The sequence below is a fragment of the Sander lucioperca genome, chromosome 14, assembly GCF_008315115.2.
Source record: "Sander lucioperca isolate FBNREF2018 chromosome 14, SLUC_FBN_1.2, whole genome shotgun sequence".
NCBI lineage: Eukaryota > Metazoa > Chordata > Actinopteri > Perciformes > Percidae > Sander > Sander lucioperca.
The window spans coordinates 27046618-27190796 of NC_050186.1; the positions used below are offsets into that span (position 1 = coordinate 27046618).

The following is a 144179-nucleotide window of genomic DNA, read 5'->3' on the forward strand; positions in this document are numbered from 1 at the left end:
GTTCTGTCGATCAACTAAGTGTTTAATTGGCTAATCATTTCAGCTGGACTTGTAGGTTGTTGTATTGTTGGGTAGTTTAATATAGTATATTAATACATCATACATGTGTTTTGTACGGTGTGCAACAGTAACTAGTAATTTAAGATGTCAGATTAATGTAGTGGAGTAAAAAGTACAATATTTCTCTCTGAAATGTAGTGGAGTAGAAGTAGATAGTGGCATGAAAAGGAAAGACTGAAGTACAAGTACCTCAAATATGTACATAAGTACAGTACTTGAGTAAATGTACTTAGTTTCATTTCATCTAATCAAATTGAGGTAATTCAAGAAAAGTTTGTTTATAACTTTTATAACGTATGAGATTTTACTGTTCAAACAGAACTTTCTTGTGTTGTAATGAATCACAGATTACATCAGAGTCATCAGGACTCACTCACTCTTGTTAAAACAATGGACTACAACTTGATTTGTTGGCACAATTTAAATTTTTACTTTAAATGCTGAGAATTTAGGTTTCTATGGCCTAACAACTTGTAATTGTTATACGTGCCAAAGAATATAAAATAGCATTTTTACGTGTACAGTCTGGTAATGATCCAGAATAAACAGATCTTCTTGGAGAAACTAGGACCTCTGTTCATGGTGAATAATAATAACTGCCAAAATGGGAAGTTTAAAAGTAATTTCCTTCATGTCTTGATGATAACTGCTGCCAATAACTTGTCAATAATAGAACTATTTTTTCATTATGCTTTTTGTCTTTTGATTATTTTCTTTAACATGATTAAGACTGAGTTAACTGTTTTCTTGCTTTTTTTGTGTACAGTTAAATTTAGTTGCAGCTCTGTCTTGTTGGGCGTTGTTGGTCGTCTTTGTGTCTCCAGTTTGGTAGGTGTACACACATGAACCACACAAGCTGTCTTGACATCTTATGACACTATTATAATATAATGCACTCATGGTATACAGTATAAAAAATCTCTTTCTAAGACATAAGATTGCAGCTTTTTTATTTTGTTGTCAAACGTACCATGGTTTTGGCCTGTGATATTTAGATTTAATCTTATTCTCTTGCTGTAGTTACTGTACGATGGATACAAGTCCTCCAAACCATACGACAATATCGGCCATTTATTCCTACCTTCTGATACGACCCACGGGAACATTTCATAAATTAGCGCCCCTAGCGGTGGCAGAAAATACAATACGTAACGTCGCGATTTTACATTAAACCCGTCGTCGGCGTTGTGAAACGGTCGCAGTTTGGTTAGCTTTAGGAACCAACATTAGTTAAGTTTAGAAAAAGATTGTGGTTGGGGTTAAAATCAGGTGCTACTTCACTTTCAGTTACGCACGTGACGCAGAAGGTGGCGTTGTTGTTTACTTTTATTTTCAAACGGGATACGGACCCCGGTCTTCTGGGTGAAAGTCAAGTCCTGCGTTTGTTTGACTCATCCACCAGCCCAACCTGCCTCCTAATGCAGAAATATGGCGCTGTTATACTTTGTCACCTCACTTCCCGCTTTACTCCCGTCATCACTACTACGGCCACTAGAGGGCGCGCCACTATAAACCTAAATATAGGCCGTAATTGCTGCTTATGGGGCCGTTTTTCGGGGGATAACAGTCTCAACAGATCCGTTTCAGTTCATTCTCGAGAGAGGAATATAACATAAATGTTGTTTAATAATGTTCATGTCCATTCCACTCAGCTGTCAGCAGCCTGTGAACTGCAGATGGGGCCCTTTTGGAGAGTGGTCTGAGTGTGACGGCTGCTCCAGTACAAAGGTACACACAGATACTCGTATTGTACTTGTGAGGACATTGTATAGACTTATATTCATTGCCTGAAGATGTGATCAGGAGGTAACCCTAATTGTGTAATACCCAAACCTAACCCTTAACCTACCTTGCGCAATTCTAACATTAACTGTAAAAGTTTTACGGTATTTTATGGTTAAAACCCTTTAATACCGTTCAGTAAATGGCTAACCTTGTGGAGACTATAGACTATAAAAATAATGTGTGAAGCTTCCGGGTCTAAAAAATAAAGTCAATGAGAAAGTGGCTTAACCCTGCATTCTATCTAATTTCCTGCAGGGGGCGGCTCCACTGGTTGCGAAAACAAGTCTGTTTCTATAGAAGTCTGGGGAAATGACCCTACTTCTCACTTGATTTATATCCTCAATAAACATTTTTATAATGAGTTTCTGATCTCAATCGCTTGTTGCAAGTCTTCTTCAATACAGCATGATGTTCATAAATTATGGTCCCATTTATATTTTAAAATAAACAATAAAGCAGGGGATGCTTTAGTGGCATGGCTACACGCCGACATGTCAATCATGATCGAGGCTTAGCAATGCTAACCATGGCACTGTGTACATTAAAATAGCAATGAACTGGATTTTGGGTGTTGTCCATGTTTTCTTCTTAAACTTTGACCCTCTCACTGTTCATCAAAGTTAATTAAACATTAAACATTTTGGTCGCCCTAAAATATTTTGTTTTTCCAACTAAACTTAAAGCAACACTAGGTAACTTCGGTCCCTCTACAGGTTGGAAGCAGAATTGTACATTACATTACATTATGCAAGTTTGCCAGATTGGGTAGCGGATCTGTAGTTCGTATGAACTGGACAATGTAATGTAATGGACAATTCCGCTTCCTGCCGTACATGCAAATGAATGGCGGCAGTACTCGGAGGTCCGCGTTTACCCGCTGGTAAATTTCTACTGGATGACTTACTTCAGAAGGGTTTCAAATTGGCAACTTTCCCCCCTCTTTAGCGTTTAGCTTAGCGCAGCGCCATTGCAACCATAAAGAACACCGGCTTGAACTCCCCTGCTCCACCCTCTTGTCCTAAAACATCTTGTATAGACATCTTGCATACAGCGTGTACCTTCCATTGTGGTTCTTAATATATGCCAGAATTAATCATAAAAACAGTAAATAAAGTCTGCTAATCATTTCAATTGTTAATGTCTTTCATTCATGTTCATGGTCGCTGCCCTTTCAGGTGCAGACTCGACATGTGGAGGTGTTTGCCCAGTTTGGGGGTCAGCCGTGTTCAGGAGAAGCCACACAAACACAACCATGTGTCCCACAGAAAGGATGTCCTCTGGCAACAAGCTGTGGAGACAGGTTCCGCTGTACCTCCGGTATGTTGCGACATATATCCTATTTTAAGAACATGTGCCTCAGCTATTTTTTCATAACATTACTATGGATTAAAATGTTCATCACATAACAACAAAAGATTACAATACTTACTTATTTATTTCGTTTTTTTTAAATTTAGGCTAAATCAGGTTAATCTTGGTTATGGTTTTGCTCAGGGTTTCACTTATGTGATATATAATTTAAACAGACTTTACAGATATAATAAAACAGGCTATCCTCATTCACTGTTTGTACATATACCTACGATAAGTAAGTAAGTAAATCAGAAGCCACCGTATCTAATATTGACCACAACACTGGACTATCACCTGGGAGACCGGTGTTCGGGTCCCCTGTACAACCAGAAGTCAATGTTGTTATTTTAAATGAAGGTAACTTCTAAATTAACTTTCATACGTAACTATGTCATGTTCAACGTCACTACGTGAAATACTTACATACGGAAAAACGTAGGCTATTTCAACTCAACCATGTTCTAGGCGATGTCATGCGTTTTTTAGGCTACAACATTTTTTGTCACATACAGCAAACATCTCCTCACTGTCCGCGAGCTGCCTGTCCCCTGAACACACTGTAAAAAAAAACGCGGTCTCTGTAGACAGCCCAGGCTCCACAAACAGCAACAAAAACAAGCTGCGCCAACCTGCACCACGAAACATAACATACAGTCTTCCAGCATTCCAGCCAATAACCGACAATAAGGATTTGGGGGTTAGTGCGCGGAAGCATGGAAGGGAGGGAGAGGGGACGGGATGAGAAGGAGGGAGGGGCGAGCTAACCTCGTTTTTGTTTGAAAATACTTTGAACGTCAACAGAAGAAGTGCCGTCACCCAACATCGCTTAGAGCACCTTTAAAGTGTCTGTATTGGAAATACTGAAAAAAGTTGGCTGGGATTGCCTAAACACAGCTCCCACAGACCGTTCCACAATTTGTGAAATGCCATTGTTTTTGCGACGGCCACATGTACTAACACGCACGCACGGCTGGGACTTCATTCTCTGCTCAGCACACCACACTATATCTTTACAAAGCAAATATTAGCACCGTTGCCTCACAGCAAGCAGGCACCACTAAGTACTGTTTGCTGCTGTATTAATGTTCTTAATGTCAAGTAAAGAACCTTTAACCAATGTGTTTTAGTGCCTTAACTTAACCACTCATATAACAGTAGTTTTGGTATTTAAACTTAACCGGTCATGTGATGGTGCCTAATTGCAACAGTAACATGTAACGGTCAATGGTAACATAATGGTTGCCGCTTCACAGCGTCAAACAGAACATTCACATTATGTAAGATATCATATAAAACGGTTGTGGATAAGTTTTCGTAAGATATAAGAACATTTGCATGAGAATACGTTAAATAAATAAGGAAGTTTGGGCGTGTTTATTCATTTCTTTTTTTTCTAAATTATGGTTCTTGCAATGTGGGCTGAATTTTTTTTATTGAAACCCTAATGCAGGTCAGTGTATCAGCCGGTCTCTGGTGTGTAACGGAGACCACGACTGTGAGGATGGCCTGGATGAGAGAAGCTGTGATCAAGACAGCAGCCAGTACTTGTGTGACATCGACAAAGCGCCTCCCAACTCTGACTTCACAGGCAGAGGGTGAGTAGCTACAACTCTTCAACAGCAGGAAACTCTGTCTTTACAACAAGTGAGTTTAGAGGTAGAATATGTACTAAGTGTCACATTGGAAACACAGTGTTCAAAGTTAGAGAGAGAACACAGTGGTGGTCGAGCGAGCTAGAGAGTGAATGTAGAGAGGGAGCGCAGTACAAAGCAGTGACTCAGAGGAATAAAACAATCTTTTCGAATTAATGCTCGGCAGTTACGTTGGATAGTAGAGCCGCGGTATCAAAGTCCCACCCATACACCCGCTCAGCCAATCGCCAGTCAATCCCAGCTGTCAATCATGGCGTTTCACTCTGTTTGTATACCATCAAATAACTAATAAAAACCAAACGTATTAGAAAAATGAACAATTGAACAAACAGCGTGATAAGAACTACCTTTTGAATTTTTTTATTTGGCCCATGTCCCGTCCGCTAACATGGAAGGGGCGGGGTTTATGACCTATACTGCAGCCAGCAACCAGGGGGCGATCCAGATGTTTTAGTTTCACTTATACAGTCTATGCAGCAACTCCTGTCAATAAGTGATGCTAATGGGCAAAGCGGTTGGAAATGATAATAGGCAGCACACCCTGCAACGTCTTGCTACGCCCTGCTACGTCCTGCTACACCATGAACTACTACAACTACTATTTCTAGTCATAGTTCCATTATCTTTATTGTGACTATTATTGCCACTGTTCATCACACCCCCAACCGGCACACTAAGAGCCTGGGTCTGTCCGAGGTTTCTCCCTAAAAGGGAGTTTTTCCTTGCCACCTTCGCACTAACTGCTTGCTCTTGGGGGAATTACTGGAATTGTTGGGTCTTTGTAAACTATAGAGTGTGGTCTAGACCTACTCTATCTGTAAAGTGTATTGAGATAACTCTTGTTATGATTTTATACTATAAATAAAACTGAATTGAACCCTGCGCGCTGTTATTGGCTGGGGGTTACACACCCATGTGGGACCCATGGGCTCTTTGTTGAAGCCCACAAACATCCTGCACCACCACACACTTCTAGTGGGTCATAAGTGATGATTGAGAGGGATACTTTTGTTTTAGTCTACAGATATCCTTTCTTTAAAGTTACCCCAAATTTGGTTGCTTTTAAAAATGACTTAAAAATTTGTTTTCAGTCTTTAAAAAAGGTGAAAAAAGAAGTGCCTTAAGACTTGTTGATTTAATTGAATTATATATTGATTTAAGCCCCCCTACCTATTTAATTATTTATTCATTTTAAATCATCTTAATTTATTATAACTTATTGTTTTCTTATTTATTTATTTTATGTTATGTTATTTTATATATTTTATTTATTTGTATGCTGCATAGAATTATTTTTAAAAATGTTAAGTGATATAAAAACGCCTGTTTTTTATTTGAAAGCATTGAATTCCTTTCCAAAAACACATTGTTTTCTGAGGAAAGCACTTCATATTTTATCTAAACACAGCACGATATCTGCGGGTAAATCAGCCTTTCAAGCTCATGTTTGGGGGTCACCTATTAGATAACAGTCCATCAAATAGATTTGTTGTGTCATGCTTTACAGGTACAACGTGTTGACCGGCAAACTGAGAGGGGGCGTGATCAACACTCTGAGCTTTGGAGGGCAGTGCCGGAAGGTGTTCAGTGGTGACCATAAAGTCTATTACAGACTGCCACACAATATCCTCAGGTACAACTTTGAGGTGAGTCAAACGAGACATTTATGTTGGTGTTCATGTTCACAGATATGGGGAAAAGGCCTGACTTGTCTGCCGCAAATGTGATATGATTTTACACGTAGATACAGTATATGTAGTTTTTAAAATGCAAGACAAACAATGTTATTCCAAACTTTGCTGCAGGTTACAGTTTGTAACCTTTTCCTTTTAATCAATCAATGAAACTTGTTTTGTAGTACCTTCATTCCCCTCACAGGACAATCCGACAGACAGACATTGCTATCCCCAGAGCCATGCAGCTAGCATGGCTAAAAATAAAGTAAATAACCGTGGGTAATGAGCTAATCTCACAGTAGTCTTTATCCACGACGTTCCACTTCCGGGATTGCTCCGTTGCGGCCTGAAATTCCGCCGGATTTCACTCTTTTCGGACAGATGATCTCTGCAAGGTAAATCCAGACACCTAGCTAGAATATCTGTCCAATCTACGCACCGTTGTGACGAAAAGAGAGCTGAGCCAGAAGGCAAAGCTCTCGATCCGCCGGTCAATTTTCGTTCCCACCCTCACCTATGGTCATGAAGGCTGGGTCATGACCGAAAGAACGAGATCCAGGGCACAAGCACCCTCAGGAGGGTGGCTGGCGTCTTCCTTAGAGATAGGGTGAGAAGCTCGGTCATCCATGAGGAACTCAGAGTAGAGCCGCTGCTCCTTTGCGTCGAAAGGAGCCAGTTGAGGTGGTTTGGTTTGGGTAAGAATGCCCCATGGGCGCCTCCCTAGGGAGGTGTTCCAGGCACGTCCAGCTGGAAGGAGGCCTCGGGGAAGACCCAGGACTAGGTGGAGGGATTATATCTCCAACCTGGCCTGGGAACACCTCGGGATCCCCCAGTCGGAGCTGGTTAATGTGGCTCGGGAAAAGGGAAGTTTGGGGTCCCCTGCTGGAGCTGCTGGAGCTGCTGGAGCTGCTGTCCCAGCGACCCGACCCCGGATAAGCCGACAAAGATGGATGGATGGATGGACGAACTAAAACAACTTTTAAACGTACACGTCCCACCAAAACAAGTTCCTTCCCGAGGCTATTTTGCAGCAGTACTGTGGCTCCTTCCGGCGCTTAGCGTCGCCCATGATGATTGTGATTGGTTTAAAGAAATGACAATAAACCAGAGCACGTTTTTCTCCCATCCCGGAATGCTGTGTGGACTAGCCAGACCCTCCTCCGCTGCGCTGTGGAGGAAGGTCTGGCAATGTGAGACTAATCTCACAGCAGCTGCTCTAATGAAACCAAACGTTGCCTTTGGTTGTGCTTGTGTGCAGGTGAAAGTAGACAATGAAGAGAGCGATGAATCCTACGAGAGCTCCTGGTCCTACATGCAGCACATCCAGTCCAACGCCTTGGTGGGACATGACCGTCGCTCTTTCCACAAAGAGCTCACTGAAAATAAGGTAATGATATAACCTGACCTGCATCACAAGTCACTTATTTTACAAGTCTTACTGTGACTGATTGCTATAGCTGTCCTTGGGCTTTGTCACCAGCTGGGTTAAAGGTTTCTGTTCAGCAATTAACAGAGAATGACTTTCAAGTAGGGCTTCTCTCTCTCTCCTCTCGATTATTTTAGTCAATATTGAAATCACGATTATTTCACACGATTACTCATTGACTTTGGAAAGATGTTGCAATTACTGAATGAAGAAATTGAAGAAACAGTAAAACAGTTAAACAAATCAACAGTGAAAACACCTTGAACTGTGAGTTTTCCCTTAACACTTTTCCAGTTTTTTTTTTTTTTTTTTTTTTATTCAAGGCAAAATAAGAGTTTACTTGCAAAACGTAATGTGCAAAATAATCGTTTTTCTCCATTACTCTGTTGTTGTGAGCTGAAATCGTGATCACGATTAAAAATTGAATTAATTGCACAGCCCTACACATTCAAGTCTTTTCATATGTGTCGCCCAGGCCTACAGACTTATAATCCTGAAGAATAAAGTGGAGCTGGCCCAGTTCCAAAACTCTGCCCCTCAGTATCTGACTCTGGCTGAAGGTTTCTGGAAGGCCTTGTCCTCGCTGCCGCACACGTACGACTACTCTGCCTACCGCCGCCTCTTTGAGACATACGGCACACACTACCTCTCTGAGGGCTCACTCGGAGGCGAATACCAAGGCTTGTTGGAGTTAGACCGTCAGGCGCTTGTATCGACCAGTAAGAATTTTGACAATAATAATAATGTTGCTATTATTTCAGTTAAGTTTATTACCAATAACAGCTTTAAAATGTCTCCCGTTACTTTTATAGTCTCTACACTGTGTACTAAATATGGTGCCTGCTACTAATTTGAGAATTTTAAACAGTTTTGAATCTTTTGCTCCTGCCTTATTTGTCTGAAGGTACAACAAGTATCGACTATCAGAGGTGCTGGAGAAAGGTGAAACGCCGTCTCTTTAGGAAGAAAGTTAAGACCACCTGTGAAAAACTAACAAAATCTTTATCCTCCAGCCACGGTGAGTGAAAGCTTTCTTATTCAGGGTGTAAAAAGCACACAGCGGGCCCTGTAGGGTCAAAAAATACAGCTATACCATTTCATGTTGTCTAGTTTGGATTTGAATAAATGAAATGAATTTAAACTTGACTACCACACAGTCTAGCCTGAGCTCTGTTGTCATTTGCCTGCAGGACACAACGTGAACAAGATGCCCATCAAGGTCAATGTGTTTGGAGGAGATGTGTCCTTCATAGGCGCTCTGTCTCTCCTGGATCTGGAAAACCCAGAGGCTAACGGAGAGATCTACGACAACTGGGCCTCGTCTGTCAAAGACTTCCCTGAAGTCACAGACCAGAAGGTATGACAGTCAGCTGGTTGTATCTTAGTGTTTGATTGGTTGATGTTAGAGCATTGTTTAGATGTTGTTGATATTCATTTTACTTACCTTTGCTTTCTACAAATATTGATGTAGTTTTTCCATCCATCATCCAGTCCAACTAAACATTTGCTATGCCCCTCCCACCTTAGTTACTGTTGTTCATCTTTAGCATGGCAGGTTTGCAGTCCACAGTGGTAACAGTGGCATATTTACCATTCAAAATTCAGTTATTGTTTTGAAACAATGAGAGTATTTAATTTCAAATGGAAGAAGACAACCCTAACCCTAACCGGTGACCATCAAGTTTGTGGGTTGAATTTGATAACGGTTGCTGCCACATTCTACTAGCTGTAGCTCTCTAGCTAATTAACCCATACCTGCCAACACTCCCGTTTTTCTCCCGTTTTTTAGCCCTATCTCCCAGACCCCCGGTTTGTTATTTCTCCCGGGAAACTCCTGTAATTTGCATGGCCCAAACTCCTTCATAAATAATCGGACCAATATGTTTGTCTAATGTTGACCAGTTGCCAGATCTTGTATGAAACACATCCTATTCACACAGTCCACACCATATACAATTTTCAACCCCTTTGTCACCTCAACCTGGCAACCTATAACCCAGTTGCGCAGTTGATCTCTGCGCAAGCTTCGCGGAAAGTTCAGACCCGAAAGCGAGCCAATAAAAATGGCAGGTGAAGAAATCGAAATATAGCTGTAAATTTCAACAGTGTTGGGCGCAACAATTTACATGCATCTTACCTAGTCTTATCGACTAGGTAAGAAAAATGACATTACCCAGCACATTAAAACACATTAAATCAAGTCATTTTGAGGCAGAGACAACCTCTCAAACACAAAGTAGGGCTTGCAATCACTTTTTGGCAAGTGAAAAAGTATTTTTTTATGGTTTGTATTGCCCATTTAAAAAGTTATATCAACAGGTAAAAAGTACTGGCTGGGCTGGGCTATAACTGGTCAGATATAAGCCTGGATTGGGCACAAGACGCTCCTGCAGACAGTACTTATTTTATGGCAGACAATCACTTTAGCACAACACTGGCTCCCTGACAGAAGATGTTGAGACAAAAGCTCTGTTCAGGACCTCAGCCCTGAACAGAGCTTTTTTGAAAGTGACCTGGAATCCCACAAAATAGTTTAGCTAATGATGATATTGGATTTATCACTAGGTTGCTATTAGTACGCTAGTTAGTCAGGCATGCTAATGTTTTAATGTCCTGTGAGTGGTAACAGATACAGGATGTTTCTGTACTTTATCAATTGTTACAATAATGATGGATCGGATATTTAAATGTCTACAATTCTATGTTTGTTTTTCTTTTCTGTGCATTTCTTTTCCTTTTTTTCTATGCATAAACATTAGAGTTGAGCTACGTAGGTACGGATAAAGCACTTTTGCAGAGTACGAGTATTATACGAGTAATACGAGTCAATATCTGTGCTCGGATTGAATAAAAATCCTCATTGGGTAGCTGACTGTGTCTGCGTTCTGTGATAGGCTATTCACAGCGCCCCTCCCCTACACACATATAGATTTATTGTGTTGCTGTGTCCCGCTCTGCTCACTCACACACAGAACAACTCTCTCTCTCCCTCTGTCACTCAGGTTCTCGGGTCTTTTCCGTTAATGTTTAGGGTTTCTTCAGCTTCAGGTTTGTTTTTTACTTCGGTTTGTAGTACTTACTTATTTACCAGTAGAGTTCTGGTAAACGTGGGGTTTGTTCAGACGTGGTGCTTGGTAGAATGCGACTCGCGTTGCGTCTCTGCCTGTCGGAGATTTTTTTTCTTTTTTAAACCGTCAGCTGGCTCTAAACAGATCTGAAAAACAGCGTCGGACTATTTGATCCGTAGCACACAGTCCCCCCCGCCCCCCTCTCTCTCTCTTTCTCTCTGTCTCTCTCTTACTCACTCATACACACTCACACTCACACACACACACACACACACACACACACACACACACACACACAAAAAAAAGAAAAGTTAAAAGAAAGTTATGTTGAGTATGAAAACTCTTGTTCATTACATTTTACTTCATAATTGCAACCGCATGTGTTGTATTCATTGTTCTTGTTCTGTATATAGTTTGTTATCGTGATCAAAACCATTGATCTGAAGCTCAATGCTGATGCTGTCATGTAAATGGTTTTCTAATCAGCAATAAATATAACAATTTCTGATCAACCCATATCAATTGCATGCTTAAAATAACATACTGGTTAAAGCCCCGCCCATTTCAAGACAACCCGACCCACTTCTGGGTTAAATCCTGCCCACTTCCGGGTTAGCCCCGCCCAGTCCGAGTACAGATACAGATAATTCATATGGTTAACAGATACAGATACAGATAATGCTGTACTCGCTCATCCCTAATAAACATTCATACTTTTTACCGTTAAACTTGTTTTCCAGCTGCGTCCTCTGTATGAGCTCGTGAAGGAAGTGCAGTGTGCAGGTTTAAAGAAGCTCCACCTGAAAAGAGCCACCGAGGAGTACCTGGCCGAGGAGCATCCCTGTCACTGCCGGCCCTGCCAGAACAACGGCCAGCCGCTGCTGACGGGCTCCGAGTGCCGCTGCGTCTGCCGGCCAGGAACGTCTGGACAAGCCTGTGAGAGGGGGGCTGTGATCGGAGAACAAGCAGGTACACAAGCAAAAGTCTCTGATGGGATAATGGATTGGTTAAAGGTTTAGTTCAGGTTTAAAATTGTTATTATTCTTAAAACAGATTCAACAAAAAATGTGTTCTGTTAAAGATTTAAAATGCTACACATAAAGGAGGATGTTAGCATCATCATGAAAGAAACCCTAAATACAGCAATTTGCTTTAACGGTTGCATCTAAGTGTAAACACATCAACACAATAAATACTAAAATATCAAGAGAAAAAAATACAATCAAAAGGCACCTTTTAGAACATGCCCCCATAACTGGCATTTTAGCTAACTAGGAGCTCTGGCCATTAGCTGCAGCAACTCCAGTTTGCTAGCACCGATTTTGGTCGTTTTTTTTCCTATCGACAGTACTTGGTGACATCTAGCGATCAGGATTTAGGTAAAAATCGGCCGGAATTCTCCTTTAACAAACAAAATGCTGTCCATTCAGGGACAGAAAAACAAGGAAAACTTTCTTTCTCTCAGGAGTGATCCATGGCAGCTGGAGCTGCTGGTCCTCCTGGGGATCCTGCTCTGGCAGTCAAAGGTCAAGGACCCGAAGCTGTACCAACCCCGCCCCCAGCGGAGGGGGCCAACACTGCTCTGGACTTCAGGAGGAGCAGAAGCCTTGTGAGGACGCAGAAATTCAGCACTTACAGTAAGGACATGTGCGCACACAAACTTGTTTGTCACGTAGTAGTAGGACAGAGATCTTCAACCTTAACCAACAACAAGTAAAAATAATGGACGAAGCTTCCAGGTCTGAAAAGGGAAGCCAATGCTGGAGTACCTTAAACCTGCATTCTGTTTAATTCCCAGCAGGGGGAGACTACACTGGTTGCAAAAAGAAGTCCATTTTAATAGAAGTCTATAGGGAAATGACCCTAGTTCTCACTTGATTTATTACCTCAATAAACATTTTTAATTTTCCGAGTTTATGGCCTCAATCATTAGTTTAGAGTCCTCTTAAATACATCATGATCATTTAGTAAATTATGGTCACATTTATGTTAAAATGGACGATAGCAGGGGATGCTTTAGGTCGCGTAGGGCTTAGCAATGCTAACCATGGCACTGTGGACATTAACATAGCCGTGAACTTTTTTTGTTGTTTGTGTTTTTGTCTTAAACTTTGACCCTCTCACTGTGTTTTCACTTCAGCAAACTTAATTGGAACATTTTGATCACCTAAAAAAGCCTTGTTCAGCGTCCGCCCAAGCAAGCTAGGTTGCTCTGCTAGCGTTAGCTGCTAACTTCAGGAAAACGTTGCACAATTTCATATAGATGAATAGTGCCAGTACCCGGAGGTCTGTGTTTACCCGCTGGTAAATCTTTACTCTATGACTGGCTTCAGAAGGGTTTAAATTTGGCAACTTTCCCTCTTTAGCGCTTAGCTTTGCGCAGCGCCATTGCAACCATAAACAACACTGACTTGACTGGCACATCCCGTTTCAAAAAAACAAGATGGCGATTAGCCAAATTGCCAAACTCAAGGCTTTAAAACTGCAGTCCACAAACCAATGGGTGATTTCACTGCTGCTACATCCATTATTTTGCAGTCTCTGGTAACTTAACTGTAAAATGTAATTGTATTTTTTGTGGGAACCCGATTTGTGTCACAAAATGGGAGATTATTGCCCCCAAAGCATGATTAAAACCAGTACATATACGTTTTTGATATCAGAGAGAAAATAATACTTTTTCCTGGTATCCTTGATGATTTGATTTTAGATACAGATTTCGTGACCAAATAACAACCGTGTCCTCATACTTTTGTGTGCAGGATGATGGAGCCTCAGTGCTTCGGTCTCTCTGTGACTCCACCAAAGACATGCGGAGTGCCCCCAAACCTCCGGAACGGATTTATTGAGGTGAGTGTGCTTGATCGATGCTGTTTCTCCATTAATGTAAACCTTGAAGAACTTGGGTTTCAAAAAGGTGACAGCAAATGTTGCAAAACTGTAGTAAACCTTTAGAACAGATGTTTTAGTTTCTGTGTTGTTTCTAGTTACTGTATGGCAAATAGTAAAGGGGTGATGATTAAATGCATGTTTTTGAGCGTAGCTACTGTTGTTTTTTTTCTCAGAATCCCAGAGACTTTTACCTCGTTGGAAACAGGGTGAGGTACTCCTGCATACATAGTCATTACCTCAGGGGAGACGCTGTGGCTGAATGCACTGAAAACCAGAAGTGGAGGACAGGAGCGATGGTTTGTAAAAGTACGTCTTTCCTACATTAACTCTGTGAGGAAGGTTACATATTCTGCTCTTTTTTTTGTTCAGCAACAGTTAGCAGGATAACTCAGGAATGAAAACTGTGATATATATATGTATAATTTAGTCAATTGCCATGCTAGTCCAAGACGTTCTCACTCCCAAGTCGTTACATTCTGACGCTTGGTCAGTGGCTCTCAGCTAGGGTTGGGTACCAAAACCCGGTTCCACTATGGAACATGTTCCTACGCATCCGGTAGGAATCGGACCAGATTAGAACGCAAATTTCGGTTCCTCATTTCGGTTCCACTTAATGTGTCGACTGAAATATTTTCCCTCTGTCGCTCCAAAACGGAAGTAAAAATATCACACTTTCTCTGTAGTCTACCGTTAGCTAACTACCGTAAACGTAGGCTACTTATAAAATGCCCTATTTTCCCTCTGGGCTCACCAAAAGAATCGGTTTAGGAATCAGAATCGTTTTAAAAGTACCGGTTCGGAATCGGAATCGTAAAAATCCAAATGATACCCAACCCTACTCAGCGTCAGATACCGATGCACAAGGCACCCTTTAGCGTCAGTATGGGACGCACCGGGCATAGCAGTAGCTTGACCACGGAGCTGTAAGATGACGTAGTATGAAGAGGTACAACAGTAGCGATCCGCATAAGTAGATAGGTTGTGGTGGTGGATGGGTCACAAAACAGAGGACTTTCACCCAGGAGACCGGGGTTTGTGTCCCGTTCTTGTCCCACATGTCATCTAAAATTTTTTTAACCCTGACCCTAACTAATTGGTTTCACCCTACACGTGGAAAAACTATGCCAAGGGGTCCCGACCAAGAGCGTCAAAGGCTACGTTCAGACTGCAGGCCTTGATGCTCAATTGTGATTTTTTTTTCCAGATCCGATTTTTTTTGACTGACCGTTCACATTATTTTTTTTAAAATGTGGCTCGCATCAGACCTGGAAAAGATCGGATGCCATGTGACTTGGGCTGTTTACACTGGCATAAAAAAATAAGATATCAGCAAAAATGTGGGTGCCTTTTTTCCTGCAGTCTGAACGTAGCCAAAAAGTGGCCAAGCAAGTTGAAAAATGACAGCAAAGGGGTAAGCGAGGGGTTAAAAGGTGACGCCAATGGATTCTGGCCAAGCATCATTATTTCACGAGTTGGGACTGAGAATGTGTTGCAGCACAAGGATGAATCCAGATGTATTTGCAGCTGCAAGTTAAATATTTCTAAAGATTATCTACTATTCACTTTAAGGAACCCTCAAGTTATCTTTGTCTAGGAATCACAATGTCATTGTGTTTCCCTCACTCTCTCTCCTCTTGCTCAAAATCCCTCTCTTCCCGTCCCAGGTAACACATGTGGGATTCCTATACTCAACGGTAACGTTATAGCCACGCCCACCAAAGAAGCCTATCAGATTGGAGACAGATTGTCCCTGTCCTGTCCTGCGGGGTCAGTGCTGGACGCTGAGGTGTCAGAGACCATATGCAGTCCCAGCCTGCAGTGGTCTCCATCACCAGCCAGCGCTCACTGTAAAGCCGGTACAGTACATACGTATTCTCAGTATCAAATGTTAATGTTGTAAAGTGTTGTATGTTCATATTGTACTTATTGCTCATATTGCTATGTTTAGACTGCAGGAACGAATCTGATTTCTTTCTCAAATCAGATGTTCAAGACAGACTTGAGAAATGGAGGTCCATCCGTGGATGCGTAAAAAGATTGGGTCCATAATTTTGGCCCTCCAATTGCGCTTTATTATCTGTATTATATAAGCGCTGTGTTTTATGTTGTGCTATTTCATTTTGATATTATTACATATATATACATTGGATAGTGAAGTGCATAAATAAGTGTTTTGGCATGCCTGGCCAAGTGGCTGTATCCATGGTATTGAAATGAGAATTTAATTCTTGCATGTTCTTTTGTTTTTGTGCATGATCAAACCCCCCCTCTGCTTTTTTCACAAATCACACCCTGAGTATACACACACCAATCCTGCTTTCTACATTTTTTTTTCCAGCACCCTCAGTTGCCTCTCCTCCACCCGGCCTGAAGTGTAAGCCATGGGAGAACGTGGGGAAAACTCAGTGTGTGTGTAAAATGCCATCACAGTGCTCGTGAGTATGATTTTTGATCATTATTTCTGCATCACACACAGGTAAATGCCTTGTGAAAAAGTATGAAATTAAAAAGTTTTTTTCCCCCATACATTGTCTTCATTTAGGACTTCTCTGCAGTTGTGTGCCAAATTCGGCTCAAGCAGAGCCCGTTTACTTAGTGTCTGTCAGCTTGGAGCTCTGCAGTGTATGGGCCGGAGCTTTGTGTTGGTTAATGACAGAGACTGTGCCTGGCCAGAGGAGACGGTCACATCCTGTGTGGACTGCAAACCAGGGACAATCTGTCAGGGTGAGTCTGCTGGACCTTCTTTGAAGGATCATTACTTTTTTTCTATAACTTGATTTTTGTTCTTGTTGACGATACATTAAGGCTGTACTATTCTCTACATTAAAGTCCTATGGGACAAGAAACACAGGTAATCAGACAGATTGTTAACAAGGTAGCCTATATCCACGACAGTCCACTTCCGGGATTGCTCCGTTGCCGCTGGATTTCACTCTTTTCGGCCGGCTGTCCATCACCTTCCGCTTTCTTTGTGCTGGAATTTTAAACTCTGCTGGATTTCTGAGGACTATGGTTAACTGCTCCTCAGATCTCTGCAGGGTAAATCCAGAAAGCTAGCAAGACTATCAATCGGAGTTTTCTGTTGCACGACCAAAACAACAACAATAATAACCCCTCGTTGAAACAGAAAGTGGGTCTGTAAACTGTGATGGATGTTTAAAACTGTTAGTTTGGGTAACAGGTTTACTTTTCCAAATAAGTCCAGCTAACATAGGGGTTTGTTAAGTGTTTCTGCTAATTTTTTAGCGCAATCATTCCCTGATCTCAATAGGAATGATGGCCAAAAGAGTCCTTTAATTCTTCATTATATATGTGGTGTAAATATACTGTATATAATATGTGTGGACTACATCATTACATAATCCTTACTTTTCAATTCTAGAATCTAAATGTGAATGTCAGAACGTGTCAGAATGCCCTAAAGACTCCGCCCCACTGTGCGTCAGATCTGGTGCTGGCAGCGTTGCCATGGCGATGACCGAATGTGAGGTGGGGGCCAGACGGTGTGCAGGGGAGCAGGTCAACGTTTCCAGTATTGAGGCTTGTCCAGGATAAAGATGGCTGCTGTTTTATTTTAGTCAGCACACACACACACACACACACACACACACACACACACACACACACACACACACACACACACACACACACACACGCACACACACACACACACACACAAAGAAGGGAGAATCAAATATTTTACACTTGAATGAAGTAAATATGTTCCTCTACTAGGGCTGGCCGATAAGATGAAATATATTGTCAAAACGATATAAAAAATGTCTACCGTATATATTTTCCGGTATCCCTGACACCGCAATGTCAAAAAAACTGCAGCCAAACTGCGTTACAGCAACATTTACGTCATTTGGATGATGCTTTACGTTCCGATCCTTGCACGTTATGTACTTTTTGCGCTAAAGTATTTAATGAAACGACAAAATACTTTTCATTTGTAAGTATTTAATACACACAGGAGTACACAAAAAATAGGCTTTGCCTTGCGATTATTTCAACTAGACAATTTATTTATTGAATTACAACATGCTATATCATGATATACATCGTTATCAAGATATGAAATTAGAAGATTTTGGCTATATTGCCCAGCCCTATCCTCCGCCATCCTATGGTGTCTTTTTATATTTGTTACTGATGATGGAAAACATTTGATTGTAAACATAAGATTCTGTTCTAAAGGTTTGACAAAATGCTAAATAAATGCCTTTGATTGTTTTTGTTATAGAAAGTTAATAAAACACTTTTATAGGATACATCTTTGTTCTCTTGGTTTTGTTAAAATATAACAATTTGAAGGAGTTATACCCTACTTATGAACCAGACAATTTCACAAATCACTTGTTACGAATTCAAAATGCGTTGATTTCCAAATACCTTACTTTGATTCCATGGACTCATAACTCGTAATTTCTTTCTTTATGCATGTTTTCCATAGTTTATAAAATCGTGTCATTTTAATAAACCATAGTGCAGAATTCCATTACATTTTAGTGAGCTGACTATGCTCTTATCTTGAAAATCTTTTGGGGATGGTTGTTCTGTCATTGGTTCATGGTATATCATTCATCTTGCCAATTGAGTCGTAAAAAAATGTTTTCAAAAAAAGTGAAAATAAATCTGCCAGTACCCCGAGTTATTTCAAACAGAGCCCAACTTTTTGGTTTGGTTGGAGTTTTCAAAACGCATAAGGACAGCAAGTTACTTGCAAACATGTACAATTTCATTTTTAATATGAAATTAATGCTTTAGAAAAATGAAATCTGCCAGTGCAGTGAGAATATCCCAACCTTAGGACTCAAAGACACATAAATGACTTGATAGGAAGTATATTTTTGCAGTGATTATTTATAGCGTTTGTTTCCTGCATGCTCTTTTGTGAATGATTAGGTGTTTTTGATCATATTTAATTAAAGGAGGAAGTCTGCCTCATTTTATTTGAGTCATTGTAAAAAAAAAAAACAACCTTAGTTTAGTTTAGTCTGGGTCTCGAGTATCTAGATATCTCTTGGTCACATTCCTAAGCATGTATGGTTAGAAAAATATTACATGTAAATTGAATGGTCAGCTAAAAGAGCACTGAAAATGTCCGAAAAAAAAAACCCAGACAATGTTAGGAATGTGTGATTCTATTGATAAATGCGAAGCATGTGTTAATATTCCACTCTGTGCATGTAATTAAACCAAACTGTATTCCTGTATCACTGAGTGATCAGAGCTGTTCTGGGGAAAACAATTTTCCAAACATTGTTGCCCCTCTTTGATAATGTTGTCTGTGACCTCTGAGAAGTGATAAACCTTTAATTTCCGTTTTTATCTTTCTTTACACATCAACAGTCTATCATCAAAGCTTTAAAAATCCCAACGTTACGTTTTTTTCCCGAAATATCCACAGGATTAAAGACTTATGTGCTTTCATATGTTACTCTGGTTTTTAAGGGTGCATGCACAAACTGTGAACAATTCTAATATGTGAAACCCACTTTCTCCCCAAATAACATCACATACGGTAGACCAACCATAGGTGCACATTTACTGCAAATCCAACATATGTGGCACTACAACTGTTATTCCTATTGTAATCCCATCTCAGGGTGGTTTTATGGCAAATAGTTGTTCAAATGTCACCAAATTGAATATGCCTATCCAGTATAGTCATATACCAACTTGGTGGAAATCCAAGGTTTGGTGATGCTTTCACACATATGTCAATATTTAATGATATTTTTGCTTCAGATCACCAATATATTATCCAAATTACACAAATGTGGTATCTACCCCACATTTCCCGTACCAAATATGGTGCAAATCTGACATTGGGTGGCAATATGATACATTTGGTTGTCAGATACAGTATTGTCATACCAAATTTGCTAAAAAATCCGATGATGCCCTTTAAAAGAAAATTGTATATAACATACCAGGTATTTTCAGAAAATAGCATCTGAAAGTTCACTAGATGAAGTGCGGCCCACCCAAGCAAAACGAGTGCATCCTAAAATACACCTGTTTGAGTCCAATTTAGACTTAGAGATGAGTTGCCCCGGGTTCTTGAATCCAAGTATACCTGCCTGCCAGTCTAGTTTTCTTTTATAAATGCAATGTTTTTAAAGAAAAACAGGTAAAAATATGTGCTAATGGCTATAATGTGAGATGTTAGATGAATTCAGAGGTTGAGTGCAACGGCACAGAAAAAGCTTTTGAAGGATCATGTGGACTCACAGACACCTTCATTGAGAATCTCAAACTGGTAGCTGGCACATTTGAGGGCGGCCATAGAACAAAGGTCCATGCTGCGAGTCCTCTGGGTCCGGGTCAGCTTCACACAGAACGTATGCGCTTCAACTCTGGGGCAGTTCCGAGCAGCTATGCACTCACACTTCTTAGACGCTGAGGACAGATGTGAGGAAAATAATTTGATATAATACATGTGAAGTCTTCAAATAGTCAAAGCTCACTTTGTGTTCATTAAGGTGTGATCAATTTAGCTTGTGGCAGGGGCGTGCCAAATTCCCACACTTCCTATGTTATGAAACTTAAACAGTAACATCAGACAATTTGTTGCCTCTTTTTTGGTAGCAGTAGTGAAAAAGAGTCTTCCTCAACATTTGCTGTGTTCTGGTTTCAGAATAATGAAGACAGTTGGAGAACAATTAGATACCAAACAGGATGCAGGCTCTACAGGTTCTTTCTTTTCCTTGGCAAATTTCATGTTTTTCCCAAATGATGTACAAATTTGTAGGCATTCTATTATCAAATGGATGGAAAAATAGTGCATATAACTGCTGTAAATAGAGCATGACCCCGGACAACCCCTAGGTTTGGGCTGAGACCGGAATGTTTCCAACGTCTGGCTCCGCCCCAGGCTTTTTTGCATGATTTAGATAGTATGGTTAAACTTGAGGTCTGCTTAAACTCTTTTTGAATCCAACCATGAACTGAATGTAAACAAAAACGGTTTCATGTCAGACAAACTCACCTGAGCAGGTCTCCCATTCATAACACGTGTTGAGATCACAGCGCTCCTGAACAGAGCTCTTAGAGGACATGTTGGCTCTGAACATGGCCCACTCCAGTTTGGCCAAATCAGCCGTGTCACACGCGCCTTCGTTAACAAAGAAGAGTGGATCACCGTGGCAACGACCAGCATGGAAGGAGCACAGGGACATTGGCACGATGACACCGATGTCCAAGTTCAGGATGCAGAGACTCTCTGCCTGTGAACTGCACACACACACACACACACACACACACACACACACACACACACACTCAGATACTGGTAAAGAATAATGTATTACACTTAGCTTTCACATATTAATTTCCACATATATGTGAGAGTCAGTGCCCAACGAGGTGTCCGTTATCAGGAATTAATGGATGACTCCTCTGGCGGAGTCCATTAATTACCTGCTAATGGACACCTCAAAGGGAATTAACCCACTTATACCATGTTTTTTTGCCAAAGAACATTTTTTTTAGGATCATTAATTATGTGTTATTTATTGTTACTGTTAATAATTATTAGTGTTTTTTGCAAAATCTATAGTTTTTTTCAAACAATAACTCTGTTTCCCTGGTTACACCCAACGGTTTGACTAATACTTGGAACAATCATTCACATCCCATGACGTTCTTTTCCAATGGAAACGTTCACTGCTCCAGTAAATAGGATGGACCTTAGATACGATTTGGTGATGCTTGGCAATGGGAGATATTTCTAGTCCGCTCAGCTCAGAACCCTTTGGCTCAGCTTCGTTACGAGCCAGAAACCTAACGTTATGCTAGCAAGATTCAAAGTCAATTGCATTGCGTATGGTTGATAAATAAATACAATTTGACAATATGTTTAAGAACAAGACAAGCTAGCTATCAAGCCATGCCCCTGTCACCAAATCATGGGATGGGATGTGTGATAATCGCTAAATTAGAAACAAAATACTGGAAGTTCAGAGGGGCAGTGTAACTTCTTTTAGCTTGTGTGTTAGCGCCATCCTGTGGACGACGCACTAAAGGACTACACTAAATTTGTACGTAAGATATTTAGATTATTATTATTACTAAATCGACGCTGTCGCCCGCAACGAGAAAAACATATGTCTTATTTAATATCTGTCTTATTTAAAATCTCCAGATCAATAGGTGTAGAGACTTACTTTTTTTGTTCAGAAGCAGAACAAATGTGCCGTTTCAACGAGGTGCTCTGACAATTGTTGGCCATCCAGAATCGTATTTAATCCGTCATGGAATTACAGTGTCTTTGTAACATAAATAAATAATTATGAATCCAAAAATTAACTTGCGTGTGTTCCGTTTGCTTAGCGACCTTTGGACCCATTGTCTCACCGTAGCTATAGCACGTTTGCCGACAGCTAGCCCTTTCTAAAGTGTCCTTTGGTGTCTTCGTAGCCCTTCCAGAAGCTTAGTAATCCGGCCGGGAAGACAGTGACTCTTCAGAGATTTAGCACATTAATTCCAGAGCGATAAATCCACGATTGAATGGCTATTTACTGTATTTAGTCATCTTTTTGTACCAAAAAACGATGTAATCGCGTTAGCCGGGTTCCATCTTTGATTGGAGCATTTTGACTGACAGCTGGCTCGACCTATCACATTAAGTCATTTGGGGGATCGAGTTTGCTCAGCCAATAGAGAGGCCTTACAGGAGGGCCTTATTTACTGTGTCTGTGTGTGTGTGTGTAGACTGCAGAATGAAGTCTGGAGGTTGTTTTGGCCTACATATGTGAAATAGCAGACAGACAATGCATTAGAGATGACATTACTAACCTTTTTAGATAAAAGTGTATGGACTTTTCTGGGAAAAAAACTAAATAGTTTTATATTTTTGTTAGTTACAGAGTTTATTTTTGTTTCTCCTGATTGCCAACACTTGGGAGAACAATTTTCAAAAGCCAAAACGTTTAGTCATTATTGTTCCCTGTGTGATTTCAATACATTTCTGTGAGATTTCAATTCTGTTTAGTCCTTTTTTTGTCTCTATAGTCATATAATTATACAACTATAGAGACATAAATTGTTAACAATGTATACATTCATGTGACATCCCTGCAGCATACATATCCTGATAGCCCAGGTTCTCCTGAAAGAGATGATGTATATAACTTGAACGTGCATAACAGGACAAACAGAATATAGGAAAAAATGGCTTAGACCTGAGAGGGTTAAAACCGTAGATGGACAGTTTCACTGGAATTACGTTTGTACTTAGTAGGTGTCCTATATCACTTTTTAATGGACACCCTGCAGCCAATCAGAATTAAGTATTCACCCAAACCATGGTATAATCAATAACATTTAACAGAGTTGTTTCAACACCCACAATTGTTTGATTTCATAAATCATAAAAACATTTTGTATCTACCACAATGGCTAAAATGCAACTGAAAGTGCTTCACATAAGACTAACTTCAAATAACTTCAAATAATAAAAACAATGACATGATCATAAGATATGAAGAAAAAGAAAAAACAAACTGTGAAATAGTTTAGAAAAACTTACAGGCAGCTCTCCCGTTGAATACAGACACATTTAGAGCCCTGTCGTGTCTGTCCTGGACCGCACTGACTCTCAGGAACAAACGGTACCTCTACACAAAGAACATGCACAGAAACAAAAGACATCTTTTTCATTTCTTTCATATAGAGTTATTTTTGTATATATAAAACACAAGTGATCTCATCCATGTTGTGGGAAACCAGAGCACGTTTTTTTTTTCCTATCCAGGAATGTTGTGTGGACTAGCCAGACCTTACTCCGCAGCGCTGTGGAGGAAGGTCTGACAATGCGAGACTACACCTTGACTGGTCAGCTGTGTGAAGGTGAGAAAGGAGACAGTGTTTGAACCTGTCTCTAGCTGTCTATCCTTATTCTATACACAGCTTTCTGTCACTTTTTGTGTGAACAACTGAGTGCAACACTATGAATGACTTCCAGGAGAAATTGTCATAAAACATGCGCAAATTTAGATAATATGGCATCTCTATGACTGCCGGCTTTACACTTTTGACTTCCGATGTGGTCGAAAAAGACGTCTTACTAACTAGTTTTGTTCAAATGATCGTGTCAGAGCTAATGTTATTAGTAGACTGTAAGTCAGCATTTTGAAAACTGTTCTAGTTAAACACAGGGGTGCATGCATAGGTCATAAATCTGCCCCTTCCATTTTAGTATAAAGTACTTAGCAATTAACTATGTACTTATAAAGTACATGTCAAATGAATTTTTACCAAAGATGATTTTACTCATTTTAGTTAGTTCTTCACGCTGATGTTTGCTCAAGTGTTAATTTAAGATAAGTAGATTTATTATTTGATGCTATAAAAACGGGGTGAAATGTAAGAAAGCTGTGATTGACTAGCGATTGGTCGCGCAAGTGTATGGGCGGGACTTCGATAGCCCGGATCCACCGCTCGATCACTACTGCGCAGACTTTGGCCCCAAAATTAGAAGATGGCAGCGCCCGTATCTGGGATATTTTGGCTTCACTTTTGTACAATAGGATGAAGTGGAGATGTGTCGTCCATCGTCTATGATTGAGGACAATAAGAACAGTGATTATGTGACTATGCTGATAAGAGACATGGTGACTTGTAAAATTATTCGTGTTGCAAAAAGCTTTAAATAACTTATAATAATATCATAGACATTAATTAAAATTCACTAATATGTTTCTATGTAACACATTAAATGGTTTGTTCTCTGATGTGTCCAATTAATAGAACAATGGGAATGCCCTTTCTTTAAGGTTTTTTTTAACTCATCTGTAGTCTATATCGACAACGTTCCACTTCCGGGATTGTTCAGGTGCTGCCGGAAATTCTATCTCAAATTCTCATCTACTGTACCATCAGTGCAGCGTAGGTCAGCCGGTAATGGAGGCTGCCAGGTGGAACTGCCGCTGCATTTGTAGAAGGCTCCCGGCAGCGGCCGCAGGCCCGGCTCGTTACAGTTCAAACGCACGGATTCCCCCACCCTGTACTCGACTTTGTTGGGAAACAGCATCATGCCATCAGGGATCTCAGGAGGAAGGCACACATTCCCTAAAAAAAAAAAATATATAGAAATATATGTGTTTATAGAGAATGGCGTTAAAAGAATTTGCCGAGATGTGGTTACAGAATTACCAGAGTTCTTGGATCACTATTCACTTGTCTGGTGAGAAAACAAACTTACTGGTGCATCTTCCTTTTGGTTGACTCCACGTCCCATCAGGAAGACAGTTGATGAACTGAAAACCCTCCAGGTCAAATCCAGTGTAGCACTGGAACTCCTCGTCCTCACCAAAGTCATAATACTGCTTTGCTTTCTGTCAGAGGATGAAGTCCATGAATACCAGTTAGGAACAAGAGGGATACAACCCTCCTTGGCATCTTTCTTTAGTTTTCATAATACTACTACATTATACTCCCTTCACTCATATGCTTCTATGAGATAGTATTACATAATAATAGCTCTCTATTGTCATAACTGTGACATATTTCTGATACAGTAAGTGATAATTCATAATTGAGAGATACAAAGTGATACTTCATCATTTTCAGATACATATTGTTATTTTTGGCTGATTGTTGTTTTTGACTTACTGAGGCATAATGAAGAGATCATAATTTAGTTTTTTTTTAAATATGTTATGAGATATGGAGTCTGGAAGGTGACACCACCACCACACAGGAGTTGTGGGTTGGATTTAATTTCATTTTTAGATGTCAAGCTGCTTACAGTTCTTTAAATTAAAGGGGCTATGCAACAATTTAGTATTGAACTTCCATGAGTTTTTAAATTGCATAATTTAAATGCAAATTTAATCTAGCATTTTTAATATTTTGTATTAAATTATTAATTATGTCATTCATTAAAGGTGCTGTAGGTAGGATTGTGAAGATCCAGGACTTAGCCAAAGAATTTGAACATTGACAACTTCTCAGTCCCTCCCCCCTTTCTGCTAAAGCCCAAACGGTCTCCTAAACCCCTCACCCCACAAGGGAGAATGAATGTGTGTGCATGAGCAGTGATTGACACGCAGTTAGACACCCCCCTGGCCCTGATTGGTGCATCTGAACAGGGAGCGGTGGATTTTTGCAAATCGCACTACAGGCTGTAGGTGGTGCCAGAGGAGCCAGATTTTTTTTAAATTACCTGCTTCATGTAGTTCTACTGGAACATAGGGTCAGTTTCAGCAAATATGACAGAAAGTTAGTTGTATAAGTCTTACCTACTGCATCTTTAAAATGTGTTTTAAAAAAAAGTGGCACACTGCAGACTCATACCGAGGTAAAACAATTTTTGCAACCGTGAAAGATGCAGTCGTGAAACTGAATGAAACCAAATGAAGGCTGAATTTGAAGATGGGTGTGGTCTGAGCAAGGGTACTGAAAGTAAAAGGGTAGGCCCCTAGCCCGATTTGGCGCAATGGTTGGTGTGATGCCATCACAAGATGGTCTCTTGAAGATTCTCACTATTTTGGTCAGTTAGCTGCCCCTTTTATCAGCATGATAAGCAATAAACCACAGTCTCTCTGTTTCTCGGTTGCTGTACATATCAATCACTAATGACAGGCTAGTGGCTTAGTGTTTACCCTGAGGAAGCTGTTGGCAGGCCTCTGTGGCCTCAGGCAGCCCTGCACACCAGGAGGCAGCTCGTCCTTCCAGCCTATAGTGAAGTCGTCGTCATTGTCGCAAGTCTCCTGTCTGGACACAGAAACATGAGCCAGAATATACAGTAAATCCAAAGTTAAATACATGTATGAAGACAAAATACTGTACAACCTACACATTTTGTAAATGTGAGCTTAAATGTCTGTAACAGCAACAGTGGTTGCAATATCAGCATAAACAGAATATAAAAAAAATGACATGAGGAAAAACAATGTTTTAATTTGATCATAACGAGTTAAATGACTTTCTTAATGGGATGTTGGGCTTTCAGATTGCTGTAAAGGCATGACATGTCTACAATTGGACTTTTCGTGACTGTTTCAAGATGTTTAAAACAAACAGTTTGTCCTACTTTTCAAAGATGGAGATGTGACATGGATTCTCATGTCTCTCAGGACCCTTGCAGGGTTGGCCTCCTCTGAGGGGGGCAGGGTTATTGCATCGCCTCGTCCGATGTCTCTTCATTGAGGCTCCACAGCCACTCCATGGCCCCCAGCAGCTCCAGTAACCATCTACCGCCTCTGTGGATATTACACACCGAACCACATTTGCAGAGTGAACACAATCAATCCTGATTAGAATCACTGTGTACTACAGTATGGAATTACATCTTAGGTTAAAAGTCTAGCACTGCTAGCACTAGCACATACAGGTTGCAGGTTGTGTGTGAGTCTTCACATGCTAAGGTACGAAAGTACCAGATCATACTGATGAATTTGAACGTTTAAGAATATTTCTACCAGTAGTGGAGCTACAAATTAGAATTTTATCCTAAAGAGAAATACTTGAAGAAAGGTCACGGGGTTTTAATGATTCATCATCTAGGAAGCATGAGCTATTAGTAAAATTCTTTACAATCAGCTTGATAAAGTTTGATTTCAGGTCAGGAGTTAAAATATATAATAAATAATATGGACACAGCAAATTAAAGATATGTTGTCTGAACCGAAGTATTGGGCAAACACATGGACGGACAAACCAACACTGCCAACCTAGGCCATAACAAAAGTGCATAGGCAGGTGTTGATGGGTGCAATGTTACAAAATATTCCATGAAATGTGCCAAGGCTGGTGCACCGACAGGAACACTGACATGGTAAACTTGGTTTGTTGCTCATTAGAGTTGTAAAGTTGAATGAGTTATTTCAGGCACCAAACTGAAAGAGAGATGTCAACTACAACTCCCAATGTTCAGTAAGAAAGATCCAATCACAAAGATTAAAATTTAGTTTGATACAATCAATGCCATCAATGGGCAGAAGCATGGCTCTATGGATAGCAATGGTCTGTCGGACTAATCTGTCTTTTGAGTCCACTAGATTGGTCCAGAGGGAAATGTCTTCACAACTTTTGGCTGGATTGCCATGCAATTTGATAGAGAAATACTTCTGTTTCTCTTTTAGATAAAAAGCCAAGTCTAACTCGTTCATTGTAGTGGCCAAAGCAGTTTCAAACAACTGGTGTTCATCCGTAGCCATCTTACAATGTTTACTAATGACTTCGACATCGCAACGCTGTTGTCATCTGTTTAGCTCGCCTCTGGCCCGCCTATATCAGAGACACCAATGTGATTGGTGCAGCTTGGCTACCAGGGCATAGTTAATGAGCATCATTACTGAATGCCAGAGTGACTCGCTGAGCAAATTGTAATTGTGCTCTTGCGAGAACTCTGGATTTCCAGGGTATGGCCCCCTCAGGAAAAAAGAAAATGTATTAGACCTTTCATCTAGCGCCATCATCAGGCCAAAATGTCACCTTTGCCCAATACTTTGGTTTATGAAAAATACCTGCTAAACTAATGCCATTCCAATCAGATGTACTTTGTTTTTAGTGCTAATTGGCAAATGTTAGCAAATGCTAACACGCTAAACTTAGGTGGTGAACATGGTAAACATTTCTCATTCATCACTCTTTGTTCTCACGACTTAAGCAGCAGTCCTGCTGTACCTGAAGTGTAGTCGGGAGCTCGTCTCTCACAGTTAGTGCCAAATGTGCCAGTTTGGCAAACACACTTGCACTCTGTGCTAGAGAGAACGGGCCTGGCGTTGTTGGGGCAGGGAGCGCACTTGCAGCTATCAAACTCGTCCAGGTACTGCAGCAGGGCCTTCCTCAGGTGTCTCCTCTTTGTGACAGCACATGGGATTCCCTGAACCAGATCTATGATCGAGACTACCTAGACCCACACAAACTATACATCAGCTTTTTGTGAACGTATATCTTTGATTTATTTTTTTAATTTTCTTCAATATTGAAGTCATTTCATTGGTGTTTGATTTAACCTGGGATTCGACCACAGCAGGGTTCTCGAGAACAGACTTGGCCCAGTTCTTGTAAGATGTTCGGTCCGGAGCGGGGCCCTGCCTCTCCCAGGCCAGAGCTGCTGCCTCTCGGACTCGACCTCCTTTCACCATGGAGAAAGATTTTTCTGCTGACTGAATGTACGAGCCTGAATCAAAGAAATGTATAGGGAATGAACATGATGTAAATAGCACCTTTTCACAGTCAGTAAGCCATGAACAGTGTTGGAATAAAGAATATGTGCTTCCTGGCAGATTTAGTAACACACCTTCATATTTCTGAGTCATCCTGTTGTCGTGGCATCGGGTTACACTGCTGTGTTCTGTGTAGAGGATGATGGTCCAGGTGGTCTCTCTGCCCAGGCAGCCCATGGTGTGCTCTTCTGTTTGACCTGTTTGAGAGCAAGAGTGTAGAGCAACACGACACAGAAACAAAGGAACTGACAACAAAACATTACGTGGCACTATATATTTAAATTGAACAGGTAAACTACAGTTTCCTCTAGTTCTGTCTATTCAATGACTCATTTGGGGTTTCTTGCTCTTCAACAATTTTTATCAAAACCTCTAAAGAAAGAATGATCTCTGAACAAGATAAGAAACATTTAGTCCCATCTATTACTGATCTCCTCTCTCTTTCCATCTGCGTGCATTCATGTCCCAAAAAATGCTTGTTACTAACTTATCTCCGGGGAGCTTATTCACCAGAGTCCTTAAGTTTTCTCGCCTCGCAGTTTTCCTTGGATTGGGGTGGCACCTAAATCGTGGTTGGAGCTCCCGCCTTGGTCTCGCTTTACGCCCTGCTGTGCCTACTACGCCCCGCAATGCCCCGCTACGCCATGCAACGCCCCGCTACACCCTGAACTGCTACAACTATTATTTCTAAACCATAGTTCCACTTTCTTTATTTTTACTATAACTGCCACTGTTCATCATTCCAACTGCTATAACTATTATGAATCACATTTCTCTATATCTGTTTATCTGTATATCTGTGTCAGTGTCTGTGTCCAAACCGGCAGCGGCAGATGCTGTCCACAAAGAGCCTGGGTCTGTCCAAGGTTTCTGCCTAAAAGGAGGTTTTTCCTCGCTACTGTCGCACCAAATGCTTGCTCGTGAGAAATTGTTGGGTCTTGGTAAATTATAGAGTGTGGTCTAGACCTACTTTATCTGTAATGTGTCTTGAGATAACTCTTGTTATAATTTGATACTATAAATAAAATTAATTGAATTGTATTACCTTCATACTCTTGTGGAAATGTTAAACATAGATCTTGCCCAAAGCAAAGAGAAGACATACAGTATACAAGATCAGAATAACTTTAAATAACCTTTACCTTTAATACAAAAACTTCACCTAATAACAGGTAAAAAAAAATAACAAATAAATATTTATGCTATTGTTTTGGAAAGCCATGTGACCAACTCACGGAGTATTGTATGGAGTTGTTGATAGGGAACATTATAATTGTACCTGACCTTTTCCAAAATGTACTCAGAATATAACATCAGAAGACATTAGTACGGCTTAAGTCAGAAAAAATAAATGTCGTTTTAACATCTACGCAGCATCAAAAAGCAGACATTTGGGTTACCATTGCAGCCCAGGGTGTCATTCTAAATTTTGACCACCCCACCTGGCTGTGCTGTTGTACCTGAAGTGGTGAGCTCTTCTCGGCTGTACTGATACAACAGGTCATAGTGGCCCCCTAGTTTCCCTGAGCTGTAGTAGTGCGTCCCAAAGCGCTGGAAGATGTCCCTGTAGAGGGGGTAGTTGTATTCCAGAGGAAGAGCATGAAGGAACTGGAGGAAAGGCTGTGCCAGGACAAGGTCCCTGGGGTCCCTCACCTTGAACGTGGATATGGGCAGAACCTGGTGCACCCGGAAAAACTTGGAGTCCTACTCAAGCAAAGATAGGAAATTAAATGAATGAAAAAGGAGAGTATAGCTGCAACCAGCAAGGTGTGTGCATATGAAAAGGGTAGTCTTGCATTGCCAGACCTATCTCCACAGCACCGTGTCAGTGCTGGAGAATAGTCTGGAAAAACACTCTGGCTTGTTTGTATTTCTTTAAACCAATCACAACCGGCCTGGGCGGCGCTAAGCACCGGATGCAACAACGACGCCCTTGCAAAATAGATAGTGGAGATAACAGAAGGGTGGGGACATCTGGTGCATCTCGCTTTAACCCAGCAATGTGTATCCATTGAGCCAGACTAGTGTAAGGGTTTGGCAAGTAGTGGTCATGGTTAGGGTAGTGTATATCCACGACGTTCCACTTCCGGGATTGCTTCGATGCCGCCGGAAAATCCGCCAGATGTCACTCTTTTCGGCCGGATGTCCGTAACCTTCCGCTTTCTTTGTGTTGGAATTTTAAACTCGGGTCGAGATATAAGGACTATGGTTAACTGCTCCTCAGATCTCTGCAGGGTAAATTGAGACAGCTAGCTAGACTATCTGTCGTATCGGATTTTTCTGTTGCACGACCAAAACAATCTTTGAACGTACATGTTCCACCAAAACAAGTTCCTTCCCAAAGCTATTTTGCAGTGGCTCCGAATCTCCGCCGCCCATGACAATTGTAATTGATTCAAAGAAATGCCAAATTGCCAATAATGCAATTTTTTCTCCCATCCCGGAATGCTGTGTGGACTAGCCAGACCTTCCTATGCAGTGCTGTGGAGGAAGGCAATGCGAGACAATGGTTAGGGTAAGTCTCCAGGAAATGAATGTAAGGATGAGGGATTTATCTATATAGTTAACTTTTCAACAAACGTCTCCCATCCATGTATGTGTGTGTGTGTGTGTGTGTGTGTGTGTGTGTGTGTGTGTGTGTGTGTGCGTATGCTCTTGTACCAATGGTGTTGTGGGGACCAAGTTTCAGACCTTGAGAGAGAGGACATTTTGTAAAATGTGTCTGATCCTAACTTCTTTATATTAGGGTTAGGGGATAAGGGAATGTATTACATGAATAAAGCTCCTCATAAGTATATTACTACAAATGTGTGTATTGGAGTTTGAGTCACTCACCGTTTTCTTTGAAGCTTCAAAAGCTTCCTTGCTAGTGCTGGTACTCGACATTGAACTCCCAGTGAAGAAAAACATGGGGAGAAAAATAATGGGGATGAAAAAGGCATCTCGACCTTGTTGGCTCATTCCAGATGAGCTGGACGTCTTGAAATCGATAGGCTCGGTGTGCAGCGAGTGGGGCTCGTTGCTGAAGTCCTCCAGCTCTCCAACCTTTACAACAACAACCACATCCGTTAATCAAGGTCAATAACAGTAAGAATGGTAACAACAAAGCCAAAGCTGAAACGTTCTCTGCAAACCACTGATGAACATTTTTTTCACATTATTAGATTGAATGCTCTGTGTGAAGAATGTGAAGATGCTTGACCATAGCTGCTCCTAGTGGTAAAAAAAATATAGTACAGCAGACAGTGATAAGAAGACCAGTTTAATTATTATTATTATTTCTGTTTGGGAGTGAAGGTTATTAAGGTTTCCCAACGATTGAAGTAATAAGCTGTTGTTATTTCCGGTGCATTATCAAAGTAGTTTACTAAATGTTTTTGTCACGGTTACAATGCTCTGATTGGTTGGTTGTTTCTCCAATCACGGAAAGATTGTACAACACAGCACTGAATGGAACGGCTAGCTAGTGTGAGCAGAAACATATGGGTGCATATGTGTAATTATATATATTTATTTTAATTTTTTATAGGGCCAGACTTAATAGGTTTTAAACTGATGTAAATTCTGCTTTTTATTAAGTTTAACTGTGAGCATAAATTCAATAAACTAAAATTTTAACTCACACAGCTTTCAGTAGGCACAGCACAAGACCTATTTTATTTTAAACCACAAATCTGAGATGTGGGCGGTGATTCAGAAGTCTGGAACCAGGCTACCTTTACTTAATTGCTTTATAATTAATTGTTACAAATAATAATACAACCTTAATTTCAAAGCTCTCAAAGTTGTGAGGGATTCGGTGGTAGAGCGTCGTGCTTCGAGGCCTCTTGATGTTGCAACTTCCTCCCATAAACATGTTGTCCAATACTGCTCCCCTTGGCTCCTCTGCTAGAGCATCAAACCTTCAAACGCAAATCACTGAAAAGTCAGAACTCATTGACGTTTCATGTGCAATAAGCACTAAAGTCCAACAATACAGCAGCCCGATATTAATGGCCTTTATGTAAAATGAATTTGCAGAGCAGTAAAGTGGAGCAACTGAATATATACTTGTATATACTACGTGTTTGTTTAATAATGTTTGTTTTATGTGTTTTAATTGATAATTATTTTACACATTTTAAATGTGTGATGTTTACTGTTGAGAATTTATTATTTTTATATTTGCTGTTATAATGATTTTTTTAAAAGCTGACTGTTCAGCTGTAAGATCTTTGTTGACACAGATTTGTTTTTTGGTCAGTGTAGATGGCGTGCTTAAAAAACTCCTATGTTGTCACAGAACTGTCCAAAAACTGCAACTTTAAAAGTCCAATATGTAATATATTTACTGTATTAGACCAGAAAATGACCACAATATGTCATCAGACATTAAGGAAACATGATAAGTTGAAATACTATCTTCTCTGGCAACAATGCTAAAGCCCATATTTTCTCCTTTGAAATTTCCATTCTGGGAGGGAATGTCTGTTTTTGTTTTGGCCTGTGTGTTGTTATCAACTGCCCATTTTGACAACCGGGTTGCCAGACATAAACGCAAACACGCAAAAACGTGCTGCAGCTATGGTAGCAACAACCAAACAAACTGGATTAACAGAGATAGAGATATTCTACCCGACCTATAAAAAAAACCTCATCATCTTTCTAAACAGTTGCATGACCAGAGACGTGGGGTAAAACACAGGTAAATATTGGAGATGCATTTAAAAGATCGGGACAGCTTAGAGCCCCATTTTTGTTTTTTTTATTAGTTTATTTGTCAGGGACAATGCAGCGCACATTATTACATACATAATTATCACAGTCAAAGCCATAACAATATGTGTAGATGTGTTGCATAAAAGGTTTCTAGCCAATAGGCTAATTTGCAACCCCAGTCCCTGGTCAGGCCTTTCTAAAAAGATAATCCAAATATAATTTTTTTTAAAAGAACTACATAGTGTGTACATTTCACAGATTCATGACTACATTACATGAGCAGCGCACTGTATGCATTCTTTGATTGTTTGTTTGTTTTTTGAGTCGGCAAATTTCCCTCTGAACAGGTAAGCATTGAGCTTTATGCTAATTTATCACAGCCACTAGTAGGGATGGGCATTTTCCATCATTTCAACATTTGTGTACTCGCATTAAATTATATAGAGTACTCGAGTTAATAAAAAAGAATTGAGCCACAGTAGGTGAAGTGATCCCGACTGGTGATAACGCCGCCATGCTAACACATGCTAACTGCTAATGTTATCGGAGGATCGGACAGGCGGGCTACGGCTGTCTGCTATCTCTGTCACGGTGACAGACATATGACAGAAACCGCAAGCTTGACTTCCTCATAATGGAAAAATGCAACTATGGCAACTACGTACATTCTCTACAGGTCACTCTACAGTGTATGGTATGTTATGTTATGGAATACTCTTGTAGCTAATGTTACCATCGCCAGCTTTACGAAATGTTGGACGGTCAAATGATTCCCACTTTGTGACAAGCTGACATGCAACCTAAATGTGTGATGTACAGTGTATTGACAAGCTTTTAGTAAATTATTTTGGAGATTGTGCAATAACAAATATTTGTATTCATCTACACATAAACTTAGACAAAGTTAAAATCTTAATGGAAGAAAGGCAATTTGTTTATTTATTTTTTTATATATAACGGTGTCTGGAATTTAGTAGAACCGAAAATCTCCCCCCCTGCCGAAATTCTTCCCCTGTTTCTGTTCGGCGGCCGTAGCTAAATGATGACTGCAACCTGGGTACAGATGACCACAAGGTCTTTTTAGCCGTTGTTGCAGTGGCATTAGGGTGTGAAAGGGTGGCTGTCAGTCGGGTACAGAGTACTGCAAGAACACAGGATTTTATGACCGTTAACACAGTTTATTAAAAAGATAGTTTATAAAGACTATACCGTTCACTATACATAAACTGTCTGTACATTTACAAAGTTCTCAATGCCTCGGTTTACATGTAGGGACCGTCATTATGCTACCATTGAAGTGTGGTACTATTTTGAGCCTTGTTAGTGGTGTAGAAATAGCGATTTACCCTCTGCCCCGAAAGCTAGCGTTATAAGCTAATCACCGGTTTGCGCTAGCTTGTTTCAAGCTAGAGATACATTCGATTAGCTTGAAAACAGATCCCAGAGAACAGTCAACTCGGTACACATATGTTATTAACCCATAGGTACATTTTGCGCCGGAATTGTCCTTTAAGTCAGTCAGTATTACATATTGCAACTCAAACACCATCTTACGTTTCAACAAACGGTCGATCTCAATGTGTGCAACACACCTGTGGCAATTAGTCCACACTTTAGCACTTTTGTGGTACTAATTACAAGTGTATCAGATCATATATATACAAACATATCAAATTTTACTCAACGAAGTGCAGGACTTAGGCCTACTTATAAAAATGTTGTGTTTTTAACAGGAGAAACGTGCCGGAAGAGCACTTGACAGAAAAGTAATTTATGAAGACAGCAGCAAGATGTAAACTCAGAAGTGAACTTTTGAACTTAAGCTTACCCATTTCCCACCAGGTCAGCCCCGGGGGCCACTCTCTTTTCCCCTGGACACACAATTTTAAAGTCGCCACAGTCTTTTTCGTCAGAGTTATCTCCGCAGTCGTTCTGCCTGTTGCATGTCAGCGTCGAGTTGATGCAGCGTCCTGTAGCAGAAAAGATGTTTGTAGAAGATAAAATGTTGACATATGTCTTTCTGTGTGTGTGTGTGTGTGTGTGTGTATGTGTGTTCTTGTTTAACTATATTTGTGGGGTCCAAAAATCGGCAATACAGTATACTTGTGGGGTCCGGATAGCTTTGAGGGGCCAAAATGCTGGACCCCACAACTTTAAAGGGCTGTTTGAGGGTTAAGACTTGGTTTTAGGATTAGGGTTAGAATTAGGTTAGGGTTAGGGTAATGGTTAAGGTTAGGCATTAAGTTGTGATGGTTAAGGTTAGGGTAAGGAGCTAGGGAATGCATTATGTCAATGACGGGTCCCCGCAAAGATAGTGAAACGCACTATGTGTGTGTGTGTGTGTGTGTGTGTGTGTGTGTGTGTGTCTTGCGACAGCAGATCACAGATAATAGAAGTCCTGTGACTCAAAAGATGTTGATTTGATTCCTTAAATTATCTAGAAAAAAATAATGATCAAGAACATGTAAATTCAAACGTCACCTAGAGGATGTGACTCTTTTTTCTTTTTTCTTATTTCACAGACCAGTCATGTAAAAACACTACTTACCATTTTCACACTTGAAGTCGTCTTTGCAGTCGATGGGTGCTAACTTGCACTCTGTGGCGGGGTAACAGGGCCTCTCCTCTGTCAGCTCCGGGCTGCAGGCCGATCCACCAAACTGGGACGGACGCTGGACAGACCGCGTCCGTAACTGTGGCGACAATATGTGAGACAGACTGATCAAGATTTTGATTTAATTGATTAAAGACCCTGTAAATCTCAATTTTTAAACAATCACCAACTTATTTATCAAAACTGATCACTATTAAAAAAAATAGTAGTTAGAAGGGTTGTATGCATATTATACGTCCTCATTATTACTGAGAATGTTCTACAATCACAGAGAGATTATACATCATGGATTGTTTAAGGCTGCTGTGCACATTCTCTAGAATGAATGGGCCTAGTGCAATTTTTAAATAGAATCATATACTATTAATGTAGTTTTTTTTTGTATATTCCAATAACTGCCAATAAAGCTTCATTGAATTTAACTGATTAAGACAGAGAGAGTCCAGGGCTAATGTGTCAAGACCCCTGGTTGTTTTTGTCATCAAACATACCCATATATACTAAATACAGATCGTCAGAATGTTTTGCCCTTTTTATGCAAGTATTTAGATGTACTATGTTATTTTATACTCACAGGAAATTATACAATACACGTGTCAATGGATATTAATCAAAGCGAGACTTTAGAATGACACTGCCAATGGAACCTCAACGTGAAAGTTGAAGCTCCATTCACTGAATGAAGTCAATAAATATGATCTAAAGCTCCTAAAGCTAGAAAGTGGACATTTGAGCTTAGATTATTTATTTATTTTACATGCAAGGCAAAAATGTTTTCCTGAAGATGAAATACTATTTGTTTTTGTTTTCTAAGATCTTCCTCAAGTCTTCCGTCTCACCAAAATTTCTAAATTATAATAATGTTTTCGAGCTGTGAGCAGCTCCTTCATTTGTGCATTGGACAGTCAGTATACTTAATTTATCTTTTTCCGGGCTGAAAAATAAAAAGTCTGTAGCATAGAGCTAAAACACAGCTATGACAGGGAATAATAATATATAGATTTGTGTTCCTTGCCTGTTTCTTGGCGCAGGGCGAGCAGTCGGACCAAGACCCAAACTCTGTCAGCAGGCAGTTGATGGGACAGGTCTGCTCGTTACAAGTTCTTCTGTCATGTTCCTCACACAGCTGAAGGCAGCTGCCCTTCCAGAAGTATTCATCATGATAATTAAAAGCCCTGTGAAAAAAGTATGAACATCACTTTTACATGCAGCAGCTGTTGGCATCATCCGCATTAGCTTTGTTGTATTTCACGACAATAACTGAAAACAGCCGAAGAAAGAAATTGCTTTGGCTCTATTTCACAACAGTTTCAATTTGTAAAATTCATAACACAAAATGTTATACTGCTAATTCTCAAAAGCCCTCTGCGCTGTGTCTGTTCTGTCTCACCTGCATCAGTGTGTCTCAGCTGTGTCAGTGTGTCTCACCTTTATTAGTTCTCTCACCTGCATCAGCGTGTTTCACCTGCGTCAGCGTGTCTCACCTTTATCAGTGTCTCACCTTTATCAGTGTGTCTCACCTACGTCAGCGTGTCTCACCTGCGTCAGTGTGCCTCACCTGCGTCAGTGTGCCTCACCTACGTCAGTGTGCCTCACCTGCGTCAGTGTGTCTCACCTACGTCAGTGTGCCTCACCTGCGTCAGTGTGCCTCACCTGCGTCAGTGTGTCTCACTACGTCAGCGTGTCTCACCTTTATCAGTGTCCCATCTACATCAGTGTGTCTCACCTGCGTCAGCGTGTCTCACCTATGTCAGTGTCTCACTTACGTCAGTGTCTCACCTACGTCAGTGTGTCTCACCTGTGTCAGCGTGTCTCACCTGCGTCAGCGTGTCTCACCTGCGTCAGTGTGTCTCATCTGCATCAGCGTGTCTCACCTGCGTCAGTGTGTCTCACCTATGTCAGCGTGTCTCACCTACGTCAGTGTGTCTTATTACGTCAGCGTGTCTTATTACGTCAGCGTGTCTCACCTGCGTCAGTGTGTCTCATCTGCGCGAGTGTGTCTCACCTGTGCCTGTGCTGTGTCCCGTGGTTGCAGGTCTGGGAGCAGGCGGACCAGGATCCCCAGGGGTAGCGGTCACAGAAACAGGCCTGGCCAGCTGATATCCAGCTGAGCAGCTGTAGCAGCAGGACCAACCAGTTGGAAGGAGCCATCAGGGAACTTCAAACTGCTTTCACCTCCTCTGAAAGGAATTTGATGGCCAGAATCAACGACTGACTTCTTTTATTCAGTAAGTTAAATACATTCTGACCCTTAACCTACTCTGAACTAAACTTCCTTCTTTATATTAAGTATCCTAGTCTCGGGGCGTCCTGGTAGCTCACCTGGTTGAACGTGCTGTTTTTATTTCTGCCACATTTCATTTTCTAAAGTTCAGTCAACATGCATAAAAAAGCTAAATCTGACTCACCACATGTACTGACGTCCTCTTCAGCAGATATGAATGCATACAGTTCTAGCTCCTGTTGTCCTGTGTATTTGTTAAGAGTCCTCTCGCTGAGTTGACTCTGCACTCTCGCTGAGTTGACTCTGCACTGCAGGCAGAGCCGAGTCTGACTGGAGGTTTGTAGCCGCAATGTAAAACCTCCCTCTTTGATTTCTCATGGGAATCCAGTAGTTTTGTTTTTACCTACATTGCTCAATCTATGTGCGAAAACAACAAATTTTTGTAGTAATTTGAAAAAAAAGAATCAGAAGATATAGCAGCACTTCTTACATAACTCTTTTGTCCCACATTGTTACGGGAAGTAAAGAGCTCTGGAGTTTCCCGGCTGCAGAGATGTAAACCAGATGTTTTGTGTTTGAGACTTGACAGTTAGAGATACCGAGGAGGGGGAGAACACTTATTTTCTTTCCACTCTCTTTAGTTGTCCAAGTATTTGCACAATCTGGCACTTAAGAATCATTTCCCAATTTGAGACCAATAAAGTACAAATATATATCTATCTATCTGCACTGGTACTCTCAATGTTTTTATATGAGATTGCACAGGTTTACTTTCATTTAAAATCAACATTACAGTTGTCGAGTTACAAATGTTTGTATCCAGCCATGTTCTTCTGAAGCACAATCTGTGTTTTGGGGTTGTTTTCTTATTAATGGCTGAGAGGTACGTTTGTTCTCTAGAGTACATTCTTTGCATTTTGCAACACATAGTATGTGTTATGTTCTATATCACTTTGTTTTGTATATATTTCCCTTTTTCTGTTTAGACGATAACTGAGACTTCTGTGAGCCTCACAATCTCATTTGTAAATGCTTTGTGAGGCATAGATAGTGTAGTTCTCACTTTAGATGAGGTCACAAAAATACTTAAGTAATCGCTAGTAAATGCAATGCAAGGCACCAAAGCCCCAACTGCTCGGGGGCGCCTGTCCGTGGGCAGCCCCCTCACTCTGACATCTCTCCATTAGTGCATGTACAGGTCCTGGCCATGTGTGTGTATTTCAGGCCTGTGTGTAATGTGTAACAATTCCCTTGGGGGATTAATAAAGTATGTCTCCTTCTTCTTCTACCTGAATTAATCATGAATTGCTGTATTAATAAGTATTTCTAAAACATAACACACTCACTTACCATTAGTATATGTCTAAAATATTACTGTATATAGATAAATGCATGGATAAATGTACATCTAAATAGTTTGTTAATCATTTACTTACACTTTCTAAATGATCTCATTGATCTATCTACCTATCCTATCTATCTATCTATAGGTTATAGTGTATGATTGAAACATTTTGACATATAGTAGTTATTTTTCCAAGACTTTTGGCATGAGAAGAGGAAAAATGTATGCAAGGTGTTACAAAAGATATAGAGACATGACATGGCCAAAAGTTGTGCATTCATTTAGTAATTTAACAGATGAAACGGTGCAAAATAGGGGCAGATGCCTTCAAATATTCACATATTTTGAAGAAAATGGTTGGTTGTTAGTTGGTTGAAGACATCAAAAAACTAAATGTGAATTTTGCGATCAGAGGATGCACAATTGGAGGAAAACTGGACAAAATGGGAATTATTAGACTGAGACCGAAATCACTGAAAGGGCAAATACAACTGGATTCAGTAGCACGATCGTCAAAAACATTAGATATTAGCATTTCATTTCCAAGTAAATCATTTATTTTTGTGTGCTGCTTTTGTATGATTACTTAAAGGGATAGTTCACCATCTCGAGAGTACTCTTATTGGTTTTCTTTCCAAGAGTTAGATGAGGAGATTGATATCAGGCTCATGTCTGTGTATTAAAAGGTGTAGGTGGGCACGTTTTCACTTTGGACAAAACCAGGCTAGCTGTTTCCCTCTGCTTCCACTATGTATGCTAAGCTAGGCTAGCCATAGTCTGACTACAGCTCTGTACTTCACTCATAGACATTAGATTGGTACTGCTCCTCTCATCTCACTTGGGAACTTGCAAAGAGAGCAAATAACTATTTCAAAAATGTTGAACTATCCCTTTAAGGTAAAGACAATACAAACATATAATATAATCGTACTTGTATATAAAACTTTATTCACATTATAAAATGCCCTAAGCTGTTTAGCTGTTTAACATGCCAAAAGAAAGAATTTAGCAATTTAGACAACACCACGTTAGATTACAGTAAAGAAATAACTAAATAAAAAAAGTCACACATTTACAAATTACACTTACATTGAATGGGCAAATGGCTCTAGTGGAGTGCGTCAAATGAATGAGTAGATTTCAATTAGTTTTTTGTGTGGCTTTTTTAATTCTGCTGTTTGGAGTGTGGGATATCTGTGAAGCCCTTGTGATGGAAAACTGAAACTAAAAGTTAAAAATCAGGGAAGGCTGCTGATGATATGCTGCACATTTGTATACAGTACAACACGACTTAAAGGGTGATTTCGGTAGGCCTATTTTCCCATGCATTAGTGTTTATGAGACTAATGTGAACAAAAATCTTTGAAATTGTTCCAGTATTAAGCGGGCTGTAATGTAATCCTACAGGGCAAATGTTCATAATCAATTTACGTCCACTAAAAGTGCTGTTTTTGCCACTGACATGATCAGATTATTATTCTGAGTGTCTGACAACATTATGGAAAGGATCCATACAGAGATAGACCTTTTTGTTAAAGAGTAAGATCATTTTTGTTTAACATGGAACAGCTCTGAAATCGCCACCTTCAAAACTCACCAGACTCCATTTAAATAAACAATACTTTTAGCGCGTATAGAGCCAGCATATATTCTCATGTAAATGGGTGAATTAAGGGTTTATTTCCACCAAGCCAGAGTGGTGATTGTTGGAACAGAGAGAAGACAAACCAAGATGGCTTTAGATGTTTTCTTTTGTTTCTGTCGTCTTCACATTAAGTTTTTTTTTCATGATGATAAAATTATTAATTTAAATGGAGTCTGGTGAGCTTGGCTTTCGGGGCTGTTTCAAGTTAAACACAAAGGGTCTTACTTTTTAACAAAAATGAATATCTCTGTATGGATCCTTTCCATAATGTTTTCAGACACTTAGAATTATAATCTGAGCATGTCAGTGGTAAATCAAGCACTTTTAGTACACTGAAATTAAAGGTGCGCAATTGCCCGTTAACGTTACATTGTAGCTTGTTTCGCCGCTGTCGACTTCAGCGGTCTCACTTAATACTGGACCAATTTCAAAAATGGTTGTTCCCATCAGTCACTTAGACACAAAAACATGGGAAAATAGGGTCTAGTTTGGAAAAATAAATAAAAAGTTACCCTTTAATGCCCTGCTAGTTTTAACCTAGAGGCTGCAATGATCATTACACCCCAAAATATTAAAGCGTTGGATCGAATGAACATACACACGAGTATTAGAGCAACCATACAAGTTGCAATTTTACAAGACTTGATATTCAGATAATAAAGTCATAGAAAAAGATTGTTACATTTTGAGAACAAAATATCATGTTATGATAAGATTGGGCAGATTAGATTACACACCCTCACTTTGAAGCAAGAAATTTCATTCCTAGAATGTTATGATTTTCTTTTGTTAAAGTTTGACTTTTTTTTCTCTTACATTACATTGATTTTACAACTTTATGCTCAAAATCTTTGATTCTATATACCATATCTAGCCGAGGACCCTTGCTGTGGACCAAAGTGTTGGTCAATAGGAAATGTTCAGGGGGTCAACTAAATCATCTAAAGAAATCATCCTCTCTCTAGACAACATTTTAAAGGAACCTGGCCAGTAGTGGATGAATATCACAGTCTATGCAACAGTATTAAAGTAAAGACTTACTGACCAACATCATGAATGCATCATCACTGCTATCTGGGAGAGAGCAGAAAGGCTGACAATCTGCTTAAAATGTCTAAAAGCTTTGCAGCAGCTTTTACTAGTATACTGGTATAACTTTTATTTTTGCACACGCACTGTGGAATACATTTTTAAATCCGTTTTTTCTATAGAAAACGAGACGTCATAGTTCTAGTAACCAATTAGGTGTATGCGTCATAACGCTGTGGATGAATTGCTTGGTTCAGTGTGTCACACCACGCAGGCAAGTAGAGACTCACCTGGCAAGAGCCTCTACTAAATCATGTTCAGATGGAATACATCGGGAGGTTGATGGGGCTTAAACATCTCACATCGTGACACATTCAAACATGGAGGCGTGACACAAGCACAGTGAGACAGCTGGAAACGGAAAATGCCAGTGCATAGCCTGAATATGTACATTTTTATTCTTTCATTATATAAAATGGCACAAAACAGAAAGATAAGGAGGGATGGCTGCTTATGTAAGAATAAAAAGAGATAGAAAATGCAAAGATGACCCACCTAAAAAAGCCTAAAACTGAAACCCCGACCCGACCAGTGACTGTGTCTTTAAGGTTCCCCCCAGCAGAACCCTTATGGTACTGTATCTGTTCACCCGCAATATATTTATCCTTCATTTTACCCATTACTGACTGTTCACCAGGCTAATGCAACCCTTTCCACTGGGCATTGTGTATATACTAGAGCTGGGTAAAAATAATCCATTCTCAAATTAAAATCAATCTTTGTTCGAGTGATCTGATTTTGGTTAATAAAAATCCTGAAATAGATCTTTTAATATGTTAATTGTATTAAAGCTGTGGCCGGGTTAGCTCAGTTGGTAGAGCAGGCGCACACACTCGACGCAGCGGACGCGACTCTGACCTGCGGCCCTTTGCTGCATGTCATTCCTTAACTCTCTCCCCTTTCATGTCTTAATCTGTCCTGTAGAATTAAAGGCCTAATATGCCCAAAAAAAGAATCTTTTTTTTATTAAAGCTATAGTGCGTAGTTTCTGTTTCCAACATTAGAAATTCTAAGTCATGACAACAAAACTGTCGGCGCGTCCACATGATACAAGCCTTCCGTGACCATGCACCACCCCCACTCCTCCTCCACGCAGTTGCTACGTAGCCGAGAACACAGAGGATTAAAAAAACATTTCTACGCGGGAAAGTCGCCGGACGACACAATCTTCTAAATATAGCCATACTGAGAAATACAGAGAGTTGTGTGGAGCTGATAGTCTTAATTAGCTTTGTATCATTTGGCAATGGCTTGAATGTAACGGACGTTCATTAATATCAAAAAGTTACACACTAAAGCTTTAATATAATGTTAGTGCTGTTCAGTAACTAGTAACAGTACTTTAAAGTGCTCATATTATGCTCTTTGGCTTTTCCCCCTTTCCTTTATTGTGTAATATATCTTTTTTTGTGCACGTTATAGGTTTACAAAGTGATATAACGCCCAAACCCCAAAGGGACTTACCATCTCCAACAGAAAACACTGTTCACAAACTGCTCCAAACAGCTCTATTGTAGTCCAGCCTTTACTTCAGAGACAAATGTGTGTCATTTTGCGTCACTTTGTAACACACGTTAATAATAATAATGCTGGCCTAGCTGCTAGTGTGGCACACCCTCAAACCAAGCTAGATAGAGCGGAGGCCCGAAGAGTTCAGATAGTTGTATCGTCATGTCCAGGAGACAGTGCAGAATTAAAATCTTACGTATGAAAGACTCATTTGTTAACATTTCAATAACTTACCACTCTGAGACGTCTTGCTCCGGTCTAGGTTGCGAAGCCGGTTTGGGTTGTTCTGCCTGTGTTTCGGGATCAGACCCGGGTTCCAACGTGTTATGTTATATATGTAATACGGTGTTTTTTGAAAATTAAACCATGTGAACCTATTCTGGTAATACCTCTAATTACAATTATGAACCTGAAAATGAGCATAAAGGTCTTTAAACTAACTTTTTGGGGGTCAGTTCTTAATGTAAACATGAACCTGGTGCATTTACAAAAATATAACAGGGTTGCTTCTTGTCTGCTTGTACAATTTACAGCACGAGTTCTCTGAGAATCTCCTTTACATCCGAGCAAAATTGGTAATGTCACCGAAATTTCCCCTAATCTAATTGACAGTGAATCGAATCAGAAATGTTATTAAATCGGGACCTTGTGAATCGGAATCAAAACGATTCGGGAAATCATTGGCGATACCCAGCCCTAGCACGTACTGTACCATCTACTCGGAAGATGCCTTAAAGGTCCCATGGCATGAAAAATTCCTGTGAGTTTTTTTAAACATTAATATGAGTTCCCCCAGCCTGCCTATGGTCCCCCAGTGGCTAGAAATGGCGATAGGTGTAAACCGAGCCCTGGGTATCCTGCTCTGCCTTTGAGAAAATGAAAGCTCAGATGGGCCAATCAGGAATCTTCCCTTTATGACGTCATAAGGAGCAAGGTTACCTCCCCTTTTTTCTGCTTTGCCCGCCCAGAGAATTTGGCCCGCCCACGAGAAAGAGAGAGGCATCATGGCTTGCAAACCCACCCTCCACCTTGCCCCCCCCTCTCTCCTCCTCAGTAGCATTTAAAGCTACAGACACAGAAATGGCACATCCTAAGGAAAGCTCATTGTGGGACTGGCTCTAGTGGCTGTATTCGGGAAAGAGACTTCAGATACAGTATTAGGGGACCACTGAGGTCTATATAAAAGCATCCAAAAAGCAGCATGTCATGGGACCTTTAATAAAATACATTTGAAAATAACCAAACCCAACTTTGATCCAAGCCCGAAATTGCACACCCCTAAACAAACTTAAACGAGGTGAGTCCGTCGCAGAAGAACCAAAATGACCAACCAGCAAAAAAAAGTTAACATCAACATGAAAAAAACAAATGCCATAGAATTAGATAACAGGTACTACAAGATTACAATTTCAGATAATATGGGGGGAGAGTAATGTAACTAAATAAAGAATTGAATGAAATAGGATTAATGACTCTCTTATATACATAACAAAAAACAAAAAAAAATGTGTTGAGTGTAGTGCTCAGCCAGACACCATGCAGCAGAGGCCAGGGAAGCGTCTCTTCCTCTGTCTGATCAGCGGGTGTGGAGTCAGATTCAACAAGCTGCTGTCATCTGGAACAGACAAGACACTTTGTGATGGAAACAGAGCAGGAGTATGATGATTATGCCTGATTACAAAGAGACAAAGGCTACAATTAACATCGCTACGTTGTGGTTTTTGAGCCAAAAGCGATCCCCGTGCCAAGTGTTTTTAGCTCCAGTAGAAGAACTAATCTCTGTTTAAACTAACGCGCCCAAACCGCATATCTCATGAAGAGTCTCATATACTGGGCATAAACAGGAGGCAGCATGTATATGTCACAAAGTGTAGCCAGGCAGCTAGTGTTTTCCCATTTGTAATGCATATATTGTGGTGTTTTGCTTTTGGTTGTGTTTTGGCTTGCGTGGCACAAACACTGCGACTCCTCCCAACACACCTGAGGCGCATCTCCTAATCAGGGGAGATACTGGATTGGCACGAGGACACACTCCAAACACGCGAGATCGAGGCAGTGCTAAGTGTTCTGGTGGGGAAGAGCAGCAGGAGAGTGAGCTGTGGAAACGACCTGAGGTGGTGCGGGACTAGACGGTGGCAGTTGAGTTCAAATATCAACAACCTTTGTGCAGAATCCCTTACTGCACCTTTAAGTTAACCGTCCCGTCATCAGCCGGTAAGCTCTGTATGAGTAGAGCGGGGCTCCTGCATCACCCTGTCCAGGTTCTAATTCGCCAATAATGACCTGCTCGCTCTTCCTTATCCCTTAAATAATAATGTGTTGCTTTATTTCTTATATTCATTTTTTTCAATCCTTCCTTTAATCTTTTTATTAATAAAAAAAAATGCATTCCGGGTTTGCAGGTCGCACTATTGTGTTTGCCTTGATACTGTATTTCCTGTTTTGGTCCAGCACCTGTTGAAGAGTTAATGTTGGCGTCAACTGCGTATGGCAACTGAGCAGCTAACAATATGAAACTGAAAGTATTGCACTGAATGCTCATTGCATGCATGTATTATTACAATCTATAGTATAAACAGTATGCACTCACTCAGGCCTACTAGTCTATGAGAAGAAAATAGACCTCTGATAGGTCCATATTATGCCCGTTAGTGAATATGAGTGTCAGTGATTTTCGACATTTTAAAAATGTGAGGCCTTTATTTTTATAGAACAGCTGAAGACATGAAAGGGGAGAGAGGGGGAACGACATGCAGCAAAGGGCTGCAGGTCGGAGTCGAACCCGCGGCTGCTGTGTCGAGGAGTAAACCTCTATATATGGGCGCGCACTCCACCAGGTGAGCTACCCAGGCACCCATGGAAGTATTTTTCCCAGCTGCTTTACATAAGTGGCTGACAGCCTGTGACTGTAGGTGTTTTTTTCCGGTACGGATGAATATGCAATTGAAAACTAGGTCTAGGTCTTTGAAACTGCAAAAATGTGCCTATTTTGTGCCAAAATTGTCCTTTTGTTTTGCTGTTTTAAACACCCACTGGTTACCGACTAGAAATTAGCATGTCATTCAATGCATTTCTTTATTTTCTGTGAAGGTTAAACAAGTGACTAATGATAATTTGACCCGCGCTCTCTGTCCATGGTGCTGGACAATGGAAGGTATTGTAAAGTGCTGCAATGGGTATTCACAATTCACACTAATGCCACAAATGTCATCTCTGACAAACATTACACACCTTGGTTTTTCAGTGGCAATGGCATCGTGTCCCTGATTTTGCTGAGTAGGTTTCGCATCTCTCGCATATCTCTGTGAAAACAAAGAAACACCCACTTATTTGCAGTAGAACAATACAGTGTTTCAGTGTAAGTATGGATTTAAGAAAGCCGGTGCCGTCGGTGTACCTCTCTATATTTTGAATATCCATTCCCACCAGCCACTGCTCCTGAGGAAAGTCGATGGGGGAGGACGATCGCTCTTCCAGGATGGGAACGTCCGAGCTTTCATCCATCCTCAGGTCCAACCTGGGCTCAGAGTCCGTTCCTTCAGGTCCGAACAGAGACATCAGCACACTCACATTCACAGCAGCTACAGCTTTTAAGCAACGGATGACATACATTCACATATTGTGAATTCTTCTTTTTCGAAACGTGAAATATGTCGTGGCCCTGCACGGACTGTATGTTAGGCGTGTTCACTGAAAGGTCACACAATCAAATTATGAACAGATGAAAGATGCATATCGGCAAAAGGATTAAACGTGGAATCTTTTAGATGAGGAAATGAAAATGTGTAACACGGTACAAAGATCTAAAGAAAAATACAAAAAAAGAAGATGCTAAACAAAGTAAGGCATGTATGGCAATGTGTATATGAATGGGAATGTATTTTGTTTTGTTTCATATCTTCCTCACATAATGTGTGATAATATGTATGTAACATACAGAAATGAAGAATGACACATTCCATAAGATTGAAAAGATTCTGAGGGACCTAAGAACAAAATATAAATAAAATAGAATGGAAAAAGGGTAGGTGTAATAAGTAAATGCTTCAACCTTCACCTTCTCGGTCAGTGTTGATTATAAACGAGTTAAGACGACGCTGTATGAATTAAGGTGACACTTGTTTTTTTTACCATTAATGTTATGCATTTATGTGTATCTATGTGATCGAAATAAACAAAACTACATGAACATCATTTAATTAGTTTTTTATAAATATAACAGATTTGATTCTTTAAAAATAATCTTTTTAAACAACAGATTATATCAAAAAAGTCAAACACGAGGGCTGAAACAAACAATGATTTGCATTGTCGATTAATCTGTTGATTATGTTCTCGATTAATCGATTAGTTGTTTGTAGGGGTGTGCAAAAAAAATCAATTCACATTCGTATCGCGATTCAAGCTCTAGCGATTCTAAATCGATTGATTTGATTTGAATTTATTTATTTATTTATTAAATTGTATGTCTACTACAATCACATGGCAAAAGTAACTACATTTACATGCTGTGAATTGTTTTTTGAATCGAGAATCCGTTTTTGAATCAAAAATCGATTTTTAATCGAATCTTGAGCCTAAAAATCGATATTTAATCGAATCGTGACATTTTCTGAATTGTGCACCAATTGCAATTGGTCAATAAAATGTCAGAAAATGGTGAAAAAATGTGGATCAGTGTTTCCCAAAGCCCAAGATGACGTCCTCAAATGTCTAGTTTTGTCCACAACTCAAAGATGTTCAGTTCACTGTCATAGAGTAAGTATCTAGTAACTAGAAAACATTCACATTTAAGAAGCTGGAACCAGAGAATTTTCTTCAGTCTTTTTTTTTTTTTTTTTACATTAAAACAATGAATCGATTATCAAAACAGTTGACGGTTAATTTAATTGTTGGCAACTAATGGATTAATCTTTGCAGCGCACACACATGTTGAGCATACTGACAGCTCTCTACTGCCCTCTGCTGTTTCAACAGTGTGTGTGACCTGAACTCTGATCTCCTCAGATATATCATTGAACAGTAACAGAAACATTTAGGGGCCCGATTGCATTTAAAACTATATTTAGACGCATTGATGTTGAATATGCAGTTTGAAATTGAATTTTAGGTCAAACTAAGAACTAGAACTAACAACTAATTTCTGAAACGAGTGCCAGGAAAGCATGGGATCTGACGAAGGGTGAGGTACAATAAATATATATTTTAATTAGATATTAAGCAGGATTTTAAGTCAACAAATAGTAGGGGGAAAGATACTGAAATGCAATTGAAGTTGTTTAATAACTGCATGAATTACTGCATCGTCAGATGTCCAGACATACTTTTCATGTGCAATGCTTAAAAGTTGGAAATACAGGTTTGTTTGTTTTTAAATAATTGAATGCATGGATTTTGAAATGCAAACTGCATTGAATTGATGCACAGTGCGGAAGATGGGAGAAATTCTGTCTTACAAAATAAAGCATGTAAGTATATCCTAGTATGTACTAAATATAGTAGAATTTAGAAAAGGTTAAGAAATTAGGTCGTCACATTTCATAAGTTGAGATCAATGCTTAATATTCCTCTGTTTGTTCACTGCAGGTTATTAATGGTCATGTAACATTAAAAACTAAATGTATCCTCACCTTTACAGTTATGTGCTCTTCTGTTTCCAATGTGTGCCTTTTTTAATTTATAATTTTATTTTTCAGTTAAGTTTTTGTTGGGGGGGGTTTCTGTTCAGGGGTTAAAGTTTAAAATAGGAGGGAAAACATATTGAAATGTCATCAGTGCGTGAAATGGGCCAGTACTCACCAGTACTGAGTACTGGCACTTTTTTTTGTCCACATGGGTACCCTTACTTGTAATTGTTATTAACAGTATTATTAATAGGCTGATGTTTATACCAAAATAGGCTATATATATTATAATTTATTGGGAAAAACCAAGCAATTGTATGTAAAATCAGACATCCAGCTCCTCCCATTAAGCCCAAATGGAATGACCCATTATTTCATAAGCACATTTTCAGACACTGTGATGATTCGACTGTGAGATTGGCAGTTGAATCAGGCTCCTTAGAACAAACTGTTGAATAGTCCATTATTCGGGGTTGCCCCTTTAAGATATACGCATGAGTATAAATATATTCAACACGTATGAAATGATCATGTCATGCAACTGCTGACAATAGGGTACTGGCACATTTTGGACCAATTCAGGCACTGTATATCTGATTCCCACATTAAAAAAACCCTAAAACTGAACCAGGTTGTATCGGGCAGAGCATCTGTGAGTTGCTGGATTACTGCCTGGGAAGTACTGAGATGCAGCCTTGAATCCCAGCACCGCAGCTACTTTACGTAACCAGTTTCTGCTTGGCCTTTTGTTTTTGGAAACTATTTCAGGTTGCATGCGTTTTTTAACAACCATGCTATTAGGATGATTCATTACTTAAGTTATTAATGTCAGGGTTTCCCCCCAGTGTATTGTAAGCCTGGTGGCCAACCAGGCCTAAGTTGCGCCCCACTAGGCCTAAGCCACTGGGAATTATTGTTTTAATGTATTTTTAAGACTTTTTTTTTTTTTTTTTTTTAAACTACAGTTACAGTGGGGCGGCTCAGTTGGAAACTTAGATGTAGTCATATTTTCAAATGTCCAGTTAGCTTTTAGCACTGACTTTTCGCAAGTCAGTCCATGATTCTGTCATCACAGAAACCATTGGGCTCTACATTAATGCTACCATCAGTCGGTGACTGGCCCCAGCAGGGCTCTCGTCCCCCCCCCCCCAAAAAAAAAAAAAGACACTTGCCACCGGGCTAAACAACTTTTCTGGGGGAAACCGTGAATGTTGTATTTGCCTTTTTAAATAAATATAATAAATTTTTAATTTTTAAAGTGTGATTATTGTAACTACAGGCCCTTTTCACTGCACGCATTTGGACTTGTCATAGCAGGAAAAGCACAGGTGGTACTGTTAACATGAATGATGGCTCTGTCCTATTCAAGCTGTGACCGTGTGACAGTGAGCCAGCATGCACAATCAACTGAAACTGAAGCAGCTAAGTGGAATCCACCATTAATCATTTCTTTATTTACACCTGTGCTATTTCTACTGTCACATCAAAACGTCTTCTGTGTTTTTTTTTTCTCTCCTTATTGGCGGGCAGGTATCTCCAGTGACATCTAGTATTGAAACCAAACCAATACAGAATAAATTGATTAGAGCCACGGTCGTCATGGTAGCCATGTGATGCGCACGGAGGTGGTTCGACCGAATGAATCTGTGCTTGTGTGATTTTCATTGAAGTCCCCCAATTACTTGAACGGCGTTCATTTGACTTGGTTTGAATTAAATGAATGTGTTTCAAACATTACAGTTCACCGACATCTGCCCGAGCTTAGAAACTGGCTTTTAAAAGTAACGTGGATTTTTATCACCCTTGTATGTTCCTCGTCTTGACATTTTGTGGCATACTGATATTGTGATTTGTTTTTTGTGATGGTACTTTTTCTGTGCAGCTGCAGCACCCCCAGCAGGCACATGGATTTGAGCATCTCCGTTATGAACATCTCCAGGCAGCACTGCAACTGGATGAAGAGGCGACAGATCTCCGGGTGGATCTCTCCGTCCTCTAGGCTGCAGCATGAAGAGGAGTGGTGAGAGGAAGAGAGGATGGAAGGGAGCAAGGAAAACAGAGAGAAAGATACAATCAGACAAACAGAGAAGGAGAATTTTATATTTAGGCTAGTCTATTTCCACGACGTTCCACTTCCAGGATTGCTCCGTGGCCAACGGAAATTCCGCCGGATGTCCCTCTTTTCGGCCTGATGTCTGTTACCTTCCACTTTCCTTTTTTTGTTGTGATTCTAAACTCTGGTGGATTTCTGAGGACTATGGTTAACTGCTCCTCAGATCTCTGCAGGGTAAATCCAGACAGCTAGCTAGACTATCTGTCCAATCTGAGTTTTCTGTTGCACCACTAAAACAACCTTTGAACATACACATGTTCCACCAAAACAAGTTCCTTACCAAGACTATTTTGCAGAGGCAGTGTGGCTCCGTCTGGCGCTTGTGATTGGTTTAAAGAAATACCAATAAACCAGAGCACGTTTTCCTCCCATCCCAGAATACTATGTGGACGTTGTGGAGAAAGGTCTGGTAAAGCGAGACTATATTTAAGATGACCATGTTATTTTTATTTTTTACTTTTTTTTCATTCACTCAAATGGACAGTGCTACGTCACTGTAGCAGGGTGTATTTGAAAAGTCTGTGCTAGGGCTGCACAATATTTCATTTTGTTATCATCATCGCAATATTAACTGGCGCAATACACATATCGCAAAAGGCTGACACTCCGAGATTTTTTATCAGTAGAAAACTGCATTTTAAAGGGGAACTATGGCGCTTTTTTAACTTAATTTACCTTAACTGAACAGCTTCGGAGTCATTGGAATGGTTATATGACTTTTTTTCTAGTTGAATGATGGTCGTCTCTCTTCCCCCTAGCGACTGTGAGCGGAAAAACCACCCTTGCAACTTTCGGCTGGCGAATAGTATCGCGTGATTTCAGGTCTCGCGATGTAACGAATTGCTTCACGGCACTGCACACATACACGCCTCCATCCAGGAACCGGCTAACAAGGTAGCGATGGAGTTTTTCACACTACCGTCATGGCTGAGCCGGCAAAAAAGAAGCAGAAAGCTAGGAGAGCATTGTCGGAGGAACAGAGAAAGAGGAAACGGCAGACTGACCGAGCAAGGAGTCAGACACAAGTAAACATAGGAGCTGCCAAATATCTATTCTGAAGCTCTATAGAGAAACCTGTGAGCAAAACGGGAGAAAACAGCGAAGAAATGACCAAAACTGCATAGCGCCCCTTTAATATGTAACTGTCATTCTGTTTTAGTGGTGCCTTTTATATTCAATTCAATGGTCAATTTGTTCAATAAAAGAATGTTGGAAATGATTTCCTTTCAATTGTGTTAAATTCAACAAGCAATTGTTGCAGAATTGCAGAGCTGAGTACACGTTAATATCTGTTTATTTATGGCAAGTAATAGCATTATCGGGATATTCAACGTTATCGCATATCGCATAACATGCAGCCCTAGTCTGTACTGCAGTGCGGTACCAAACACTTTTATAAGAATAACATCCATTTTAACAATTAATTGTTTTGTGTGTGTTGTTTTTCATACCAGTGTTTCCCATTTGAATTTTGGTTGTTGTTGCTATTATATGTTGATAGTATTGTCTGCAGTTGTTGTCTTCTTGTTGTGCTGTTTTATCTTGTGGCGTGACCGGTGTTTAAGGACCACAATGGAAATAAGCCTTCACGCTGTATTGAGTTGTTTTTTTTAAATCCTCTGTGATTTTTTTTTTTATTTTTGCTTTTATTCTTAGCTATTATATCAAATCAAAAAAAAATGTTTTTTTTTAAGACAATGCACATTAATTTATTCAACAACAAAAAAAAAAAAAAATGTTTTTGCTCTCTGTGTGTTGTAGATTTATTGGTACAGGATATAAAATGCTCTATTCCAGACTCACACACTCAATACAACAACAAACGTGATTATAATGAACAAATTTGAAATGACACTGATTTCATAAATCACATTCATTTCATGATTTAAAATGACTTACACTTTGTAAATGCGCGGAGCACCCAGAGGGAGGAAACTTCACACAGAACTCTCAAACACTCTAAGGCTACGTTCAGACTGCAGGCAAAAGTGGCCCAAATCTGAAGTAGTGTGAACACTCAAATCTTGCCCAGATCAGATTTTTTCAAATCAGATTTAGACCACTTCCATATGTGGTCCTGAATCAGACCCAGTGACCCAGACCCAGTGTGAACAACCGAGGCGGATTTGATGCGACTTTTACGTCAATCTACATCGACATTTGTCACAATTATGCGCCGGCGGGAGTTAGCCCTAGACAGTGAAATTAAAAACTTGACTAGACCTACAAAATGGAGAACAGTGACGGAGCAAGTCAATGGAGGGAGAGTGAGGTGTTAGACCTAATTAGTGTATGGGGAGATACTTCAATTCAATCAAAACTAGAAGGATCAAGCTTCTCTTTCTCTTCATTCTTCTTCTCCTCAGCACCTGCTCATTAATGTTACGGCTGCCATTACACAAACATTTTGAAATAAAAGCGAAAATGCTTACTTCCTCCATAACCTCCCTAACTTCAGTGCAACAGCGTGCTGCGTCTGATGTCATTGTTATTATTCTTTTGCCAATGCGGGTCAGTTCGTAACCGCAAACAGTTCACACTGGAATCTGATATAGGCCACATTTTAAAAGGTCATGTGAACAGCCAAACAAAAAATCGGATCTGAGCAAAAAATCCGAATTAAGCATCAGGACTTGCGGTGTGAACGTAGCCTAACTCTGCAATGCTAACTGTGAGGCAGCAGTGCTAACCTCTGAGCCACCGTGCCACCACTTTATATAGCTGTGCCCATTCCAACTGTGCTGTCGCCTACCTTATTTGCTGTTTTTATTGTTTTTATGTATTAATATGTGTTTCATATTTTTACTGTATTACTTGTTTTATTATTTGAGAATATCAATACCTATTCTATCTTTTGTTTTCTGTTGTCAGTAACTTATTATTTTTAGGATAACAAGTATTCATTTTATAATTGTTTAGGCATGATATAGCCTACCATCAAATGAATTGCTGGAAGAAGTATATATGTATTGCTGTCATACAGTGTGAATAATTGTTTTTTTCTAAGCTACTTAAGAGAAAATGAGGGTTCAGGAGGTTACGTGCTTGGAAACTCACAATGAAGGACAGATGGAATGTTTAATAATAACAGATGTTCCTATTTCTTTCAATAATAACAGTCGTGCTTTATTTCGTTCTTACCCTGAAACAGAGACGAGGGTGAGGTCGTGGTGTGCAGCCCGGGCCATGGAGCATCCTTTAGACCGGGTGTTGTACATCTGAGCCCGCAGAGATGGACAGTCTGCGGAGATCTCCCCGACGGATATCACCTGCTCCCGGTACAGCGCTACCAGGGTGTTGAATTCCTGCACTGTCTGGAGGGAACAAATACAGAATATCATCTTCCAATGGAAGGCAATGCAGAAATCTAGCCTTAAAAGGATTCTCAGCACTACTAGCACACTACTTTTGCGCCAATGCTGCACCTGCACATGATTACAAAAAACAAACAACCGCTCTATAGAACGACCTGTCGTTTGGTGCAGTGACATGCTTAAAACGGACCACTTGCTAAACATTAACAGAGGTGACTTATCAGTACTCACCATCCTGCTGCCGTCCACGGCCTCCTCCGTGCTCTCCCGGCGCTCTGGCTCCGTCTGCGCCACTTTACTGATGGGAAAAATGCTCCCTGCAGATCTTGGGCGCTTTTTCCGCCCGTACGGTGCAGAACACATGCATGCACATGCACAGCCACCACCGGAGCCCAGCCAGAGAGACACACAAAGAAAGAGAGAGAGAAAGAGAGAGAGAGAGAGAGAGAGAGAGAGAGAGAGAGAGAGAGAGAGAGAGAGAGAGAGAGAGAGAGAGAGAGAGAGAGCGAGAGAGAGAGAGAGAGAGAGACCCCCTATTTTCTGCTAGCTGCTAGCTGTGTCCTTTACAAAGAAGAAAATGGCCAGCAGACGCAGCAGGTTCGCGGGTTTGGTTAATGCTTAAAGACCCCGCAGGTGTGTGTCGTTATTCCCGGAGCAGGACCGTGTAGCGGGCCGGACGGACGGACCCCCAGCAGCTCGCTCTGCATCCCAGCTGAGAAGAAAGTCACCTTCAGCCCCTCCTGCAGGCCGAGAAAGAGGCTCCTCCGTCTTCTTCCTGCGCGCGCTCCTCCGTCTTCCTGCGCGCGCTCACGATTCAGAACGAGCCGACAGCGAAACAAGTCGTCACACTACGACTGACAGTTAACTGTTTAGGAGCACCAGTGGCACAAAAAAAAGACTAAGCAAACAGAAGAACAGAAGTCAACCAATGGCATTAGAGATGTTACAGTAGCTGTTAAACAGCAACCCCCCACACACCCTTTACATCCAATAACCCTCATTTACAATACGCTACAATAACACTTTGCTAGTCCAAGCACTTTCTCGTTCTCACTTGTCCCTCAGTGGGCTTAGCTGGCTCTGATTCAGAGTGATTATAGTGTGGGACGGAGGCTCTAAAGGCTCTGACACACCAACCTGACGGCCGACCTTCGGCAGAAAAGGCAGTCGGACTGACTGCCTCGCCGAGTTGGTCAAAAAAGTGCCTCGGAACACCGAAGCGACGCCGACTTGCGCGTACGTTCTACACGTGCGCGAGAATACGTCTCCATAACAGCAGGCAGCGCTAATCTGTATTGTCGCCCAAAAAATGAAAACCGGCAGCTGATTGGACAAACGTCACGTTGGTCTGGCTTCTCGGAATTTCAAAGCCAGACCATCATGGAGGCCCGTTCGAAATACGATCTCATATTTTACGAAAATAGTTCACCGAAACGTGTTTCTGAAAACATTTTAAGCGAGAAATAGGCCATGCAGTTGCTGAATCTGTCTTCATTTCAGATCGACAAAGGTCAGTTTAAAAGATTTTCGTCAGACTTTTGAGAGACTCTAGTCACACTCATCCCGCTCGTCATTTTACGGGTTAGCACTCCACCAATCAGATTGGTCACTGAGTCCGACTGCCCGCCTTCCGATTCAACATGTGAAATCGGCCCAAATGAAGGCCGACGGCTCCTCTGGCTGACGACGGCACGGAACACACCGAACAGACTCAAGTCACCGACCTCGCCAGACTGTCCGACGGGCGATAATTGGGTTGGTGTGTCAGCGCCTTAAATGTACCCAACTGTAGCTTTGAATGTTTTTGCCCATTTACCATAAATAAATAACGTTTTACACCATCAGTTTTCCCTCCAGGTAGTTTCCATTCTAGGTGCGTGCAGTGGCCCAGAAAAACAACAGCCAGGATTTCTTCGGTGTCTTCCATTGTATCTAATTGTTCTCCAACTGTCATCATTCTGAAACTAGTACACAACAAATGTTGAGGAAGACTAATTTTCACTCCTGCTACCTAAAGAGAGGCAAAAATTGTCAGTTACTATTTTTAAGTTACTTAACATAGGCAAGGAATTCGGCGTAATAGAACTAATGCTAGCTATGGCGACACATCAAGCAGATGCAGAGCAACAATATCACACCATTGTAGTCATGTTTGTGCTCCCCCGAAGAATGTAAATCCATTATTTATTCTCCTTTTTAGCTCTGCTTTGGTTTTCACCAACTCCTGAGAAAAATATCTCACTGATACGTAGCTAAATGTTCCAACAGTCTTCATCAGCAAAATCAAAAAAGATTAAAAGGAACAAACATGTTAAGAAAAATACCCCACACACACACACACACACACACACACACACACACACACACACACACACACACACACACACACAGTACGTTTCACTTTCTTTGTGGGGACCCATCATTGACATAATGCATTCCCTAACCACTTACCCTAACCTTAACCATCACAACTAAATGCCTAACCTTAACCCTTACCCTAACCCTAACCTAATTCTAACCCTAATCATATAACCAAGTCTTAACCCTCAACCAGCCCTTTGAAGTTGTGGGGTCCAGCATTTTGGCCCCACAAAGCTGTCGGGACCCCACAAGTATACTATATTCCCGGGTTTTGGACCCCACGAATATAGTTAAACAAGAACACACACACACACACACACACACACACACACACACACACACACACACACACACACACACACACACACAAAATGTAAACACATGCAGTGGATTTATTTTTTCATTTTCTCTCACCAAAGAAAAAAAGAAGAAAAACCTGACCCCATATGTTTGAATTTAAAAATGCAGAGATAGCTCAAATGACATACCTTTTGCCTTTATTATATACAATTACCTCTTCACACAATATGAACGCCAATCTTTTTTTTTTAAATCAGACTTTTGTAAGCATTTTCCTTCAAGAGAGAGAGACACAATAAGCGTTCACTGACTGCCTCCCTCTGTGAATACAGCGTATTCTGTGTCTAAAACTTAAATATACTGTACTCTCAATTCCAGTCTCATATTATTTGGTATAAACAGAAGGCACAGACTAAGCAAAGGCACCATACTAAAACAGGTATTTTACCCATTTGTGTATCTGATTTTCCATTTGTTCTTTTCTAGCCCACTCAATCAGTCAAATTAATCAATCAATCACATCCATTAACAACTGCTGCTGTCTTTACTGGTTAGATATTTCATTTCTGAGCATGCCTGTACTTCGTAAATAAAACAACGTGTACATGTAGAAGCAAAACATTTGCAGCAAAACATTCGCAGCAGTGCATCTCACTTCTTTTATATTATCGATCTCAAGCGCTCCCAGACGCCGTAAACATTCCAGGCTCAGTCCAGACGTGGGGAAGCCTACAAATTTGTAGAATTTTAGGGAAAAACATGATAGTTGCTAAGGAAAAAGAATCACAGTGTAAAGCAGACATCCCTTTTTTCATATCTAATTGCTGTCCAACTGTCTTCATCATTCTAAAGCCAGAAAAAAACAAATGTTGAGGATGACTTATTTTCACTTCTGCCACCTAAAGAGAGGCAAAAATTGTCTAATGTTTCTACTTTTAAGTTACATAGGTAGGTTAGGAAGTTAGGAAGTAAACAGCGTTACTAATCTTGAAAACGTTTTTTAGTAGAGTTCATAAAATGAGTGTCTTTGTGTCATTTCCCCAGTAATAGAACTTCTGCTCCATTGATTTGCCGGTCCAGATTTGCCAGAGAGACTGAGGGGAAATGACACAAAGTTAAAAAACCTAAAAGATTCGGGGCTTTTGAGAAAACATTCGGGACTGGAGCCCCAGAAGCCACACCTCACCCCGCTCCGCCCCTGCATCCCGCCACCGGCAGGGGAGGAAGTTAACACATAACACATCCTCCTATCATAGGAACACTCCTGAGGATAGGCTCTACTGCAGTTTGGTCAGGCTGACATTGTTTCAGTCTTTTCTGAGGTTTTTGGAGTTAATGATTTAGGTAAGCATCTGTGTTTACGGCGCCCGCGATATCTTTGTTTTCATTGAAAGTTCAGCTGAGCTCAACACCTCCAGCCTGAGTTTAGACACGTACAGGAAGACAGGAAGTTCAGAAGTTGAGATGGCACTGCACCGTACTGTTTAATTCTAAATTCTCCTCGATCGAGATTTCTCTAAATACTTCTATGTAAGTCACCAAAAGTCTCTAAAACTAAGAGTTTTTCACAGCCTCAGCTGACAAAACTGCTGCGCCTCCAAAGCGCTATAGAGCTCCCACCGCTGGGTGTTTTTTCAGAAGAGCGCCTAGTATGTGCAATTAATCGAAATTTAACCGTGATTATGATTTCGGCTCCCAATGATCACAAAAAACAGAATAATCGAGAAAAACAATTATTTAGCTCATTACGTTTCGCAAGTAAACTCTTATTTTCTCTTGTGTTCTGAATGAAATAATAAAGTTTAAATAGGAAAGGTATTAAGGCAAATTTCACAGTTGTATGTTTTTTACTGTTGATTTATTGAACTTTTTCCACAGTTTTTTAAGTTCAATAATTGCAACATCTTTCCAGAAGGAAACGAGTAATCGTGTTCAATTATCGTGATTTCAATATTGACCGAAATAATCGTGATTATATTTTTTCCCATAATCGCTCAGCCCTAGCGCCTAGCATTTTCAGCTGGGGAAAAATGCTTTGGCAGACAGACGGTCTGATGAAAGTAACACCAGCAATTCTCTCACTAAGGAGAATTTGGTCCTACAAGAGCATATCGACGAACCAACCGACCTGGAGACATGCACTTACACCATAGGTACTTAACACTGTTTAAATCATCATAACATTTTCAAAAATAGTTTGTAGCCAGTTAGCACATATTGTTAACTTTTCGAATCAGTCGTGCAAATTTCAAACCAGCAAATGTTCATATTTCTGCTCCTCGCTTCTTATACGTCACAACCAGCTCTGCTACGTCTGAGACATATTATAACAGGTTTGACTTTTAACTCTCTCCAACTGGTGACTTAAAGCTTTAGTGCGTAACTTTTTGATATTAATGAACATCCGTTACATTCAAGCCATTGCCAAATGAGTTGATACAAAGCTAATTAAGACTATCAGCTCCACACAACTCTCTCTGTGTTTCTCAGTATGGCTGAATGTTCAGAAAATGGTGTCGTCTGGCAACTTTTGCACGCAGAAAATCGAGCGAAGATAATGACCTCTTCTGAAGAGTCCATGTATATATATATATAAGGGCTGTCAATCGATTAAAAAAATAATCTAATTAATTACATACTCTTTGATTAATTAATCTAAATTAATCGCATACATAATTTTTGCCCGGTGCCTTAACCGATACTTTTTAAGAAAGTTAAAAAAAAGAAAAAAAAAAAAGGGTACTAAACAACAGTCGGCAACATTAAAGAACGGCTTGTTTATTGCTAAGGCCATATGGTCAAAATTAAATGATTTAATAATAATGTAATAACTATAACCATAACTTATTTCACTAGTAAATTGCTGTTGAATGAGAAAAACAACTACCAGATGGGAAAAGGGCCTTTAACAACAACTTTGAATGCACCACAAGCCTGTAGGTTACCAGTTTCATTGAATTGTCTGTGGTTTTCCGACAACGGCAGCTGCACATTGTTACATACCGGTGTTGAATCCTCTACGGTAAAATACAGTCAAACTTTACACCGTTTAGCGTTAGCTGTCAGCATTGTAACCGTGTTTAATCCAGCTACTAGCTAGCAGTAGGCTAACGTTAGCTGCTGTTGAGTGTAGTCTAGTGTTAACTAGCGTCACGTGCAGCGATGTTTCTGTTGCCTGTAACGTCTGTTTCAGAGCATCAGAGAGAAGCGCAGACATATCAGTGGCACCGAAATGAGGCGCCGAAATCCGCGTTGCTATTCGGTCTGGTAGATACAGGTCGTGAAGGCACCTGTGCCGTATTAGCACCGGATTTCGTAAATGTTCCAATCAATGATCCAGGCAGCGCATTCTCGTATCCCTCCTTCATTTTACAGTTGAATAATGGCTAGAACGGCTCCGGGTCAAAGTTCAATATGGAATGGATTAATCTGCGTTATTTTTTTTAACGCGTTATTTTTTCTCAGATTAATTAATCGAAATGAACGCGTTATTTTGACACAATATACTATTTGAATGCTGAAATTACTATTCAAAGCTGTCAGAGTTAGCTTTGACTTCATATATTACCTTCTAACAGCTGTCTTCTCAGTAACGTGACAATCTGCAAGAAACAGGTTGCTTTTAAATCACTAAAATAGTAGTGGCAGCACCGTTTGGCTTAGTTATCAATGCTGTTAGCATTGTGGTTAACACTATTGTTACTTAGTCTATGGCAAATCGTTTCGGCTGTGCTTTCTAACATGATGTTGTTGTGCTAACCGAGCAATGTTAGCCTTTACAACACGTGTCAATACACCTGTTAGATAATGTTACATTACAGAGTTCTCTGTTGATTTGTGTTTGTCGCTGTGTGCTCGTGGTGGAAAATAACGTAAACAGAGAGCGTTGTGCCAGAAATGCAATGCGCCGTGACGTAGATCCCCTTCAAGGCCAGGCTGATGTTGGAAGTCCCTCTAGTGGACAGTACGTGTAACAACAACCACATGCTTATAGTGCATAAGCCTGAGTAGTGTAGTACATATTAATAACAGGCTGCATATGAGCATTAAATATTAGAATATTATGCAAATATTAAAAAAAATAACAACAAATTAAATTTGAATGGTATTATAGAGGAAGACTGACAGCTCTAGTTACAAGCAACTGTGTGCAGGGGGGTTGGGAACTACGGAAGGCTTGTATCATGTGGATGCGCCGGCAGTTATACACCTGGACTGCAAACTCTTGAGCGCTCCTCATTGTCTCAAAAGAAGAAGTAGTACATGAGGAAGCAGAGGAACAGGAAAGCCAGGATCCAGTTGACTGAGTGGATGTAGACGATGACCAGGCCGATGTCGAAGAGCCAGCCGCGCATGTCGGTGAAGTCCAAAGCATTCAGCGTGAAACCTCCGTGGACAAAGTGCCAGCGTCTCCTCGCCGCCGCTGCCTGTCTCGGCTCTCCTGAAGTTAGACAGGCAAACATTATCATCTGGTTTCATAAGTGATTCAACACAATTTCTCTTTATGCTGGTTTGGATTTTTGTGTTTGGTAATTTATTGAAACATCTGGATTTATCTGTAGTGAGCAATTTCAATTTCATTCCTGAAACAAAGGAAACTGTGTAGGGGGGGGGGGGGGGGTATTTTTTGATGTCTTGTTTAAAAAATAGAAGGGCTGGCACTATCATAACGGTCAAAAAGTCCAATTCCATTTCATTTTCTTTAATAGTTATGATATTTAATGATCTAATATCAGGAAATACCTAAACAAGATTTTTCATTTTGGCAGTAATTCTGCATTTAAAGCAAAAATGAAACAAATAGAAAATTACATTTCAGTTTCATTAAAGGCAGGGTTGGTGTATATATATATATATATATATATATATATATATATTGTTTGAAATGGTCTTTACACCCCGACAGCAATAAATAACCGATAGGCTCTAAAAAGGAGTGAAAAAGATCTGTCATCTGTAACTGCTGTAATCTTGTAAAAACGCCCACCAATCACTGCCTCGCGGTCCGCTTGGAAAGAACCAATGAAATGCCTCCTTGCCCCTCTGTGCGTACTCTATCCCTCCCATGTAGCCTGAGCTCAATGCGCGTCGTTGTCGCCGCCAGAGTAACTGCAAGTCTACTGGAGAATGGAGGAAAAAAAGTTGCCACTGCTGCGGTTACATGCAACTGCCCGCCCTGCTAAAAAGGAAAAGAGAAGAAAGACTGAATCTCTGCTCTGAAACAGCGACATAGCGGCGCTCGTGCCCGTCTGTGTGTGTCGGAGCCCCGAGGGCAGGGGCAGGGGTTAGACAGAGCCCCGAGGAGATGCTACTTTCAAAATCTTGCTCGCTTTTCAACATTACCAACCCTGCCTTTAAATGATTTCCTGTTAATACTGGCATCTCCATAAATTATGAGGCTAAATTACTTTGTTCATTGAAGAATGCCATAATTCGTTGAATTTATTGATGCCAGGGTAACATTTTACTTGAAGGTATCTACATAAGAGTGACATGACACTGTCATGAACACATGACACTGTCAGACTATAACTCTAACCCTAACCCTAAGTTGTCATGACAAAAAACGAAGAAGCGTTATGTCATAAATGTTTATGACTTGTTTATAATGTTTATTAGGGGTGTGCAAAAAAATCGAAAAAAAAATCTCTACCGATTCAAAATCGATTCATAGAACTCCAAAAATCGATTCATATTTTTTTTTTATTGTATGTCTACTGCAATCACATGGGAAAAGTAACTACATTTACATACTGTGACTCGTTTTTTTGAATCGACAATCGTTTTTGAATCGTAAATCGATTTTGAATCGAATCTTGAGCCTAAAAATCTATATTGAATCGTGACGTTTTCTGAATCGTGCACCCCTAATGTTTATGACACGTTCTTGACAGTGTCATGTCACTCTTATGTAGATACCTTCAAGTAAAGCGTAACCGATGCTAGTAGTAGTGTAGGACATTTGTAGTGTTGCATGGAAAATTTATAACACCATATTCCAAACCAGTAAGTCATAGTACTGGTGTTTTCATGTTTGTAAAGCCGTTTGTAGGACTGAATTGTCAACTGCTGTAATGATAAAGGTTATTATTGGCACTAAATTGTAGGGCAAAGCAATACAAATTTTGCTTTCTTACTAAATGACGTCATAGCACAACGTGAAGCAAGGGTGAAAATGAGGTCAGTCATACAGAGAGACATTTTTCTCATTACATTTCTCATTACATTTAGGGGTAAACTGAACAATGTCTTTGCAGAAAAAGCATTTTGGTTACTCGGGATAATAAGTTGGGGATAAATAAAGATTATACTGGAACTACTTTCTGGGAAAAAAAAGAAGAGAAAAAAAGAATATGCTGATATACAACTATTACAAACACTTTCTCACCCCAGAAGGTACGGAAGCGCTTGCGACAGCTGGGCAGAGGCCATTTTGCACACAAAGCACTCTGGAAGTTCTGCTTGCGGGCGTAGTACACCTTCGGGAAGAAGGTCTTAGCGGTTTCGTTGAGCTCTGAAGTGGAATGAGAACAGTGCCTACAGTCAATCAGGCCATTATTCCTTATTACTGTGCCGTATAGTTCATTTCTATCAAGGCTGGGCTGCGACTAACGATTCATGTGATAAATATGTTGCTTTTTTTGTATCCATCCAGTGTATCCCCTTATCCTGTGCAGGGTGGCAGAGGACTGCAGCCTATTCCAGAACACATACTGTAGGGAAACCCGGACAGGTCACCAGTCTACCCAGCCAGAAAACTAGTCACACTTAAGTGATTTATGCTTCTGCGTTAAATCTACTCGTACGTAGGTACGTGGAGGCACGGACCATACGCCGTAGGCTGATGTGCACCTCACGAAAAATTTAACTACAAGTCGCTCGCCACGGCTTGGTAGCATTGCATTTCCCTCCTACTCATTTCCTGGTTCTCCTTCTCCATAGACAACATGAAATTAAGGAGAGGGTTAACTTCTCCTGCTACTACTTTCCCACAGTGGTCAGAAAGCACCACTAAGACTCTAGAGTTGGTACTCGCTCCAAAGCAAATCGCCGTCACTCTCTCACTCGCTCTACCGCACACTCCCCACACACACACACACATACATATATCGCAATCAACTCTTGCATTCACCACGCAGTTCAAAGTACGTATTACAGCTACGGTAGCCTTCACGCTTCAAAAAGCTGGTCTCTTGCTCTTTTCAATATCCTTTATCTTTTCTGGGCGAAGAAGAAGACTCCTGTTCCTGAAATTTGGATTTTGAATACGTGTGGTCCTCCATGTTTTCCTTCTTCAAACTTGCCCGGGGCCGGGAAGCTACGATACCCATTAGCAGCATTAGCAGCATCTGTGAGTTTATCATGTGACAGCGAAAACATGAAAGGCGGAGCAGTATATCCTGTATGTCCCTTACCAGCCAATGTATTTCAAGATGGCGCATGAATATGGAGCGTCTACCCCAGTTCATGCAAATGCAAATGTAAAATTTCAAGCCAAAAAGAATACTTGGAATTGATGGTGGTGGTAAATATTCATGGAAAAAGGACAAGTTTGTGAACGGGCATCGCAGATTTTGATAATGAATAACTAACTAACACACTGGAACTTTAAAGAGATCGACGCACACACCAGTGCACATTGGCGCACAAGTATAAACTTCAGGCCACTTACGTAGGCTACGGCGAAAGCTCTGCGTGGAGCCTCCGCAGGACCTTAAAGCACCCTTTACATCCACACCTACAGGCAACTCAGAGTGTCCAGCATGTTTTTGGACTGTGTTGGGGGTACACAGCATCTGAAGAAAACCCACGCAGATATGGGAAGAACCACTAATCATTTAGTCTATAAAATGTCAGATAACTGTGGAAAAATACACAAGGTGACGTCTTCAAATTGCTTGTTTTGTCTAAATACCCAAAGATATTCAATTCACAATCATATAAAACAGAGAAGAACAGCAAAACCTCACATTGGAGAAGCCAGAAAATGTTTTTTTTTTTTTTTGGATTATAACAATACAATCATCGTTTATTAATTTTCTGGTTATTTACTAATCAATTAACAGTGGTAGCAGATAGGAAAAGGACAGGATGTCCAGAATTCTGGCGCAGGAGTCCTGGAGGAAGCTCACCGTGGTGCGGGTTGGTGTGTGAGATGAGGGCGCGGCAGAGAGGGCAGGGTGCGTTTGTCGGTCGGTTCTTGGCGATTGTGCGGAGACACGGCTCGCAGAAGACGTGACCGCAGGGCTGACAGCTGTACGGGCTGAAGTAAACCTCCAGACACACAGCGCAGGTAAGGCCCTCTCTGTGCTCCTCCTCCTCCTCATTGTCCATCTGTGAACCGCTCACACTCTCAGCCTGGACGGACACAGACACGGACACAGACAGACATGGACACAGACACACACACACACACACACACACCCCAACTGCTGCAATAAACACATCGCGAAAGGCTGCACCATATCACGAAAGACACAGAGATGTTTTGTGTTAGTTGAAAAAACATTCCAGTAGAAAACTGCACTGCAAATGTAACTGTCGTTCTTTTTCAGTGCTGCCTTTTAGAGTCGATGTTCAATTTGTTCAATTAAAGAATGTTGGAAATCATTTCCTGTCATTTGTTTTAAATTAAACAAGCAGTTTCTTGTATTTTTGCAGAATACTGAAAGCAGCCGAAATGCAGAACTGAGTACACTTTATTTATAAGCAAGTAATATATGGTTATCGCGATATTCAACAACGTTATGGCATATTTCCCTCATATCGTGCAGCCCTAGTAGCCTGGTCCTATCAGACTCTGGTACAGTCTGGCCACTCTCCATTGACAAGTGTTAACTTCCTTGAAGGCGGGTACTCTGTTGAAGTTTAAAACTATTGGATCTGCCCAGAGCCACTCTGGATCTGCCATAACCAATCGCTAACGTTTGGTCGTGACGTCGGCTCAGCATCGCTAGCGTTAGCCTTAGCCAACTCCTTCACCACTAACGGAGCGAGCTGGAAAATCAAACTTTTCCCGAACCCAGTGGGGAGGAGGGCCACAACATCATGGCCACCAACACAACTCAGCAAAGATTGTTCTTGCTCGGGCTTTAACTTCTGGATATTCGGCAGCGTTGCCACAACGGACCAAATGGCTTCGCTCACATCTTTCTCCGCCGCCATCACAGAACTACAACTCTAGCGCACGGCCTCAACGTCATCGTGAGCGGAAGTACATAAGAGGGCGGAGCCAGGCTACAGCCCTAGTTGGTAGTATGTGTCAACGCAAACTTCCAAGACCACACTGTAAAACTAGGCAAGATTCGGTTAATGAATTACCTGTTTCTCACCTAAAATGTGTTCAGAAACATATTTTAGAGCACTGTTTGGCTGAAATATGATAGTCTGTGAACAGTAAGTGGGCGACATACTGTTCCCTGTATTGAAAGGACAGCGGTTGAAAAAACTGACGAAACTGTAAATCAGCGCTGATCAAATATTAACCAAGATTGGGTTAATGCTAAAATGTTTTCAGTAACATATTTCAGCTTAACGTTTAACTGTTATACGAGATTGTTTGTTACCAGCTGGCAGCCATTCTGTGTCAACATGGACAACATTACGTCACCCACCACCCACGTTGGTGGAAAGAATAAATATTCTACTTAAGTAAACGTACAATTACTTTGATGAACTTTTACTTAAAGGTACACTGTGTAGTGTTTTAAGTATTTGATTAGCTAAAATCAATGTCTTCATTCATAAATATGTCTTCATTGGTATAAAATGACCTCTGCCAATGATCTGACTATATCCTCGTAAGCGAAGGGTTTCTTATCTGTATTAACATCAGACGGGCAAGTCCAAGGAGGTTTCCATGTCGTTCCGCCATTTTGAAAAACTCTAATGGCTGAGAGGGACATGAAGCACCAGTCTACCTGTCTAGCTAATCCACAACGCGTTTTTGTTCAGAGCCAGCGTCATGTGACTGAAACCAGCTGAAAACGGAGAAGAAGCTCAGTGAGAGGCGCTTGTCACTGCTCCGGCAAATCTGAAATCCTGCACTGCACTTTAGATCATAATGGAGGATCATACTTATGCCGAGCCACAGGAGAAGGAATCCTCGTCGCCAAAAAAGCGAAAATTGGAAGACATGTTGTCATAGCTTCTTGGTACATAACGGCTACCGTAGATGCAACACGCATTTGAAAAAGCAAGGCGCTAGAGAGCACTATTCGTTTGAATGCAAAATACAATTTCACCGCTAGATGGGAGAAATTCCTACACAGCGTACCTTTAAGTACAAGTGAAATTACCGGTATAAAACTCGACTCAAGTAAAAGTAAAATGTAGCTAATTTAAAATATACTCAGAGTAAAAGTTACTTAGTTACATTTAACAGCCGAGGGAGACATACTTTTTTATATTTATACTTATTTAATATCTTATTCATATTTTTTATACTCATTTATCTTTTGCGATTTGATAAAGGTACAACACCGCTTTCGATAAAAAAAAAAAAAAAAACGCTACCTTTTTTTAATTTAATTTTTTTTACTCGGTAACGAATGCGATTTAAAATGTAGCAAAGTACAATACTTCAAACCAAACATACTTCAGTAAAGGTAAAAAGTACAGACTTTAAAAACTACTTTAATGAGTAAAAGTACACAAACAAACTCAATTACAGTAACGTGAGTAAATGGAATGTGTTACTTTCTACCTCTGCCCACTACAGTTTTATGAAAAGACCCTCTTTACTGCGGTAAAATACTTCTGTAAAGGATTTGTAAAAAAAAAAAAACATACATAATATAATAAGTAAGTTATTACATTTTAAACAGATAGGCTAAGATGCAGCGTAAAGGCTACCGTAGCTGTAATATGTACTTAGAACCGCTTGGCGCGAGATAGTTGATTGCGATATATGATCTCAACGCTAGATGGGAGAAATTCCTACACATTGGACCTTTAAAACTGGGCTTTTTTATTTGATGAGTCTGTAAAAGGGATTACGTTTTTTGTTCAGTGGAAGTCACTTTGAATTAATCCCACAGTGTCAGTGTGAATAACTGCCCTCTCACCTGCTCCAGCTGGCTGAGCAGCCATCGCTCTCTCCTCCTCTGTTTCCTCCGGAGACTCTTCAGGCGGTTCTTCTCTCTCTTGCTCAGTCTGTTTGAGGCTGGGGAGGCCGTGAGGGCTTCAGGCTGAGAAGGTAAGACATATTACACACACATCAAGAGTCCTGATCCCCGACACTAGGGCTGCTGGATTATGGAAAAAATAAAAAACATTGAAATCATGATTATTTAACGCAAGTACCATTGAGCAAACACACACATATTAAAAACTATGGTGTTTGCTGTTGGAAAGAGCACTCCTGACCAGACCGGTCAAGACCACAACTGCAGGGATATCGCTAAATTGCTTGTGCATTGTCGGATTTATGCCTATGTGTTAAAACTTGCAAATGCAACCAATAACTTGACCTATATCAAATTTGAAATTTGTTACCGTAAACCGCCCTCTCTCCCTGCCCCAAGAAAGTGAATGCGGGAGACAGGAGACGAAGAACTGGCTGTCTGGCACTGGTCTGGTCTGGACTCGGTCTCAAACCCTCAAACCCTGGTCTTGGTAATGACTTGGTCTTGGTTTAGGTGGTCTCGACTACAACACTGGCCCTAATCGGTGCAATCATTCATTTCAACGCCCCAAGTAAATCCCAGCGACATACCGACACTTCCGGGTCCTGCTCGGCTGCACTGTCCGAGACGGACCTCCCTCTGTGGAACAGCCGGGCCGAAGCAGACACTTCCTGGTGGACAGCCGTGGTCTCTGGGGAGGACTCCACCTCCTCCGCCGTCCGCAGCGGCTGTCCGCCCAGACGTGACCGCCGTGTCCTTCCAGAAACAAACCGACGGCCGGCGACTGAGGCGTCGCCGTCGGTGTCAAACCGCTGACTTGTGAGATGCGGGACGGCTGGCCGCGTAGACCCATGTGTCCCTGTCCTTGTACTCTCGACGACAGACTTGACTGCAGGGCTTACGGGGCAAAAACACGCCCCGACGGCAGAATCATCTTCCAAACTGCAGCGTCTCCTATGAGAGATGCAGTACAGAGGACTGAAAGAGAACGACGGGGGGTTTTCACTGTCGGTCGGGGAGTTGGAGGCCTCCGCGGGGCTGATGTGGGACATGACAGCGGCACAGTTGAGCTGCACGCCGTCCAGCGCGGTCCTGTTAAACACAGACCTCTGATCTCTGCTCTGAGGGCCGTCCGTCAGCGTACCAGGCCGCTCTTTCTCGGGCCTCGTCCTCCTCGGCTGGACGATGAGGACGTAGTGTTTGTGGTCGCGATCCACGCGGCTTTTGTTGAGGTGGACGGTGGCGTCTCGGCCGCAGGGACACTCGCTGCGGTTAATGAAGTTAAAGCCGCCCAAACGAGCGCCGCAGTTCTGGCACTTCAGTTTTCCTACAGTCCACTGGGCCTTTAGACAGAAACCAGATACACAAAAAAAATCTTGAATCTTTAAATCAATGTTTTTTTGAAAATGAAATCATGCCACTTTCTACTTCTATTCCGCTACATCTCAGAGAGAAATATTGTACTTTTTACTCCACTACATTCATCTTTAAGTTACTAGTTCCTTTACACCTTAGGATTTTTGCACCCAAAATCCTGTAGTTTATAAAATACGTTTTCAGTGCTGTAGTCTACGTATACCCACTAACAAAGCTCCAGAATTTCCATATACCCACTTAAAAATGCCCAATGACACGTAACAACATACTTTCCATTATATTTTTGATATGTTTTGAATTGTCGTCTGTGTTTTCCTTCGCATAGGCTAAATAAAAAAGGTATTTCCACCGTAAGTTGGTGCAAATAGTCAATCAGATTGCAGGAAATGAAGTCTGTGACGCTAAATATTTCCCTGGGGGAGGACACCCAGACCCCCCACTTTGATGCGTCCAGTCTGATCCATATATTTATATAGTACAGTACGCTAAAATACATTAGACTACACCACTGAATGTTTTATTAGAAATTATACCCAACCATACACAGGCCTACAAGTCCAGCTGAAATGATTAGAAGATTAAACACAGAACTGTTTGGATTTTTCGATGATAGTACTTCTATTTTGCAAAAAAAGCTTTAATAACTTTTTAAAATTTTGTTTTAATAATATTGTTTTTTAACTGTTTAACTGATTTTAAGTTTTAGTCGGTCTAAAATCTTATTGTCAGTTAATAACAGCCATCATTAACATCCCTATGAAGAATATAATTCACAGGGAAACATCATAATTATTAGAGATGCTCCGATACCGATACTGGTATCGGTATCTGCTCCGATACTGCCTAAAACGCTGGTATCGGTATCGGGAAGTACTGGAGTTAATGTACCGATCCGATACCACGTAATAAAGCCCTAAAGAAAATCTACGTTAAAGTAGTTTATTTATGTTCTTTTTCCGTTATAACTGACTGTCAAACTGCATAATAAAAGAAAGTTCTGTGGCAGGAGTTTAACCTGAGCCAGACTGACAACAAAGATAGAAATCATATCACATCCATACAGGAATAGTAGTATACAGTTGTTAAAATATAGTCAAATATATGACACACTGGTATCGGATTGGTACTCGGTATCAGCCGATACGCAAGTTCAGGTATCGGTATCGGGAAGCAAAAAATGGTATCGGGCCATCTCTAATAATTATACTTGAGCCGCGCGTGTCACGCAGGCAGTGCGCAGGCTCTAACCTGTTAACATGGGAGCCGAAATAAAAAACGGACACGCCATGACGCAGCTGACACGCTCACGCCACGCAGCCAGTGTGTAGGAGCCCTTAGCAGTACCTGGTGAACTGAGGCGAGGATCCACTCTGGCAGCGTGTCCACATCAACGTGCCAAATACTGCAAGGAGCAGCTGAGCTTTCATCTGTGGCCTCAACCTGCTCCCACATAAAGGACACACAATCAGCGAGAACAGCTCCCATCAGCCCGGTTTCTCTGACGCTGATAGCCAGCCATCTTTTTTTTATGACTGAAACACAAGCTGTTATCTTTGCGCTTTCCCAACCGCGATGTCCCCAAACAATGGTTACTGATTAATCATGTAGTCTATACAATTCAAGATAATAGTGAAAAAATGGTCACCGCAACTTAGAAGCAACTTTAGACCCAAATTGCTAAACACATCAGTAACACAACATTTTCACCAACCATCGATAAACGAGTGGAGTCTACGATGCCTTTCCGACACCTCCTGCAGCGGAGCATGGTTCTCTCTCTTCAGGTTGTCTTAGTTTCCGGTCCAGCTGTTGACGATGAGGATGTTGACAGTCAAGACACAAAACTGAAAAACACACCTGAACTAACACTCTCGGGAAACAATTTTCGGAATGTACCTCAACTTCCGCTCTCTGTGTGTTGCTGTTCTCAAATATCCCTTCGCTTCAGGAAACAACAACAACCTTAAAGCTAGCAAGCTACACGCTGATAATGGCAAGTTTGGATTAAAATTTGGACCGTGTGACAAGGCTCGGTTCTTTTGGAGAATGATTATAAAGATTTACAAAGAATATTTTTACAGCATTTACTCTCTAACTGGGACATTTTGGGACCGACTGGTGGGATTGCTATGGACTAAGTTAGTACACATGGTGTTACACTGGTAAGAGCAAATTAGGTTTAACCAGACCTTCCTCCACAGCGCTGCGGAGGAGGGTCTGGCTAGTCCACACAGCATTCTGGGATGGGAGAAAAACGTGCTCTGGTTTATTGGCATTTCTTTAAACCAATCACAATCGTCTTGGGCAGTGCTAACTGTGCCTCTGCAAAATAGCCTCTGGAAGGAACTTGTTTTGGTGGAACGTGTGTACGTTCAAAAGCTGTTTTAGTCGTGCAACAGAAAACTCAGATTGGACAGATAGTCTAGCTAGCTGTCTGGATTTACCCTGCAGAGATCTGAGGAGCAGTTAACCATAGTCCTCAGAAATCCACCGGAGTTTAGAACACCAACGCAAAGAAAGCGGAAGGTAACGGACATCCGGCATAAAAAGAGGGGCATCCAGCGGAATTTATGGCGGCACCTGAACAATCCTGGAGGTGGAATGTCGTCGATATAGACTAACGTTTCGCTGACATGTCTTTCTGACAGCCAGTAGGGGATTCCAAAGCAGATAGCTCCAGTGGGTCAGAGCTTCAATTTTGGGCTCTGATTTGGGCAAAGGCCTTTTTTTGTATGAGGTTTAATCAAACACTGTCTAGTTGAAAATATCACATTGGATATGTTCAAGTAATCATATTTATGGGCAGCAAAAAGCTAGAGCTAGCCGCAAACCAAGAGGCCTTAATTAACATAACCACATGCCGCTTCCCACATAGTCCTGTCAGTAGGGGTGTAACGGTATGCAAAAATCACGGTTCGGTACGTACCTCGGTTTTAAAGTCACGGTTCGGTTCATTTTCGGTACAGTAAGGGAAAGAAATGCAAACATTAAACTGAAGGTTGTTTATTACTATACACTTTTTTTTAACAATTTGTTTACACTTTTTTAAACACTTTTTAATAAAATATAATAAATAATATATATTTAAAATAAAAAAGAATAAGAAATAAAATACTGCTGCAAAGTTCTCCACTAAATAAAATACTCTCAGTCTCAAACCACTATCACGTAATAAAATATAATGAAAAATATAAATAAATAACTATGGATTACAGTGTAGCATTATCAATCCCAGCTTGTAGGCCTGCTCATATTAAAAATATATATATAACTTTTCCAAAGTGTCAAGTGCAGAATCAACAGTTTCAGTTCACACTCGCGTGATGCCTTTTCAAGTGCGTTAACAAGTTTGAAGTGTTGCCAGAAACATACCCGATCATTCCTGAGCAACGTCGGCACACTGCTTTCGTCTTATCGACTAGTCTTTGTCCGTTGACGTATTTCACTGGGAAACCAAAGTGTTCCCAAACAGGAGACCTTAATGATATGGGTGGCTCTTCAAGCTCCGGCTTGTCCGTACTGTCTATGGGCTTGTCTGCATCGGACATCCGGCCGAAAAGAGTGACATCCGGTGCAATTTCCAGCGGCACCGGAGAAATCCCAGAAGTGAAACGTCATGGACATTTAACCATGTATCCAGCTAATTTAAATAGCTAGTGTTACTGTATTGTGTGAGCAGTTAACTTCATTTAATATTGAAAGTGGCGTTTTCTTTTGAAAGGTGCAAATGGTCCACCAAAACAAGTTCCTACTAGGGCTGGGCGATATGGAGAAAAATCAGATATCGCGATATTCTTGTCCTAACACGCCGATGTCGATATTGTAGCGATATTCTAGGGTTGACAATTGGTGCTTTAACAAAAATATCTTCACAATGAGATTCAAGATAAATAATCTTCAGTAATGTAGATATTAGGGCTGTGTATTGGCAAGAATCTGGCGATACGATACGTATCATGATACATGGGTCACGATTCAATATATTGCAGTATATTTCGATACTGTGCCTAAGGCGATATATTGGGATTTTTTATATTTATATTTATATAAGTATAATGATTTTCATAAAAGTCAAAGAAGTTTACTTTAGGTAAACAATTCAGTACACAGAAACTCAAACTGCCAGTTTGGGATTGTGGTTCACAGGTTCTTAGTGAGCACATTTTGATATGCTAAAGTAGGCCAAAGTTCAGCCATAGCTACATTGTTAGCTTCTAGCAAAAAGTCAGGCACTGCTAGGCACTGTTAGGCAAGGACACTAGTGGTGCGTCTCAGCATAGCCATCTAGCGGTAGGGGGTTTAAACACAACATAAAACATGAACAACTGTCTTACATGAATACTTTTGAACGTAAAAAAAAAAAAAATCGATATTGCCTTTTTGAAAATGTATACAGTATTGCAAAATAAAATATCGCGATACTCGTGTATCGATTTTTTCTTACACCCCTAGGTGATATAATGACTAAGTGGGTAAAGGTAAAAATAATAGAACAGCTAGAACAGTCTGGTACGTTCAGAAAATGACATTTTACTGTAATGCAGCCTTTAAAACCAGGAAAAGACACAACTTAAGCCATTAACGATATTACGATATCCAAAATCTAAGACGATATCTAGTCTCATATCACGATATCAATATAATATTGATATATTGCCCAGCTCTAGTTCCTACCCGAGACCATTTAGCAGCCGTCGCTGCGTCCGGAGCTTAGCGCCGACAGGACGATTGTGATTGGTTTAAAGAAATGCAACAAAAAAAAAAAAAACAGAGCGTTTTTCCTCTTATCCTAGAATGTAGAGTATGTGTAGTGAAGCCAGACCTTACTCCACAGCGCTGTGGAGATAGATCTGGCAATGCGAGACTACATACAGGGTAACCTGATGCTGCACCCTGTAGGACTACATTCATGTGGATGTGACTATTTTTAGAGGAAACATCTTTAGAATTCAGAGAGGAAAATCTTGTTAGGCAAATGCAAATACATGAGATACACTCTATTAGCAACACAATGCTCTAAAGCCTGTTGAGCCTCCGATATCAGGCTATGAAGTGATAATAACTTAACGTTAATAGTTAACGTTATAGTGTGTATTCAGGTGTTGACAGGATGTCCCGTCTCTCTACAGTGGTCGAACAACAACAACGTGTGTTAGCATATACGTTAAGTTACAGCACATAGCTAGCAATCCCGGTGGCAGAGTAAAAACAATGTTTTGCTAACTTGGTTATAGCTCTGTTAACCACCACAACAGACTCTCTTGTGGCGTTTTCAGCGATAAATAACATAACGTTACTTAAGAAAATGACACTGAGCGTGTGAATATTTTTATTATGCATTCTCGCCTACCTGACAGCTGGGACGACTTTTTGAGTTGTGGTAACGAAGAAATCCTGTGCTCCAAAACAAGAAAGTTAAGCAGCCTTTACGCTTTAAGCACAGCTGTGACGTCATAAAAACTGGTACTCTACGGAAAGTCTAATAGACCAAAAATAACACCAATACGACAAAATACATTTTGTGTCATTTTTGCCACTCTCTTTTACTTTTGTATGCAATTTTTTCTAATATATGTGGTTAAACATTAGGTAATGTATTACTGTTTATTTGCGTAATCGAGAAACTGTAATGATTAACCAGAAAAATAATGGGATTTGTATTAGTACAATTGTGTATTACTCTTAAGAAGAATCCCTAATTCTCACACTTTTTCTGTGAATAAAACAAATTCATGCATGTAGATAGAAGCATCCATATTTTACTAATACATGCATTGTTCTATACTATATATATATATATATATATATATATATATATATATATATATATATATATATATATATATATATATATACTTATTCACTCGTGTTGCTCCTTTTTTTAATAATGAAAAACTTCTTTTCTTTTTTTATTGTTTTTTTTTTTAAATTGTTTTTATCATTGTTGGTCTGCCATGTTATAATTTTATGGTTAAGCACTTTGTAACTTTGTTTTGAAAAGTGCTATATAAATAAAGTTATTATTGTTATTATTATTATTATTATTATTATTATTATTATTATTATTATTATTATTATTATTGTCGAAAGATAAAAAATAAAAATAAAAATAGAAAAGTCACAGCATTCATCTGTGATTCACCTGCGTGGCAACCTTTCTTTTAACATCATTTTAATGTTCTATCACAAGTGAAGCCTATTATGTTTGCATACTGCATACTGTAATGTCTGTATTTTATTTTTTTTTTTTCACAATGTTAGTGCCACTCAAATAACTCAAAATAACAAAGTATGTCGTAACTGTTATGACAGCGGAGCGCCGCCAGGTGGCGGTGTGACGCCTGTCGGCCGCAGGGCGCTGACCATGGTGCTGAATAGACTCTAGTAGAGAGTAGCGCCTCCCTACTTTCCACTGTCATTAGGGTCATACAAATATGATTATGAACAATAGGCATATATTAACTGGTAACACGGTCAACTTAAAGCATTTCCTTTTCTTTTTAACTGTGGTATGTTTTAACTTCATAAACAATACTATCACTTCTGTACGTCGGGGAAAGAGTCAATTCCGCAAAAGTTTCTACTTTAAATTCATTTGTTATTACAATAATTATCATTATTATTAAAGCAAATGCAAGTTTGTTAACGGTGTGGTTTAATTTCTCCTTAGAATAGACACACAGTGTCGGTGTACTGTAAGTAATTGAGTAAAGATTTGTATGGCACCTTTCACAGATGAAAATCACAAAGTGCTGAACAATAACATGAAATACAATAAATAAAAGACATAAGAATGCAAAGGAAAAACATAGATAGGCCTACATAAAATCAGACAGCATTAAAAACCCTCGCCTAACTAAAATCCTATGAAATACACTTAGTTACTATGGGCAGTACATTTACACACAAAGTGCAGTACACACAAAAATTCCTGTTTGAGTTTAACTCATGCATTCTGATACAGTCAACCCAAATACTCATCGTAATGATGTTCAGTATTTATTTATTTTTAACGCAAGAATACCTTTATATAACTGTTAAGTTTACAAGGCCCGTGCATTCTTTTTTGGAGTGTCTTTAACTGTTTTTTTAAAAAGAATCAACGGAATTCAAAGAAGGTAAAGAGAGGGGCAGTGCATTCCACAGCCTGGGTGTCCGGAACAGAATTTTAAATGGATTTTAAAATGAATTGGTAAAGCCGCCTACACATGACTGGCGGCAAAACCGCTTTGCACCGGTCGTTCCATTGATTTCCTGTGGGGAGAGCGGTGCCGCCCAACTAAGCGCTGCGGTACCCCTGGCGTCGCGCACCGCTCGGATTTGCCGCTTTGCGCTGCGCTCAAAGTTGAAATCATTTCAACTTTTGACCTAGTTGCCGCTGACCTTTCGAAAAGCGCAACCAATGAGATAGCAGCTGTCGTTACCTGGCAACGAGAAATAGCTTCCTTGCCGCCCTCGATGACGAATACCTGCGATGCGCTTTTGCTCTCTGCGCTCTGCTCTGCGCCCTACCGAGCGGTGCGCATAGAGCAAATCGTTTATCATATTCAGGCGGCTTTAAGCCTTGATACAGAGTTCTGAACAGCCTGTAGACTGTAAAGCTCTCTCTTGTTCATGCAAGTAAAAAGAGTGTTAGCGAAATAAAAGCATTGGATGATCATTTCCAATTCGCAGTTCAGTTCGCTGACATCAATAAAAAACGAGACTCAAAAAGTGTCACATGACACAAAGGAAAATTTCTCTAAAACTTATTTTCTCACCGAAATGGCAAAATCCACTTGTTTCAAGAAAGTTCAACTAAGAAAAAAAAAAAAAAAAACATGCAAATTGATTTGACTTGCAGCAAGTCGAGCAAAAAAAAAAAAAATAACCAAAAGGAACACATGGAAGCTTGTATAGACTATGTGTCTATTTAATAACTCCCACATCCTCACTACCTCAGCTGCCGACTGAACAGCCACAAACAGCCACATTGTTACATCCTCACGGACACATGACGCATTTTCCATCACTGGTATAAAAGCGCAGCATCATTCTCAGTCAGCAGCCGACACTCGCAGTTCACACTCTCTCTGCTGCACGACACGGTCCAGCAGTCCGCTATGCGCTCTCCAAGGTGCGACGGTGTGATGCCCACCGGGCTCTCCATAAAGTAACGGAAGCTCTCCGAAAACACTGGACAACAATGGAGGGCACAAACAACACGACAGCCTGGTCTCAGTTTGAAAACTCCTCCAACAAAACACCCAAACCTGAAGACGAGGAGGTGAAGCTGAGTTACCAAGTGCTCACATCCTTTCTGCTCGGCGCGCTCATTCTGTGCGCAATATTTGGAAACGCGTGCGTGGTTGCGGCCATCGCCTTGGAGCGGTCTCTCCAGAATGTGGCCAACTACCTGATCGGTTCTCTGGCTGTCACGGACCTGATGGTGTCGGTGCTGGTGCTGCCCATGGCGGCGCTTTACCAGGTGTTAAACCGCTGGACTCTCGGGCAGATCCCGTGCGACATCTTCATCTCTCTGGATGTGCTGTGCTGCACCTCGTCCATCCTGCACCTGTGCGCCATCGCTCTGGACAGATACTGGGCGATAACGGAGCCCATAGAGTACATGAAGAAGAGGACGCCGAGGAGAGCCGCCGTCCTCATCAGCGTCACCTGGCTGGTCGGGTTCTCCATCTCGGTGCCGCCGATGTTGATCATGCGCTCTCAGCCCGGCAGCATGGCAGAGGACAGGGCCAACCCCAAGCAGTGTAAGATCAGGCAAGACCCCTGGTACACTATATACTCTACTTTCGGGGCTTTTTACATCCCGCTGACGCTAATGCTTGTTTTATACGGACGGATATTCAAAGCCGCCAGGTTTCGGATCAGGAGGACTGTGCGTAAAACGGAGAAAAAGAAAGTGTCCGACTCTTGCCTGGCATTGTCCCCCGCGCCGTTCCACAAAAAGACTCCCGGAGACGCGCAGGGCAAGAGCTGGAAAAGGAGCGTGGAGCCCCGGCCGCTGGCGAGCGTCAACGGCGCGGTGAAACACGCGGAGGACGGCGAGTCCCTGGAGATCATCGAAGTGCACAGCAGCACCAGAGGCAACCTGCCGCTGCCCAACACCCCCAGCGCAGTGCCGCTGTTCGAGAGCAGGCACGAGAAGGCGACGGAAGCGAAGAGGAAGATCGCGATGGCCCGGGAGCGCAAAACGGTGAAGACCCTGGGCATCATCATGGGGACCTTCATTCTCTGCTGGCTGCCCTTCTTCATCGTCGCCCTGGTCATGCCTTTCTGCCAGGAGTCGTGCTACATGCCCCGCTGGCTGGAGGATGTCATTAACTGGCTGGGCTACTCCAACTCTTTACTCAACCCCATCATTTACGCGTACTTCAACAAAGACTTTCAGAGCGCGTTCAAGAAAATAATCAAGTGTCATTTCTGCAGACCGTGACGGGCCATCAGCCCCTACAAAAAACCAACAACCCAACAGCCTTTAAAAAAGCGGCACAAAGAGATTGTTCTGAAAACAGAATGATGCTATAAAACTGAAAACTGATTCTACTGTTCCATCTGATCATCGCCGTCGTTATCAGTGTGAAACATCCCCACAGATGTCTGTAGCCTATGCATAGATAAAGCTGTGATCGTCTTTGATTGATGCTTCCATGTTCCTCATCCTGTTCTGTAATGTTCAATAAAGAAGTCCTTTTTTTTCACAGTTTTTTCAGAAGTCCTGATTTTGAAATGTATGTAGCCTACAGATTTTAAATTCTGCAAATGATATGGTTTCTAAAGAAATATATAAAATGAGGGGGGAGTGAAAATGTATGTCCTGTGGCTGACTTCAACATACAATCAGCAGAAAATGAAATGATAAGAATTTTGATAAATGTATTATTATTATTCATTATTATTATTAAATAATAAAGGTAATCCCATTGAGACACAGGGTCTCATTCTCAAGAGTGACCTGTTTGGGACAATACAACAACAATCAGTTACAGACAGACAGATACATTTACCAATAGTATAGGCAATTTTTATATATATATATATTTTGGGCATTTTAGGCCTTTATTTTTTTTATAGGACAGCTGAAAACATGAAAGGGGAGAGAGAGGGGGAATGACATGCAGCAAAGGGCCGCAGGACAGAGTCGAACCCGTGGCCGCTGCGTCGAGGGGTAAACCTCTATATATGGGCACCCGCTCTAACAGGTGAGCTACCCAGGCGCCTGTACAGATGATATTTAAATGAAAGTGCCAAGTACAAGAAGACTTAAAACACTAAAATACTAAAAAAGAACAAGTTTCCAAAGATGCTTTTTTCCTTTGCCCTTAAAATGAGTTTAAAATCCCCCAGCGGGATCAAGCTGGACAGCTTTAAATCCTGCTGCAGTGTATTCCAAGTTGAGGGGGGTGCAGAAAAAGAGAAAGCCTTTTTTTTTGCCAAGCTCTGTACGAACTGATGGAACTCTGAAGGTAATAATCATTCATGAAGCTAAAATGTCAAACATTTCTGCTTTTCTATGTCAGTATAAATGGAGTATCTTTGGATATATTTGGGATTGGTCCTCTTTGACATTGTGATGAGTATGTTTCTTTATTTTCTAACCAGTGGCTGGATTTCATCAGAAAAAGGTGCCAGTAATTCAGCAGTTGCCTGTTATGATCATTGCATGTGTCGAATCATCACAGTGTCTGAAAATGTGGTCATGAAACAAAGAATGATTCCCTTTGGGCAACGCGGGGGTGCTGAATGTCTGATTTGACATAGCAGTGCTTGGTTTTTTCATATATTTCATATATATATATATATATATATATATATATATATATATATATATATATATATATATATAGCCTATTTTTGGTATAAATATCAGCCTATTAATAATACCGTAATAACAATTAGAAGTAGGGGTACTTATGTGAACAAAAATCAAAAGAGCCATCTCAATCTCAATGATGAGATGTATAGATAATGAAAATATCATTAGTTTAATACTATTGTATTTCACTCCACATGCTCAAATACTTAGTGTTGTCTTCCCGGTCTGTATTGCCTGTTTTATAAAGCATAAAGTATACATTTTCCAATTCTGTGTTGCATCTTCTAAGCCAACTTCATTCCGACTTATTATCACCGCTAGGTCTACACTTATGTTTGGAATTTGTGGTCAATAAACCTCATTCATATTAAAATATGCCTAATTTTGAGTTAAAAAACCCCCAGAAATGATGAATTACTTTAGCTAATAATTAAGATCAGAGGAATGTATGTTGATGCATAATTACAGCCTGTTTCATGTATGGAACCATTAATGTTATTTTTGGGCAATTTGGTTGAAAGAAAGCCATATTTTTTGAAAACGGGTCAAATTTGACCCGAGGACCACACAAGGGTTAATAATTCAATAATTAATACTGTGTATGTGACAATAAGAAGATTGCAAAGAAACACCCGCACTGTCTTACTTGCAAAAAATAAATCTAATTGCGATACTATAGAGAGTGTTGTATTTAAATGTAAGCGCTATCTATAGTGATGGAAATGGAAATGAATGTGTATCTATGTCTTATTCCATGTGGAAGTTGTTGATTGGTGCAGAAAAACAGTCACCTCCTACAAAAGATGGCTTCTCAGGATGGAACACTTTGTTTTGCTTGATGAAGGTCCAGTACTGACACGTTGCCTACTATTGCATTTATTTTTTGCAAGTTAGACAGTGTGCGGGAGTTTCTTTGCAACTTTTGACCTACTTCTCCCCCTCCGACGCACCCGTCTCAGGTTATAGATATGCAAAGTATTTTTCTGTATCTGTACGATTAGAGGATCAAAAATGAAGGATCAAAATATGCAGAACTCAGCATTTAACTAACACTCTTATCCAGGACACCATTGCATATATATATATATATATATATATATATATATATATATATATATATATATATATATATAAACACTGACATGGGGGTGTTTGACATCCGCACTGAAATAAGAAGACCCCCCCCCCCCCCACACACACTGTTGTCTCGTTCCTTAAACTCAAATCTTTTGATTCTTCAGGAGTTTTCTTCTTTCTGTGCAGATATAGTTGTCACGCAGCGGCTGAAAACTACTTATGGCTGTGCGTGGAAATGATGGCATTAAACATCTAGCCTAAAATACTGCAGAGCCTTCAAGCAAGGCACATAATGGGACACTTTTCTAGTGGAAGCTGTCAAGAGTGGAGGATGGTGACTATGCAGCTTCCATGTGTGGCTGAATAACCTCTTTGAACTATTGGCGGGATTACAAACTCATGCACTGTTTAAACCCACATAACTTTATTATAAACTATAGTGTCCAAAAATCAAATATGTCAGGCTGAATTTTGGGGAAAAAGAATATTTAAATTGGATGGAAAGGTGCAGCCATAAAAAAAAGTCTTTGATGAAAATGAAAATAGAATATTTATGTTATCCTGTCAGACAGTGTGGAAAAAGATGATTTTAATCATGTGAATTTTACTTAAAGGGGAAGAAAATGAGAAAAAAAACCAGGGGGTTAAAACTGTGTGCATGTGATATTTTTGGAATTTAAATGAATCACATCAAGTGGGAATTTGATCCCCTGCAAAAGAACAGGTGTCGCCGTCCTCAAAGTGTCTTCAAAGAGCATCCTGAGCCCCCAAAGTGTTTCCCTGAGCTCCACCTGCACTCTGATCCTCCTGCAGATCTGCTGTATCTTAGGTTTGATTGTGAAACAAAGACAATCCTTATTACAGTTGGAAAAAAAATTGGGTTTTGTCATTCGAGGGGGTGACGGTGAAACGGAGAGTGTCTCGAATGTGGTTAAAAACACAGACAGGCAGACAGACAGACAGAAAAATACACACACGCACACAATCGTCACCATACATGAGTGCTCATGAAAAGGTTGCTGTTAAAGTGGTCAGGGTGCTTCTTGTCGCGCCTCTCTGGCCTTTTCCTCTATCACTCACAGCCTCATAAGCAACAAGTCATCTTAAAAAGGCTGCGAAGGGGGGCACACAGATAGATGCTGGAGAGGTGGTCGCCATAGCGACATATGGTGGATGCAAACTCCCGTGGCCAAAAGGGGCAATTACCTGATCAAAGGGCTGCTGCAACACAGGAATACAGTACATACGGTGTGTGTGAGAGGCCCACAGCTGGCAGCGGCCGCGAATAATAAGCAGGTGTGGTTTTTTTTATTCTTTAGCTAACAGTGTTACACCTGTGACGGCTACTGTACTGAACGTTCTGTGACACAAACTTTTTTTCTTTTTAAAGTTGCTTTTCTCCTTTTATTTCCCAATAAGTAACCCTAGAAGGTTATTATCATGCCCTTTTCCCATTCTGTCTGATTGGATCACATATATTTTTGCTATATTTGTATCTTAATGTGTGAGTATGTGAGTGTATGTTTGAGCAGAGTGAATAGGAACTGTTTTTAAAAAAAAAAATTATGAGACACAGGGAAATTTCGTTGGATGTGAACATGCAATGACAATAAAGGCATTCATTCATTCATTCATTCTGTTTCAGTTTGCTCCAGCTCTGCATTCAAGCTAAATGAGGTTTATATTGAATGTAATATTAAAATCAAAGACTCTTTTTTTATGTTGCCCCATTCCACCCAATAGAAATATTCCAGATGTCTTGAGCATCAATTCTAAACACATTTTCCTAAAATTTCAGCTTGACATATTTTGTATCTTTGGTATCTAACCCTCTTAAAATAATGGACAAAGCTTCCGAGGCTGAAAAGTGAAGCCGATGTGTAAGTGCCATAAACCTGCATTCTGACTCCACTGGATGCAAAAAGAAGTCTGTTTCACAGAGGTCTAATTCTCACTTGATTTATTTCCTCAATAAACATTTTCATAACGAGTTTGAGGTCTCAATCGCTAGTTTCAACTCTTTTACAGCATGATGTTCATTTAGTAAATTATGGTCCCATTTATTTCAAAATGGACGATAAAGCAGGGGATGCTTTAGGGCTGTTGCTACACGCCGACATGTCAATCAGGACAGAGGCTTAGCAATGCTGACCATGGCACTGTGGACATTAAAATAGCCGTGAACATGTTTTCATCCTAAACTTTGACCCTCTCACTGTGTGTGTTTTTTACTCTGTCAAAGTTTTTGGAAACATATTGGTCCCCTAAAAATGTCTTTTTCAGTGTTCTGCCAACCAAGCTAGCTAGCTACCGCTACAGTTAGCCGGTAACTTAAGAGAAATTTTCGGTACTGTCGTCAGTGTTGCCAACTTCGCAACTTTGTCGCTAGATTTAGTGACATTTCTGACCCCCTTAGCGACTAAACATAGCGACTATCACCTCTCTCTGTCATCCTTTAGTGTCTGTATGGAACGCACTGTGCACAGCAGCAACAGAGGACTTTGACCCAGGAGACCGGCGGTTCGTGTCCTGTTCTTGTCCCGCGTGTCACTGAAACGTACATTTTGTAACTCCACCCACAATCTTTTCCTAAACCTAACCCGTGCTTGTGCCACATGTCAGTTAAGTTAAACGTACGTCCCGACCCAGAGCGTCAAAAAGGGACCCCGAGAGTGAGGGAGTGAGAATTGGCTGTGCAGGAGGAAAATAAGAAAGGCATTCTATCGCTTCTAAATTTCTCTCTTTGTGGTCATTTTACATACACATTTTACAGTTTGGTGATTTTGTCGGATGATTACAACTCACGACTTGTAAGTTATCGCTGTAATGTAGTCTGAATCGGCCACATTTTACTCACTCTGTCATACATCAGAAACAGAAAAATATGTGAGTGAGTACAGCTTTATTGGGACTTTGGTTGTGTTCAAATACGAAGCAAATGTGAAGAACTGACATTGGCTGACAATAGACACGGCGCAAATACGACGTGATGACGTCACGAATATGCTAATGCATGACGTCATCTAGCGACATTTAGCGACTTTTCGAGCAGGCTTCAGCTACTTTCCAACGAAAGTAGTTGGCAACGCTGACTGCCCTATATATGCAAATGAATGGTGTCAGTATTGCGAGGTCTGTCATGATGTCATCATGGCAGCCCGTGCTTCTCCTTGTTCTGTGTGTTTTTGTTTGTTTCCCTATATGTTCCTCCCTCCTGTGCTGATGACTGAGCTGTGGGTGTGGCTTAGCTGGCAGGTGGCGCCAGGTGAACCTCATTCCCTAATCACCCTCCTGCAGTATTTAAGGCTGGCTCTGTGATCCACTCATCGCCAGATCGTACAGTCTACTAGTGTGGTATAGTTGCACTCTTGGCTCCCTGTGTTTCCTGGTGATTTAGCTTGTGTAGCTAAAATGTTTTCTGTGTTCTCTCTTGTTGCAGCCTGCCTTGCTTGCTCGTGCTCACGCTTCCTGTGTATCCTGCCTGCCTGCTTGCTTGTTGGCTCCTCCCGCCTGCTCCTCTCTTAATCTAAGGATTGGATTCAAGCCTCAATTGTTTGTTGGACTCTGGAAGAGGCCATACCACATGGTCATCGCCACCAATTCACTGGGCATGCTCTGGAGAGTGCACTGCACCCACCACTCACCACTGGATCCCCTCAACACAACCCCCCCTTTGCCACCAGCACAATTATTGTATATATATTCACGCATTAAATCACTTAATCTTATTTTTTGTGTTTGTCGTCTGCTTTTGGGTCCAACCTCCAGTGCCGTTCTGTAACAAGGTCCGTGTTTACCCGCCAGTAAATCTCCACTGGATGACTCGCATCAGAAGGGTTGAAAATAGACATAATGGCATTTTTTTTCAAATGTATTTACTTTCGCCACTTTTAGACCAATAAATCAATAATTAAAATCAGGATTTCTTCAATGTGCAGACCACAGGAAATCTAAACCAACAAAATAAAAACTGTATGGGTTTGTGTGTTGAGTATAGAGTCATAACCTCAGTAATGCTTATTTTGAGTTTGTTTCTTTGTTTTATGGCAACATATTTTACCGGTGAACTACATTAAGCAAGGGCCGAGGTGTGAAGGAAAACAATTTGTGGACATAATTTAATAAACTGTGCTATCAAACGAATAATTTGAGCAATAATAATGAATCATTTGAACGATATTAAGGCTTAATTGAAAACTCTTAACTCTTGGTCCACTTGACTTTGCTGAAGCTTTAACTCAGTCAGCTGTCATGCTAAATCACTTTTTAAATGTGTTCCCAAAAAGCATAGTGCTCATAAAACATGTTGCTTTGCTGTAAAATACACCAGCCAACAGTATTTTAATAAGGTGAGCACTGAGCTGCGCCCTGTCGGCTCACACCTCTGACCGTCTGTAAATCCTTCAATATCAGAGAAATCAGTAATAAAGAACATGTTCAATCTCGCACTTTGGGTTGGTCGATCCAAACAATATTTTTTTTCTGCAGTATGGCACCATATTATTGTGTGCTGTCACATCTTGACAACAAATAGGCCTACATAAAAAAAACTGAAAAAACACCTACATTTGTATCCATGCGTTTCCTCTACAACACAATTGGAGGAATTACATTACGGGTCGATGAATGCCCAATTCAAAGTCATTCCCTCTAAACAACAGGATTTGTCAGTCAGATTTGTCTTTTTTTAAGGTTATCTTTTGGGCATTTTAGGCCTTTATTTGTATAAGACAGCTGAAGACATGAAAGGGGAGAGAGAGGGGGAATGACATGCAGCAAAGGGCTGCAGAGAGCGGAGTCGAACCTGCGGCCGCTGCATCGAGGAGTAAACCTCTATATATGGGCGCCTGCTCTACCAGGTAAGCTACCTAGGCGCCCCAGATTTGTCCTTTTTGACAAGTGACATTTCAAAAGATTATTTCTGAAAAAAACAACGGAAAGCAGAAGCTTGATGGAAAAACATGATCTGCTGATGGAAGCATTAAACCTTTCCCTGATAGGAATCAAATTGTGTGGGGTGATAAAACCTCCAAAGCGCCGTAACACAGTTTGAATGTATCTTTGCAGATGCTTGTGTATTCTTCAGGTTTGTTGTCTGTGCTTCCTCAGTGACTGCCGACGAGTGCACTTGGCTGTAAATCAGCCTGAGTATTGGAGGAGGTGAAGAGTGTGGATTCAATTTCATCCCTACGCTCTCGAACAGTCATGTTTTTCATGCGGGGGGCGCCGGTGGCGTTCTGCTGTCAGAGGAATTACGTTATGGGCTTTCACAGCCTCGCAGGGATAAAGCCTTCTTTTTAGGGATTACTTCTTAGAATTGTTTTTGCTAACAAGCAGCGGAAAACAGCACAACGGGAGCTGCAGATGATTCTCTTCAAAAATGGAAACAATCTAACATTTGAAATAGTGCTTACATATACATACAGTTGTGTTCAAAATAATAACAGTCCAACATCACTAACCTCATAAATAAATTTTTTGGTAGAAGTGATATTTCTACATGGCAAATAATTTACTAGTGTTGTAGAGTCATAGAAAACCAACAGGCATGACATGCATGCTGCTCATTCTGTGTAATTGAATCTGTAATTGAAAGGGGCATGTTCAAAATAATAGCAGTGTTGTGTTCAATTAGTGAGGTGATTGATTCTGTGAAGAAACAGTTGTCAGTTATGGCCCATATTTAAGGAAGGAAGGAAGCAAATGTTGTGCATGCTGGTTATAGTGCATTTCACACTGAAATACTCAGCAAAATGGGACGTTCCAGACATTGCTCTGAGGAACAGCAGACTTTGATTAAAAAGTTGATTGGAGAGGGGAAAACATATAAAGAAGTGCAGAAAATTATAGGCTGCTCAGCCAAAATGATTTCAAATGCCTTGAAATGGCATCCAAAGCCTGAACGACGTGGGAAAAAACTGTCAACTACCATTCGAATGGATCGAAGAATAGCCAAAATGGCAAAGGCTCAAACCAATGACCAGCTCCAGGAAAATCAAAGAAAACTTAAAGTTACCTGTGAGTACTGTTACGATCAGAAGAAGGCTATGTGAAGCAAAGCTATCAGCTAGAAGCCCCCTTCTAGCAGGAGTCGGTCGGACCGACAAAGGCAAAGTCTCTGGGATGCCGGAGACGGGTGAAGTCTCAGGGGTACCAGGGAAGGGCATAGTCTCTGAGGTGTCGGACAACGGCACAGTCTCTGAGGTCGAAGTCAACGAAGGCACTGGAAGACTGGTCAGCTGAGGCTCTAGAAGACTGGTCAGCGTAGACTCTAGGTGACCGGTCAGCGCAGACTCTGGGAGAACGGTCATCGAAGACTCTGGACGACTGGAAGACTCTAGCAGAGCGGTCATCGTAGACTCTGGACGACTGGAAGACTCTAGCAGAGCGGTCATCGTAGACTCTGGACGACTGGAAGACTCTTGAAGAGCTGTCATCGACGACTCTTGAAGAGCGGTCATCGAAGACTCTGGACGACTGGAAGACTCTAGACGGCTGCACGTCAGCAGAGATTCTGGAAGGCTGCACGTCAGCCCGGGGTCAGGAGAGCTGCACCTCGGCCCAGGGTCAGGGGAGCCGCACATCAACCCAGGATCAGGAGAGCTGCACGTCAACCCAGGGTCAGGAGAGCTGCACGTCAACCCAGGGTCAGGAGAGCTGCACGCCAGCCCGGGAACAGAAGGGTTGCACGTCAGCTCGGGAACAGAAGGGTTGCACGTCAGCTCGGGAACAGAAGGGTTGCACGTCAGCTCAGGCTCAGATACACAGGTTAGCCCAGGCTCAGGTACACAGGTTAGCTCAGGCTCTGGAACACAGGTCAGCTTAGGCTCAGGAACACTGGTCAGCTCAGGCTCAGGAACACAGGTCAGCTCAGGCTCAGGAACACAGGTCAGCTCAGGCTCAGGAACACAGGTCAGCTCAGGCTCAGGAACACAGGTCAGCTCAGGCTCAGGAACACAGGTCAGCTCAGGAACATACGTCAGCTCAGGCTCTGGCTCGCTGGACAGCACGGGCTCGAGGCCGCTGGACAGCGAGGACTCTGGGCTGAAGAGAGGGTGAAGCAGGGCATGGCATCGGGAGCCATGTTGTCTTCTACCCCGTCTCCGGCCTCCACGGTTCCCAGGGAATATGGCTAGGCGAGTTCCCTCAAAGGATTGCTTGTAGTTGAGGGTGCCCGCAGAGTGGGTTGCCGTAGAGCCGATAGTAAAGCTTCCAGGGGAGCTGCTAGTAGGCAAACTGGACTGTTATCTTCCAGCTTGAAGGCTGGCAGCTTTGGCCTCCTCAGTCTTTTTAACAGACATGGCAAAATATTGAAGCAAAGTCATATGAGTCTCTGGCTCTCCTCCAGGTAGAGAGACAGGACTGGGCGAAGTGGGCAAAGGGACAGACGGGGTCAAAAACAGAGAACCAGTAGCCACACTGCTAGCAGGCCGAAAAGCAGGCAGGCTAGTGGGTGCTAGCTGGCACTGGAGTAGGCCGAAAACTTGAGGAGCCTTGGTGGAGCTAACAGGCTTAGACAAACACAACTTATTTGCAGGTGGAGGAGTTGGAGTGGAAAGAAAACGTTTAGCTCAGTCAGGAATAGAGTCATTAAGCCAGGGTTTCTTTGACACCTTCTCACGAGCTTCCAACAAAATTAACTCCTTATGGTACTCACTGGTAGCCTCCTTCCACAAGGTCTTCAGCTCCACCAGGTCAAAAAGTAAGTCGCATAGATCTTCAGACATCTCTGCTGGGTCCATCTTTATGGTCAGGTCATTCTGTCATGGCTACAGAGAATGAGTTGGACCCAAATGCAGAGACTGGCCGATAGTGTAGGTTTGTCAGGAGATTTAATAATAAATCAAAGTTCATACCAAACAAGTGTCCTGATACAGCAGGCAGAATCCAAAACTGGAACAATCAAAATAACAGGAACACCGAGACCAAAAGGGATAGAAGACAAACAACTCCAACACGGAAAACCATACACAGGAAATACAATGACCTGACCCAAGACAAGGGGAACACAAAGACTAAATACAAGAGGTAATGAGGACTAACAAGGGACAGGTGATACAACAGGTGGACCAAATCAGGGTGGGGCAGAACAATCAAAAAAGGCGGGAAACAAACAAAGACAGGAAGTAAATAGACAAGGGAGACAAGACAGACTACAAAATAAAACAGGAAACAGAACATAACAGAAAAACAAGACTACCACAATAAGACAAAACACCAAAACCCTGACACAGATGAGGAGATGACTGTGGTTGTGCACTAAAATTGGCGACCAGCAGACATATCACAATGGTAAGTGTAGTTAGCATCTTTTATTTGTTTATGTTGTTTGTTAGCTTGTAACCTTGTAGTCTTACATTGCCAGACCTTCCTCCACAGCGTTGCGGAGGAGGGTCTGGCTAGTCCACACAGAATTCTGGGATGGGAGAAAAAAACTTGCTCTGGTTTATTGGCATTTCTTTAAACCAATCACAATCGTCTTGGGCTGTGCTAAGCGCCTCTGCAAAATAGCCTCGGGAAGGAACTTGTTTTGGTGGAACATGTGTACGTTCAAAGGTTTTAGTCAGATTGGACAGAGTGTCTAGCGAGCTGTCTGGATTCACCCTGCAGAGATCTGAGGAGCAGTTAACCAGTCCTCATAAATCCACCGGAGTTTAGAATTACAAAACACAAACAAAGCGGAAGGTAACGGACATCCGGTCAAAAAGAGTGACATACGGTGGAATTTCCGGCAGACTGAGAGCAATCCCGGAAGTGGAACGTCGTGGATATAGACTAGTAAGCTTGTAACTGGCAGTAGCTGACACAGCTACAATGATAAGTGTTTTCTCTGTACTGACAGTCTGCTTCGTGTGGGAGGTTTTAGGTTTCTTTGCTGGCTTTTGCGTACAGCAATTGGTTTACAGATTAGTGACGTAACTACAGTAATCAAGCTTGACGGGATACTCAGATTAGTGCACAGACATCTCCCCCTTCAGGAGAGGAAAGTGAAAACACTGCTCTAGTGACAAACTTTGCACAGATTAAATGCAGTATGGTCAAGGTAAGACATTTTAGGGGACATCAAAACACATTTATGAGTGGAGGGGGACTTTAAGATACAACATTAGTATTGTAACACTGTACTTCACAGTATCACTTCAGTTTATCATAATAATGTCCCTAGTCTTACATTGTCAGACCTATCTCCACAGCGCTGCAGAGTAAGGTCTGGCCCATTTACACAAACAATCCAGGATAAGAGAAAAATACACTCTGGGTTGTTTGCATTTCTTTAAACCGATCACAATTGTCTTTGGTGGCGCTAAGCTCCAGACTCAGTGGTGGTGGATCTGTAAAATGGTCTCCGGAAGGAACTGTTTCTTGTTGGAACATTTGCACACCACTAAAGATTAGCTGGATACATGGTTGAACGTAATTACCAGTACCAGTGTATCGCTGGTGTACTTCATCCATAGCAAATCCCCGTCAATTTTCCCAAAACATGTTCTTTGCAAATCTTTACAATCCTTCCCCAAAAGAACCAAGCAGACCTGCCTTGTTGCACAATCCAAATTTTCTTCAAAACTTGTCATTTTCGGCATGCAACATTAGCTTGCTAGCTCGGAGGTTCTGGTTGTTGTTTACCAAAGTGACCAAAAGTGAATACGGCAACACAAATAAACTGGAAGGTGAGGGACACCCAGCTGAACTTCCAGTGGCGCCGGCACTATCCGGTAAATGAACCGTCGTTGATCCAGACAATACTGTCCCTTACCTTAGAAGACACCAGGAGGCAAAGGTAAGCTTTTATGGAACTCTAATGTGACAACTTCCCAGGTTACACGTGTCAGTCTACTCCATCGCTAATAATACTGACTTCATCAAACTCTTCTTCTACCCCTATTCCTCTTCTTCTCCTCAACTCCACAACTATGGCAAGCCGCCTAGTTCAGAGACAACATGCTCCAATTATCGTTTAAAAAGCGACGAAAAGTTAACCACTGTAATTCGTAAGCATTCAACGTTTTTATTTGTTGTTGCTGTATGCACCACATTGACTGCTGCGGTATAAGAACACGGCTGGCCCCATAGGTAGGAGGTTGGGATAGATGGACAGGTGGCTGATAAAACACACGACTTTCAGGCCAGGGAGCGGAGTTAGTTTCCCGGGGAAAACAAAAGACTTTCACCCAGGAAATGCATGTTCCTTTGGAGTGTTTTAATCCAAACCGCAACCTTTTTCCTAAAGTTTTGGAAACTAGTTGTTTTGTTGCCTAAACTTAACCGTAATGTCCTCCAAAACTGCTGCTCGGCATCATGGAGCTTGTAGGCAGCCACTGGCGGCTTTTTGTACGATATCATACATACCCGTTCATGAGAATGCGTTGCTCTAAGTTACTCAGTCAACTCAGCAAACTTCAGATTGTAAATTGTGCCATTTTTACATTGTGTAACTTGTTGTGTTAGTGGGATCATGTAAAACATGTATTGCTGGTCATGCACAAGTGTCTCTACCGGAGCCGAATGCAAACAAATGAAGTCTCTGCTGTGGGGTCGTGATGTTTCACAGGGCTCCTCCAACAATAATGAAGTCACGACTAATTCTGTGTACATCTTTATTAAATTAACTTTATCACCCCTGAGGGCTGTTTTGTCTGGTGCTGCGGTCCTGCATTGGAACTGAACTGAAGCCAAAGGAAAATATATTTTACATCTGAACTTCAGCGGTCATGGTCTGGCTTCAGTATATTAATTAATCTCCTAATGTAAAATACTATGTTTATGGGCCAATTATTTTGTCAGGTACTGAATTTTAATTTAGCAAATCTGAGCAGTTACAACTTCCAAATTCCTAATAACTTTTCAAAATAAAGAAATCATGCTTATACACGTTCTTTCTGAGATTGAGATGAGAAGCACAGAGTTAAAGTCAAGAGATGGTTAGCTTAGCATGAAGCCTAAAAGCAGGGGGAAGCATAGCTTGGCTCAGTCCAAAGTTCAAAAACACACCTACTAGCACCTCTAAATCCCACTAATTAACAGGTTATATCTCATTTGTTTAATCCATACACAAACAGAAATGTTTAACAGTCATCTCTTAAATAGAAACTACACTCATTTTCAAAATTCATACATGTTATTCCTCCGGCCTAAAGCCTACACATGATACGCGATTTGCTGTCTGCACACAGCTAGGTAGGACGCAGAGCAAAGCGCAGCGCAGGTAAACATCATCAAGGGTGGCAAGGAAGCTATTTCCCATTGCTAGGCAATGTCATGCTGTTATCTCATTGGTTGCACTTTCGAAAGGTCAGCGGCAACTAGGTAAAAGTTGAAATAATTTGAACTTTGAGCACAGCTCAAAGCAGCAAATCCGAGACGCGACGCCAGGGGTAGCGCAGCGCATAGTTGGGCGGCACCGCTCTCCCCACAGGAAATCAATGGAACGACCGGTGCAAAGAGGTTTTGCCGCCTATCATGTGTAGGCGGCTTAAGACAGTTTAAAAGTAAACATGAACTCTCTCCTAAATCCAACAACTACATTACATTACATGTCATTTAGCTGACGCTTTCATTCAATATATTCAAGGTTCATTCAAAATATTCAGACTTTCATTCAATATATTCAAGGTTCATTCAAAATATTCAGACTTTCATTCAATATATTCAACTTCATTCAATATGTTGCAACTTTACATATATATATATGCAGCAATTGGTAACCAGTGAAGAGAGCTGAGGAGCGGTGTAGTGTGAGAGAACTTGGGGAGGTTGAAGACAAGTCGAGGTGCAGCTTTCTGAATGAGCTGCAGGGGCCGGGTGGCACATGCAGGCAGGCCAGCCAGGAGGGCGTTGCAGTATTCTAGACATGAGATGACTAGAGCCTGAACCAGAACCTGAGCTGCCTTCTGTGTTAGAAGGGGACGTATCCTTCTGATGTTATGCAGCATGTATCTACAAGATCAGGTAGTTGCAGCAATGTTGGCAGTGAAGGAGAGTTGATTGTCAAGTGTCACACCCAGGTTTCTAGCAGTCTGGGTGGGGACTACCACAGAGTTGTCAATTGTTATAGTCAGGTCCTGGGTAGGAGAGCCCTTCCCTGGAAGGAAAAGGAGCTCAGTCCTGTCAAGGTTGAGTTTCAGATGGTGTGTGGACATCCAAGAAGAAATATCAGTCAGACAGGCAGAGATACGTGCTGCTACTTGCGTTTCAGACTCCGTAAAGGAGAGAATTAGTTGGGTGTCATCTGCGTAGCTGTGATAAGAAAAGCTGTGCGAGTGGATGACAGACCCGAGAGAGTTGGTGTACAGAGAAAAGAGGAGGGGACCCAGGACTGATCCCTGAGTAACCCCAGTTTAGAGTGGGCAAGGTTCTGAGACAGATCCTCTCCAAGTTACCTGGTAGGTTCGGTCTGCCAGGTAAGATGTGAGCAAAGAGAGCGCAGAGCCTGAGACACCCAGATCCTGGAGTGTCAAAATGAGGATCTGGTGGTGTCAAAGGAGGATAGAAATGGAAGAAGGGAGATGGGTCTGTAGTTATTTACCTCAGATGAGTCGAGTGTTGGTTTTTTGAGTAGTGGGGTCACTCTTGCCTCTTTGAGGGAGTCGGGGAAACAGCCAGTTGACAAGGAGATGTTGATGAGATGGGTGAGGAAAGGAAGAAGGTCAGGAGCTATAGACTGGAGAAGGTGAGAAGGGATAGAATCAAGAGGGCAGGTGGTTGGGCGGGCGGAGGTAATCAAAGTAAGAATTTAATTTGGAGATAGAGGGGTGAAAGAGGAAAGAGTACTGGATTTGATGGATGGAAAGATGATTTCAGGAAGTGTGGTATCATTTTTACAAAGTAGTAAAAAGGATTCAATTTTGTTTTGTGCTAAAACTGAACTTTTGTGATGTCATCAAGTATAAAGTGTTACTTCTGTGGTTACTGGCTTTATGAGAGAGAGTACATCATGTTCACAAATATTGATTGAACTTTCCTAGGCCAAGGAAATAACATATTGGACTTCATAATTTAGGTGGTGGTTCCTCTCTAAGTCTTACAGCCTGGTCTGTTTTTGGCTCCATAAAGCGAACCTTGCTGAACCTGAAACTAAACCTGAGGCAGGTGTCAGTGCAGTCACTGTCTGTGCCGTCACTTTAAGTAGGACATCAAAAAGAGGCTCATTGTTTGTTGTCTTGGTGGGTTTTTTTTACCTTCTGCAGGTGTTCCTTCCTTTTCTTTTCCAGCTGATTTAAGCACAATAAAATAAAAGTTACGGTCACCATTTGGTCTGGGTGTGTCAGCTGATCGCATTTACTGCGTGTGTAACCAGTGTAAAGAGAGCAATTAAAAAGGGCATAAGAAATGCAAAGTTATTCAGGTTTTTAATATGTAAATTCTTTTCTGATCTAATTTTTTTGCTTATTTAAAATTACATAAATCCCAAAAGGACTTTAAACTTTAATTTTCACACAAGTATTAAATAAGTGATTTATAACCCACTATAATGTAGTTGTACACAGCTATAAGGACATTTTATGCATGTATTAATGTACAGTATATGACAACAAGTATAAGTTCTCCTGTTAAAACATATTTTATATAATAATAAACTTGTGTTTTACTATATTGTCATTCATTATCTGCAACCTCCACTTATGAGGGTCATGAAAGGAGTTATAGTTAACAGATACATTAACACTTGTAACTGCTTACAACTACATTATAATGTGTTATATACAATGTTTATATGCTGCTTATTAAAAGTTAATTAGAGGACTTAAAGTAAGTGTTGCAGATGGATTACTTGCAGGGACGTGCACAAACATTTGGAGGGGCTATTGTTCTAATCTGTAAACAACATATAACCTAGCATGATTCAAGAGCACACACTAATGTAACGGACGTAACGTAGCTATGTTAGCCTGCTGCTGCAACATAGGCTGTCATTAGCTTTGGTTGATAACGTAGCATTTTACGTTAATATAAGGCAATGCTGCGCAACATGATACAAACGTTACAAGCTGAAGCTGCAATTTATTAAAAGCTCAGGATTTTTGTGGTAACTGTCACAAGCTGCGTCGAAAGTAGGCAAGGTAGGGACCCAAATGCAGTTCAAGAGTTTTATTTTAAATCAGGCAACACTTACTGGGAGCAATAATCCAGAACACAAGGCAATCCAAGACAGGGAACTCAAACAGGACAGAACACACAGCGAAAATAACGAGACGATCCGACAAGGGACAAGGGAAAACAGAGAGGCCAAATACAAAAGGTAAAGAGGGAACGAGAGGCAGGTGACACAACAGGTGGAACAAATCAAAAAAGGCGGGAAACAAACAAAGACAGGAAGAAAGCTAGACAAGACAAGGGAGACAAGACCGACTACAAAATAAAACAGGAAACCAAGCAAAACAGAGAAACAAGACTACACAATAAAACAGAACAAAATACCAAAACCCTGACAGTACCCCCCCCCCCAAAGGGACAGATCCCAGATGTCCCAAAAACAAAACAGGCAGAAACAACCCAGGGAGGGCGGAGGGGGCCCGGAGGAGGGACGACCCCAGAAACAAAATAAATCAACCCCCGAAGGGCGAAGGAGAGTCCAGGGAAGGCAGAAGGCCACTGGGGACCAGGGAACAGAAAGTCACTGGGGTACAGGGAACAAAGAGAGACCGTCAACAGGGGCAGAGAGGCCTCAGCAACAGGGGCAGAGAGGCCTCGGCAACAGGGGGCAGAGAGCAGCAACGAAGGCAGAAGCTTTCAAGCGGCCGAACAGGTTGGCGAAGGTAGAGTCCCTCAGGCGGCCAAGCAGGACGGCGAGGACTCCGAGGCGGCCGTCGACGAGGGTAAAACCCCTCTGGAGGGCAGCGGCGAAGACCAATCCCCTCAGGAGGCCGTCTGCGACGGCGAAACCCATCAGAAGGCCGGCGGCGAAGGCGAATCCCTTCTGAAGACTGGCGGCGAAGGCGAATCCCTTCTGAAGACTGGCGGCGAAGGCAAATCCCTTCTGAAGACTGGCGGTGAAGGCAAATCCCTTCTGGTGGCCAGGCAGGCTCAGCAGATGAAGGGGCAGCTGGGCTGAAGACAGACGACGGGTCAGCTTGGCTGGAGACAGGCGACGGGTCAGCTGGGCTGGAGACAGGCGACGGGTCAGCTGGGCCAGTGTCTGCCAACAAGGTAACAGGATCAGTAACAGACAAGGCAACAGGATCAGGAGTCGGCAACTCCGCCGACAGGGTAACTGGAGCATTAGTCGGCCGGACCACCGACAATACACGGGGAGCAGGAGTCGGCCTGACCGCCGACAGGACACGAGGGGCAGGAGTCGGCCTGACCGCCGACAGGACACGAGGGGCAGGAGTCGGCCTGACCGCCGACAGGACACGAGGGGCAGGAGTCGGCCTGACCGCCACAGGCAAAGTCTCATGGGGGCAGAACAAAGGCAAAGTCACTAGGGAGGTCTCTGGGACTCCAGAGACCAACAAAGCCTCAGGGGCAGTCTCTGGGACGCCGGAGACCGGCAAGGCCTCTGGCTTGCCCGTAGACGTGGACTCTGGGAGAGCTGTCGACATGGACTCTGGAAGAGCTGTCGACGTAGACTCTGGGAGAGTGGTCATCGAAGACTCTGGACGACTCTAGCAGAGCGGTCATCGAAGAGTCTGGACGACTGGAAGACTCTAGCAGAGCGGTCATCGGAGACTCTGGACGACTGGAGGACTCTAGCAGAGCGGTCATCGGAGACTCTGGACGACTGGAAGACTCTAGCAGAGCGGTCAACGGAGACTCTGGACGACTGGAGGACTCTAGCAGAGCGGTCAACGGAGACTCTGGACGACTGGAAGACTCTAGCAGAGCGGTCAACGGAGACTCTGGACGACTGGAAGACTCTAGCAGAGCGGTCATCGGAGACTCTGGACGGCTGCACGTCAGCGGCGGTTCTGGGCGGCTGCACGTCAGCGGCGGTTCAGGAGGGCTGCTAACCAGCCGGGGATCAAGGGAGCTGCTAGCCAGCCAGGGATCTGTGAGGCTGCTAGCCAGCCAGGAATCAGGGAAGATGCTAGCCAGCCGAAGCTCGGGGCGGCTGCTAACCAGCCGGGATTCTGGGAAGCTGCTAGCCAGCCGGGAATCAGGAAAGCTGCTAGTCAGCTGGGGATAAGGAAGGCTGCTAGTCAGCCGGGAATTTGGAGGACTGCTAGTCAGCCGGGGATCAGGAAGGCTGCTAGACAGCCGGGGATCCAGGATCAAGGACAACCTGGGGACACTAGGGAACTCGGAAACATTAGGAAACTCGGGAACTCTAGGAAACTCGGGAACACTAGGAAACTCGGGGAAACTAGGAAGCTTGGGGAAGCTAGGAAGCTTGGGGACACTAGGAAGGCTGCTAGCAAGCCTGGGATCTGGGAGAGTGCTAACTAGCCTGGACTCAGGAGGGCTGCCAGCTAGCTTGGGCTCAAGGGGGCTGCTAGCTAACCTGGATTCAGAAGAGCTGCTAACTAGCCTGGGCTCAGGAAGGCTACTAGCTAGCCTGGGCTCAGGAAGGCTACTAGCTAGCCGGGGCTCAGAGAGATTGCTAGCTAGCCTGGAGTCAGGAGAGCTGCACGTCAGCCCGGAGTCAGGAGAGCTGCACGTCAGCCCGGAGTCAGGAGAGCTGCACGTCAGCCCGGAGTCAGGAGAGCTGCACGTCAGCCCGGAGTCAGGAGAGCTGCACGTCAACCCAGGGTCAGGAGAGCTGCACGCCAGCCCGGGAACAGAAGGGTTGCACGTCAGCTCAGGCTCAGGAACACAGGTCAGCTCAGGCTCAGGTACACAGGTCAGCTCAGGCTCAGGTACACAGGTCAGCTCAGGAACATACGTCAGCTCAGGCTCAGGAACACAGGTCAGCTCAGGCTCAGGTACACAGGTCAGCTCAGGCTCAGGAAGACAGGTCAGCTCAGGCTCTGGCTTGCTGGACAGCACGGGCTCGAGGCCGCTGGACAGCGAGGACTCTGAGCTGAAGAGAGGGTGAAGCAGGGCATGGCGTCGGGAACCATGTTGTCTTCTACCCCGTCTCCGGCCTCCACGGTTCCCAGGGAATATGGCTAGGCGAGTTCCCTCAAAGGATTGCTTGCAGTTGAGGGTGCCCGCAGAGTGGGTTGCCGTAGAGCCGATAGTAAAGCTTTCAGGGGAGCTGCTAGTAGGTGAACTGGACTGTTGTCTTTCAGCTTGAAGGCTGGCAGCTTTGGCCTCCTCAGTCTTTTTAACAGACATGGCAAAATATTGAAGCAAAGTCATATGAATTTCTGGCTCTCCTCCAGGTAGGGAGACAGGACTGGGCGAAGCGGGCAAAGGAGCAAGCGGGGTCAAAAACAGAGACCCTGTAGCCAGGATTCTAGCAGGCCGAGAAGCAGGCAGGCTCGTCGGTGCTAGCTGGCTCGGAATCTGTTGAGGCGCAGGTACTTGAGTGAGTGAAGCCTTTGTGGAGCTAACTGGCTTAGCTGAACACATTTTTTCAGTAAGCAGAGGAGCTGGAGCAAAAATGAAGCTGCTAATCCAGTTTGGAACAGAGTCCTTTAACCAAGGTTTTTCCGAAACTTTCACACGTGCTGCTGCCAAAATTGCCTCCTTTAAGCAATTACTACTAGCTTCCTTCCACCTGGCTTTGAGCTCCACCAGGTCACACATAAGGTCACACAGTTCATCAGAAATCTCTGCTGGGTCCATTATTATGGTCGGATCGTTCTGTCACAAGCTGCGTTGAAAGTACGCAAGGTAGGGACCCAAATGCAGTTCAAGAGTTTTATTTTAAATCAGGCAACACTTACTGGGAGCAATAATCCAGAACACAAGGCAATCCAAGACAGGGAACTCAAACAGGACAGAACACACAGCGAAAATAACGAGACGATCCGACAAGGGACAAGGGAAAACAGAGAGGCTAAATACAAAAGGTAATGAGGGAACGAGAGGCAGGTGACACAACAGGTGGAACAAATCAAAAAAGGCGGGAAACAAACAAAGACAGGAAGAAAGCTAGACAAGACAAGGGAGACAAGACCGACTACAAAATAAAACAGGAAACCAAGCAAAACAGAGAAACAAGACTACACAATAAAACAGAACAAAATACCAAAACCCTGACAGTAACTATTCACAGGGCATTTGTCATAATCTCCATAACTTTAAAAACTCACGTGAAAGCAGAAGGGCTTGGCGTTCCCTCTCCTGCTGTGCCCTACTATGACATGAACTACTATGACTACCATTGTGATCACTGCTTCACTATCTTTATTATGACTATTATTGCCACCATTCACCACTCCCCCAACTGGTGCCGTCAGACACCGCCTACCAAGAGTCTGGGTCTGTCCGAGGTTTCTTCCTAACAAAAAAAAGGGAGTTTTTCCTTGCCACTGTCGCAATAGCTACTGCTAATGCTTGCTCTTGAGGCAACCACTGTAATAGTTGGGGCTTCGTAAAGTACAGAGTTTGGTCTAGACCTACTCTATCTGTAAAGTGTCTCGAGATAACTGTTGTTATGATTTGATACTATAAATAAAATTGAATTGAATTGAATTGAATTTAATATGCGGCAGACGTGTCAGACCTTACTTACGTAGAAATTTTGGGTATCTATACTTTACTGGAGTAATTATTTTACAGCAGACTTTTTACTTCTACTCCTTACATTTTCACGCAATTATCTGTACTTTCTACTCCTTACATTTTAAAAATAGCCTTGTTACTCCTATTTCAGTACGGCTTGTTTTCATTCCCGGCTTGTCATCGTTAAAAAAAACAACCTATCCAGATAAATCGCGCAATCCGGATAGAGTGAAGTCCGTGGCAGAGACTCAAGAGAACTTGAGTAAAAATGTCCCAACCAAGCACCAGTGAGGAGGTTGGTAGCCAGGAAGACCAGCCAACCTTCTACATTCCTGGCCGTACCTGGAAGAATTTTTCGAAATGTTTTTCCAACATTAACATTTTAATATAACATTATAGTCATTATGTCATTACAAATTAGTCATTACAAATGTTTTTTTTTTTTGTGGAGGTGGGGTAGTGCACGGCCTAAGCTTTTGTCCTTAATGGCATTTTTTTCCCCCTTACATTACTTTTACTTTTATACTTTAAGTAGTTTTGAGACCGGTACTTTTACACTTTTACTTGAGTAAAAAACTTGAGTTGATACTTCAACTTCTACAGAAGTCTTTTTAAACCCCTAGTATCTATACTTCTACCTGAGTAATGAATGTGAATACTTTTAACACCTCTGATATGCGGTGCTCCGTGTGTGAGAATATAAACAAAGTAATGTGACTGGGGGCAGAGGGCATCACTGAGGGCAAGATTGAATGATATAGCGATTTAATTTGATTTAACGTTAGTAATGATGGAAGTATATTATCGTATTGATGCAGCCACAAAAGCAAAAAAATTAAAAAAATAAAAAGAAAGAAAGTTTATTTAAGCTTTTCCACCAGAGGGGCAGCTAAGCCAATCAGGGAAAACGGGCTGTTGCCCGGGCAACAATAACCCTCACCTGTGCACGTCCCTGCTGGCAAGTGCCTTGCCATTTAATTTAAGGAGAAACCCTAACAACTTCATCTTTAGCTCTATATAACTGGTGTATTCAGACAGCATGCAAAGCAGATTTTGTACCAACTGTAATGATGTTAGCTGTATGCAAAGTATGCCAGAATCTCCAATATTTTTTGTTATTGTCCTTCAGTTTCTCTCCTTTTTACGCTCATCTTTGTATGTTAATGAATAAATGAATGAAAGCCTTGCGCGGACCCAGGGGTGAGTCCAGGATTTTTTAATTGGGGTGGCACAGGGGGGACCAATAATCAGTCAGGAAGGGCCCGGGGAGTGAGGGGGGAGGTGCATTTTATCAGAATACAGCATAGAAAATCTGCTTTGAAATATAGGGTAAATAAATATTAGATAGGATAGAACATAGTGTAATTCTGCTAAATAAAACATCCCATTCATTATTAATTTCACTTGTTTTCATTTTTAAACAGATTTTATATCTCTATACAATACACATTTTCCAGGGGTGTCAAACTCAATTTCACTAAGGGCCACACTGGAAAGAGAGAATCACATCAAGGGCCAGACATGTAGAGTTTATTGGCATGCTTTTATTTCATCGAAAAAGTCAAATATCTTTGACTCAATTATTGCATGTCTCATATAGTCTTCTCACTTACAGTTTGGTCCACATAAAGCCCTGAAAAAGTGAGCAAAAAAGTTCCAAAGCCATCCTAGAATTTAGCAAATCAAGCAAAACAATGATTACAGTTTCTATGTAGGCTACCACACAGCTGACTCACAACAAGCTCTTTCACAGCCGGAATATGCAAACTCTCTGGTTCTGTGGTTCTGTGGAGATTTGAAATTTCAAATTCTGCTTTGAGTGTCACGTAATCGCAAGTTTTTTGTTTGCCACACAACTAGATGGGCCAAAATTTAATTGTGAACCTAAATTGATATGCGGGCCAGATCAGAATTTGCGAGGGGCCGGATTTGGCCCGCGGGCCTTGAGTTTGACACGTGTTCTATAGGCTCAGTCTGACACTTTTTTTTTTTTTAAACAATTCCAGTGCTGATTCCATGGTATCAAAATTTTGGATAGTCATCATGAATTGGTCATGTGACAAAGACTGGGAAAATTGACAGAACAGGCAGCCAAGTGACAGACCTCTTAAGTCGCAGGTTTAAGGCACATCCACGTTGGCTTCACTTTTCAGAAAGCTTTGTCCATTATTTTTTACAATCTATGGGTTGACTGGTAAAAGAGCATAGCTCGCAAAGCGCTATTGTAGGGCAGCCCGCTTGCAGAGGGCTGCAAGCTCTTGATCTGCAGCGATAGTTTTGGTTTGGTCCTGTCCCAGATGAAGACTCTGTTGTGCACTAAAATCAGACATATCAGAATAGTAAGTATAGTAAGCATCTTTTATTTGTTGTTTTTTTAGCTTATAACTGACAGTGGCTGACACAGCTACGATGACTACGATGATGTATTTGCTCTCTATACTGACAGTTCAGTCTTTGCTGGAGATTTCCAGATTCTTAGCTGGCTCTTGGATATTAGAAAAGCAATTGGTTTACGGATTAGTGACATACCTTATCAAGCATGCCCTGGGTACGTTTGAATCTTAGATTACATGGAAGTGCACATATATATATATCCCCCTTTTAATAGAGGAATGTGAAAACACCTCTTTAGTTACAAACTTCCTACAGATACAAGTCAGTATAGTCAAGTTCAGACATTTTAGGGGACATATACATAAGAAAAACAAATTTTAGAGTAGAGGGGGACTTTAACCTCCACCTTCCCATGACAGGAGATTCTGACCGAGAGCAAGACTTGACTGTTTAGATCTTAATACTCTTGGAGAAGTTTTGTCCCTGAGGACCAATGTTAGAAAGAGTTTTCATTTTTTTCCTTGAATCTGTTTTTATATTTTGCCTCCCTCGGAAACAAGTAAAGGACTTGTTTTGGTATCGGGCAGAGGTGACACTAAGGGTAATTGGAACAATGACCATTTCCTCCCACTGTGGCTGCAGAGATTAGAAAATGAGAAGAGATGCAATTACCAAGCATCTGAAATTTGAGTTAAGGGCTTCTGGGACAAACAGTCATTTCTGTTAGATTTATGAACCAGCAGACTGTCAACTATCAGTCAAGTCTGTTCCACAAAAAAAACTGTGTTTACATCAATTTCAGGAACAAGGACACGCAGTTTAGTTGAGGTGATGCACTTGAAACCAAGCTCAGTTAATACCAGATGCTTGTATCTGCAGCTATGGCCACAGGATGACACTAAATTATAGCTTCTGCAATTCTTACTCTAGCGCCACCTGCAGACAATACGTGATACATCTGTAGTTGTTTCCTTTTTGTAAAGCTACCATTACTGCTATTACTGCTGTTGTGGGGACAAACATCTGTTCACACACTGACATTTTGAGGACTCCTTCTGTCTGAGGTTAAGCTTTCTCATATTAAAATTTTATTTACCCAGGCCACACTCTCTCCATATTTAACAGATCAAGGTAGTACTCCAACCAATGACTTATTGCAAAGCAATAATTCTTTGTGCGGAGTGACATCCCAGCTTGAAAAGACGGTTTGTAGGAAATAGGCGCACTGCCTCTAATTTCTAGTCCAGCAGACATACTTCAGGACAAAGTTGACTATCAAGATTTCATCCATAACCAAAATTAACTTGGGTCAAATAAATTCTAACTTCTGCATATTTCCACAATAGATGAAACAACAACAAAAAAACAGCTCCTGCAACCATGCCAACATTGGTCATGATAATTGTCCTCAATTTTTGGAAAGTCTAATAGAAAGAAAGAAGAAATAAGCACTTTAATAATCCCTGAATAGGGAGATTACAATTTTACACTCTGTTACTTTAAGGTTACACACATATGCCATACTGCTGGAGTTAGGGTTAGGGTAAATTAGGGTTAGGAGCTATATAAAATCTGCACACATTTTTACACAGAATTATGTCTTATTATGCAGATTTGCAGTCTGTACTAGTTTGGGAGGAATTCAAATTCCGTACCCATGCAAGCTGAGTGGAGCAGTAGAGGGGGAGATTTGTTCATGTTGCGTATTTTGTTTTGTATTTTGTTCAATAAATTATAAATTTCAATAAAAATTCAATAAATATAGCAACCAATGTCCACCAGAGGACAAGTTAGTTGTTAGCAAGCTAAGGCACTTCCAAACATAACACTGCATAGCTTTCTGATTTATCCACATTCCACTATAACAAAAGTTGCATACTGTCAAAATGCTTAAGCTTCACTTACAGATATATAGTTAGCCTAAAACTGACAAATGTGATTTAAAAAAAATGTCACTGCACATGTAACATCAGGCATACCACGTGTCAGGATCCCACAGTTTTCCCATTCTTTCTGCTGATGTCTCACGTCTTATTGCCTGTATCCACTTTTGTCATAAAAGCTCAGTTTTTTGGTTCCACAACTTATAAAAACTAAGGCTGCATTTACATCGCTGTGCTTTGGTTTTTTATGCAGGGTTTTGAGCCAAAAGCAATCTCCATGCACATAAGTGTTTTAAGCTCCAGTAGAAAAATGAATGTGTTTAAACTAACACACCCAAACTGCATATCTCATCAACATTCTTGTATGCTGGGCATAAACAGGAGGCAGCATGTATACTCCGCCCGTTGCTGGTAGTTGGAAAAGTTAGTCTCAGAGAACGAGAGGTCATGACCCAATCAGGCAGCGAAACATTTGGCGTCAGTGTTGGTGTTGCCAAAGGTCTCCGCTTGCGTCCGTTGAGACCGTAACACAACCCCGCAGATTCCAAACCAAAACGGGCTCAGAAGTCTAATTGACATCAAGGAAGAAGCGAAGGCACTCGTCTTTTACAAAAAATATATATAAAATGCCTTTAATGCATCTTCCTTCTTCAGGAAGTTACAGGCACAGGAGTGGGGTGAAATTATTTCAAATGCCAGGTCTGTGCACATCAACAGGTCCAGCCATTCAGCAATCAAGGTCAACCCGTCTATATCAGTGTTCTCTCAGTCTATCACAAAAAATGCATGTTGTCAACAGGGGGTATCGTCCCCAAAGGTCAACAGGGTGACCTCTCAAGACAAAGAAAAACATAAAAAGGAAAACAAGCCAGAAGAGGAGAGACGTGTACACCAAATCAACAGTATTAACAAAACAGAAGACAGTCTACAAGAAATGACTGAAATCTAAATCTTCATTCAGTCCAGGGAAAAGTGTAGCTCTTAGCTTAAAAATCCAGAAGCTTTCACAAAGTCTTTTCAAATGTCTCCGGTTAAGGGGCTCTGGAACACCAGGGGTCTCATTTATAAACGTGGCGTACGCATAAAACGGGGCTGAAAACTTGACTTGACGGGAGAATGTGCGGTCCTCCATGCATGTGTGACCCATGCTCACGCACATTTTGGAGACAATGGGAATTGGCGACACAGACGGTGAGGTGGTGAACTGAAGTAAGACTGCAGAAAGTAAATGTGGGAATAACGATTACTCGTAATATTTTCAAGTATTGATGCCTCACGCACATTTTTTCACTCCATATCATCCACGTTACCATGAAGAATAAATTCAGCAGTGTTATTTGCGCTTGTACTGAGTGATAAGTACTATAAGATGAAGCTCCAACTCAAATCTTAAATAAAAAATTGTTCTTAATGTTTAATCGCCGCTGTCTCATCGTCACATTGTCCGCTACGGAGCGCAAGAGGAGGGGATGGCCCGACTCCATGGAATACAGGATAGCATTAAATACCCTAGCATTAGATAACGACAGAACACAGTGTCAATAACTAAATATCTGTCTTTAAAACTGCATATATCATCAAATGTCAAAGTCTGAAAATACAGCCGTTAAGCTCTCGCGCAATCGTTACACTTAAAGTCCTCGTTATCAGTCCGAACTTTAATGCTGTTTGTGACAAAACCTGCATGAAGAAAAGTGTGTTTGCCTATTACACTTTCTTTCGTCTTCAAATTGTATCTCGGGGTGGGGGATACCACTAGTTAATGCTGTGATTTTGGCAAGGTGTTAACAATCACAAATTGTTGTAAACATATTAATACTGCGGTGACCCCCATGCGTAATGCTGCATGATGGCACTGCTGGCCCTGCAGGAGGACTAACCCCCAATGGAAGAATCAGGAGAGAAAGAGACTTCAGGGACCATGACGATGATTTTTTTAGATTTAGATTCCCTAAAGCTGAGCTCTTGGATCTATGAACTGAATTGGGTCCAGTAGAGAGGGCAACCATGCCATCCCGGTCCAAATACAGGTCCTCGCCACTCTGGGGGCAACCGGCTGTTTCCAGAGGGAAATGTCAGACAGCAAAGTGTTTTTTTTTATGAATATTATATATAATCTTCAACTTTATCACTAAGGCTTGTTTGGATATAATATATAGTTCTGTTAAATCTTATTATGTACGTCTGGTATATCGAAGCTGTCCCCGAGTGCCGTAATGCCTGCCATTTTGGAAGGTATTATTAATATAGGTAGTTATAGATCAGGTTTCCCTACACTATGCAAGAACAGGCCGAAATTATAATTCAATTTGCAGCACTTCCTGAACGTCTGAGAAGTTTGTTTTTGCTTTTTCTGAGCCAGTCATCATGATTCAGTGTAACAACTGCCAGTTTATAAATCTGACTTTTTTTTTGCCGTACGCCATTTTGGGCTTTTGGGCGTATGCACACTTATAGTAAGGATTCCACAAACAGTTTTATAAATGAGACCCCAGAGCAGTGTGAATGCGAGGTGTAAACGTAATAAAAAAATATATTATTTTTCAAACTAAAACGCAGCAATGTAAATATAGCCTAAGTTGTTATGTTTGCTAGCACACGAAATTGAGAAGGAGGCACCTCCACAAAACAAAGTCAATGAAGAACGACAAGTTGTTTTTGCCCTCCAGTGTGGGCGGGACTTAAATGCGCTCTGTCTCTATTGACTTCACTTTCAGGCCCGGAAGTTGCTGCTTGGCTCTTTCTTAAAGAAGGTCCAGGTTAGGTGCAGACTGAACAGCCCCCTCTGCTGGCGAATCTGCAGCCTGCTAAATGTGAATGAGTGAGTTTGTGAGGGAGTTACAAACCAGTTCCATGAGGTGCTTTAAGTTGATGTATTAATTGCATTTAAAAATGTGACATCATTCTCTTCATGATTTAAGGAGAAAAATTAGCACTAGCATTAATTAGCATGTAATGTGCTGAAAGTGGCTTTATGTTTATGTTTTACCGCTGTATGAAGCCTTTCTATGAGCATTCTAAAATGGATAAATAACATTTTGAGATGAAAACCTTCAATTAATATTATTCGGATGTGGAACACAAATGCATTAATAGTCATCCTTGCATGGCAATCCCTCGTTTTATTTAATTGTAGCAGCAGTACAGTGTTACAAATGGCTTTCCTGCTCGGCTTATAACTAATTCAGAGACACTGCTGCTGTACATGCACAGATTGAATTAACTGGCTTTTAGAATGGAGACAGCGGCCTTTAGTAGACTTAGAGACAGAAAAAACTAAGGAGGAATGCCACACAAAGTCTCGGTTTTCACCACAGCAAGCAGAGAGCAACAAACAAGCATCAACCAAAACAGCTTCCCTCATAAATTTACAAACTATTGTTGAATTATAAATGAGAGGCCTGTTGGGAAAACACAATTAAATATTTAAAGAAAACTATTCTTAACAGCTTATTAGGGCCAAGGTGGATGCTCAGGTTACCATATCAACAACAGACCAATGTTACCTGTGTGTGGACAGCACAACCTTGGAGAATAATGAATCTGTGCTCATCTGTAACTTTTAGTCTGGTCATTAAAGGAACCAATTATTCAGAAATTTCACATGCACTAATTATATGTTTGTTGTTCTGTGAATTTGAATGATTTAAATAGACAAAAGAGACATCTTCTGAGTCATTATTTCTGACTGTAAGTGAAGGAAATGCAAAGTAAGATTGCTACATGACAGAGAGTCAGGAAGGAAACAGAGAATGCAGCTAATGATGTGAAACAGGGAGGGACCGTGCCATGGAAAACGGGCTAAGGAAATGCCTCCCATTTCGGGAAACAATGGGCTCCTACACTGTTAAAAAAAAATGAAGACATTATATCTTAGGAATATAAATGATCCGCATTAAGGAAAGCAAATTAAGTACTAAACTTCAGGACTCTCTCACAGTAAATACATTTGGCTAAGATGCATTACAAAGTTAGAACATGCTGTTTACTTGTGTTTTTTAAGTAATGGAATGCAAGAAAACATTTGCACCATGCTAACTTTATATCAGTTTTCTCTGATACAGCCCTGTGTAATCCCTAGGGCTGGGAACCGAATTCAATACTTTTTCACCGAACAAATTGCCTATATAGTATGGAAAAATGCCTCGTCATTCAATACCAAATTTCAAAACATTAGAAGTAAATCTAATCAGTGTCAGTGAGCCAGTAAGCACGCAGCATGCTTCTACCTAGATCTTAGATCTTATAATGTTTGTGATTGGCTGTCTAACGTTACACGTCACAGAGGCGGGCTCACGTAGTAGGAGCTGAAAAATAAATAAAAAGACATGTGCCGTAATGTGAAATGTTGTAATTTCTTTTTGTTAAAATAGATTTTATGAAATTGGTATCAAAAAAAGTAATGTTCAGTAACCGGTATCGAAGTCACGATATTGGTATCGGGTATCGAAATGTTTAAACGATATCCAGCGCCAGTAATCCCATTACCAATTTAATTCACCAATTCATATTTTTTCACTAACTTATTGTAATTAGATATGATTGTCTTGACTTTTAAGTCCGGTCAACTTAAATTCTCACAGGTGCATTTGAGTGGCTTGTGTGTCAGTATCTGACGCAGAGGGCCGTGACAAAGCGCGGGTATTAGACGAGTTGGGGAACCGTCTGTGAGAGCTGTGTGGAAGCAATCCCAGACTAGCCTCGAAATCTAGATGCACCCTAGCGGCAGCAAATATAATTTGCAGCCAGGGTCGTCTAGCAACTCTCCGTTGGCTTGCGAGCTGGAAAAACCAAACTCTAGTCAGGCCAATCACATCGTGTATAGAGTAGGTGGGCGGAATTAACATAATGACGGCAGCATTGCGACGGTTCCGTGTGAATTCCCTGCTACTTGAAAACAAAGAAGATGGCTACTCCTGCTGGCGAACAGCGGTCTTTCGAATCGGCTTTTGGCCGCGACTCTGAAAGACTTGGAGTTAAGCTTTTCTTTGAGAAAAGAACAAAGAACGGCACTGAAGTCATTCTTAAAAAAGGAAGATGTGTTCGGAGTTTTGCCGACTGGATACGGCAAAAGTTTAATCTATCAACTAGTGTTGCTCTGGTTGGTTGTAGCGTTATCCTATTGCGTGCAGAGGGAATTTGAAAGACAACCGTTTATCCCATCCCTCGGATTGAGCCCTGCCAATGGTGAGTTCTGTCAGGCTAATCCCAGACCACTTGTTCTGAATATCGAGTGCAGCCCCTTTAAAGAAGAATATACGTATACTGCGTACATACAGTATACAGTACTCATGGCAAACACACTCATCCCCGGGTGATTATCAGTCCATCAGAAGAATATGTTTTTGGTAATCACTACAGTCTTCTCACATTTGGTGACGTCTCCAGTCATGTTCTGGGGGTTCAGAGGGACGAGTGTTCAAAAAGGATGACTTTCGAGTGGTTGGAAAGACTGGAGAGTCTGGAGGGCCTGAAAGCGCCGATCCGAGAGTACACATCTGCGTCCGAGCAGGCGCCCCACGACAGGTGAGGGCTGGGCGGGGTGGTGTGGAACACAGGCAGCGGGAGAGGGAAGGCCAGGACAGCAGGTGCTGGAGTGAGAGACGGTGGAGCGTGGAGCAGTGGTGGAGGCAGGACAGGAGGTGGGGGGAGTGGCAGTGGGGGTGGAGAGGGCACCGGTGGGGGTGGAAGCGGGGTGACGGCAGTTGGGGTCACCGGGGTTACGACTACTTGTACAGGTGGTGTAGCTTCAGGGATTGTCCCGTTTTTGCCTGGCAGGTCCTGACAGGACGCAGCGTGTTTGAGTGTGTAGGTGGCGGTGTGGTAGAAGCTGTAGTACTCTAGTGCATGCCTCGCCCTGGCCAACCTCAGCCTGCAGGACACAACACAAACCGACATCAACAACCAACACAATTTTGTTTTTCACTTAACCAAGTAAAATTCTCATTGGAATTAATTTAAAACGTAACTACTGTTTTTTTAACCTATTTTCCTATGTTTTTGTGTGTAAGTGATTGATAGGAACAACAATCTTTGAAATTGGTCCAGTATTAAGCGTGAACGCTGTAACTGTCAGCCACAGAGCGAGCTGCAATGTAACCCTATAGGGGCAAATGTGCATCGTCAATTTGGTCCACTGAAAGTGCTTTTTTGCCACTGAAAAGTGCCTGACAACAGTATGAAAAGGATCCCTACAGAGACAGGCCTTTTAAAAACCTCTTTAAGACCTTTCTGTTTAACCAGAAACAGCTCTGAGGTCGCTAGCGCTAAACCCACCAGACTCCATTTAAAAAAAAAAAAAATACTTTTAGCGTGTATAGAGCCAAAATATTTTCACATGTAAATCTGTAAACTATGTGTTTATTTCAACCAAAACTAGAGTTGTGATGGTTGGAAAAGTGGAAAGACATGTACACACCTGTGTCTCAGCTGCAGGAGTTTGTAGAGCAGCAGCAGGATTACAGCTCCAGCCAGAGTCACCAGAAGCACGGCCACCCTGGCATCTAAGCTCCAGCAGGACTTCCCAGAAGGTCCGGGTGAGCTGCAGGTCCTGGGGGGCTGTGGTGTCTGGAGGGGTCCTTCCATACCTTGCTGAGGATTGATAATGGCCTGGACCAGGACGGGCTGGAAGGTGTCCAGTAGGATTGGGTGTCGGTTTCTGAGTACAGCAGTCCCGGGCTTGGGAGGGATCTGGAGAGAGGTGCTGCTGGTTACCTGAAGACCAGCCTGCATCGCTGCCAGGTTTGATCCACTGGGAATGAGTGGTGGAATGTTGTTTGATGTGAATTATTCCCACATGTTGAATACACTCTGAGAAAGCAGGAGTCTCCAAGGAGGTGGCTTCAGATGGCTTTAAATGTCCGATGCTCTGTAACATAAAAGGCTCTCAATCACTGCCTGTTTCAAAATGAAGAACCTAAGAGTTTAATCTTATCCTAATATTCTCTTCCCTGTTCACTGATCAAACTCCTACTGTTCTGTATGATATTTTGACTGTGCTAAACACTATTTTACCTAATCAACAACCTTTAGTGTAAACTGATTTAATTAAGTCAATCTGAATTTTTTTTTCTAGCTCAGTGTTAGAGGAAGCATTTCACTTTGATCACTGAATGAGACCTTTTGCCCAGGTTGGCCCAGCACCTTTTCATTAATTGGAGTAGAAAGTATTGAGCCTATGCATATCTACTTGTGAATTGAATGTATTGTAAGCTTTTGCTTATTCTGTTGCTTCCAGTACAACTCTGGTCAAAGAATTAATCTGGTCAGAGAGAATTGTACAGCTTCTGTCTCCACTGCGCAGTTATTAAAACTCATCTAAGCCAGCCACTGAATTGGACCCGAGGGAACCATCTATATTATCTGCGTATTTTGCATCTATTACACAATTTAGTGTTACTTGTCACTTAAAGAGCAACAGAGCCACTGAACACCAGCTGAAAATCAATTTTTTGTTGTTGACAACATTCTCACATTGCTGCAGTGATCTACAAGTGTACTCCAGGGTGTGTCAGTTCACGGTGACATCACTGTGGTTACGGGTGCTATAGTCTCACATTGCCAGACCTTCCCCCACAGCGCTGCGAAGGCGGTCTGGCTAGTCTACACAGCATTCCCACAGTCGTCTTGGGCGCAAGACAATTGCCTCAGGAAGGAACTTGTTTTGGTGGAACATGTGTACGTTCAAAAGTTGTTTTAGTCGTGCAACAGAAAATTAATTTTCATTCAGATTGGACAGATAGTCTAGCTAGCTGTCTGGATTTACCCTGCAGAGATCTGAGGAGCAGTTAACCATAGTCCTCATGAATCCACCAGAGTTATCTAACCTAAAGGCACCCTGTGGAGTTTTTCTGTAAACTCACAGTGTTATATTTACATTCAGTGTTTTCACTGTATTTCAATGTGTGTGTATCCTTGGGGCCTAACAGTAGGCACACATTGACTGCGAAGCGCTGCGAGGCCAGATTGGGTGCCTGGCTGTTCACACCAGACGCACATTTCTCTGCGCCGGTCACAAAGCGATCCTGCTCTTCTCCACTCTACAGAACAGATTTATTTCATCATGGGTAAGTTTATAACCTCATGAAATCATAATGTAATGTAATGTTCATCGCAACTATACATGCAGTTTTACACGTGTGGCCCGTTGCAGTCTCTGTCTGTTTGTCTGTCTGTCCGTCCATCTCTCTCTGGGCCTGATCGACTGTCTCGCTCTAGACACAACTGAGAAGTCAAGACAACCAAAATCACCACAGACCTGGGTGTTTTATTTTGAAATATGTTTTATTTTGTAAAGTATCAGGCTGCTGTGGCGTTCCTGTGTTTGATTACCTACCTGGCTTGACACATTCCAGGAGTCGCTAAATTTAGATTTAGCATTTAGATTTAGATTTAATATTTAGATTTGACATTTAGATTTAGATTTAAATTTAACATTTAGATTTAGATTTAGATTTAGCATTTAGATTTAACATTTAGGTTTAACATTTAATATTTGGATTTAACTATTTAAAATATCTCTAAGTTGACAAATATTGTTTTAAATGTGCAAAAAAGTGACCCTCGAAAATTCATTCACAAAATGTTGCTGTTATTTTCAGTGTGAGCCACTTTACAAACGGGACCCCATATATGTTGAGTGCATTTCCTTCCTAATAAAACATTTTAAAAGCTTGATTTTATATTTAAACCTACAATAACTGATGTTTTAGGGACAGCGGACACAAGTTGTGAACACAACACTGACATATCATCACCTTTTAAATGATTATGCCACGATTGTCAGCAAACGGTTGCTTATTTACACATCCAGCAGTTACGAGCAACATTACAATCCATTTGGAGTCATGTTTGTGTCCATCTGATGAATGTAAGTCCAATACTCTCTCTCTCTTTTAGCTCTAGTTGGGTCTCTACCAACTACTAAGGGAAATATCTGTCTCTGTAGCTGCTAAAAGCTCCACTACGTTCACCAGCTAGTCTTTTAACTGTGTCTGTCTGCTCTTTTGGTACTGAGCAGGTAGTGTACAGTGGTTTTAGAGCTTTTTTCTCTGAAAACCGCTGCCTGCTGCGGCTGAAAACAATGTTATATCCCATGAGAGTGAACAAAAACAATAAGGTTGTGGGTTGGACAGCTGTAAAACAATGAGCTGTAACTGCCTATAAAGCTTTGTAAAGTCGAGGGGAGCTGCAGATTCGGGTGATAATTCCCTAAACGTTCATCACTACGAGTGACCCCTTTCACATTATGCATTGTTTTCACATAAAAATATCCATTAAAGCTGCTTTAATACTACATTGTACACATCCATGTTTGTTGGCTAGCACCTTTTTCCCTGCATTTGCTGACACATTAGGCTTACTGGTCACCACCAGCAACTGTCAAAATAATAGTGTGAAACCATCAGTATGATGTGCTCCACAGCACTATTAGTGGTCGAAAATTCAACAGGGTACCTTTTGAATGATAGTGATTTTATGAAGAAACCATGCGATTAAACCATTAAATGGAATAATAATCTCAATCTTCAATTTAACTGTAGTTTTCAGACAATGTCTTTGTTTCATTCAAGTAAAGTCACTGAACCAAGCAGATATGTACAGGTGATATCAAAAATGGTGTCAAATGGACAAATATAAGAAAGAAAAAAAAAGACATACTGCTCATAAATTCACTTAATGTTGCTCTGAACATGCTACCAAAAATTTGCAACTTACTTTATTCAAATTTGATGGCGTTGTAGTCGGCACATTCGTAATAAAAACAGAATAAAATACTTAGTTGGGAACTGCGCGGCTTTCCAGGACCAAATGCAAAATCCTGAGCACACACCAACGGGAGGAAGCCAGTGAAAACAGCAGGAAACAGTGCACTTCCCTAACACATGTGACAATGGTATATAGAGATGTGATTGGAGAGCACTTCCTATCGCCATGGTTACAGGAAACTGGTGGAGGATGTCTTTTTTGAAGGACTTAATTTTGGGTCTGCGTGTGGGTCTGAACTAAACACACACGTGAGCCCACACCAACTCAGAAGACGGGTCTGCTGAGGAAAGAGATACTTGTTATTCTTTCAGACAAGAATCTCTGCTATATAATACTATTGCACATCATCCATCCATGTAGGATAAATAAAAAGCCTCTTATCACACGTCATACAAGCTGGAACATTAGGATGAAAGTCAAAAACTTGAGGCCCCCCAAAAAAGAAGGGGTTTATACAGTTTTTTTTTTTTTTTTACTTTGTTAAATCAGGGAACAAAATCCCAGATGCACAGAGCCACATATACACGGTCTGACCTTTATATCGGAGTTTTGTCTGGGGGGAAAAAAAAGAACAAATTGAACAAAAGGCGTTTCAAAGTGAAAGGGAAACGGCGGTTTCAGTGCCACCAAAGCAGCCCACATTAGTCCCGGCTGTGGCAGTGCAGGTCAACAGATGCAGAGAGATGGTGGCTGCAGTGAAAGGCTGGCCGCTATCTGATTGAGCCAGTATTCAGGAGACGAATAAACGGGCACAAAAAGAGGCCCGCTGCGACGCAAGTGCAGCTCTCATTTATCTGTCTAATAAGTTTGGATGGGGGGCCAAGCCGAAAGGGAGAAACTCTTAGCTCACGCTCAATATCCCTGCCTGGCACCCTCACAATCCTTCCATATTGAGGAAGAGAGCTATATTAAAAGATCTGTTATCAGAAGCCCAATTGTAGTTTGCAGGGGGAGGTGATTCGCCCAAACAACAACAAAAAGGATTCAGGAGCTGTTTTTTAAAACCACAAAGACGATAATAGAAGTGTTTTCATTCTGTTACCTTCAATTAGGCCCGTCCACTCCAACAACGATAACTATAACCATAACTATAAGTATAACGATGTGAGCATCCACACTGCTGAACGATAACGTTGTGTAAACAGTGGCGTTAGACAAGCACGCTCCAGGTGATAATAATACATGTTATACAGGAGAAGTTGCAACGTAAGATTACAGGAATGTCTGTAGTAATCATAAACATCAGTAAACATCCAAAACAGAAGATTCACTCACAGTGAATCTGACTTCACAGTGGTTTCGTAGACATGAGAAATAGTTTCAAAGTACTGGTGTTTAAAATACACAGAGCTTAAGGGTTGTAGCCCCGTAGCGATCGGAAATGTCACGTCACGCCACTACCTGTGTGTGAAACGCATCTCTCCGCAGTGTCAATGTCAAATGTATTTATATAGCACATTTAAACAACACTGTGGTTGACCAAAGTGATGAACAAGACAGAATATCAATATACAAAATACAAAAATGATCGTGTCTCTCTCCACCGTGCCATCTTGTGAGTTCAGATGGATTTTGGCTTTTTGGCTGTCAGAGTTTCTATCGTTGTTTGAAAAATTATATTAAAAAATAATTTTTTTTTTTTTTTTTTCATTTTTGTTATTTAAGATGAGGGTGGCAATAATGATGATAATGATAAAAATGATCTGAATGTTGATTGGACATACATTACAGATAATAGCTCACTTATTAATGTAGTCATTTAGCAGCTCTGACCCACAATCAGGGTTATTAAATGAATATATTTCAAAAGTGAAATAATATATGATAAAAATGATATGATAAAAAGTAATCTAGACCAGTGGTTCCCAAACCCCCCCAAGGGTCCTCAAGGGGCTTCCAGGGACATGTTAAGCCAAGGCAGCCTTATTAATATAGCAGCGAGGCAATATAAAGTTTTACATAAAACATTAGAGCAGTTAAAACCAATTTATTAAAGAGAATATAAAAACAGCTACAGGTAAAATAGAATAAGATGGGTATAAAATACAATAAGTTATAGTGAAGTGTAAGAAATGCAGTAAGTTGTGTTAACGTTAGTGTCCGCGTCTTTAAATGTCTTAGGAGCATTAGCGCTAACCACTGCCAAACGGGCTGACCTGGTGGCAGTTCAACGCGGCGCTGGGGCAACAAAGCGACAGGTGGGCCTATTCACCCTACCCTTTGGCCTGGTGGCTGGGCGCTAATCTGTAGAGATTCATATATGCACGGGCGGCCAAGCCCTGGAAGCCCCCAGACAAGTAATAATAGCAGGGTGCGATTTGCTGGGGGGGAAGCGTGGCATGTCTCCGCTTTCTGGTCTATATATCCCTGCCTCTGCTGAGTTATTTTTATCCCCGGTTGGGGACGAAATGTATCCCTCCCTCAAAGTGATCAATGGTACTTAACCAATAGACCATATATTATATACCTATGCCATAGAAGTGTTTTTAAGCGGCAGTTGCTGTTTTTTTTAGCCGCTACAGAGATCCAGGACGCCGGCTACTAGCCACAGTTGTTTAGCCGCCAACTGGTAACTGTGAGCCAGGTACAGACACACAGTCCTTTCAGGGGCCATGTAGTGGAGTTTAGCCAGAAAAAGTGAGCCATGAGTCATGCGGCGCTGACAGTTAAGTTTAGGCACCAAAACCACTAGTTAAGTTTAGGAAAAAGATAGTGGTTTGGATTAAAACACTCCAGAGGAACGAACACGTGTTTCCTGGGTGAAAGTATTTTGGGTTAGGGTTAGGGTTGATACCATGGTGTGCTATTTCATTTTGAGTTATTGGTTATTGAAGTTCATAAATAAGTGTTTTGGCATGGCTGGCTGAGTGGCACTATATCCATGGTATTGAAAGTGGGATTTTTTCTTGCATGTTTTGTTGTGCATGATAAAAAACATCCCCCCCTCTGCTTTTTTTCACAAATCGCACCCTTAATAATAGTATCAAGTTTTCCCAGGGTTGTGGTTATGCCGTGACAGAATGTATGACTATTTTGATAATGGGATTCATCTGTAATAAAGCTTTCGGATGGGGGACCCTGGGACAAATGCATATCAAATGGGGGTCCTTCGTTTAATTTGTGTCAGTTTAGGGGTCCTTGACGTGAAAATGTTTGAGAGCTACTGATCTCGACGTCTGACAAACTTTCGTTTTACAACCAAATTTAGCCAGGTTTTGAGGTCTTTTCACCTCCAGATGACAAATGAATGCTTGCTGCTATTTATTACTTACTGTATGAATGGGTTATACTATAATTGTTAGGGATTCATTTTCTGTTTGATGGTGATGATGATGCAGTGATGACGCACTAAAGAGGAGGAAGATGCTTATGGCGATGATGATGTGATGATGAAGTTGATAATGAGAAAGATGATGATTGTGCCAACGATTAAAAAGAGAAGGATGATGATGATAGGGAGGAGGATGAAGATGCTGGTTAAAACTGATGGCAGTGTATTAAAGCCAGTGGGTTGTGAAAAGCAGTAGCTGGATTTGTCCAGTTAAGGATCCCAGAGATGTAAATTAGCTCTTCATGTGATGAGCTAATGTGCGGAGCTGCCGCTCCGACAGGCCGACAGAGGCAGCGCATGGCTGAAGTAGGACTTCAGTGATTAGACTTTTTTCTGTGTGTATGACTAAAGACTACCAGCGAGCTGTTAAGTGCTCATTGAATGGCCATCCACTTTTAACCTACACTGTTAAATACAAGACATGTCCATCACATCCTGCTCACTACAACATGCCTTGAAAGGTCTTTAAGTGTGACAGAGTGCGGGGGACAGGAAGAGAGAGAAATGGAGCTTGTGTGCATTTAGAATCACATAATAGACCACCTGTGGAAGTATATGGAAGTTTAAACAATCATAATCCGTCAACGGTTGGTTTTGCAATGGCTTTTATGTAAAGAATGTGGCACTGATTGACTCGCTGATTCGACCTATTGGTGCGCTATATAAAGATCAGATATTGGCCAGATGTGACCGATCCACATTAAATACAGTTTTCTATTCTATTCCATTCAGCTGAGGTTGAAGCGTAAAGCTGCTGACACTACTGTACGCCACTTCCTTTGTGCTTCTCACTAAATTCATTTGAACGTGAAAGCAGTCGCAGGGCTTTGTTGTGAAAGTGTGGAAGTGTGTTAACAATCACTTCCGCGTAGCTAATATAACGCAAAATGTACTTGATAAAGTCTAAAGGCCGGGCCCTTAAACAAGCATTTGTGTTTTTTTAATCATTACTTTATTAGCCTTATTCGGTTGGGAGCAAGCTATGCCTCTACAGCTTCTCCCGTAGCTCTGGGTGTATGTCCTGCACTGACTTGAGTGTGAGGTAAACTGCGCTACATCGTGTCTCCCCCCATCTGCAGCACTGTTGTCGGCCAATTAGGTGATCGAGACAAGAAAGTCTCCTATATGGTTCCAGGGCTTTGATTTTGTTTCTGCCTTGATCTGTTACCCACGCTATTCGGCTGAGGGAGCTAGGGTCGAGTTTTTTTTTTACGTTTCTTCATTTGGATCCATTTGCGATCCATTCCATTCTGAATAAACAAACAGCGCAGTTTACAGGCTTCGTCCTTGTTGCATTACCGGTATTCATTAAGATAATTCTAAACAGATTTCTGTAGTTCAAACAACTTGGAATTGTAGTTGAGAACGTCAGTTATAACGGCCCACGTATTAAAAGATTGTCGGGTTTAAATAGGGCTCGGGCTCATAATTACAGTTTTGTGTGTTGGGCGGGCCGGGCTCGGACACAACGTGCACGGGCTCGGGTAGGTTCGGGATTGATTTTTTGGGCGCGATCTAAGCTCTGGTCTGGATCAACGGAAGTACATTTCCAGGATAAAGCCTGTCAGCCTTTGTCCCTCACCTTCCACTCTCTGTGTGCAAGCAAGCTACACGCTAAGCAAATTTGTTATCGTGCTATAAGGCAGGCCTGATTGGTTCTTTCAGGGAATGATCGTAAAGAACATTTATATACTATTTTGCAAATCCACCATCGCTGCTGTCGTGTTATTTAATAAATAGAGCGTGATTCACTGTTATCTAGCGTCTAAAATGTCCCCCCCATACACAACTCCTATTAAAAGATTCCTACCAATATAACATGCAATAATACCACATCTCCCCTTTCTCGAGAACAAAGGCTAGACTGCCTTTGTCTTGCCAGACCTTAGAGGGATATTCTGCCTCTTGTTAGAAAGGTCTGTCCCTGTCTGAATCTTTTGAGTCCGAACAATGAAAACTTAGGCACTAGAGTAATTCTTATAACAAATATTGGGAAATTCTGTATTACTCTATAATGAAACAAAACTGAATCTCATAAACAAGAACATACTTTAAGTCAAGTCTTTTGTTTTCCACTTTGTTTGTTTTGTTTTATAGTGGAACTATGGCTCTACCAGATCTAGTTGTGAGTGTGGGAGTTCCTGCACATGAAAGTTGAGGTTTCAAGGGGACCTGCTCAGGATTTGGCTCTGACACTTGCTGTGTTGGAGAACCTCTGTCGTGTGCAGGTGTGTGTAAAGGTACCTGGTGTAGGCAGTTGCGTCTCACCACTCCCTGAGGTAGATCCACTAAGTAGGACCTTGGAGTTGAGTGTTTCTGAAGCACAGTTCCTGTTGTCTTTGAGTTACCCATACTCGTTCTCCAGGCGACAGGGCACTGAGACCTTTGACACAATGACGCCTGTTGTAGTCTTCCCTTTCTGTACACAACACCAGTAATCCTACAGCATCAACTCTGTGTTACATAAATCAGACAAAGTGAATGTGACGGTGTGTCTTTTGTTATGAGTTTGTTGCGTTGTCTATTAATAAACCTTTTAAATAATCACGTCACAGTTAGCCGGACCCTAAAATGGATGTTGGTGTGTGAATGTTTCGACAAACAGTAAAGAGCTGATGTGTATTTACAGCTTTGCATTATTTAATCAGCCTCACACGGAGATGTTTCCAGATTGCAAATTAGGGAATCTGTATCAGGAAAGAACAATTCTGATTGCTCTATCCCCAATTTTAAGTGCAATTTGCGCTTACACAGTGCAGAATATCTCATTAGTAAGATAGAGGATAAAGACATTGACCTGCAGCAAATTAGAGGGGCACTGTGAGTCAAATTTGCTTGACAATTGAATACAAAAACATCTGGGGCTGCACAATTTATCGTCATCTCGGTATCAACCGGCGCAATAAACACATCGCGAAATACTGCGACATATCGCAAAAGACACTCTCAACCGAAAACTACACTTTAAATGTAGCCTGTCACTTTTTGTTGTGATGTCTTTTATATTCAATTCAATGTTCAATTTAATAAATAAAAGAATTTTGTAAATGCGTTCCATTCATTTGTTTTAAATCCAATTTATTGTATTTTAGCAGAATACTGAAAGCAGCAGAAACGCAGAACTGAGCACACTTTGTTCTGTTTATTTATTGCAAGTAATATTGTTAATGCAATATTCAACAACAGTATCGTGTATCACATATTTTCTTCATATCGTGCATCCCTAAACACGGCTAATGTGTACAAGGAGTGGATGATGAAAACTTAAGAGTAGACGGACGCTGCTAACTCAACAGGGGCCCCCAGAAGCATCCCAGTGGGACTCCCTTGAGTGGCTGTCAGAACATCTGTACTTCAAGGCACAAGTAGTCAGCACTTACCTGAAGCCCCTGAAGATTTCTGCTCGTACGTCCTAAAGACAGGACACCTGAGCCATCCATTCACTGCTGAAGACCAAAAGATGCAATTGAAAGAAAAAAGTTAATAAGTGAACTGTTGATTAAAGATTATTCTATTCCATCCATTCTCCCAGTGTTATTTATTCTTGTTGGGAGTAAGCAGAAAAGACAATACAATCTTTCCTAAAGAGAGAAAAATAGTGATGCCATGGCTAAGCCATCACACCTACAAAATAAAAGCCCCAGAACCTTTTCCTTCTGCATGAACAGATCATTTCTATGTTTGATTTATTTCTGTGTGTAAGACACAAATTGGTGTCTGTCACAACTGTATGGTATTTATATTTCTTGTAGTCTCAAAATGCTAACAAGCCTCATTATGTGAGTATTAGCATGTTGTGATTCAGGGACATAGCTAGCATTGAGGACACTGCAGTTGGGTCCTCAGTATTGCTTATGGGAGTTTGCAGGTTTTAAAGACCTAAGCTTACTTTTTTTCACAGATGCTCCCATATGCTTTAGAATCAATCATTTTAAAAGTGACAGTTTTAGGCAAAAAGGAGACATGGCAGTGTGAAGAATTCCCTGACCATCACAGCATATACAGAAAGTGTATGGGTAACAGTTGAATGGTTTAAATCAAAGGTCAAATGAATAAGATAAAGTGTTTTGGGTATGAAAACATAGCATCAACCAGTGCATCAGGGACTGAGCAGTGATTGTCAATAATATTGTGTACAGATACATGTCACAGATAGAGAATTTGTTTTGTGGAAGGAAATTATAAACTCTGTGATACATGTGTTAACATTGATATCAGGAAATTGAACCATTGCTGGAGCTCAGACAGCTCAGGAGCAAAGTGGCCATCAATGTTGAGCTCAATAACACAGCACACGGCTAACAGATAAATATCTGAGGGATGTATAAATTGAGTTGACAGGACTAGATGCTACATGCTTAATCAAAACATTATTGTTTCTAAAATGTAGCTAAATGACTCATGAGCTGGAGAAATTATGGGAAAACTGTGACTGGATTCATTTCTCATGTGTTTATATATAAACCCTAGAGGGACTTGCTGTTTTTGACAAGTTATCTCTGAATCCTAATTATTGAAAAGTGAATTCCACTGAAATAAATGTGTTTTTGTGTTGCTTCCTGATGTCAGTTCTATCCTGGCCCAAGCTTTAGAGGAGCAATTACAGTGTCATACTTTGCTGGTTATACAGCTGGTGCTATTCTGTATTGTTGTTATTGTCAACATATCCCAAAGAACAAAACCAATGGTGGATTTATCCTAGATAGCTAGCCTGGCACTGTCTGAAGATATAATAATCTGCTAATTCAATTCAATTCAATTCAATTTTATCTATAATATCAAAGAGAGTTATCTCGAGACACTTTACAGATAGAGTAGGTCTAGACCACACTCAATTTATAAAGTCCCAACAATTCAAGTAGTTCCCCCAAGAGCAAGCATTCAGTGTGACAGTGGCGAGGAAAAACTTCTTTTAGGAAGAAACCTCGGCCAGACCCAGGCTCTTGGTAGGCGATGTCTGACGATGCCGGTTGGGGATGTGCTGAACAGTGGAAATAATAGTCACAATAAAGATAATGGAACAGTGACTAAGAAATAGTAGTCATAGTAGTTCATGTCATAGCAGGGCACTGCAGGGCGTTGCAGTATGTAGCGTGGCACAGCAGGGCATGGCTGGATGTAGCAGGTTCAGCAGGACGCAGCAGGGCACCGTGGAGTGTAGCAGGGTGAACTGAAGCAGGACCACGGCGACAGCTGAAACCAAGTTCTAGGTGCCATCCAGATCCAACGAAAAACGCTGGGAAAAGGAACATAAGGACTCCGGGGAGTAAACTCCCCAGAGCTAGGTTAGTAACAAGCATTTCTATATATCCTCACTCCCTAACTATAAGCTTTATCAAAGAGGAGTGTTTTCAGTTTATTCTTAAATGTGGTGACAGTGTCTGCCCCCTGAACCCAGACTGGGAGCTGGTTCCACAGGAGAGGAGCTTGATAGCTGAAGGCTCTTGCTCCCATCCTACTTTTAGAGACTCTGGGAACCACAAGTAGCTCTGAGTTCTGGGAGTGCAGTGCTCTAGTGGGACAATACGGTACTAAGAGCTCTTCTAGATATGATGGTGCTAGACCATTTAGAGCTTTGTAGGTCAGGAGAAGGATTTTAAATTCAATCCTGTGCATTGGCTTTTACAGGAAGCCAATGCACAGAAGCTAATACAGGAGAAATATGATCTCTTTTCTTAGTTCTTGTCAGAACACGTGCTGCAGCATTCTGGATCAGCTGGAGAGTCCTAAGGGTTTTATTTGAGCATCCTGATAGTAAGGAATTACAGTAGTCCAGCCTGGAAGTAACGAATGCATGGACTAGTTTTTCCGCATCGTTTTGCGACAGGATATTCCTAATTTTGGCAATGTTACGAAGATGAAAAAAGGCTGTTCTTGAGGTTTGTTTTAGATGGGCGTTGAAGGATAAATCCTGATTAAAAATAACTCCTAGATTTCTAACAGTAGTGTTGGGGGCCAGGGTAAAACCATCCAGAATAGCTATATCTTTAGATAATGAAGTTCGGAGGTGTTTGGAGCCCAACACAATCACTTCAGTTTTGTTTGAGTTTAACATCAGAAAATTGTACGTCATCCAAGTTGTTATATCTTTAATGCACACTTGAAGTTTAAGTTATCAACACTAAATGTTAAATGTGCTTAAAGTTGGGTGAGCATTCCTATTGAAGCCCAGTATTCATTGTAAATTATGTCAATACAGCATTATGGCCTGCAGTGGGTATCAGGCTGTGTTGCAGAAATCTACTGGGCCCCATGACAGGCGACACCATTGACTAGACCTGACCTAACGTAGACCTGACCTAACGTAATGCCGTCCACACCAAGAACGATAACTATAACGATAACTATAAATCTATAGTTTTAAAAATTGTTCTAACTCAAGTGGATGGTGAAGTCCACACTACAACTATGATGACGACAGTGGAGAACAATGTCGTTGGGATCACTTTCAGAGCGATTTGATGAATGACAGAAACACTGACAGCCAATCAAAATACATCTGAGTTTACATCATGACACGGCGGAGAGAGACACAGCAGAGATTTGTTTCACACAGAGTGTTAGTGGCGTGACTTTCCTCCTCAGTGGGGCTACGATCCTTAAGCTCTGTGTATTTTTGTATTTTTAAACATCAGTACTTTAAAAGTATTTCTCTTGTCACAGAGACCACAGAGAGTGAATCTTGTGTTTTAGATATGATTATCATACTGTCTGTGTTTTTGTTCCGATGCTCTGCACAGATCTGACCCCGCTCTCATCCCTGGCTCTCTGGAGTACTGACACCGCTGCCTTCTTCCGGAAACAGCGGTGTCAGTGCCGCAGGGACCGCCGGTCAGACTTCATAAAATGTACCCAAATTCACAAATATGCAGTGTAGGCCTATAGTGTAATAATGTACTATTACAGACATTTCTGTCATCTTACGTGGCTGGTCCAACTGGCTTAAAAGGCAGTTTCATTTGAATGCCATGGCCTGCTCAGTTGTCCAACCACAATCACTGTATATCTGGTACAAATAGCCAACCCTTCTGGGACAAGAAAACTTTTTCATACCTGAATTATGTCCCTTGATTTTTCTTAATATAAAGTTCTGTCTGAGTGTAAGAGTGCAGGGTCATCAGGGCACCATCTCAATAACTGGTGTATAATTGAGTTGGGCCCACAACACCGTGAAGGCCCAACAGTTTGTTCCAGCATCCAACATGTTAAGCTAACTAGCATGTTTGTGCACGAGCAATAAGCTTCTCCGCTCGCAAAGCAACAAAACCCTAATAAAAAAATAAAATAATTTGTTGCACCAGGGTCACGTGCAGGACTGGTTGCCTGGCGACCCCATGTTAACCACAAGACCGAACGACATATGTTATTTAGTGAACTTTAGAGGCAACACATCCTCTTACCAAAACAACAGACATGACAGTTGTATTTACTGCTGTTTTAAACATGTGACCGTAACATGCAACAGCGGTGGACATTTAAATCATGTCGACCGTTCTATTTAATGTAAGGAGCACAGTTTTAAACACATAGTTAACGTTGTGAAATCCAACTTGTTTAATACTTTGAGTACAGTCTGGTATTAGTACTTTTACTTTGTTAAATGATCTGGATGCTTCTTCCAAAACTGGTCACAGTCTGGACTACTCATCAGATTGATTAGACTGGGAATGGGATTAGAATGGGATTGATAGACAATCACTTTTTTTTGGCACTCTTTGCACATTAATACTGTACATTTGATCTTTTATATATTACAACTGTAAATTTGTTTTAAATTTGTAAATGTGTTTGTTGTACATTTGTTCTATATATATATATATATATATATATATATATATATATGTATATATATATATATATATAGAACAAATGTACAATATATATATATATATATAGTTATATATATTTATATTCTGTTCCTAATATATATGTTGTCTGTATAATATATGTTGTTTGTATATCTGGAGTTTGTAACAATAATAATTTCCCCCTTGGGATTATTAAAGTATTTCTGATTCTGATTCTGATTCAGACTAACTGTGGACTGTCAATTGAAAAGATAAAAACAGAGCACTAATTGTTTAATTGACGTGCAAAGTGTTGTTGTTAATGGCCCGGCGCCTCGCAGTCCTCCTGACACCACATCAGTTAGTCTGCGTCCTGATGGCTGTCTGCGCTCCCCACATGTGTGTCGACTGCCTCGGGCCTTGCGCTGTCAGATCAGCTTTCCATGGCAGACAGCACAAGGTCATCAGACGAGGACCCTCGGCCAGGGCTGCCCCGCAGTCGCTCAGCTGTCTACATTCATTCTCAGTCAGCCGTTGTCCTGCGCTGACCAGCCGTCAGGGTGACGCCGCTCTGCAGCCTCAAATACACACTTGCAGCTGAATATCTCGATCCAAAAGCCCCTCCCGACATTTTTGGGAAATTCACTGATTTGCTGTCTTACTGAGGGGTTAGATATCAATATTTAGTTTCGTCTCTAAGCATTCAGTAAAAAGGCCGCTCAGTGTTTTAAGATCTGAGGTGGGAATGGAACAGTTCATTATTGATTAATTCGCCGATTGTAATCCTCACTTAATCGCTTGGTCTTTAATATGTCAGAAAATTGATGTCATTAAGTTGCCTGTTTTGTCTGACCAACAGTCTAAAACCCAAAGATGTTTGGTTGATCTTTGATCGACTGGAATTGCAAGTTTAATTGATGTTAGCTTAAAGGAAAACAGTTACAATTTGGGAAATTGGCCCATTGTCAGAGTTAGATGAGAAGATTGAAACCTGTCCAATAAATATGATGCTACAGCCAGGAGACGCTTAGCTTAGCTTAAAGCAGCCATATTATGCTCATTTTCAGGTTCATAATTGTATTTTAAGGTTGTACCAGAATAGGTGTACATGGTTTAATTTTCAAAAAACACCATATTTGTGTTGTACTGCAGTGCTCTCTCTCACTGCTGCAGATCCTCTTTTCAGCTGGTCTCTGTTTTAGCTACAGAGTGAGACCTCTTTTCTTCTTCTTCTTCTTTTGTACTATCTTTGATTGCACTGCACATGCCCAGTAGCTCAGATGTAGATCATGTCAGCTAGCTAGCTCCATAGACAGTAAAAGAAAGGCTGTTTCTACAACTTCGGTCAGTTAAAAGGCAGGATTAGCTGGGAGACTTCTAAATGAGGGTGCACATGTAAGTAGTTCTCTTGTAGATTATGGTGAACTTGTGTGTGTTGTAGCAGTGCTTTGCTATTGAGAACGAGGTAGCATGCTAGCGTTAGCATGCTAGCGTTAGCCATAGCGTTAGCATGCTAACGCTACGAGCTAGTGGTTGCGGTTAGCCTGCTCGTTTCGGCTTGTGACGTGACAAGCCGTGCCAATTTTGAACAGCTCACCCAGAGACTGAAGGCAGGACACATTCAGAAACTGTATCTCACTCTAAACAGCATGGATGGATTTTTTTCAAAGTTTGTATGTGTGTGGAAGCACCAGAGACACAAAATAACACCCCAAATCCCAGAAAAAGTGATTTTTTCATAATATGGGCACTTTAACTTAACAAAAAGACTGGAATCAGGAGGAAGCAACTAACCGGGCTAACCTATAACTACCAGTATCTCTAAAGCTCACTCATTGATAAATTAGATCTCATTTGTTGTCTTGTTATTTGGCAAGAAAGTTTATATTACTTCCCAAAACATTACATTAATAGCAAATAAATAAATATGTATGTATATGTATGAAATTGAACAAAAATGAATGGAACCTGTGTTCCAAGTTAAGTGCACGTGATGACAACTGAGCAAGATGATGAGATGTGCTTAGGGATTGGCCTAAGTACTCACTTCTTTGTATTTGCTATGTAACTCTCAATATCTTACTACAATATGCTGCTATGACAAGTGGCTCATGCCAGCCACTAGTTCAATGCATACAGTAACGTTTTAACTTTACAACACCGTTCAACACGCTCAAAGTTATTTTTTTGTACGATTGTTTTGACCACAGACAACAGCGCTGGGCTAGTGCATGCTCACATTCACCACATAACGTTAGTTACGTTATGCTTTATAATGGGCACAACTCATGTATTGCTAAGTTAGCAAGTTAATGTTACGTTAGCTAACGTTACATGCAGTAATTACATTGAAATTACATCATATAACGTGAAGAATTGTGACTAAACGTAACATGAATAAAACTTTAATATCTTAACTTATATGTGAGCAAAGAACAAAAGTGAAGCCAAAATATCCCGGATACGGGCGCTGTCATCTTGTAATTTTGGATCCAGAGTCTACGCAGTAGTGATCTGGCAGTGTAGCCCTGTATTGTCCCGCCCATACACCCGCACGACCAAACGCGAGTCAATCACAGCTGTCAATCATCACATTTCACTCCATTATTATAGCATTAAATAACTAATAAAAAACAAACTTAACAGAAAAAATGTACCTAAGTACCTAAAATGACAGAAACCATCTTTATAAAACATTTATTTGACGTGTACTTTGATTTTTTTAGTTTGGCCCATATCCCATCTGCTAACATGGAGGGGGTGGGGTTTATGACCTGTACGGCAGCCAGCCACCAGGGGGCGATCAGAATGTTTTGGATTCACTTACACAGTCTATGCATCAACCCCTGATTCTTATGTTAGATTTTTTTGCAAGTACTCACTGTAATCATTTAATGTGAGCACTTGAATATGGAAATTAATTAAAATCCCATCCCTAGATGTGATGTGATAAAAGCTAAAGAAAAATCTAGTAAGCAGACCTTGCGCTATTATACCTTTTAATACATTTAGCATTTTGACCACAATTAGTTATGTCACACATTGCAGACGTCTGTCTCTTCTATGAGTTTTATTAATTTAATTAACTTAACTAATAATTAACTTATTAGTAGGAGGGATTTTTTTTTTTTTAACATAACGCCAGCCTGATACTTCAAAGTGATGTCGCTACTTGGAAAACAGGAGGGAGGAAAGCAGGGGAAGAAATAAAGATGAATAAAATGACAAAGAAAGATGTCAATACAATGATTTGAATAACAAAGGCTGGTATCATTATCCGTTACAGAATGTATTGCCGTATGTTTCAGGTAATTGCCTGTCATGCAGACATCAAACACAGCAGTGAGGAGTCCATCTCTGATCACTGAGCCGTGGCCCTCTCCCCTCCCCCCACCGAGGAACAACACACGGGTTGAGAATGAACAGAGTCTTAATAGACAAGTAGAGGACAAAATGCGAGCTGTTTAGGACTCTTGATGGCAATCATAGGGCAGCTTGGGCGGAAATTGGTGCAGCTGTTTAATGCGTCTCTGTGTCTGTGTCTGTGTGTCTGAGGAGCACTGAAGAGTTTCACCTTCCCAAATCCTTCAGCTCTCTCACACACACACACACACACACACACACACACACACACACACACACAACAAGACTGAAAGTCTCGAGGCCTGCTAATGTCCCCAAGAGGCTGCTCTGTTCATTACACCCCAAAAAAAGAGAAACAAAATGAAAAAGGTTCAAAGTCATTCACTCCATTCACAATAGTCAGTATAAAGCGGGATGCAATTGGGTTCCGCGGTGTAAACAATAAGAGCAGATGCAATATAAAACAGAAAACAAGTACAAAGAAAGTAGTGCAAGTAACATTAAGTGCAATTAATGAAAAGTGCTGTCACACAGCTCGTTTCATTAAAACGAGTAAAATATTCTAATGGATTAAAAATGTACATTCAAAAATAATTACAATATATATCTTGCACCGTCACAGAAATCACACACGTACAACCACATACAACACGGCTCACGATACTGATAATATCACGATACAGCAATTCTGCAATAATCAAATGTATTGCTAGACATTCCTACAGTATATTGATACATCACAATATTGGTCTCACTTAAAACAGGCACCATGAAAAGGTTAAGGCCAGATTTTCTCTCTGTATTCACTGCAAGTCCAAACTGTTAGAAAACAGCACAATTAACTTATATTGAAGTTTCCCTCATTCATGTGTTGAGCGCCACCTGGAGGAGCCATGAAGTAGCGACGCTGGGAGACAATTCTAGTATCGCACAAAGAACAACAACATACAACAACAATATATTGCCGTACTGTTATTTACTCCCACCAGTAGTGGGAATGGGTCTGTGAACTGCTGTAGCTAAATAATCGCTAACAACCTGGCTAGCCAGGAACATGCTATCACTAGTCAGTCACAATAGCTCTCTGAACTGAGATGTTTAACCTGCCTGACATTTTGCTTTCAGAAATTGCTGATGATTTATTTAAACTTTTACTTAAACCTTGTGTTGTCCACCCGTCGACCATGCAACTTTTAGTTTTTGTGGTTCAAAATTTAAAATAACTTTTTTTTTCAACATTTTGGTCGTCATTTTCGACACTTTTGTGGTTTTCCACATTTCTTGTCACGTTTTCTGATGTCTTTGTGGATTTTTTTTGTGCTTCTTTTGATGTTTTTGTTGTTTTTTTTCCAACGTTTTTATCAATTTTTGTTTCAAATGCTAAAAAATTGAATAAAACACCCAAATCCAATGAAAGTAGTGAACTGATCATTTATTTTACTTGTAAAGAGTGTTGTATGGAACCATCCACGTTTTTTCTTTTGACAATTTGATTGAAAGTAACCCAAATTTCTGTTATAGAAACTTTGGGAAAATGGGTCAAATTTCACCCGAGGACAACAGTAGGGTTAAACTTAAAGTTAAACTTAAATTTCACCATTAGAGCGAATTCAGTGATTTGAACAAACACTAAGTTTGAACTGAAAGGGAGTGCACCTGAAAATGTCAGTCATAATTTCTCAAATCCCATCCTCTTTCCCATCTACGCTTTGCGGTCATTCTATTTTGGAGGTTTTTAGTGGTCTTAAATGAACACCATCTCCCACAAGCCCAAGACTGCAGTGGTGACACATCACCATCTTGACACATTGAGGCCAGGTCAACGTTATCTTAGACAGCAGAGATTGCAGGTAAAAAGCGGCAAAATAATTAAAGATCAGCAGTAATGCCATGTTGTTTTCCTTGCTGTTTTTTTGTCGTCATAACAGCCTGCTTAATAACGATTTCAATGAAGGTTTGTGAAAAGTATTAAAACACCCACTTACCAATGTGAGCATCCATTAACAACTTGTGATGTTTGGTCACAGTGCACATTTGCAATTAAACACTGTACAAAGAAGTTAAAATCTCCATAACTTGTTCAGCACTTAAAAACTTGGAGATCTATGGGTTTATTTTTGGATCTGTTTTCACGCCTGGTGATTCAAAGTGGACCTTAGTGTCAGCTTTGGTTTGGTTTGAATGTGGAGATGAGATGTGGGTTAAAAGGCTTTCATTAGTCTCTAACCAAATGCTTAATAAATGCTTCACACTCATCACGCGGTGGTTCAATGGACTTCATAATTTCCAATTTTGTTTTCATATTCATGGTGGTGACGTAGAGGTCGTAGAGTTTGAATTATGTACAGTATGAATAGATTTCATGGTGAGGATTGTTCTGTGACAACTCCATATGCCGATGAAGTGATGATATGGTGGAATAGTCTGGAGTGAGATAGTAAGTGGACCTTGAGTTAAGAGACAAGATAGTTTTGTTAATGAACTTTCCACTTTTAAGCCAACATCGACACAATATTTTAAAGGTGGTCAGATACATTCAGTTCGACCATTGTTAAGATTGTTTTTACAATTATCTTCGATACATAATTCGAGGTGGAGCCCCGTTCATTCTTATGGAGCATAAAGCCAAAAAAGATCAACTTCTTCGTATAAAATTACCTGGATGATGGGCGCTGCTTCTGCATTACAGGGCCCATAGAGCACTTCCAGTTTAGTGCTCTGCCAATTTGAATGGAGTTTATATAATTTAATCGTGCGGCTCTTCTAGACTTTCCAAATGTCATCGGACTAAATGGTTCAAATTCTGATAGTGAAATGAGTCATTTTGTGGGGGTTGTTACACTTGAAAATAAAACGTATCTACTGATTTACTAGTCTATATCGACGACGTTTCATTTACGGAATTGGTCCATCACCATCCTCTTTCTTTGTGTTGGCATTCTAAACTCCGGTGGATTTATGAGGACTATGGTTAACTGCTCCTCTGATCTCTGCAGGGTAAATCCAGACAGCTAGCTAGACCATCTGTCCAATCTAAGTTTTCTCTTTGCATGACTAAAATGACTTTTAAATGTACACGTTCCAATGAAACAAGTTCCTTCCCGAGGCTACTTTGCAGAGGCAACATTGCTCCATTCGGTGCTTAGCGTTGCCCAAGACAATTGTGATTGGTTTAAAGAAATGCCAATAAACTAGAGCACGTTTTTCTCCCATGCCAGAATGCTGTGTGGACTTGCCAGAGCTTCCTCTGCAGTGCTGTGGAGGAAGGTCTCGCAATGCAAGACTACTGATTTACAGATGTCTCTTTCACCATGTAAGTCTACAGGAAAAAGTATTTTTGGGTCCCATGGCATCACATTTTTTTAATAGCTGTACCATTAAAATACACAGAGAATATATAGAATATTAAATTACAGATCATTAAAGGAACAATGACCTTTTTTTGGGATCATTACCGATTATTGTAGGTTATTTGTAAAGATGTCAGAATAGGCAATGTTGCCCAACATCTGTCTGACAAGGTAGAAAAATAGCTACCCCGTGTCTAGATGGCATTATGTGGTGTATGCATCACCTGATCACCTAATCACTTCCAACAACCACCATGTATGTCTGCATATCACCGCTGTGGGCTGTCTACCGATCTTCAGTTCCTCAACAAAAACCAATTAATTCTCATTTCCAGCCAGACACATCCATTTCACTGTAGGAAATGAAAAACTTTGAATCAAACCTCTCACTGCTTGTCTGACTCATGACTTTCATAAATTTAATTGCACTTTCACTTACTTTTCTTACTTCTTACACACACACACACACACACACACACACACACACACACACACATCCAAAAAAGCTGGAACAGTGGCATATTTACCACTGTGTTACATCACCTTTCCTTTTAACAACTCAATAAGAGTTTGGGAACTGAGGACACACATTTTTGAAGCTTTGTAGGTGGAATTCTTTCACATTCTTGCTTGATGTACGACTTCAGTTGCTCAACAGTCCGGGGTCTCCGTTGTTGTATTTTGCGCTTCGTAATGCGGCCCACATTTTCAACGGGAGACAGGTCTGGACTGCAGGCAGGCCAATCTAGTACACTCTGTCACAACGAAGCCACACTGTTTTAACATGTGCAGAATGTGGCTTGGCATTGTCTTGCTGAAATAAGCAGGGACGTCCCTAAAAATACGTTGCTTGGAGGGCAGCAGCATATGTTGCTCCAAAACCTGTATGTACCTTTCAGAATTAATGGTGCCTTCACAGATGTTACCACCCCCCCACCCCACCCCCCCCCCATACTAGAGGTCTTTGGCATTTTTTAAATAATCGGCATCGGCCGATATCCAAGTATATCAAGCCGATTAATAGGCAGACGCATCTGCGGGCAGCCTAGTGTTGTGTGTGTTGTGTTGTGGAACATGTGTTCGACGCACACTGCCCCTAGAGTAAATTACAGCAGAGTGAGCAGACCTCATCCAGCCTTTGGAGGAGCTAAGTTCCTTGCAGAAAACGGTAAGGATTAAATTATTCTAAGTCCTATATATTTAATTAGTTAACTATGACATGTTACTGCCAACTTTGAGAAAAAACATGAATAGGCGACATTTTTTACAGCGCACCCACACCAGCTGCCTCCAGCCCCTCTCCTCGTGAAGTCTTGCACCACATGCATGATAGTGTCAACAATGTTGCACTTTAGGCTCAGACGCTATCATTAGTAGTAGCATGCTACTGGTGGTCTTGCCGTGAGATTAACTGTACTAATAAAAACGTAGAAACACAGCGGCCACACTGCTGTGAAAGCTCCCTGAACGTCATTTATCAGAGTTCGGTTGTTACCTCTATCCGTGGCAGTCTCCTCCTCTCCATATCTTTATGACTGGAGCTAACCGCTAACTGGAGCTAACCGTTGCTAACAGAGCCTTCAGCTCTCCGTGCCTGTATCCATTAACTGCATTTATGGACTCGAGCACGAATAAAACCCTTAATTTTATTAAATTGGCTGAACGAGTTTTAAATTAGAGTTGTTTGAATGACAGAAATCTGCTCAGATGAGATCTTAATGAGTGCAACAGGACATGTAGTAACAGTAGGCTATGTTTAGGATCCCCAAAATACAGATAAAACACTTCAACAAATGAACAATGATCTTACAAACAAAGTGAACAAGAATTTACTTTAGATAGCCCTAGTCTCATGTGATTCAACAGGAGTTAGGACTTTTCTGTACTTCTTTCTGTATGGATCATACTATTAAAATTGTTAATTTATTTTATTTATGAAAGTTTGCAGATTTGTGTTACCAGAAGTTTGATAAATGCTGCTAAGTGCACTAAACTTTACTTTTTCATTGAAAAGTTTATTTGACAAAGTTTATTTCCTTCTTACCTGTTTCATTTATTTAATATATTTTTTATACATTAGGGACTGTTCGATATTTATTTAAGGGGCCACCGGAGGAGTTTTGGGACCTTTAGGCTAAAAAGACTTGACCCTCCCCTCGCCAGTAATAATTTATGACCCTGCAAAATGATTTGAAAAATAACAAATTCAACACTGGTTGCTATGGACTCATCACTAGGCTTCCTCAGTCATTGTATATTTTAGCACATAGGTAATGCTGCCGAAGCTGAACATTATATTCCAAAACATATATGTTTATTTTTAAAGCAGATTTTAAATTACATTGTAACAATTTAACAATTCGCCCTTATGAAATCCAATCGCGGCACGGCTGTCTTGGAACGCAATAGACAGATGGTAAATTCAACTAAAATTTAACAGTGACCAATCAGTGTTGGACCTACAGTCTGTTGAGATGCCTATCCAAACACAGAAATGAAGCGCAGTCACACCATAAAACGTTAAGACACGTTGAAAGAAAAGATCCGTATTTTGCCATAATCCAATGACACAGGAAAAAAAAGTAATCCACCGCGATCAATAGATCCACAAAAAGGGTCACGGTGTATCCAGCAAGGCGAGCGTCACATTCACCAGCCAGCTCCAAACAGGTGAACAAGGCCTCTCCACTTCGCCGTTTAAACAAAGTGGAATAAACATATAAAAGTCAAAATCTACACAAAACCCGCAATCAAGTAGTAAGCTGACATCACATTTATATACATGGCATTTAGGAAACCTTTATTGCAAGGTTGGCACAGCAAGATGTCCAGACTAGTGCAACAGTAATTTTCGTTTTTTGCGTCCTGCTGCTCCCATCGTCAGCCAGGTAATATTTTTTTTACTAAAGCAGTATATGAACTCTGATGTATTACCTACCACCATTTAGTTGTTTTGTGTTATTTAAGATATTTATAAAATATCTGGTCATGCCAGATGTAATTATTCCACTCATTTTTTTAAACAATACAATTACCCGTTTGAGCCACCAGGGGGCAGTGCTTCCCCTGCCCCCAGCAAACTCATGGGTCAGACCCATCTGGTAGCGAAGGAGGGCCGAGACTAAGAGCTACAAAATATGCACCAAACAAGCCACTTTGAAATTTTGCTGTTTTCATGAATACAAAAGTTGGGTGACCCCCAGACTAAAAAATGTTGGGTGACCCTCCCCTCAACAAAGAATAAAAAGACATGACCCTCCCCTATTTTCCTCCGGCGGTCTATTCCATAAATACCGAATGGTCCCTTATTTATACAATATATGTTTTTACATTATACATTTTTAATTTAAGTATACAAATTGCAGATTGGTGAAGTGTCCAATAAATGTTTTTGTTGAGAAAGTTTGTGTGTCTTAAGTAATTATTAGTGTTACATTTCATCTTTCAAATAGAGGTTTAAAAACAGGAAAATATCGGCCAAAATAAATCGGCAGCATTTATCGGCCATCGGCTGACCCTGATTTCTAAAGATAACAACATGATACCAATCTGGATGGTCCTTTTCCTCTTTGGCCCGGAGGACATGATGTCCATGATTTCCAAAAACAATTTAAAATGTGGACTCGTCAGACCACAGCAGACTTTTCCACTTTGCGTCAGTCCATCTCAGATGAGCTCAGGCCCAGAGAAGCCGACAGCGTTTCTGGGTGTTGTTGATATGTGGCTTTCGCTTTGCATGGTAGAGTTTTAACTTGCACTTGTAGATGTAGCGACAAACTGTGTTAACTGATAATGGTTTTCCGACGTGTTCCTGAGCCCACATGGTAATATCCTTTACATAATGATGTCGGTTTTTAATGCTTTGCCGCTTACGTGCAGAGATTTCTTCAGATTCTCTGAATCTTTTGATGATATTATGGACTATAGATGATGAAATCCCTAAATTCCTTGCAATTGTACGTTGAGAAACGTTCTTAAACTGTTGGACTATTTGCTCATGCAATTGTTCAAAAAGTGGTGAACCTTGCCCCATCCTTGCTTGTAAATAACCTTGACCTTTCATACCCTATCATGACCAATCAACCCGTTCACCTGTTAAATGTTCCAAACAGGTGTTTTGTGAGCATTCCTCAACTTTTCCAGTCTTTCGTTGCCCATGTCCCAGCTCATTTGGAACGTGTTACAGGCATCAAATTCAAAATGAGTGAATATTTGCAAAAACATTGTTTTTATTTATGTTTTACACAACGTCCCTCCATTGGAATTGGGGTTTGTACAACTACCGTGTCTGTCACGTGATGCCATGGGGCCAAACAAAATACTTTTTCCCATAGACATACATGTCAAAAGAGACGTCTGTAAATCTGTGGATAATTTGTTTAAGTGTCAAAACCCCCACAAAATGAAATTAATCATAATTTGATCAATTCGGCCCGATAACAAAAGAGCTGCACGATTAAATCATTTGAACCCCATTTAAGTTAGCAAAGTGCTAAATCAGAAGTAGCCGCCTCGGTCAACAGAGGTCTGTAGTGCAGCTGCTCTATGGGTCGCATAATGCAGAAGCAATGCCGATCATCCGGCTAATTTAATTCACACAGTTGGAACTTTTTTTGCTTCATGCGCCACTTATAGGAATGAGCGGGGCTCCGTCTCAAGCGCTGTATCCAGGTTTTACTCTACATCTGTGACTCAGATGCAGAAACACATAAGCAGAGGAGGGTGAATTAAAGGGACTTTTCGAGAAATTGATGGACAATGAATAGGCTTACATGACGGTTGCTTGAGTTAGCAAACGTCCAAAAAGTCCAAAAATGGCTATGCAGGTCCAGAGATAGGGAGCAGATAAGGTAAGCATAAGAGCAGATAATAGACAAGGCAATGGGAACACAGTACAGCTAAGAACAGTGTTCAGGAAGGCAGGAATGATTTGAATGTATTGACGTTGAGCTACATCTCACATCTCACATTGCCAGACCTTCCTCCACAACCCACCTGTATTGTGTGCATTTTATTTAATATTAGTAAATAAAGTTCACACAATACAGTAATGAGTTATATTTAATTAGCTGGATACATGGTTAAACGTCATTTGCTCTTACCAGTGTATCGCCATGTGTGCTTCGTCGATAGCAATCCCACCAATCGGTCCCAAAACGTCCCATTGAGAGAGTAATGCCGTAAACATATTCTTTGTAAGTCTTAATTATTCCCTGAAAGAACCAAGCAGGCCTGCCTTGTTGCACAATCCAAATATTCTTGCCATTTTTAGAGTGTAGCTTGCTAGCTCGAAGTTTGTTGTTGTTTCCCGAAATGAACAGAGTTTTGCAAGACGAGGGACATCTGCCAGAAGATCCAGTAAATGTACTGTCGTCGATCCAGACAAGTCTTAAAGTAGCAGGTCAGGGCTCCATGTGTCTCCACTGTATGTAAACTATAAACAAGTCTTGTACAAAGTGTTTGGATGAGGCAGCGTGTGGTCCAACCTGCCATTTAATAATGCGGTTTCCATCCAGACAGCTTTGTTAAAGGGATGATAGAATGCAAAACCGATTTTACCTCATCATAGTTGAATAACGACAGTTTGTTGGGTAAATAGGACATACATAGAACCTCAAAATCCCATTGACACCTCTTTCCTCTGCAAATCTCACAATTTGAAACTGCCTCTGAAAAAAATCCCAATGAAGCTCATAGTTGACGTCAACTATGTGGCTGTACCTTATTTGGCTTTGTCACGCCCCAACATTTACATAGGCTAAAGCACTGATCTCAGATCAGGTAGTCTTCTGAATAGGTTGCGCAGATCTCAGAAATTGTATACATTGTTCATCTGCTATTTTATCACTAAATTCACTTCTGAGACTTTTTCATGCGAGAAGAGAGAGAAGGTAGAGGTCAAATATGGGCCGTTTTACGAAAATGTATGGCTTATTGCAAATTTGGTAAGACGTGTCGGACTTCAGGAGTGAATTTAATAACGAAATAGCAGACAAACAATGTATAACGTTGCAGTGTCTGAAATATGAGACCTGCTATCTCGTCTCCAATGTATGTGTATGTGGTTCGCTCATACAATCAGCTCATCTAAATATTCATGAGCATTCCATATTTGGAAGAAAAACTCTTGTTCCAAATAGAGCCATATTCACAGGGTAGTTAAGGGCCCATAAAATAGCACTTGGCCCATTTTCAGTCCAACCAATGTTACATACCCTATTAGGAGACCTTAAGGAACAGTGTGAAATACCCTATATAATCATTCTATCACCCCTTAAAATCTTAAAATATTCTTTTTGTCCTGTGAGGAGTGGGCATGTAAATGCTCTGACAAAGGCAAAATTGGGTCATGTGGTTTAAAATGTCAAAATGGAGCATGTCTGACAAACATGGGCCAAGTAGGAAAATGTAGGAGAGTACATGTAAAGTGCATCCATTTAAGATCATTTAGCCACTAGAGGCTTAAAAAGCACGGCCTCAGTAACACTTGTGAATGAATGAAAGAAAACCAAGAAGACAGTACGAGGAAATATACTGGAGATGTTTGGTCTGAGGATGTGAAGAAAAAGCTCAGTAGGAGTTAACAAAGGGGAAAAGCAAGCTCTAAAAATTGGGTTTGGTGGGGCACATTATGTATTGATAGTACTGAGAAATAAAAATATGGTTATTATAGGTTTGAAGGGTAATTTCCAACAACATGCAGAAAAGGGACGCTGGTCGGAGTCAAACCCGCGTCGAGGAGTAAACCTATATATATATATATATATATGGGCACCTGCTCTACCAGGTAAGCTACCCAGGCACCCTCAGATTATAATTATATGTGTCTGACAACATTATGGAAGGGATCCCTACAGAGATAGACCTTTTTGTTAAAGAGTAAGATCCTTTTTGTTTAAAAGGAAACGTCCCCAAAATCGCTATTGCCAAACTCACAAGTCTCCGTTTTAATAAATTGTAATTTTATCAATGCAAAACACCCTTCGAAAGTCGACAGAAACAAAATAAAACCATCAAAAGCCGTCTTGGTTGGTCTTTCCACTGTTCCAGCAAACACCACTCTATGTTTATGTATGCACCAACCACCAAGGCAAATTCCTTGTGTTAGTTACGCTAAAAGTTTTATTTAAATGGAGTCTGGTGAGTTTGGCTGTTTCATGTTAAACAAAAAGGATCTTACTCTTTAACAAAAAGGTTGACCTCTTTAAGGATCCTTTCCATAATGTTGTCAGACACGTGGAATAATAATCTGAGCCTGTCAATGGCAAACACAGCACTTTCAGTGATCCAAAATGAGGATGCGCATTTGCCCTATAGCATTACGTTGTAGCCCGGTTAGCGGCTGCCGGTCACAGTGTTCTCGTTCAATACTGGAACAATTTTAAAGATTTTCGTTCACATTAGTCACTTAGACAACAATGCATGGGGAAATAGGGTCCAGGTTGAAAAAAAAAAAGTACCCTTTAAATAGATTTTTTTTTTTAAACATACAGCTGCTACAGTATATACATTTCAAGTGCTGGTGTAGAATAGTGAGAAGAGTGTATGGATTGTAAAATGAATTATATATCGATGTGGCAACATGTGCAGCTATGTTCAATAATGTACAGGGATGTGTATATACATAAGTACATAAGTATATTAGTATGTTAGTCATGCTGAAGCAGTCAGTCAATTAATTGATTAGTCAAGTGACAATAGTGAAAATAAATCAATGACTCATTTAGACGGACAGAGAGAAATGAAGTGGGATTGGCAGCAGACAAATATAATGCACAAAAAAATGGCGTATGTGTATAATGGCAGATGGGAGGAAGCTATTATAGGGTGTAATTCTTCTTCATTATGCTTTGGAATGCCAGTGGGAGGAGTTCAAATAAGTTGTTGAAATAGCGTGAGAGGGACCTGCAGGGACATAGTCTTGTCGTGTGTGGTGGCTGAGTCAAAGCAGACAGTGATGAAAGTGGAGAGAACAGACTCAGTGGCTACCATGTATGACTGGATCCAGCAGAGGTCCGTCGGACGAATGGCACCCCGGGCCAAGACCCGCCGCCACCACCTAACCACCGCCCCTCTGTGTGTCTGTGTGTGTGTGGTTAATATGCTATACCATTGGGGGGGGGGGCACCACAGTGTGTCAGTGATGTTGCCCGGAGTGTGAAGCTGCTTTTTTGAAAGTCGAAAAATCTCTCTTGCTCCATCTCACTAGTCTGCATTCAGCTGCAGTGAAAAGCTAATTTTTTTAAGTTTTGGCTGTTCTCTCAAATTTGACTATTTCTCTACATAATGTACAATTAAAGGCTTGGTCATTGAGAGTGGAATTAATCGTACGTGTCTTTGACTGAAAATGTGGTTCTAGAAGAATGGTGACGTAGTGACTACTCACAGGGCCGGTTGGTCAACACAATCCCATGAACTGGTTCGTATGATATCATACGAAAACATATGCACAACAATTCACATGATATCCTACGAAACGGTCATGTGAGGATCGGTCACATGACAGTTAAGTTTAGCGGTCCTTTAGTTAAATTTAGCCGAGAAAAAGTTACTGTGAGCCTGCTACAGCGCTCCGTGAGGTCCTGGTCGTTATGCGGCCGTTGCAGTTGAGTTTAGCCTACAAAAGGTGACCGTCATGTGGCATCAGGAGTGAAGTTTAGGCACCAAAAGGACTAGTTTAGATTTAAAAAGAAGAATTGTGGTTTGGACTACAACATTGGTCCCCGTACTCCCTGGGACACGAACTCCGCTTCCCCGCTTGAAAGCCCTGAGTTTCATGAGCCACCCAGCAGTCATGTCAGCAGCAGTCAACGTAGCGTATGCAGCAACAAATACGTGGAATACATACGAATTACAGTGCATTACTTTTGGTAGCAATATGTACGAATGGTTCATGAGATCAGTCTGAGTTGGTGAACAACTGTAGCTATTGTAGTGAACACACCAGCCAGCAGTGCTGTGAAAATTGGCCAAAAATGACTTTCGAATATCCCTTCTTAAAAAAAAAAAAAGACTATATACACAATAACAACATATTAGAATGTCTAGTTTTACACATTATGTCCATAGGAAGGCAAACCAATACAACGGGAGGGAAAAACAATACAATGGGACACAACAACAACAATGTTTTTTATTGATTTAGAGTCACACCAAGATGAATGTGGTCAATTAGAGACAGAAGAGGCGAGTTGGATCAATTACCAGTCTGCTAAAGAAACATTTGACTCATCTCATGAAGAAGACAAATGATGGTTGTTTTTTTTTAAAAGCAGCAACAGAGAAGATAAAAACACAGTAGCTGCATGGTACGAGGCATTGTTTTCCTTCACAATTAAATTCATGTAAATGAGGATTCTTACGTGATAGCTTAATACAGTTTATTTTAAGGTGTCCTGTTTACATGCTCCACAGTCACTGCAATGACAAAGAAGGGTCCTGTGAAAAAAAACAAAAACAAGTTTAAACATTGAACACCCAGAGTTATTACCGTTACCTCCAGATTCAGACAATGTTTTCCAAGCCTGTGCTGTTACTCCGGATTTCCACTGGATGCGGAACGTCTGCGGACCGGCTCCTCTGCGGAACGGCTGCGTGCTCCGCCGTCCGTCAATAACCACTAGGTCCGGATTTGTTGCGGCACGGCTGCGGCCATGACTGACAGCTGTAGTCACAAGGACCCACAATATCTCGCGAATTCATGTAGAATAGAACCACAAAACCAACAACAGTTTGTTTCCCTCCAGAGGAGTAGAGGGGAAACAACTCTGTGCTGTGTTTTCAAGGTGTAGTGCAGGGAAATATGATCCGCCGGGATTTGAAAATTAACCAGATTTTTATTTTGTTTCTGTGCTTGACTTCCTGTCCCGCACTATCTGCCTTGTGCTGAATTGCTGCGGAGCTCTCTGGCGTCCGGCAAAAATAGAAGCTCTGCGTATCTGCTTCGGAGGGCTGCGGACTGCCAGAGCTGGAACGCAGCCGTTCCGCAGTCAGTGGAAATACACATTGACTTTAATGGAAACCTAATGACTGCACCGACGTTCCGGAGCGGGTCCACAGCCGTTACGCATCCTGTGGAAATTGCCGGTTACGCACATCACCAGCTGCAGTGCCAATGACGTAATTGAGCTACAGTGTTTGGAGTGGCCAATTTCATCATCGGTTGACCAGCTAGCCATTTGTCGGACTGAGTTAGTGGCAGAGAAGAATAATTTCCCCCTAACTACTCTGTGTCAGTGTGAGGAATACTGCTGAGTTATTTCCTTGTGGATGGTCCGCTGGTTGGAAAGTGGGCGCTACACGGTGAAACGTTTGACATAGGTGTCTTCATCAAGAGTGTACCAGCAAGCCTAACAGGGTTGTTAAATCCACTCCCATTATATTCAATCCCTGCAATTGGAAAGCCTATTGAACGTGTAATCATCGACACCACTCCAAATCAGGACACACTGATCTGGTGACTCCACACATTATAGCCAAGGCAGTGTTAAAAGCGTGTTGTTTCCTCAAGTGCTTAAACATCTGTGCGTAAAAAACACGGCATCAATAGTGTTCCATGCGCAGGGGGCCAGGGTACACTAGAACATCTCCACCAAATGCTGAAAGCTTCCCTGTGGAGGGTTTGACACCCATATGCTTGGGGAGTAACGGAATACATGGAACTTTGTTACGTAATTCAAGGCCGTAGACCGTCTAGTGGAAGGTTTGGAAGTATTAGTAGGTTAAAGTATTTACTACAATCTTGTCAAATTGCTTACCAAGATCATGTACCTTTTTTAGTCCAAACGCATGCACGCACGCCTCAAACATTTTGCTGTGAGTGCATAAAGTTAGTTGCGTGAATTGTTGATACATTAGATGTTAGATTGTTACATGTTGCATGCCAGTTAACACATTCACAAAAGTGGTGCTTTTTACAAGATTTGGTTTGGTTTAGATCATTTTTATTTGCGGGGGATTCAAATTATTGTCCGTCGTTATTTTAAAAGACACTTGTTCACTACAACAACAAAAAACTAGTTACCAAAAAATGTTATGTATGAACCTTTGGCATTGAGTGGGGGCGAGAGGGAGGGTCTTTCGAACCACCCGAACCCGATCTGTCTACGGGCCTGTAATTAGGATTAAAAAACAACTGTATTCTGTTTATTACAATTACTATTTTAAAATAGCAGCACATTACTACTTCACCCCTTCCGTTACCTTTCACAATAAACCTTTCACCAAGAGACGACTCAACAAAATAGCCTACACTAGCATGCACATGTGCAGGGTGCGATTTGTGAAAAAAGCAGAGGGGGGGGATGTTTTTTGATCATGCACAACAAAACAAGAATCGAAGCAAGAATTAAATTCCCCTTCCAATACCATGGCTATAGTGCCACTCAGCCTATTTAGGAACTTTAATATCCAATGGTAAATAATCTCAAAAAGAAATAGCACACCGTGGTTTCAAAAAAAAACACAGCGCCTTCAAGCCTGA

General features: G+C 41.2%; 6 protein-coding genes and 1 long non-coding RNA gene across 9 annotated transcripts in view; 2 read left to right on the forward strand and 5 right to left on the reverse strand.

The window, feature by feature from the left end:
• Nucleotides 1-18188, forward strand: part of c7b (complement component 7b) — an 18633-nt gene extending 445 nt beyond the window's left edge. Inside the window, exons 2-19 of the mRNA XM_031277566.2 lie at nucleotides 827-888; nucleotides 1713-1788; nucleotides 3021-3162; nucleotides 4649-4793; nucleotides 6358-6496; nucleotides 7785-7913; nucleotides 8428-8671; nucleotides 8857-8970; nucleotides 9143-9309; nucleotides 11761-11989; nucleotides 12486-12657; nucleotides 13783-13870; nucleotides 14086-14218; nucleotides 15577-15768; nucleotides 16251-16347; nucleotides 16455-16636; nucleotides 17295-17494; nucleotides 17575-18188. Coding sequence (XP_031133426.2) covers nucleotides 827-888; nucleotides 1713-1788; nucleotides 3021-3162; nucleotides 4649-4793; nucleotides 6358-6496; nucleotides 7785-7913; nucleotides 8428-8671; nucleotides 8857-8970; nucleotides 9143-9309; nucleotides 11761-11989; nucleotides 12486-12657; nucleotides 13783-13870; nucleotides 14086-14218; nucleotides 15577-15768; nucleotides 16251-16347; nucleotides 16455-16636; nucleotides 17295-17467 — 2484 coding nt within the window. The 3' untranslated portion in view covers nucleotides 17468-17494; nucleotides 17575-18188. The remainder of the gene's footprint in view (nucleotides 1-826; nucleotides 889-1712; nucleotides 1789-3020; nucleotides 3163-4648; nucleotides 4794-6357; nucleotides 6497-7784; nucleotides 7914-8427; nucleotides 8672-8856; nucleotides 8971-9142; nucleotides 9310-11760; nucleotides 11990-12485; nucleotides 12658-13782; nucleotides 13871-14085; nucleotides 14219-15576; nucleotides 15769-16250; nucleotides 16348-16454; nucleotides 16637-17294; nucleotides 17495-17574) is intronic.
• Nucleotides 18189-19622: 1434 nt separating this feature from the next.
• c6 (complement component 6) lies at nucleotides 19623-39150 on the reverse strand. The gene is made up of 18 exons (XM_031277565.2): nucleotides 38818-39150; nucleotides 38415-38589; nucleotides 37425-37584; nucleotides 36344-36488; nucleotides 35624-35765; nucleotides 32861-32999; nucleotides 31933-32142; nucleotides 30558-30801; nucleotides 29172-29294; nucleotides 28885-29051; nucleotides 28553-28778; nucleotides 26958-27126; nucleotides 26527-26638; nucleotides 25125-25257; nucleotides 24797-24991; nucleotides 23451-23538; nucleotides 20910-21154; nucleotides 19623-20320 (listed from the first exon to the last, which is right to left on the reverse strand). The coding sequence occupies exons 2-18, from the start codon at nucleotides 38558-38560 to the stop codon at nucleotides 20139-20141; spliced, it is 2826 nt and encodes a 941-aa protein (XP_031133425.2). The 5' UTR covers nucleotides 38561-38589; nucleotides 38818-39150; the 3' UTR covers nucleotides 19623-20138.
• On the reverse strand, nucleotides 37800-38404 carry LOC116034819. The gene is made up of 3 exons (XR_004101212.1): nucleotides 38189-38404; nucleotides 37911-38080; nucleotides 37800-37837 (listed from the first exon to the last, which is right to left on the reverse strand). It is a non-coding gene; the product is annotated as an uncharacterized LOC116034819 (long non-coding RNA).
• Nucleotides 39151-45397: 6247 nt separating the features above from the next.
• LOC116034818 (regulator of G-protein signaling 7-binding protein B-like) lies at nucleotides 45398-56107 on the reverse strand. The gene is made up of 6 exons (XM_031277567.2): nucleotides 55504-56107; nucleotides 55100-55272; nucleotides 51715-51845; nucleotides 47619-47757; nucleotides 47453-47523; nucleotides 45398-45836 (listed from the first exon to the last, which is right to left on the reverse strand). Exons 1-6 carry the CDS (start codon nucleotides 55633-55635, stop codon nucleotides 45745-45747), a joined length of 738 nt encoding a protein of 245 aa, XP_031133427.1. The 5' UTR covers nucleotides 55636-56107; the 3' UTR covers nucleotides 45398-45744.
• Nucleotides 56108-59140: 3033 nt separating this feature from the next.
• Nucleotides 59141-75893, reverse strand: rnf180 (ring finger protein 180). Of its 3 annotated transcripts, XM_035991604.1 has the most exons (10): nucleotides 75787-75893; nucleotides 72148-72242; nucleotides 71781-71876; nucleotides 69650-70402; nucleotides 69000-69122; nucleotides 66066-66291; nucleotides 64322-64447; nucleotides 62157-62374; nucleotides 59941-59953; nucleotides 59141-59579 (listed from the first exon to the last, which is right to left on the reverse strand). In XM_035991604.1, exons 2-8 carry the CDS (start codon nucleotides 72202-72204, stop codon nucleotides 62178-62180), a joined length of 1578 nt encoding a protein of 525 aa, XP_035847497.1. In that variant the 5' UTR covers nucleotides 72205-72242; nucleotides 75787-75893; the 3' UTR covers nucleotides 59141-59579; nucleotides 59941-59953; nucleotides 62157-62177. The 3 variants fall into 3 exon arrangements, with proteins under 3 accessions (XP_035847497.1, XP_031133430.1, XP_031133429.1); XM_031277569.2 differs by lacking the exons at nucleotides 59141-59579; nucleotides 59941-59953 and having other exon boundaries at nucleotides 62040-62374; XM_031277570.2 differs by lacking the exons at nucleotides 59141-59579; nucleotides 59941-59953; nucleotides 71781-71876 and having other exon boundaries at nucleotides 62038-62374.
• A 2435-nt stretch (nucleotides 75894-78328) lies between these two features.
• On the forward strand, nucleotides 78329-80133 carry htr1ab (5-hydroxytryptamine (serotonin) receptor 1A b). Its single transcript, XM_031277571.2, has one exon. It carries the CDS (start codon nucleotides 78622-78624, stop codon nucleotides 79870-79872), a length of 1251 nt encoding a protein of 416 aa, XP_031133431.1. The 5' UTR covers nucleotides 78329-78621; the 3' UTR covers nucleotides 79873-80133.
• A 30097-nt stretch (nucleotides 80134-110230) lies between these two features.
• On the reverse strand, nucleotides 110231-114950 carry LOC116034864 (homeobox protein ESX1). Its single transcript, XM_031277622.2, has 3 exons — nucleotides 114816-114950; nucleotides 111517-111966; nucleotides 110231-110970 (listed from the first exon to the last, which is right to left on the reverse strand). Exons 2-3 carry the CDS (start codon nucleotides 111828-111830, stop codon nucleotides 110502-110504), a joined length of 783 nt encoding a protein of 260 aa, XP_031133482.1. The 5' UTR covers nucleotides 111831-111966; nucleotides 114816-114950; the 3' UTR covers nucleotides 110231-110501.
• Nucleotides 114951-144179: the final 29229 nt, after the last annotated feature.

What these genes read in the sequence shown, in the direction of transcription:
- LOC116034818 (XM_031277567.2), bottom strand. Translation starts at nt 55,635, where the DNA reads ATGTGTTCTGCACCGTACGGGCGGAAAAAGCGCCCAAGATCTGCAGGG. An exon ending in ACCCTCGTCTCTGTTTCAGG is followed by an intron (nt 51,846 to 55,099) that starts GTAAGAACGAAA and finishes TTCATGCTGCAG; the next exon opens with CCTAGAGGACGGAGAGATCC. An exon ending in ATTGCCACTGAAAAACCAAG is followed by an intron (nt 45,837 to 47,452) that starts GTGTGTAATGTT and finishes TGTCTGTTCCAG; the next exon opens with ATGACAGCAGCTTGTTGAAT.
- c6 (XM_031277565.2), bottom strand. Translation starts at nt 38,560, where the DNA reads ATGGCTCCTTCCAACTGGTTGGTCCTGCTGCTACAGCTGCTCAGCTGG. An exon ending in TTGAAGCTTCAAAGAAAACG is followed by an intron (nt 30,802 to 31,932) that starts GTGAGTGACTCA and finishes TTGCTTGAGTAG; the next exon opens with GACTCCAAGTTTTTCCGGGT. An exon ending in ACCAAAAGGAAGATGCACCA is followed by an intron (nt 24,992 to 25,124) that starts GTAAGTTTGTTT and finishes TTTTTTTTTTAG; the next exon opens with GGAATGTGTGCCTTCCTCCT.
- rnf180 (XM_035991604.1), bottom strand. Translation starts at nt 72,204, where the DNA reads ATGCTCCGCTGCAGGAGGTGTCGGAAAGGCATCGTAGACTCCACTCGT. An exon ending in ACTCCACTCGTTTATCGATG is followed by an intron (nt 71,877 to 72,147) that starts GTTGGTGAAAAT and finishes ATGTGGGAGCAG; the next exon opens with GTTGAGGCCACAGATGAAAG. An exon ending in TCCTCGCCTCAGTTCACCAG is followed by an intron (nt 70,403 to 71,780) that starts GTACTGCTAAGG and finishes TTCTGTCTAAAG; the next exon opens with GCCCAGTGGACTGTAGGAAA.
- htr1ab (XM_031277571.2), top strand. Translation starts at nt 78,622, where the DNA reads ATGGAGGGCACAAACAACACGACAGCCTGGTCTCAGTTTGAAAACTCC.
- LOC116034864 (XM_031277622.2), bottom strand. Translation starts at nt 111,830, where the DNA reads ATGCAGGCTGGTCTTCAGGTAACCAGCAGCACCTCTCTCCAGATCCCT. An exon ending in CTCCTGCAGCTGAGACACAG is followed by an intron (nt 110,971 to 111,516) that starts GTGTGTACATGT and finishes TGTGTCCTGCAG; the next exon opens with GCTGAGGTTGGCCAGGGCGA.